Below are 143787 nucleotides of genomic sequence, written 5' to 3' on the forward strand. Positions count from 1 at the left end.
TTAGACACCTTCGTGATTGTGTTCATTGACGACATTTTGGTGTATTCTAAGTCTGAGATGGAGCACGAGGAACACATGAGGAGAGTTTTAACTCTACTGAGAACCCCATCAGTTGTATGCCAAATTCTCGAAGTGCAAATTTTGGCTGCAGGAAGTGGCTTTTCTTGGACACGTGGTATCCAGTCAGGGGGTAACTATGGATCCTGCTGAGATCGAAGCAATCTTGAAATGGCCTAGACCAACCACGGTCGCTGAAGTAAGGAGTTTTCTAGGTCTAGCAGGCTATTATAGAAGGTTTGTACAAGATTTCTCTAAAATATCTGCAGCTTTGACACAGTGAACCAAGAAGAGGAAACCTTTTATCTGGACACCAAAGTGTGAACAGAGTTTTCTAGAACTGAGAAAGAGGTTGGTCAATGCGCCTGTACTTACAGTGCCCGATGGGTCAGGTGGACTTGTGGTTTACATCGACGCTTCAGGAAAAGGGCTAGGTTGTGTACTCATGCAAAAGGGCAAGGTGATAGCCTACGCCTCTAGACAGCTGAAAGAGTATGAGCGCAACTACCCCACCCACGATCTGGAACTAGCAACCGTGGTACATGCATTGAAAACCTGGCGTCACTACCTGTATGGGGGAGAGAGTTCAGGTGTACACGGACCATAAGAGCCTCAAGTATTTGTTTACACAGAAAGAGCTCAACATGAGACAACGGATGTGGTTAGAACTAGTTAAGGACTATGACATTGAAATGCTTTACCACCCAGGAAAAGCTAATGTAGTGGCCGATGCCTTGAGCAGAAAGACAGCCCACACATCTGCCCTGATCACGAGGCAGAAGTATCTACAGGATGAGATACAGAGGGCTGGAATAGAAGTCTTGTTTAAAGGCATAACCGCTCAACTACCGCAACTTTCAATCCAACCCACCCTCAAGACACTTATCATTGAAGCTCAGAGAACTGATACGCACCTCAGTAGGATCTGGGGTCAGCAAGAAACTGAGAGACTAGAGGGATATTCAGTTTCTTCTGAAGAGGGTTTGATGTGGCAGGACCAGTTATGCGTACCTCGGCATGAGAAGATCCTATAGGAAATCATGACTGAGGCACACAACACGTCCTACGCGTTCCACCCTGTTAGTAATAAGATGTATCAGGCTTGAAGTGTAGTTATTGGTGGCTGGAAATGAAGAAGGATGCAGCTGAGTATGTGAGTCGGTGTTTGACCTGTCAACAGGTAAAGGCCCCGAGACAGCGACCAGCAGGGTTGTTGCAACGGTTGAATATCCCACAGTGAAAATTGGAGGAAATAAGCATGGATTTCATCGCGGGCCTACCAAAGACTCGACGAGGCTTTAATGTCATCTGGGTCATTGTGGACAGATTGACTAAGGCAGCCCACTTTATACCCGACAGAGCTACTTACCGAGTGGACCAATGGGCCTAGTTGTAAGGAGATAATCCGCCTGCACAGCGTGCCAATGACCATTGTGTCTGATAGCGATGCTAAGTTTACTTCTAACTTCTGGAAAGGGTTACAGAAAGCATTGGGAACGCAACTCAAGTTCAGTACAGCTTTCCATCCTCAGACCGATGGGCAAACTGAGAGGCATAACAAGACCCTAGAGGATATGTTGAGGGCATGTGTAATAGACTTTGCAGGTTGCTGGGATGAGCACCTGGCCTTTATGGAATTTGCCTACAACAATAGTTACCAGGCAACCATTCAGATGGCACCATTCGAAGCTCTATATGGGAGGAGGTGCAGAACCCCTATATTCTAGGAGGAGGTGGGCAAGAAACAGTTGTTGGGGCTGGAGTTGGTACATACTACCAACGCAGCAGTACAGAAAATCAAACAGAGGATACTCTTTGCACAAAGTCGGCAGAAGAGTTATGCAGATTCTCGTAGTAAAGACCTCAAGTTTGCAGTGGGTGATCACGTCTTCCTGAAAGTAGCCCCCATGAGAGGAGTGCTGAGATTTGGGAAGAAGGGCAAGCTGAGCCCGAGATTCGTGGGACCCTTTGAAGAACTAGAAAGGATAGGGCTCGTGGCCTACAGACTAGCATTGCCACCCACACTCGCCGCAGTGCACAATGTATTCCATGTATCGATGCTGAGAAAGAACACCTCAGATCCCACTCACATCATTGATCACGAGACGCTTCCCATCCGGAAGGACCTATCATATGAGGAGAAACCCATAGGGATAATGGCACGTGATGTGAGGAGACTACGAAGAAGGGAGATTCCATTAGTCAAGGTTTTATGGGAAAACCATCGAGACAACGAGGCCACCTGGGAATGTGAGGATGACATGAGGAGATCTTACCCCGAACTCTTCCGGAAAGGATCAACTTTCGAGGACAAAAGTTCGTAAGGTGGGGAGGATTGTAGCGCCTGAGTTTTTTTTTAAAAAAAAATTTAAGGTCACAATAGGGGCAAACTAGTCATTTTGCCCTATTATTACTAGAGCGGTCATTTGATTGGGTTATAATCTGAAAAGAGAAAGAAGATGGAAAGAAGATTAGGGTTTTTGAGGTAGGAGGAGGAGATCGGATCATAATCGACGCCGGATATCCGAGTCCCAATTCTAAACCATCAACAGTCCGAGGCAAGGTGCTCTCACGAATCGCACCTTCCTATTTCGTCAAAACATCCAAGAACTTCAGCGTGATCTGGTTAAGTTCTAGAGTGAAGGCGGCCAAGATTGGCGTTCAATCAGAGTTTCAAGAAAACATGATTTTTGGAGAAAGGGAAGAGATGCCGCCACACGTCGGCCAGCGTACGGAGGAGTGCGGCAGAATCGGTGATCGACACGTGGTAGTCATCGACTTGTGAGGCGCGTCCTCACCTGGCAACGGACACGCGTCATGCACGCGGATTTGGGCCAGCCCGACCCGACACCGCATGCGAACCGCTCCGCCCGTAAATCGCCCTGACCCGGTGCCTCTAACCCGCGATGCTCGGGAAGCTATGCGTGGGCACGTTCACGTAGGAGCTGCGCGTAGGAATCCTTTCCATCAAGAAAATTCGAGCTTGGGAAGGCACGCTTCAACAAAGTAAGTAGCCATTTGGATTCCTACGAGCAGTACTTGTAGGAACGCTAGGAACAAGCATGCATGCTACCACCCATAAACTTAGCTAGCCGGACCTAGCATATTAGTATGGAAACCGCGAAAATGAAATGATTAAAGAAAGCTAGATATGAAATGTTTATTAAATCTGTTTTGATTGAGATTCTGATAAAGTATGTATGCATGAGGAGGATGGGAAACTTGTGAAATCTGCGCTCCAGGTGAAGATGGACGTTATCTTCCCGTTTGAGCATGTTCGTTAATATTGCATGAACTATTGCGTATGAACTCTTATGCCTGATTATTGCTTGTGTTATCTTTCTTGTTGAATAGGAAGAAATTATGAGCATAGATTAGGGTACTTGTGACTAAGTAGGCTAAACGAGATCCTAGATTGGGAGACCTCTAAAATACCGTGCATATAGACCCGTGAAACGATTACTGGTGGATCTAGAGCCCAATTCCAAACCCGATTGGTTTGTGAGACCAGGCACGAGAATCCTAAAGATGCATGAATCCAAGTCTAAGCTACCAAGTTCCACCCTAGAAAGAATAGTAGGACACCACGGTAATTGTAGGTAGCCCGCTAGAGTTGAGCAGTGTGGGTAGTGTCATCAGAATCTCCACTTTCCTCTCTACTCTGATACCGTACCGTCGAGACAGAGCTTCGGTACGAAGATCGTTGAGCTTGGCAGATCTGGATAGGGAAGTGTGACAGGTGCCCAGACCTAGTGGTGATAGCTAAGGGGTCTTCTGAACAGGACTCCTGGGCCGTAAAAACCCATCCCTGAGCGTGGGATGTGGAACCACTAGGATGACTTAGTAGCTGACCGGCACACAGGGGGTCACACCCCGAATTTAGTGGATGTATGGTCCCGTGTGAGGGTTGTCAGCTAACTTCCACGGATGATGTTCAGAGAGAGTCACGTATTCAGATCCAGCCATACGATCCCCTCAGATGTACTTATGAGGTCGCGCCTCACCTCAGGACACTGATCATTCCACTTCAAAAGATAGGCAAGCCTCTTAAGATATAGAAAAGAGAGTTGTAGCTTAGATTACTCTCCTTAGAAACACGAGAAAGACCGTGGATACCTACCAAGATAAGGATGCAAAAAGAGCCTCGAAATAAGCTGCTTACTGAGTATTTTTATACTCATTCCTTTCTATTTTTTTTTTTCAGGTGACTGATGCCATGGTTCGAGGTGGGAATGCGTGCTGAATCTTAATGTCACAGAGGAGTGTCCCAGAGCATCTAGGAGTCTGTGCATATTTTTGTTTAGATCTGTTATGCATTGTTTTGTAGACCATTTACATACTTTTCATATAACTCATATGCTACTTGAACACCTTGTTTTGGATTTCAAACTTTCTACATAATTGCTAAAGTTTTTGTAATTTCATCTTATCCATTTGTTTTTACATGATTTCATTGCATAGTCTGTTGGTCCAGCCCTTGATTTTGAGATTCAAATTTTGGGGTGTGACATATCATATGACAACATCTATATATCCGTCATTCACATGTCGTATCATAATCATATCATATCGTAAACACTTCGTGATCATATCATTCCCTAACTTATCATAGTCTTAACGTTCTTATACCTATCACAGTCATGTCGTTACATGAACGTACCTTAGTCATATCATCACAGGAACGTATCCTAACGCTATCGTTCTATCAATTAACCACACACCTATCCCTTTCTATCCATAACTTAACCGTATCCTTTTATCAATCTCTCATATCCATAGCATTTCGGTATGTAACCTAACCTTAACGTTTCATGAACGTATCTTACTCCTATAGTTACATTTTGTTTTGTGCATCCTTCTCGTATCTTATCTCAAACATATCATTGAACACATCGTACCGTAATTATTATCATACAATTCACATATTATAACATATACATAACATATCATAGGCATATCGATCCCCAAACAATTCACACATATCAATATATATGACACGTGCAGAACAACGGAGCACGTGTCAACATCAAATATAACCATGCCGATAGTAAGGCCACTTACCTGATCAGCTTAGGCTGATGTCCCGAAGTTATCCTAAATGAAAGTTTGATTCTGTCTATTGAAATCCAAATCACTTATATGAGCCCATGACATCAATTTCAAGTTTGAAGTTTACAAAATTGTTTCTCTAATTTATATTCGTCCATGTGTTATACTTCATGCGTAGAGTCTTTGCATGAGTTAAGTCTTGAAATATTTATATATGTGTTATATTATTATTTTCATACCAACCATTTAATACTCATTAACATTTTTTTAGATATTCTATTTTCTCGTGTGTTTATACCTTTTAACATTTTCTATGTATTTTCAAGGATGGTGTTTTTTTTTCTTCCTTTTCATTATATTAACAATCTTCCCTCTCTATTTGTTTCCATATTTTCAATTATATTCACAATCTTCCCTCCCTATCTTTTATTGTGTTCCCTTCTTTTCTTCTTTTTAATTATATTCACAATCTTCTCTCTCTATTGGTTTCTTCTTCACATTTTTTATCTTTTAATTATATTCACAATCTTCCCTCTCTATTCGTTTCCTTCTTCACAATTAGTTTTAGCCGATCTTTTAATCACTTCTTACTTTTTCCTCTTAAAATGGCTACGAGTTTTCCTAAAACTCATACAAAATTCTTTTGTTTAATCCCTAATTCAAAACTAACTAATGGTAACCAAATTAATAAAATTAATATCATTAAATAAGAGGAAAATTACTAACAATATCTCTTTCCAAAACTATATCGGAACCTTTTTGTTTTTATGTTTGTGTTTGTTCTTGAGGAATTCTGATACAGTTAAATCTTTCAAACTTCTTATCAATTCTACTACTCTGTTATCGATCATGATTATCTAGAGAAGTTAAATTGCTAAATAAAACTAAATAATTGGTTAAAGAAAGAGGAGATTTGAGATATAACTTCGGGTAAATCTCAAATCTCTCTTCATGTAAATCTTCACCATCTCCTATAGATGTGCTGTGAGGCATTTTTGTTTTTTTCCTTTTTTTTTCTTTGTTACAGGAATTCCTGTCGTTTGAGAAGATGGTTGTTGTTTTATTTATTTATTTTAATTATTATTATATTTTATTTATATATTTATTTATTTATTTATTATTGTTATTATTATCATTTTTTAAATTTATTTGTATTTCTATTTTTTCGGTGGTTACACTTAACCGATCATGTTAAGCCTTCTATTAAATTTTCATGAGTAACGGAGTCCATTTAGTATGCATTGTTTTCAATTAGTAGTCTCATAGGTGACTTTTCATTTTCGTACTCAAACATTGTGTTAAGGTTTTATTTTGATGATGTTATTTCTTTTTCTTGTTTTAAATTGAACATATAAGTCCATGGTTTCGTTTGAAACGTTTTTTTTTTTTTTTTTATTTCTAGATATGTTATTAAAGACATGCATGTAGTGATGTCTCTAATTTAGGCAAGAAAATAAGAGAAATTACAGAAAAACTAGATCAAGAAGGCACACTTCATCTAAGTAACCACACAGACTTTAAGCAAGTAATACTTGTAGGGATCACTAGGGCATGCTAGCAAGCGAGCATTCCTTACCTTAGGTGGTTAGAAAATGTATGTTTTGGACTTCGAAAGCGCATTTTTGGAAGAGTATGAGTTATATGTATGTTATAAAAATTATCATTATGCCCCTAGGTTGAGATTTCTAAAAAGCATGTTGTTTTTATGTGTTATAAAAAGTTAGAAAGGTACTATGCATGGCCACAATACGAGTTGGACAATATGGACAAGTAAGCTATGTAAAGGTAAGAAATTACCAAAATGTCCCTATGATGAGATAAGTGATGAATGTTGTTTTAAATGCTTTCCGCGGTGTATGGAAGTATGATGGAATTTTGTGATCTATGCTACGGGAGATTGATGGATGTGATTTATGATATATGATGTTTGTGCATTAGGTGATTAATAGGACTATCTCCCTATTATACATTTATGAATGAATAGGATATGCTTTTCTTGTTTTAGGTGATCAATAAGAATATCTCCCTAATAAAGCATGCATGAGCAAACGAAGCTAAGATTAAGTCACTCGAACTAAACAATTTACAGGTTGGCCTAAATCAGAACGTTTCTAATAGACAATTGTGAGCCCAACAGAGATCTAAACTTGAGTACACCTATAGACTAGATTAGCCTCGAGGAGCTAACATCGAGCGTTCTAAAAATATGAGATGTAAACTAAACCACCTCAATGCCCTAAGAACCTAGTAAATCTATGCATCATTAAGTGAGACTAAGGAAACTTAACAAAAAACCCAAGACCACTTGAGAGACTATTGAGTGTAGAGTCGGGACAAGATTGAAACCGCGATCCAATTAAACCGATTGTGAAGAGGGACTTGGGACTACACAGGTAGTTAGCTCTTGACAAGGACTTCTTGTAGAAATGGGCAAACCCGTAAATCGGTCTTAGATGGACTTTTGACTACATGGGTAAGTGTCAAGATGAGAACTCCTATTGAAGGTAGAAACGGGTCTAGGCTGGTTTCGCGATTTCATAAAGTAATCATGTAAGAGATTAGGGACTACACAAGTAGGTGGTTTAGGGTCAATATTTCTATTGAGTGTAGAGATAGGCCAAGACCGACATCGCGACTCCGTAAACTGATCACAAAAGAGACTAGGGACTGCACTGATAGTTGAAAAGGAGAGTGCCTCTATTGATTGTAAGAGCAGGTCGAGGCTAACGCTGCGATGTCGTAATCGGTCCTAAAAGGAAATAAGGACTACACGGGGTAGAAAATTCATGATGGTTACCCCTAATGAATGTGGTATGGCCCCAGACCTCGACATAGTCTGCGACATGTAAGAGAACTTTCTAGAGCCTAAACAAAAACTCGTGGAGATCTACTAGAAATTGGATGCAATGAGAGCCTACAATTAGGTTCTTTAATGAGTATTTTTATACTCACCCATTTTCCCCTTATGTTTTTCAAGTGTTCATAGGTTGTTGTTTGAGGTGGAGGAGTGTTCGAGAGCTATACAGTCACAAACAGGGTCGTTCTGGAGCGTCAGTTCGTTTTTGTGTTTGAATCTTTTGTATTTTATTTTGTAATTGTTTCCGTGTTTGTAATAAATTTTAACATCTTATAATTTGATTTTATCTTGTATTTAATTTTGGTGTTGTTTGTCTTTACTTGGTTTTCAATTTTATTAGATCTTCGTAATTTAATTTATTTTACTTTTTTTTTCTCTTTTTCTTTTTAGTCACGGTCACAAAGCCTTGAAAATTGGATCGTGATAGAGGGGTCCTTTCCAATTCGTCTTGTATTTGAGTCTTTTGTATTTCGTTTTCTAATTCTATCCAAAATTCCATTTCTCTTTTGCAATAAATTTGAACATTGAGTTGTAATGAGATCCATTTTATGGGACTTTCATCTTTTATTTTATTTTATTTGTTTTTTTATTTATTTTTGGTCTTTATCTTTTTAGTCACCGATCAAGATTCGAAATCTAAAAAATCGGATTGTGACAATATAAAATACAAGTAATTTATCAATAAATGAGAAAATGTTCAATTACAAAAATTAATAGCAACATATTTGACATTTTATAATCAAATTATTAATTTTCAATAAGCTATATTGGTTTTTATGATATTACATTTTATTTTAAAACGATACTATAGCAAATTATCAAGAAGTATAAAAATAAATAAAAGAAAATTTTATTTCTCATTTTCCCCGATGGCAAAAAAAAAAAAAAGAACACGAGAACTTAGAGTTTATGATTTTGCTAGTCATGGGAATAAACTTAACAAAGGCTCGAATGGTAGGCTTAGAGGGTGGTCCCCCTTTCTCGTGTAAGCTCCTTATTTATTCTTTCACTCATCTTTCTCCTTCAAAAGAAAGTGTTTCAAGTCGCCCAAAACCTAGAGCTAACGTTTCAATCGGAAATCCACGTCGGATCGCGGCGAGACGAAAAAGGCAAACTGAAGCTCTGGACATCCCTCCATTTGAATCTTTACTCTGTTTTGGCTACGATACGATAGAAAAAAAATATGTAGAAGTTGCCTTACTCACTTAGGGCGGTTTCCATAGAACTTTTTTTCTTGAAAGAACGCCCACACAATTTGTACATTTTGTAATGCTTTGTTGCATAAAAAGAAAGTGATTATATTTGCATGTGGTTTAGATTTAGGGTAACCACTAGATCCACTTCCATTAGTTTGAGTGTTTAGTGAGCGACCAAAGTTCCCTTAAATCTACAAATTAAATGCACGTGAATGAACTCGGTTTTTTGGTCTTTTGATGAACGATATGAATCTTTTATGGATTAAAGTAATGATTTCTTAATTAAATAGTTAACTTAAGTTTTAAGTCTAAGAGATATTTATATTATCTATTACAATTTTTTTTTTAATATAAAGAAAGAAACTCTATTGAAATTCTAAATTCAAATTAGAAAATTATAAATTAAAAAATATTGTTGGAAGTTGAAATTTGAATTAGAGAATCACATTGGGATTGAAATTTGACTTTAAATTATATTCAAATTAAACTTTCACAATCTTTGGTTATACAAGAATCATTCTTTGAAAATAAAGTTTCTTCTAAATTATCGATCAAGTGACGCTCTAGGTCAAGTTCGAATATGGTATGATGTTTGTTTATATAGTTATTTTACACGATTGAAATAATATATATTTTTCGTATTATATTATACGTCAAAAACTCATTCACGGAAGGTTTAATATTGTTTTCAATTGAAACTATGGCCATGAGAGTTTTAATAATGTTTTCAATCTTTGTTTTAAGACTATTTTAAAATTTGGCGATTGAAACTCTCTCGTAATCAACACCCGCTTGAGGCATTAAGTTAATATTTTCTTTTAAGTAACTTGTAAAATCGATCGTTAGACTAGTCGACATAAACTAGGTGAGGCATTTTGGCTTAATTTTCTTCGGGACGAGATGTGAGATCCCAAATCGATTGAGGAGGAGAGCGAAACACCTTTTATAAGGGTGTGGAAATCTCTCCCTAGCAGACGCGTTTTAAAAACTTTGTGGATAAGTCCGAAAAGAAAAACACAGAGAAGATAATATCTGATAGTGATAAACTTGGGCCTTAATCTTTTAAACCACATCATTTCTGAAAACAAATGGTGGAAGACTGTCGTGATATGTTGTTGAAAGATGTTCCCTAAAGCCTAGGAGGCATGTGCTTTGTTAAGCTGGCACGTACCTTTGACTTAGTAATTGGGACAATTAGTGAAGAAGACATGTTATTGTGTTATCCTCTTCTATGAGCATTGGCCTATAAATTAGGAACATAATTTCAAGATAATCATGAATGATGGCTTTCCAAATGGTTGTTTTATTATAAGTAATTATTTTTTAAAATATGATTTTCCAAATAATTAAGAATTTTTCTTTAGAGATAGTAGACGATAAATGATCGACAATTGTTATGTCTCCTAAAGATGATTTTTATACTGACAATTAAAGAGAGAAATATTTATATAATTTTTATTCCGAGACAATTTCAAACTCTTTAAAAGATAATTATTGAAAGAGATTGCTACAATAGTTTTGTATAAATTTTCGAACCATTTAATATTTGCTTATTAAATATTTATGAGTTATTATTGAGTATATATTAATTTATAAATAGATAAGCATGAGTTGATTACACTGAGTCTTGTGTATTAATGGGCAACAAGTAGCACTTATGAACTTGGATGGGAAGTTCCTATAAGATTTGATAGAGAATGCTTTTAGGATGAGCTCTAAGAGTTAAGTTCGAGTGTTGTTATGAAAGCATGAGCTCTAAGAGTTGAGTTCGAGTGTTGTTATGAATGATTGACGAGCATGTGGGGTTCCGTAATTAACTCAGATACTACGTTTCTCTTAAATTATGTTGATTGATACATGCATTGATGTGTGGGAACGGATAAAGGTTCTACCAACAAACCTTTACTCGTAAACCTGATTCATAGGGATCCACATAGTGATTTACTATATTGCATTGATCTAGAGGTTGCTTCACAATTTTTGTATAATGTGGTGACTACTAAAGGGTCATCAAGTATGCTCTATTTTGTTAACTTGGTAAGCTTAGCTTTAGGCGATTGATTGTGTGTTCTCTCTAAAAAGCGAAGATAGTAAAAACTTTATTGAACTAGGGTGTGAATGTTTGTTTGGCTAGACTATGATCTGGACCAAATGTCTCCAATAGTCCGATCGCATTAGAATATCGTGAGAGACAATCATAGAGTGCAACTTTAGTACTTTTGACTGAACCAGACTCAAGAAGTCGAAACTGAGAAACCTAGAGACGTGAATCCATGTCAAGGCCGTCAAACCACCCAGGGACCTAGAAGACCACCACGAAAACCATGGTAGACAAAAGTAGTCGCCAAGGCCAATAGTAGTAGGTACAGTGTCTACAGAGCTTCCACTTTCCTTTCCACTTCGATATGGTACTGCTGAGCTAGGGATGAGGCTGGTTAGGGATGTGAGACTCAATAGTTCAGTTGGATTACCCTGCATAATGGATCTATCTTGTGAATGAGCATTGATTATATGGGTTGTCATTTCTTAAAATACTCAAGCCACGTGCTGCCAATATTTCAGGTTAAGGCAACCCATTCCTGTACGGCTGACGGCGGCATCGCAACTCGAGACCATGGCACATGCATAGGGTAGTCGTATTATTTTCTTCGGCTTAGGCTAGAATAGGATGTTTTTTATTTAAATTTTTATTTATTTTATTTAGTCTTTTATTGTGTCATTTTTAAAAGTGTTTTCAAACATGTAAGTCCATCGCTGTGTTTAGCGGAAGGTTGTTTATTAAAGTTTAAATGAAGTATTTCCGCATTCATGTTTATGACATGTATATAGTAGTGACCTTAAATTAAGTAGAAAATTTCGGGTCGTTACAGGTTCTATGTTATCAATATTGTGGTTGTTGCTTATTTGTTTTTAGCCTAATATTGCTTTCTTATGAATTATTTTCAACACATTTCCTCGTTCATGTTTTCTTGCACATTTTTTCTCTCAAATGTGACCGAGACTCATTCATACAATCGAATTGTTCGCGACTTACAATTTTCATTCGACTGATTTTTCGCTTGGTTAGAACAAGTTTCACAGCATCGTTGTTTCGCACAATGTGATCGAGGCATGTGAAGGTCCCTCTTTTGGCTCATTTGGACTCTTGTTAGTTTTTTGTCCCGATTTCGATTCTAACCCTAATTTTACTTGAATTAGGACCTACTACAAAAATTTTAAAAAAAATTTGAGCTCCTAACATGTGGAAAAGCTAGCTCGAAAATACACATTTCATCCAAGTAATTAGTCACAAGAACTTTAGGCAAGTAATACTTTTAAGGATCGCTGGAATGTGCTAGCACACGAGCATTCCTTACCTTAGGTCATTATAATATGCATGTTTAGCACTCAAAAGGCATTCCTTACCTTAGGTCATTAGAATATGCATGTTTAGCACTTCAAAAGGGAAATTTTGGATGCGAATGCATTATCTGTGTGTTATAGAAATTACCGTTATGTCTATAGAATGAGATTACGAGATGAATGCTAATTTTATACCTTTTACAAAGAACTAGGATGAGAAAATGCATGACTAGTGAATAAATTGGGCGATATGGATGAGATTTGTGATGAAATGTTGTTCGAATGTTTTCACTGTGTTAGAACAAGGATGGGATGTTGTGATTTGTTCTCCGAACAATTGATGGATATTATCTCCCTGTTAAGCTTATTTGCTTATTTTCTTGTTTGTTTGCATGAATATCTTAGCCTATGTTTTCAATAATTTAGCTGATCGATAATACGAAAACTTATCTAGACAAAAGTTAACTTATCTCGACTTTTACATTAGTTGTTAGGACAAATTTTTTCTCGACGAAATGCCATTTTCATTGGAAACTGACTTTCCTTAAGCGGGGTAAATATAATTTTATTATACATAATTTGTACATTTTGTAATGCTTTGTTGCATAAAAAGTGTAACGACCCTAAATTTCCACATATCTAGAGTCGCCACTAACGTCTCATGTTCATCTCTAATGCTGAATATAAATCTAAGAATGCTCATCTTTATTAGTGAAAAAATTTAAAACTTCAGAATACGTTCAAACATTAGAAAACACTGCCGGACTTACGTGTTTAAACATTATGCTGGAGTTCAAAAAAGATAAAAACAATTATAAATTAAATAATTTAAATGAATGAAATGCAAATGCCCTATCCTAACCAAGACTAGGAATTTTAGATATGTAACTATCCTATGCACGCGCCACAGTCTCTGATCACGATGTCACCGTCAACCGTACATGGGAGCCTTGCCTTTACCTGAAAAACAATATGGCACACGGCCTGAGTATTTCGAAGAAATACTCAATAAGTGACCCCACTATAGGGGTCATGCTAATGCAACCACATGCAATCTTGAATTAGGGACCTATCTCTAATCATCTTAGGGGTGGCCTCTAGTCTCGGACAAATTAGATGTGTAGTACTTCCCTACACACGACTCACACGTGCGAGTGTGAATCCCCAGGGCACTCACACACCCCCTGGACCCTCTGGTAAAGCTAATCTGTAGCGACGTCCAGAGGTCAGCGGAACCCCATAGTGTCATGCGCCTCATGAACACCCTCATATGTGTGCATTCGCACCTGTGCCCATTCGCGCTCATCATATGGTGCAAGTCCGCACTCATCATCTCTAGGGGAAGTAGCCCTATGCTTATGAACATACAATATGCATGAGGTCCCTCTAAATCCATCATAACGTCTCTTCTGACACAACCCTCTAGTCTCATCTCTTTGTTACTCTAGGTAAACATACTCGTGGATATTTATATTAATATCATTTTCACGCTCTTAGGGTTGTGTCCTATGTCGATCTAACGGCATGATGCAATATGGCACTCATCATCATATAGCATGCTCAATATGGAAAACATCATCATATTAAGGTAAACGTCATGCAATCATCATACTCATCATATTGCCACAAAGTGCATCAAACATATCAAGTACGTCATTCATCAAAATATATATATACTGCACACATCATCAAGTATCGTAACCCACACATCATCATAACTCGTACATCATCATAACTCATACAATTTTTAGCCTATCCTATAGTAAGGCCACTTACTTGGTTGGCCTTGGCCGAAGTACTCCCTAAATAGCTAAACGTAAGCTCCCGTTCCGTGAGAGCTGCTTCCTACATTGCCGGAGTTTGTTTCCTATCACACCGTTCACCACTTTCCGTTAGTATTTCACAATTAATTTACCTATAATTCAATAAATGTGAAATACACCTGTAAAACGGCCTCGGATACCTTAATTGGGGCCGAAAACAGATCCGGGAGGGTCGAAACAATGGAAATCGGGCTGAAAACAGGTGAGCCGAGCCGAACAGCCACCGGAGGAGTCGTTGAAGCGTCACCAGAGGGAGCCCGAGCCGTTTGCGCCGAGCCAAGCCGAGGGACCGCCTGCGCCGCTAGGTGACACGTGGCAGCAGTAGAGCAAGCCACGTCGTGCGGTAGCGTCGGGTTGAAGCGCGGGTTGCAGTCCGGTTCGAGTCGTGGTCTGGGTCGCGGGCTGCGGAAGGCTACTGGGCCAAGACTAATCGTTGGGCCTCGACTTACTGGGCTGGGCCGCAAGTGTTTGGGTTGCAGGCCGACTCGTTGGACCGTGGGTCTGGTCTCGTGTTGGTTCAACTGAACCGTAGCTTCTAGGCTGGTTTGAGATTTGGGCCGCTGTAGTTGGGCTGGGCTGAAGGCAGAGACTGAGGGAAAGAATGGGCTGGCTCTCTCAGGTTTTGGGTTCGGGTTGACCCGGATCCGTGGATCTCGTCTTCCTTACCCGACTTCGGCCGATTTTCCGGCGAGTTTTCTCTCTCCTTCCCGCGGCGTTTTCGTTGCCGATTTCGATCCTCTTTCTTCCTTTTTCCTCTTTATTTGTCGTCCTTCTTTCTTTTCTGGGAGTTTTGCGGCCTAAAAATTCCTAAAACCATAGATATAAGAACGATTAGTAAAACCCAATTTTCCGACCTCGGTTACCGACGACGGCGCTTACGAAAAAAGCACAAAATGCACCTTGAGTTATTTTGCTTTCGTTAGGGATCCTTCTCGTGGTGGTAACTGATCGTTTGGTGTCGATTTTCGGGTGGTTTGAGGGTTCGTCGGAGACACTGGAAACTCGCCGACGTTTATCCAAAATCTCTCTCTCTCGTATTTTCTTTCTTTTCTCCCTTTGCAGGTATTCTGATAGGTGCTGGGAGTCGTGGGCTGAAGGCTGGGCGTGGTGTGACCGTCGTTTCGCGTGGGGTCCACAAAACTCGACGGTCACCGGAAAACTCGCGAGTTTTCCAGCGACTGAATTTCTTTTTATTTTTTTTTTTTTGCCTTTTTCTTTCCCGAGTCGTTACAAAAAGAAGTGATTATATTTGCATGTGGTTTAGATTAAGGGTAACTAGATCCACTTCCATGGTGGATGGCGAACAATTAGTTTGAGTGTCTAATGAGCGACCAAAGTTCCCTCAAGTCTAAAAATTAAATGCACGTGAATGAACTCAGTTTTTTGGTCTTTTGATGAACCATATGAATCTTTTATGGATTCAGATAATGATTTCAAGATATTTATATTATCTATTACAATATTTTTTTAATATAAAGAAAGAAACTCTATTGAAATTCTAAATTCAAATTAGAAAATTCTAAACTAGAATATATTGTTGGAAGTCGAAATTTGATGAGAGAATTTCGTTGGGATCGAAATTTGACTTTAAATTATATTCAAATTAAGCTTTCACAATCAATATAATTCAGTAATTATATTATTCCTTCTTCTAAATTGTCGATCAAAGTGGCATTTTTTATTCATCATTGTTGTTAATATTTACGCTCTATGTCATGTTCGAGAGGTTCGAATTATGGTATGATGTTTGTTTATATGATTATTTTACATGATTGAAATAATATATATTTTCCTTATTATATTGTATGGCAAAAAGTCATGTACGGAAGGTTTTTAAATTGTTTTCAATTGACAATATGGTAATGAGAGTTTTAATATTGTTTTCGATCTTTATTTTAAGATTATTTTCAAATTTGGCGATTGAAACTCTCTCGTAATCAATAATGTCATTGGCCACAAGAATGACGCCCTTTGACAAAAGCGTAGCTTGAGGCATAAAGTTAATATTTTTCTTTAAGTAACTTGTAAAATTGATCATTAGACTAGTCGACCTAAATTAGGTGATGTATTTCGGCTTAGTTTTCTTTGGGATGAGAGTTATATATGTAACGCTAATGATCTTCTCGACCACATCATTTTTTAAAAAAGATCTTGGAATTCTGTCATGATATGTTGTTGAAAGATGTTCCAAAACTTTTTGAAAAATTGTAAACTTTTAGGAGGCCATGTGCTTTGTTAAGCTGGCATGTACCTTTGACTTAGTAATAGGGACAATTAGTGAAGAAGACATGTTGTGTGTTATCATCTTCTAAGAGAATCTAAGAGCATCGGCCTATAAATTAGGAACATTATTTCAAGATAATCATGAATGATGGCTTTCTAAATTGTTGTTTTATTATATATGTATGTGTTTAAGCTTATTAAATATTTATGAGTTATTATTGAGTATATATTGATATATAAATAGATAAGCATAAGTTGATTACAATGAGTCTTGTGTATTAATGGGCAACAAGTAGCACTTATGAACTTAGGATAGGAAGTTCCTATAAGATTTGATAGAGTATGCTTTCAAGATGAGCACTAAGAGTTGAGTTTGAGTGTTGTTATGCATGATTGACGAGCATGTGGGTTCCCTAATTAACTAGGATTCTCTTAAATTATATTAATTACATGTGTGACACATATACAAATGTGCGGGAACGAATAAAAGTTCCGCCAACAAACCTTAAATCGTGAACCTGATTCATAGGGATCCATAGTGATTTACTATATTGCATCGATTCACGATTGTTGTATAATGTAGTGACTATGAAAGGGTCATCATGTAGGTTCTATTTATCGATCTGCCCTCGTAAGTAGGGATGCACATATGTACTGTTTAAGTGGGTAGTCATTTAGGCTACTTTAGAGCCTAACAATCATGATCCAAAATTCTAGGTTACAAAAATTAGGTCGAGACCAACCTACTAAGCAATGAAAAACATGTATGATTGATGACAATGAAAATTATGACAAAATTTCACGTTATTCAAAATCAATTGAACGAATGTTAATACCAAAGTAAGAACGTTTGCAAGTGCAAATGTATGTGACTGTTTACAAAGTAGGGAATGAGATCGAGATACAAGACTTACAAAGTATGACATGCAAACATGTTAGACGCCCCAAGTTGGCACCCCTGCATGCTGAAGATCACAAAAGATCCTTGTTGGATGAGAATGCAATATATGTTATAGAAATTTACTTAAATGTCTCCAATAGTCCGATCAATTAGAATTGTGAGAGACACTCACAGAATTTAACTCTAGTGCTCTTGACTGAACCAGATTCAAGAAGTTGAAACTGAGAAACCTAGAGACGTGAATCCATGTCAAGGCCATCAAACCACCCTAGGGACGTAGAAGACCACCATGAAAACCATGGTAGACAAAGGTTGTCGCCTAGGCCAACAGTAGTAGGTAAAGTGTCTGCAGAGCTTCCACTTCGATATGGTACTGTTGAGCTAGGGATGAGGCTGGTTAGGGATGTGAGACTTAATGGTTTAGCTGGATTACCCTGCATAATGGATCCGTCTTGTGAATGGGCATTGATTATATGGGTATTCACTAGCTAACCTCCGATGGATGATGAGCAAACTAGCACTCATCATGTTGCCCCTACCTGTACTCGGATATTAGTTACCACTGCATAGGTAAGCTAGCTACCTAAGTCTATTAACAGGAAGAGCCCTCCCCTTAGAGCCTAGAGTAAATCTTGTGGTCACCTATTAGGTTAAGGACGCAATGAGAGCCTACAAGTAAGTTGCTTATTGAGTATATTTATATACTCATCCCTTTCTACATTTTCTTTTTAAGGTGTATGACGTTGGTCAAGGCGAGGGAGTGCTTGAGAGCTTAGTAGCCACAAAGGAATGTCTACTCAGGGCGTCTTTCTAGCCCTCATAATTTTGTAGCCCGTCATATCATACAAATTTTTTGTATCCTTATTTCGTTACCTCTTTTGAAAACAAATTGAACCTTTGTAAATCTATATATTTTTACATTGGTTTTGGATATGTTGTTGAATGTTTTAAAATCACGTGAAATTTTATGGTAATTTTCTATCCTTTTTCTCATAAAGGTTGCATTGCATAGTCCGACTTTTGGATGCTTCAAATTTTAGTTGGGACAAGATGTTAGGGCCCACATTGTATTTGAGTAGTTAGTATTATCAAGTTACCATGTGGAGACTATTAAAAGTTTACAACATGACCTCTACTAGCGAACTGTCTAGACTGATAGAACACATGTATTTCGATAGTTGGTAGAGTATGATCCTCATGCTTATGTTACTAAGTTACTTTATGGAGACTATTAGAGGGTCACTAACGAACCTCCAATAGTGAAATGTCTAGATTCACAAGGTCCACATTGTATCTCTGTGCTTCGTTCGACCATAGAGTCGTGCTCTCTATGTTCTATATGATTATCTTATCATGTGATAGCAAAGGTTAATCAATTACACACTTAGACTGTTTAAGCTAAAAATATGAAATTTAGGTCCTAAGATAAATAATTATGACTTTGCAAGTACGGTATTTATTGAATATTTTTGTACTCTCTCGTGGTACTATTTCTTTTTCAGATGTACATTAACTCTTTTTTATTCTGGACACGGGCGTTTGAGAGTGTCAAGACTACAAGGTAGAAATATATTATAATTAGATGTTAGGTTCTACTAGCTATTGTCTTATTTTTGCTATTTTACTTACTACTTCTTCATCCGTATGTAACATTTTTGAGCTTCCCCTCAAGGTTTTTAAAATGCGTTCGCTAGGGAGAGCTTTTCACACTGTTATAGAAAATGTTTCGTTCTCCTCTCCAACTGATGTGGGATCTCACAATCCAACCCCCTTTGGAGCCCAACGTCCTCGCTGACACTCTTTCCCTTATTCAATCGATGTGGGACCTCCCAATCCACCCCTTTCAAAACCAGCGTCCTAGCTGGCCCACTGCCTCATGTCCACCCCTCAGGCCTCAACCTCCTCAATGGCACATCGCCTAGTGTCTGGCTATGATACCATTTGTAACAGTCAAATCTCACAGCTGGCAGATATTGTCCTCTTTTGACTTTCCCTTTCGAGCTTCCCCTCAAAGTTTTAAAACGTGTCTGCTAGGGAGAGGTTTTCACACTCTTGTAAAGAATATTTTGTTCTCCCCAACCAATGTGGGATCTCACACCATACATAAATTATTAACCGTAATAACTATAAACATTTTATTTCCATTTAACCAATGACTCTCAATGATTATATATGAATTATGCATAAAAAGATGGATCATACAATTTGAGTATAATATATAATAAATGAAGTTGAATTAATGAACTTAATAATAGTGGAGAGATGGAGTTATATATAAAATAAATAAATTTTAAAAACATAGATAGTTATAAAAAAATAGGATCATGAATCAACCTATTTCACATGATTTCTATTATTTTTTTAGCCTACATGATGTTCCCCATGCTTCAAATAAATTTCCCATGCCATTCTCTCCATTTTAACTTTAAAATATTATTGATTAGAGAAATTATTTAAATTCAACATGTGACCTCCAAAATAAAAAATTCATACCTTACCCTATATAATTCTTTAATCAATTAACTTAGATTTAGATTGGTATGAGGTAGAATAATATAATTAATGTCTAATCACCCGTCAATAATCATTATTAAAATCAATAGGTTCTACGGCTACTACACTTTTTATCAATCATATGACTAAGCTTTGCGTGGATTCCCACACCTTTGAATCATGTACGCCTTTTAGAGTTAAGCATTTAAGTGGTGTGGGCATTGGCTCGAGCAACCCGAATGGAGTTCACAACTAAACCCAACCCAACTCTACCTTCTTTTTTCGAGTGGAGGTAGATTGTAAGATTTGTTTTTTTTTTAAATTATTTAATTATCTAGTTACATTAATAGCTAAAATCTCATAAGTTTTAAATATCAAACATTTACGACTCATAACACATCACTAATATCGGTTACAACGTCTAATATTCCTAAGTTTCTTAATAATTTTAAAAGTAGGGTACGATAGGACTAGATTGTAACACTATTTTCAAGTTGGTCGAGTTGACCTGACAAAAAAAATGTCAACCCACAAATCGACCTACTCAATCTAAACTGAAAAACATCTAACCCAACTCAACATTTAGAACCCGAGATTGCAATAATAGTTACAAAATAAAAGTTTGTTCTTTTAATAAATAAATAAATAAATAAATAAATAAAAGAAAAATGAAAGACGAAAGTGGTAACATTACGAAATCACCCTTGCCCCTGCGTCGATTCAAAGAATCCGGTTAATATCATTTTTGTATATAATATTTTATTTATTTATTTATTTATTAAATTTTGTGGTTACAGTACAGCTGTCCAACAACGTGGCATTGAATATTTCAACCATATCTCCATCAACTTGTGAGTTTTTGTAAAAATTTAGAATTTTTTTAAAAAATAATTTTTATTTATATATTAATTAATATTGAGATCGTGCAAGAAATGCGTGATTTGAGGAGTAAATTCAAAGCTTTTCTTTCATTTATTTTAAATTTAATCCAAAATATAAAATAATGTCTAGCTTTAACAGTGAAAGTGAATTAAATTTATTTTTTCTTACCCTTTTTATATTAAATTAAATAAAATTAAGTTTTATTTAATGCTTTTCTTAATATTTCATTAAAGAAAAAACAAACATTAGAGAACAAAATTTCATTTTTAATTTAAATATCTAAATATTTAAACAACTTTCTTTAAAAAAAATTTAATATTAGAAATTAAATTAAATATATATATATATATATATATTTTTTTTTTTTTTTTTTGTTATTTTTAAGGAAGTTTGTTAAAATACATCAACCACAGGTGTTCATATAATCTATAACTCAACCAATTCGAACTACCCAATCTAAATTATAAAGGTTAGGTTAGGTTAGATTATATATATATATATATATATATATATATATATATATATATATATATATATATTGATTTGGGTTCGATTTACGGGTTGTATTTTCTAAAGTAGGGTAAGTTATAACTGAGAATATTTGCTAAAACTGCCGCACCTTATTGGTGTGTGAAAAATCTGTATTTATGATCCAATAAATTACAAGGATATGAAAATAGTAGTATATGAAAAGAACAAATATATGGAAAGATACATATGCTAGCAAGACAAATATCTACGTACTTGCCTATAATAAAATATCAAATATGATGATAATTTACTATTAAATATCCTCAACAATAATCCAACCCGATAGGTCGGCCCTAGTTTTGAAAATATTAAGGAAATTTAACATTTATATATGACGTTAGTGATTGGTTGTAACTTGTAAAACAATTCGACAATCCAACCTGAAAATAGAGGGTAGGGTTAGATTGGGTTGGATTGTGAATTCTATTCCGGCTGTTCCTGTCACCAACTTAAAATTTCGAATTGGTTCAAAAGATTTTTCCAACTCAATCCAATCTTACTGGTGTACGTTTTTGTTTAACAATTAATAAAAATGATCGTAGTAACTACAACAACCAGTCTAATCAACCCGAAAAGTTCCCAAGATTGCAAGTTTTAAATCTTTATATAAAACTTTATATATCTTATCTCTCTCTCTCTCACATGTGAAGATTAAAGGATATAAAATAGAAAGTTTTGAGAGCATTTGGAGAGGAGAAAGAAGGCCTCTAAGGAAGAGAAAGGGGAGATGGGTGTGGTTGAAGAGTACTTGCCAGCAATGGCGATGTTGGGAATTCAAGCAATTTATGCCATTGTCACACTCATCTCTAGGGCTGCCCTGTTGGAGGGTATGAGTCCTAGAGTGTTCATCGTTTATAGGCAGGCCTTTGCCACTCTCTCTATTGCACCCATTGCTCATCTCTCCAGGTTAGATATACATTCTTCTTTCTCAAAACACTATCTTGGTTCTTCCTTTGTCTTATAATTTGGGGATGGCAGGTCGAAATCCATGAAGGTGTCTTTGGACCTCAAGAGCTTTTATCTCATCTTTTTTGCTGCACTAATCGGGTAAGATTTAATACGGGTGTATATGGGTTCGGTTAGCGTCAGGGAAAAATCTTTTAGATCAACAAAAAAACCAACCTTTACTTTCGAGCTGGTTGGGTTGGATTGGATTGGATTGGATTGTCGGGTGTTCTTGGAGGCCTATGAAGCCCTCCAACCATCTTCTCCTCGAACAAATTAGACTAAAGAGCCTCCCATGAGACCTATGGAGCCCTTGAACAGCCTCTCCTTAATCGAGGCTCGACTTTTTCTCTAGAGTCTTTGAACAAAGTACACTGAGCCCTCGAACAGTTTCTCCTTAATCGAGGCTCGACTATTTCTCTAGAGTCTTTGAACAAAGTGCACTGAGCCCTCGAACAGTTTCCCCTTAATCGAGGCTCGACTCCTTCTCTAGAGTCTTTGAACAAAGTACACCGTTTGTTCGACACTTGAGTCACTTTTGACTACACCTCCGAGGCTCACAAATTATTTGTTCGACACTTGAGGATTCTATTGACATGGCCAAGTTGTTAAGGGCATGATTCTGATACTATGTTAGAGATCACAGACCTTTACAATGGTATGATATAGTCCACTTTGAGCCTAATCTCTCGTGGCTTTGCTTTAGGCTTCTCTCAAAATGCTCTTAACAATGGAGATATATTCCTTACTTGTAAACTTAAGGATCATTCCTTAAATTAGCCAATGTCTAACTCACTCCCAATAATCCTCAACAATCCACAATCCATTTTACATAAATAACTAAAATTTCATAAAACTCAAATATCAAATCCACAATCCATTTTACATAAATAACTAAAATTTCATAAAACTCAAATATCAAATATTCACTCGTCACAACATATCACTAATATTAGTTACAAATGTCAAATATTCTTAATTTTTATAATAATGGGTCTTGGTTGGATTGTAATTTTATTTTTGGGTTGGCCAAGTTGATCTGACAAAGAAAATGTCAGTCTAAGACAACCCAAATTTTCGATTTTTCAAAAATTCAACTCAACCCAACTCAACCCAACTTTTATAGTTTAGATTTGATAGTCCAAATAGATGAAGTTATTTAAACGGCTAATTTCGGGTGTTTTGGACAGTTCAACCATGAACCACAATTTTTTCTACGAGGGACTGTTCTTAGCCAGTTCATCATTAGCAACCGCGATGGAGAATCTGATTCCGGCAGTGACGTTTATAATAGCAGCAATGGTCGGGTGAGTCAGTGGTAATATTACATTAATTTATGTAACTGTCCAGATCCTAGATCTAACAGATATGGTTCTCTTTAGACTTTAACAATTTAACCATTAAAAATTCGCAGAATGGAGAGCGTGAACATGACAAACATGAGGTGCGTGGCCAAGATTGTAGGCACAGTGGTTTGTGTCGGTGGGGCTATGTTCATGGCCCTTCTAAGAGGTCCAAAGCTTCTGAATGCCACACAAGCTTTTGGTGTCAAATCTGCAATATTTGGTGTGGAAAGTGGAACCGATCAGGCTTGGTTGCTAGGCTCACTCAGTCTGTTTGGTAGCTGTTGCTGTTGGTCAATTTGGTTGATATTGCAGGTGCCAGCAATGGCAAGCTATCCTGACAAGCTATCTTTATCAGCATGGACATGTTTTTTTTCACTCATACAATCAGTGGCTTTCACATTATGGGTAGAGGGAGCCAATTTAGAAACGTGGAAGATTCATTCAACTACTGAACTCATTTGTTACCTCTTCTCAGTAAGTAATTTTTTACCATTTACCAATTTTAGAGGTAATTTTGAGATCTAATTGTGTTTGGTTATTAGGGGATTTTTGGGTCAGGAGTTGCCTACTTTCTTCAAGCTTGGGGTATTTCAAAGAGAGGACCTGTGTTCTCTGCAGTGTTCAACCCCTTTTGCACCATTATTACCACTATTTTGGCTGCTATATTCCTTCATGAGGAGATTTATACTGGAAGGTAAATTTTACGTATTAGGGTTTGGTATTCTTTTCTCTGCCTCAAATGGGTTGAGAATTTATCGATTTCATTCAAAAACGGGTTTTTTTTTTGTTGGGTTAATATGACATCAGAGTAAGATAAGGGTATATAGATGAATGGAGATAGACAACATTTGAAAGGAAGTGATCACGAGAATATGATGATAAAATGTGATATGCTATATTGGTTGGGAAGGAGAACGAAACACCCTTTATAAGGGTGTGGAAACCTTTCACTAGTATACGCGTTTTAAAGCTTTGAGGGGAAGCTCGAAAAAGAAAACCCAAAAAAGGACAATATCTACTAGCGGTGGACCTGAACTGTTATATAGAAAGCATGTCAGAAGCAATTCGAGATAAGTAACATAGTATGTCGAGGGGAATCAAAGAAATGTCGAGGTCATCAGATGTTAAATCAAAATTTCTCGTTGAAACCTAAAATCGTTACTCTCTTATTCATAAGTTTGTTTTGAATAATTTTCAGCTTGTTGGGGGGCGTGATTGTAATTATTGGATTATATGTGGTTCTTTGGGGGAAAACAAATGATTATACGAAGGAAGAAGACAGAGAAAAGTGTAGAGTTGAAACACAAGAAGAGGAGGATTGTGAATCAGCTTCAACTTCGATTGAGACAGATAGCTATAAAGTTGATGTGAGGGAACCCCTTTTGTCTGGGTGTACACATCATATTGACAACTAGGCAAACGGATCTACGTCATATGCCAAGTGGCATTTATGTATGGTCCACGTGTTCTCCAAGAAAAAAGGAAAAAAATATGTGTGAGATATATTTTTTTATTCTTGAACCTTTTTGTTTTCTTTTGTTTTAATCTTTACGAGTTGTAAGCTTAATGAAGTTAAATGTTGTTTTATCTTTGATTCATCTCGAGTTCGTGTAATTTGTTAGAATTAAACAAAAATAAATAAAATAAAATAAAAAGAAAGAATGACATTTTGGATGTTTTCTGTCGAAATGATCTTCGGTTGACAATGTTACTGTAATTATATATTGACTAGAAGAGAGGAAGATTGTCACAACTCGGTTTTCGAAGCTTCGAAATATGGATTGTGGCTAAAGGACAAGACAAAAGAAAATAATATAAAGGAAACTGAAAGTAAAACAAAATCTAATTACACGAGAGTGTTCTTCAAGTTTATTACAAATTGGGAACGAGTATGATATACATTTAAAAATAAGTTACAAAAGACCTAAAATACAAAAACAGATTGACCGTGTAGCTCTCGAATGCTTTCTCACCTCGACCAGTAGCTTGCGAGTACCTAATAAAAGGGTTGAGTATAAAAATGCTCCGTAAGCAACCTATCTGTAGGCTCTCATTGCATTCTACCAGAAAGTTTGAGCCTAGTCTCTATTGCTATCCGATCATTCGGGTTTCAAGATACGTCAAACTAGGTTTCATTTATTCTTAGATGGTTACAAATTTATGAGATTGAAAACTAGATTTATGGTATTTCATTAATGTATTTTAAATTTTAAAGTTTTTTTTTATTTACTTTTAGGTGCACTTATACCGTGACTAATTGTGGTCATACAGAATGAAGTTACAATTATTGAAATGTCTCGTGGAGGTTCAAATGTTTCATTTTGAAAGTTATGTATGTTGTCTTTGTAAAGTAAACTTGAAAAATGTAGTAAAAAGAGTTTTCTTTTAGGGAAGAGCTAAGTTTCTTAGCAATTCTATATAATTTAGGTTGTATATTTAAAATAATTCAATCTTAACGTAATCAATCTTGCTTGTGAAGTGATTCGAATCTTAAACAAATGTCCTTACTTTGAGATATTCAATCAACAAGATAATCCACATCTTACTTTTTCTTGGAGTAATTTCTTATCGTTTTGAGACGCTTGGATATTATGATCTAAAGGTTTTATACTCGAGTAAAAAAAAAAAAAAAAAAAACATTTCTAACCATCTATGGTAAGATATGCATGTATGCTTGAACGTTTTAGCGATCCCTACCGGTATTACTTGAGAAAAGTTTGAATGGTTAGTTACATAGATGATAGGTGCTTTTTCAAGCTGTTTTTGTGAGGATCGCACAACAACACACACTCAATCTAGATGAACACAAAAAATAGGATAGAGAAAATGCAAGAAAGAATATTGATTAAGTGTTTATATTGATGACTTCAGATATGTATAGTAATAGAGAAGATAGAGAATGCACAAAAGTACATTTCTAAAGCACGGCCCAATATATATATATATATTTCAGTTTACCTTATAAACGGTTAGCCGATATAACCATCTAGTATATATAACTATCTACCATAAATAACTTTACAAACTTTTTATTATAAATAGTCATTACTATTTTTCATATATAGTTTTACTGTATATAACAATGGAATAAGCTATAAATAAGTAGCAGGCTCCGTAGCTCAACAATTTTATTATTTGGAGACTGATCCAGTCAACCAAGAATTTCATTCTCAAACGACCATAAACATCTTTCGTTGCACCATACCAATTGAGGCTTTGCACAATCTTAATTATCCAACATCAATACAGCTAGATTCTTTGCAACCTCTATCTTCTCAAAACACATCACCATCTTCTATGAACATGCGAGTGAAATGATATCATCTTCTAATGTGTTATGTCTTTGATAGGTTGGGTCTTTCACCAACTGTATGACACTCTGACTATCTGCATGAAGATTCTACTCACACCGCTTCTTGCCTAATTCTTCTAGATAGTTTGTCATACATATCCTTTCCTTTATAGCTTCAGTTATTGCCACGTAATCATCCTCAGTGGATGAAGAAGTAACACAATTTTGAAGCCTAGACATCCAACTCATCCCATCATCCATGGCTTGCTCCCACTTGGTTTTATTCTCCAACTGCGACTTTGGTTTTCCTTCGTCAGTCAACAACAAATAGTGTAATGAAGGTGAATACTTATCTGGTACTCTGATAGTTCTGGATAGGGGTGTACACCTAACCCAGAAACTCGAGAACCCAACCCGACCCAACCCGAAATCTAAGGGTTGGGTTGTGTTGGATTTCGGATTTGGGTTGGGTCCATTTTTTGAACTCGATTTGATTTGGGTTGGGTTCGAGTTCCAAAAGAAAATGATTTGGTGAACCCGACCCAACCTGACCCAACCCAAAAATATTGAAAAAAGAAAAAGAAATTGAAGCCCAAGAGCCCAAAATCAAACCCCAATAACTCATTGCCAATAATTACTTTAATTATGGACAAAAAGCCTCATTTATGAGTCAACCCAACATTTCTCTACCTAATCCTTAGCCAGCCAGACTCTCTCTCCTTCTCTCTCTCTCCTCTCTGCTTGTTCTCTCTCAACCTCATGCTTCTTCTCTCTACCAAAGTCAAAATACAAACTTTTATGTCAGCCTCTTCTCTCTCACAGCTTCACTGACTTTTTTTTCTCTTTCACCCTCTTCTCTCTCTTAGCCTCACACTAAAATACAAACCTTTAACCAGAATACGAATACAAATTTCTCTATCGACACTTAGTTTCTCACAAGAAATTTGATCTCAATAGCATTCTCTTGCGTTCCTTGTCTTGTTTCTCTCTCGCGTGCTGTTTTTCTTTCTTTAGTCTCCTGGAACGCCATAACGGGTAAGCTTTTTTCTCTTTTTGTTATATCCCCTTGCAAAGACTGATGGTATATTTTAACTTTGATGCATCTATGGTAATTGTTCATATTGGGTTGAATGTTTGAATCATAATAGTTCTATTTTACTTTTTATAGATGGAAAACAAGAGTGCAACTGGATGTGCAAGTAGCTCTAGTAATTATAATGCATCGAAGCCACTATTGGCTGCACAACTGAATTTAAGAAGAAAAACCTAGTAAATCAATCGTGTGAGATCATTTTACAAGATTAGAGAACAATAATAAAAGGTGCAAGTACAACTATTGTTCTAGGGAGTATGCTTGTGATACTAATTGTTGTGCAACTAGCATGTTATGGAAGCACTTAAAAATCAGTGTAGATAGTTTTAAATTTTTAGGCATTTTGTTGAATGTTGTAACTTTTGAATTGATTCATTGAATATGCTTTACATATTTATAGGTGAATTTTTAGGCATTCCGTTGAATGATTATATCCGAACGTAGATAATTTAATTAGATGTGGTAACTTTGGAATTAATTTATTGCATATTCTTTACATATTTATAGGTGATAATATGAATGCAAATGCAATATAGAGTTTGATACTTCTAATCTAGATAGTAATTGTTTTATCATTTTAGGTCATACAAATTAATTTTTTTTAATTTTTTTGGACCAACCCGAACCCAACCCGAAAATAGAAGGTTGGGTTGGGTTGAGGTGGGTTACCAATCCAACCAACTCGAATTTTTGGGTTGGGTCAAAAAAATCTTTCAACCCAACTCAACCCGGACCATGTACATCCCTAGTTCTGGATGATCTTCTCAACTCCTGCTCAGGTGTCACTTGCTTCGCCTTTGGTTCCTCAACAACAGTTTCAAAAGTTTCCTTGGTATCTGCTATAACATCACTAGATGAAGTTTTTCGCAACTCAACATCACTCCCACTTGCTTCGTTGTCGTGGAATCTTTATTCTCTTTGTCATTGTACGGAACATTTTCATCAAAAGTCATGTATAGTGTCTCAGGATCTTTATGTTCTTGTCATCCCGAAACTTGTACTTGAATATGTCAAAACCATAGCCTATGAAGTTGCACTTCACAGCCTCAGCGTCAAGCTTGTTACTCTTCTCTGAATCAACACGAACATACGCAGTGCAGCCAAAAGTTCTCAAGTGAATGTACTTGAGTTCTTTTCTTGTCCATACCTCTTCTGGCAACTTGCACCCCAAGGTACTAACGATCCTCTATTGATCAAGTAGGCTATTGTATTTAGATCATCGACCTAGAGTGTCTTTAGCAATCCAGAATGAATCATCATACTCCTTCCTCATTCACTGTTCTGTTCATCCTTTTAGCAACACTATTTGGTCTTGCTTTACTAGAAATTGTCCTTGTTAATCTAATTCCCTAAACTATATAAAATGCTTCGAATTCTGACTTATCGTACTCATCTCCATTGTCAGACCTCAAGCATTTGATCTTCAGGTCTGTCTGATTTTCAACTTCAGCTTTCCACTTTTTGAAAGTGGCAAATACATTAACTTGTGTTTCAAGAAATAAATTCGGACTATAATTAGTACATAGGATTACTACTATATGTAGAAACGTGGAAGACTCGTAAGCCCCTTTGATGGGGAAGAGGACTACATGAGTAGGTGACATGAAAAATTGCTACTGTGTGTAGAGGTAACCACGCCTTGAGAGGGAACGAGAGACTACATAAGGAGAACTACTATGGTAAGAAGAAACTATCTTGATATGGGACAAGGGATTACCTAAGTGGATGATGTCAGGGAAGAAATTCCTATGCCCTAACAAAAAGTCTATGGTAGCATACTAATTTAAGGAAGTGACGAGAGCCTACAATATTTACAATATTTTTTATACGAGAGCCTACAATATTTTTATACTCACCTCTTTTCCTTTTTCTTCTTCAAGCAGGTGTTGAGGTGGAGGCGTTCGAGAGCTATGAGGTCAGAGAAAGGGTCGTTCAAGAGCGTCAATCCATTTTGTATTTGATTCTTTTATGTTTTTGTTTTTGTAATTGCATTTATAATTAATTTGAACATCACCATTTCATAATTGAACTTTATTTTGTATTTAATTTTGGTGTTGTTTGTTGTCATTATTTCGATTTAATTCTATCTAATTTTCATCTTTTTATTTTATTTTTTTCTTTATTTTTCTTTCGATATTCATTTTTAAATCATAGTATGAGATTCGTTTAGAGGGATGATATATGTTAACTTAGTAGCTAGCCATCAAACAAGGAACTACTTCTACCAAGTTTTTGTGACTTTTGGTTCCATGGAAGGGTCCCACCAGCTACCATCTATGAATAATGTTTAGACAAGCAAACACTATATTGTCCCTACAAAGTGCATGAAGTCGTACTTCAACCTAAGTCACCGGTCATTCACTGTATAAGCAACGTAAGATGCCAAGGTCAAAGAGCAGAAATATTGTAGCAATTCAGCAAGTCAAAAGTAGCCTTCGGACAAGCAGTTGGTACAGTGTCAAGTAGTTGGCAACCATAGGAGGTCACTTCTCCAACCTTGAGAAATTAGATGGTTATGTGTGTCGGATTTGCCAGATAACCTCCCTTGGATGACTAGAGTAGGCTAGTGCACATCATATTGGCCCCCATCATAGAGAGTCTTACGAGGTAGCACCTTGACCCAAGACATCGGTTACACACTACCTAAGCAAAGAAATCGCATAAGTCTAAGAACAGAAAAGTAGTTCACCCCAAAAGATCTGTAACGCCAGCAATTGGTGAACCACCTCCTTTGTACCTAGAGTGGATCCGTGAGTAGCTAAAGCACCGCTCGAAACTTAGAGGCACCCCAGATGCTCAAATAGCAATAGAGGCTAGGCCTGAACTTCCTAAAGCCCAAACTAAAGTCTGTGGATTCCTACTAGGTTAAGGATGTGACGAGAGCCCATAGATAGGTTGCTATCTGAGTATAGTTTTTATACTCACCTCTCTTTCTTTTTTTTTTTTTTTTCTTTTTTTTTTGTCACGAGTTCGCAGGTTGTCCGTTGAGGTGGAGGATCGTTCCAATTCTAATCTATCTTGTATTTGAGACTTTTGTATTCGGTTAACTGTATTCCATTACTTTAGATAGGTAATTAATTATTTTGGTTGAGATTTTTTTTTTTTTTTTTGTTTCTTTCAATTTTTTCTAGAGTAGAGGACTAGTAGACCTTAAATGCCACATTGAGTACATTAAATTCTTTTTCCTAGTTTGGAAGTAGATGTCTCCTAAAGATGTTTTTTCGAGAAATATTTATATAATTTTTATTTGGAAAAAGTTTCAAACCCTAAGGAATAATCATAGAAAGAGATCGTTACAATATAACTATCAATTTTATATAATTCGATACATGAGAGAAATGAAAAAAAAAAAAAAGAAAAAGAAGTATAACGTTATTAATCTACCCTAATTAATAAAAATCAATCACGTTATGGTCATCGTATTGCTTAACTTTTCTAAGTACGGAGAAAAAATATATTTCAGTTATGTAACTCATACAATCTACGAGAAAAGAAAAAAATGACAACCCTAATTTGTTAATAAAACAAATAATAGTAATAAAAAAAAAAAAACTTCTCATTTAAGATGTTCATGTGTTAGATTGAATCGGGTTAAGATATTTTTTATATTCAGATTGTAAAATTTTCAATCTAAATAATTCTTAAATTTTTTTTTTTTTTTTTTTTTTTTTTTTTTTTTTTTTTTTTTTGATTGTTCAAATTATTTATTCAAATTTTATTTTAAATTAAAGTAGTAACCCATGAACCAATTATAAAATTTTCATACGTAATTCAAATAAGTTCGTAATTCGACTCAAACTAATGACATTTAAAAGCATAGGGACCCTCGTAACATTAATGCACATGGCCCGACTCATACACACAACTGTCCCTTAAATGTTAGGCATGCTCTACAAGCTTCTTATCTCCAGCTCTCGAGCCAGCAAACTCTGATTGCCATGTTTATCACACAATTCTATTAGATGTACCAAACTTGGCTGATAATGGCCGTTATCATAAATGTAACTGCTGGAATTAAATTTGATGTTGATGTGGTAGTTTGTAGGACATTCTCAATTTCCTTTATACTTTTCTAAAAGTTTTATGTGATGTGACGTAATTCTCACTCAAAATCCTTAATATGTATCATTAAATTTTGTTAACTTATTTCCACATGCTAGGTATTAAGAAAATTTATTTTCATTGATGGGTAGGTAAAAGTTGATAAAGAACTAATTGAGTTTTATGTGTGAGAACAATTTGAGTTCATAGATGTAAGTCGGGTTTTACGTAGGGACGATGTTGTGAGGGAAAATGTGTTGAGACCGATCCTATGGATGACCTCTAAAGAGGATTGAGGCAGGTGTAACAATCATGCGGTGTCATGATCTTGATACGAATATGACAAGCCTTAAAATGAACTCAAACCAAATTAACATTTTTTGCCTAGCTTTGTGGCTAGGTTGGACCTTATGAGAGATTCACCTTCGCCAACCAAAAATAACATTTGCGGAATCAAAACTTGTTCGGCCACACATGCCGCTCATGTGTGTATGTTCAATTGTTTGCAACTCTAGCCAACTTGTCTTTCCTCTAGTCTAAAGTCATCCGACTCAACCTTGCTTCAACTTTAGGCTAAGGTATCTCGTGTACAACGTCGCATCTCTTCATTATCTTGGTTTCCATTGACTGACTCATGCACTGTGAGCCCATCCCATGTCTCACGAAGACTCGGCCTTCTTGGCTTTCTTGGATATGTCTATCGGAACCGACCCATGTGTCACTTATCTCATGAAGTCATCCCAAACATCCATTCACCTGGGTTCTCATCGAGGCATGAACCCTCATGTGTCCATGCTAAGTTATTTACAGGATCCATATCGGATAGCGGTGCATATACCAACCTCCGACACATGGACTAGAGCACAATGTCGGCACACCTATGTCATCCAACATGTTGGCTAGCTACAAAACCTCAAAGTTTGGGTCATGATACAAGTAGTCTTGATCAAGGTATCTTATAAAGTGACTTGAATAAACAAGCTTTTTTTATTCTTGATATTGATCATCAAGTTAAATCCATTCTATCTTCTTCCTTAGATGAAAGCATCTTGATTTGGAGATTTTAGTATTTATGATCTAGGGTTTGACTAGGGTTTTTGTAATAGCCCAAAAATAAATAAACAAATAAACAAATAAAAATATTATAAAAAAGTAGTTAAAATAATAATAATAAATAAATAAATAAATAAATAAATAACTCCACTTCTCTCCACTAACCTCTCACCTCTTCCCACAATTATCTCTCCTCAACCCATCCTTACGTCAGAAAGAAACAATAATAGTCACATTTACTTGAGAAAAAAAAAAAATGAAGATAGATCTGATCAATAAGATATATATTAAATCTTCATTTTCTTTTATCCTATTTTTTTAGAAATCACAACCCATATAGTTAGATTTTCATTGAATTATTATTGTGGTCTAGCTTTCACTTAGAAACTAAATATCAATCATTTATACAGTAAATCATGTCAGATTAGTAATATTAGATTAAATTTTTATCTATAGCCAAATGAATAGATTAAGGATAGAATGGCTAAGAAAACTTCTGAATAGGAAACACTGAGATAAGGAAAGATTTGGAAACAGAGATCCACCGGAAATTTGGAATACATGAGAACAGAATTAAAAGGCAAAAGATTAAAAAAAAAATTAGAGAATTAAAAACCACAAACTAAATATGGAGAGAAAGATAAATACAAAGGGTCAATACAGAGACTAGTAAAGCCCTGAATAATTTGAAATAGCTGTGTAACCATGAAAAATAATATTTTTAATAAAAATATAATTATAGATATATAACATTTCAAGACTTTCAACAATAATGGACCAATGTAAATTAGAGAAATAATGTTGTAGAGTTCAAACCCGAAACTAATGTCATGGGCTCATATAGGTTGACACGGATTTCAAAGGACGGAATCGAACTTTCATTAAATATATATTCGTGACAACGACTTAAGCTAGCCAGGTAAGTGACCTTACTATTGTCATGGTTATATTTGTTGTTGACACGTGCCCTGTGGTTCTACACGTGTCATATATATTGATATGTGTGAATTGTCTGTGGATCGATATGCTTCTTATTTGTTATGTATATGTTATGATATTGAATTGTTTGATAATAATTACGGTATGATTAGTTCAATGATATGTTTGAGATAGGATACGAGAAGGATGCACAAAACGAAATGTAACGATAGGAGTAAAATACGTTCATGAAACGTTAAGGTTAGGTTACATACCGGAGTGATATGGATAAGAGAGATTGATGGAAGAATACGGTTAGGCTACGGGTAGAAAGGGATAGGTTTGTAATAGATTGATAGAACGATAGCGTTAGGATTAATAGAACGATAGTGTTAGGTTAAGTCCTTGTGATGAGATGACTAAGGTACGTTCACGTAATGATATGTCTGTGATAGGTATAAGAACGTTAAGGTTATGATAAGTTAGATAACGATATGAGTATGAAGTGTTTACGTTATGACTCGTTTATGATATGATACATTATGATGCAATATGTCATGGTATGATGTGTATACGATGAAATGTTATGTTAAAAGCATAGAACGTTATGTTAGGTCTCTTAAATTGTGAGCATACAACATGAATTGTATGACATGAAATACGGTAAACTGTCTGAAATCATAACCCCGATAGGAATATGTATGAAACGTAAATTGAAAATGAGAATGACATGAAGCATGGAACCTGACATGGGGGTTAGGTTCATTAATGATAAATGTAGAAGTAGCGAGATCTCATGCATTATGTGTGTGTTCATGCATCTGGGGGATACCCCTATCCCATCACGAGGGTACGGACGCGTACATACAATGGCAGGACAACGATCGTTATGCTTTGCATAGCGCTGCCGTGACGGTTACTAGTTTTAACGAAAGGGCTCCTAGAGTATGCTCACCGAATAAGGAAAGTGGTCCAGCGGTGTGCAAACTAGCTGGTGAGCCCATACTCACACGTATGGGCTGTGTGTAGAGTATTATATGGTACACATCCAAAGTTTATCCTTTAGGACAGCACTGTAGGGAAAACGAAACGAAACGAAACGAAAAGATAGGTCCCATCATTTCATTGCATGTGATTGTTGCATTTAACCCCAATAGTGGGGTCACTTGCTCAGATTTCTTTAAATACTCAAGCCATATGCTACTATTTTTTTTCAGGTTAAGGCAAGACATTCTTGTACGGCTGACGACGGCATCACAATTTGAGACTATGGCATATGCATAGGATAGTGGTATTTATTTTCTTAGACTTAGGCTAGAATAGGATGTTTTTAACTTAAACTCTCATTTATTTTATTTAGTCTTTTGTTGTATCGTTTAAGAGATATTTTCGAAACACGTAGTCCATGGCTGTATTTTAAGATAAAGGTGATGTTTTATGGAATTTAAATGAAGTCTTCCGCATTCAATATTTATGGTACGTATACGGTAGCGACCTTAAATTAAGTAGAAAATTTGGGTCGTTACAGTTTTCATATCATTAAATAATTGTTTGCATAATTTGTCACTCCCTCGTGTTTAGATTATTAAGGTTCACATAGTACTTTAATAGTTGGTATTATCAAGTTACTAGTATGTGAGGACTACGGGAGGGTTGCAATCTGACCTCTAGTTAGTGAACTGTCTAGATTGACAAGATTCATATTGTATCTCTCCTCCTAGCAGACGAAAATCGAAACTTTTCGATTAGTTTTCATAAATTTTATATTTTTGTATCTTTTGATTTTAAACTCAAATCAAGTCGATTTCTTCATAAAAGTTGTAGATTTTAATTCTGACTACGTCCTGATATTTTTTCTTGAATTTTTACTCCAACACATATCGATTTATGGACGTCGAAAATAGGTACATTCCCTTTCTTGCCGTCTTTGAAGGGCTCTCCGGATAGCAGTTTTCAGTAAAAATTTTGGTCTAAGTTCATTCACAAAATCTGTGGAGAATTCTTCCTAGAAGTACATATCAAAATCTTAGGCCTTAATTCTTACGAAACGACTCGGATTTGAGGAAAGACCGCACAAGGTTACTCATGAACTTACCCGCGAAACTTCTTATTACTTAAATCCTCTTCTCCCTTCCAAGAAAGCCTCCTTGTGTCACGATCTTCACTGGAATGAACTCCAATTGTAGTTTTCGGTGAGTTTTCTGAGGGTTCTTTCTTCCTCTCCTCTTTAGGTTCTCTAAACTCTGTCTCTCTTTCTTTTCCTCTTTTGTAGGTCCTTTGCTAAGGTTCCATTTCGACCGGTATAGTGATTGGAGAAAAATGACTTATTTACCCCTATGTTGTTTTTTATTATTATTATTATTCGGGTGCTAATAGTTAGACTCTTTTACAGACTTTTGAGTAGTTGTTTACCTCAAAGTATGTTTAAACACCTTTAAAACACTTCCTAACATAAGAAGGTTGGTTGCGACCTTACTTAATCTTGAAGACTAAAAAGACAAAACCAAAAGCAAATAAAATAAAAAGTAAAATAAAATAAAAGATAAAAATATGATCAAATTTAAATCGAAATTAAAGCAAACAACATCATGGTTACGAAATAAAATCCAGTTATAAGATGACGTTGTTCAAATTTATTAAAAAGAGGAAAACGGATTCCGGATACAATTATAAAGCAAATTATAAAAATAAACCGACACTTTAGAACGACCATATGTGACTACGTAGCTCTCGAACGCTCTCCACCTCAATCGGTAGCTGATGAACACCTAAAAAAAGAACGAAGGAAAAATGGATGAGTATGAAAATACTCGGTAAACAACCTACTTATAGGCTATCATTGCATCAGCTCTCATCGCTTCCTTAACCTAGTAGGTAACTATGAGCTTTACTCTAGGCTCTAGGAAGTTCAATCCTAGTATCTACGGTTGTCTGAGCATCTGGGGTACCTCGAAGTTCTTTACCCCCAGATGTTTGGATAGATTCTACAACCTTGTTGATTTACTTAGGTAAATCGCTTTGCTTACATAATATATGGCCGGTATCTTGGGTTGAGGCTTTATCTCATAAAAGTTACCTTAACCTGGGGGAGCAACCCTAGTATGTTATCTAGCTACTATGTCTTATTGCATGATACCACGCCCCCTCTTAGGATGGATTTTACTGCAGGCCCGTACATAAGATTCTTTGAGATTGGCAATTTAATTCTCATCTCATGTTTTCAAGACATTCGAAACTAGCTCCCCAGGCTAATCCAATCTCTAGGTACACTCAGGTCTTATCCTCTAATAGTCATTCACAATCCTGGGATGCTCAGTTTGCTGAAAACATACCGACCTAGGTTAACATGTAAACGTTCTGTTAGATGAACACGGATCTCCATAATGGTATGATACTGTCCACTTTGAGCATAAGCTCTCATGGCTTTGCTTTGGGCTTCCCCAAAAGGTCTCATACCAATGAAGATAGTATTCCTTGATTATAAACCCATGATCATTCCCTAACTTAGTCGATGTGGGACTTTCATCCAACACCTCCCCTTGAACAAAGTATGCAGTACACCCTTTGTTCGATACTTCACTCACAATACTTTGTTCGACATTTGAGGATTTGTCAATCTATTGGCATGGCAAATACTTTACTAACGATACTTTGTTTGACATTTGAGGATTTTCCAATCTATTGGCATGACTATGTTTAGGGCGGATTTGCAAATCTATTCGCATGGCTAAGTTTAGGGCATGGCTATCATACCATTTGTAACAACTCAGGCCCACCGCTAGCAGATATTGTTCTCCTTGGACTTTCTCTTTTGGGTTTCCACTCACGGCTTTAAAACACGTCTGCTAGGGGTAGGTTCCCACACCCTTATAAAGGGTTTTTTTGTTCTCCTCCCCAATCAATGTGGGACATCACAATCCACCCCCCTTCGGGGCCCAGCGTCCTCGCTGGCACTCGTTCCTTTCTCCAATCGATGTGGGACCGCCACCAAATCCACCTCCCTTTGGGGCCTAACGTTCTTACTAGCACACCGCCTCATGTCTATCCCCCTTCAAAGAATAGTAAGAAGGCTGGCACATCGTCTGGTGTCTGGCTCTGTTACCATTTGTAAGATGAACACGGATCTCCACAATGGTATGATATTGTCCACTTTGAAATGTTGAACACAACTCTCTGTGGCAAACACTCACACACTTTATTAAGACCAATCGAGAAGAGAATACAAGACACTTTATATTGCTTGGGATTTCTTGGGATGATGAACTAAGTAGAGTGGAGGGGTATTTATAGTAGATGATGATAGGCAATCTATTCCTAAATTTTTTTAAAGTTTTTACTAAAGTATCTAAATCATTTTCCTAAATTTATTCCTAAAATTCCCAAGTCATTTTCCTAACCTACAATGTTGGGTTTAACTCTATTGAGCTAGTGATGATATTTTAACACGTTCTAGCTCTAGTACTCTAATCTTAGCTTGATTCCCTCATGCATGCTTTGTTAGGGCGATAATACCTATCGATCAACTAAAGCATTAAACACATATTATAAATATCACCTTGGTCATCTTTGATGCTAAGGAGGTCTACTCAGCTCGGTGACTTAATCCAGACTTTTGATTCAAGGGTACTTTGTTCTATTCTAACTCCTCGAGTTTTTCTTGGTCTATGAGCACTAGGGTTTAGATTATCTATTCGTCTCTCATGATCCTAAGGTGCTCATTCTACTGAAGGAGTCCTAACCTAGGTTATCGTCTAGTCGTCCTGCCTCTAGCGTCTTAGTTCTAGCTCTATATAGATAAGCATGCTCTACATGGAGGACATGCAATCAAACACGTGCAACTAAAACTTACAAATTCAACAGGGAGATAACATCCCTCAATCCCTCGTAGCATAGATCATAATATCTTATTCTCCATTCTGGCATAGCAGACAACATTAAAATCAACATGTATTTTAAATTCTCATCTTGGGTGCATTTCGGTAATTTTTATAATATTTATAGCATTCTCGCCCAAAATGTCACTATGAGGTCCTAAACAAAAAGCAATCGAAAACTTTCATACCTGACAGGCTGGAGTGTTACTATTGCATGGTTTAGTGTCACTTTATATGCACTTTCTAAGATCCTTTTATAGTTAAATGGCCCTCAACTCTCTGATAAACTTTTATAGCATGGGGTTGGTTGTTTGTTTTAGTTTCACTTTAGCCACTTTCTAAGTTTCTTTGTCTACCAACCATTAAAAATAAAATGTAAGAAAAGTATAAATAAATAAAATAAGTTACTAAAAAAAAAATAACGGATCTCATCTCTCCAACAACCTCTCATAACTTCTTATCTTATGTTCTTCAACGAACTCCTACTTGTATTAGTAATTCCCGAAGAAAAAAATATCTTTCACATTTAAATCGATACAGTTACATTGATAGTAGAGATGTCATTTGAAGAGTTCAGCAGTCATAGCTCCATTCATGCAAAGACTCTGATATTCGTATGAAGTCTAATACCTGGATTATTGTAAAATTTAGAGAAATAGTTTTTGCGGAAGTTTGAACTTGAAATTGATATCATGGGCTCATATATGTTGACTTGGATTTCAAATGACAAAATCGAACTTTCATAAAGGATAAATTGCTAATCAGGTAAGTGATCTTACTGTTGGAGTTAAATAGTTGAGTGATGTAGGTAGTGCATGCCTCGTGGCCCCTGTATGCACCAAATTGTTTGTGCTATATGTATGTATTTTATGTAATGACATATGATGTTATGATATGTATGCATGCTATATCTATTATGCCATGTTGTAAATGAAATGAATAAACTATGTACATCATGTTATGTATTGCCATGTAAAGTTGTGTAATGGATCATATAATGACTGCCATGTATACATGATGCATATATGTACGATGTCATGGATGAAAAGAAAAAGATAATGATGTTAATGTTATGCTACAAAGGAAAAATCATAGGGACCTCATGCATGTATGTCATGTGCATTGGGATACTTCTCGGACGCGTACCTACGATATTTAGGGTTTTGATAACACATATTGCCTCGGTAAAAGTAAAACTCTCTCGAAATGTACACGTCAGCAATGAAATGTCATTTTTATTAGAGAATGACTTTTCCAACTAGTTGGTGCCGACCAAATGATGTTAATGTTATGCTAGGAAGGAAAAATCATGGGGACCTCATGCATGTATGTATGTCATGCGCATTGAGATACTTCTCCGTTATGGACGCGTACCTCCGATATTTAGGGTTTTGATAACACATATTGTCTCGGTAAAAGTAAAACTCTCTTGAAATGTACATGTCAATAACTGATGGAATGTCGTTTTCCAACTAGTTGGTGCCGACCGAATGGACTTTTTCAATACAATTTGTAGTTTCTCGATGCTTCTTTGCTTCTAAAAAGATAAAAATGTTGTAGGATATGTTATGATTATGTTTGCATGTCGTTCCAATTTAAGGTAGCCTCTAAATTAATTTTCATGATGCAAGACAAGTAATTCCTTAGTAATAAGCAACTTTCCAAGACTAAAGCTTCTTTAATTAGGTAGAGCATAACAACTCATAATTTCAGTAATTTTTTTTTTAATTATTAAATGCATGTTAATGAATTCAATATTTTGGTCTTTTGAATCGACCACAAGAATCTTTTATTTATTAAAATAATAATTTCATAATTAATTTAAGTTTTAACCTAAAAGGTAATTATATTATTCATTAAAATATTTTTTAATAAAAACAATCGAGTTTGAGTCATATTAAATATTCCCTTTCGGGCTTCCCCATTACACGTCTTCTAGGGAAAACTTTCTAGACACTTATAAAGGGTGTTTCCGTTCTCCTCTCCAACCATTGTGGGGATCTCACAATCTACCCCCTTCACGGTCTAGCATCCTCGTTGTCACTCGTTTCTTTCTTTGATCGATGTGGCCCCCCTTTGGGGCCAACGTCCTTACTGGCACACTGTCTCGTGTCTACCCCCCTTCGGGGAATAACGCGTCCTTACTGGCACACTGCCTCCTGTCTACCCCCTTCGGGGAACAGCCTCCTTATTAGCACACTACCTCGTGTCTACCCCCCTTCGGGGAATAACGCGTCCTTACTGGCACACTGCCTCCTGTCTACCCCCTTCGGGGAACAGCCTCCTTATTGGCACACTACCTCGTGTCTACCCCCCTTCGGGGAATAACGCGTCCTTACTGGCACACTGCCTCCTGTCTACCCCCTTCGGGGAACAGCCTCCTTATTGGCACACTACCTCGTGTCTACCCCCCTTCGGGGAATAACGCGTCCTTACTGGCACACTGCCTCCTGTCTACCCCCTTCGGGGAACAGCCTGCTTATTGGCACACTACCTCGTGTCTACCCCCCTTCGGGAAATAACGCGTCCTTACTGGCACACTGCCTCGTGTCTACCCCCTTCGGGGAATAACGCGTCCTTACTGGCACACTGCCTCCTGTCTACCCCCTTCGGGGAACAGCCTCCTTATTGGCACACTACCTCGTGTCTACCCCCCTTCGGGGAATAACGCGTCCTTACTGGCACACTGCCTCCTGTCTACCCCCTTCGGGGAACAGCCTCCTTATTGGCACACTACCTCGTGTCTACCCCCCTTCGGGGAATAACGCGTCCTTACTGGCACACTGCCTCCTGTCTACCCCCTTCGGGGAACAGCCTCCTTATTGGCACACTACCTCGTGTCTACCCCCCTTCGGGAAATAACGCGTCCTTACTGGCACACTGCCTCGTGTCTACCCCCTTCGGGGAATAACGCGTCCTTACTGGCACACTGCCTCCTGTCTACCCCCTTCGGGGAACAGCCTCCTTATTGGCACACTACCTCGTGTCTACCCCCCTTCGGGGAATAACGCGTCCTTACTGGCACACTGCCTCCTGTCTACCCCCTTCGGGGAACAGCCTCCTTATTGGCACACTACCTCGTGTCTACCCCCCTTCGGGGAATAACGCGTCCTTACTGGCACACTGTCTCCTGTCTACCCCCTTCGGGGAACAGCCTCCTTATTGGCACACTACCTCGTGTCTACCCCCCTTCGGGAAATAACGCGTCCTTACTGGCACACTGCCTCGTGTCTACCCCCTTCGGGGAATAACGCGTCCTTACTGGCACACTGCCTCCTGTCTACCCCCTTCGGGGAACAGCCTCCTTATTGGCACACTACCTCGTGTCTACCCCCCTTCGGGAAATAACGCGTCCTTACTGGCACACTGCCTCCTATCTACCCCCTTCGGGGAATAACGCGTCCTTACTGGCACACTGCCTCGTGTCTACCCCCTTCGGGGAATAACGCGTCCTTACTGGCACACTGCCTCCTGTCTACCCCCTTCGGGGAACAGCCTCCTTATTGGCACACTACCTCGTGTCTACCCCCCTTCGGGAAATAACGCGTCCTTACTGGCACACTGCCTCGTGTCTACCCCCTTCGGGGAACAACACGTCCTTACTGGCACACTGCCTCGTGTCTACCCCCTTCGGGGAACAGCCTCCTCACTAGTACATCGGCTCGTGTCTACCCCCTTCGGGGAACAGTCTCCTCACTAGCACATCACCTAGTGTCTATCTCTGATACCATTTGTAACGATCCAAGTCCACCACTAGCAGATATTGTTCTCTTTGGACTTTCCCTCAAGGCTTTAAAATGCGTCTTTCAGAGTTACACAGCGGAACCAGTATTTTATCCTCTTTGGGCTTTCCCTTCCGGGCTTCCCCACAAGGTTTTTGGGCTTTCCCTTATGGGCCTCCCCATGAAACTTCTGCTAGGGAAAGGTTTTCACACTAGGTATTTCATTCTCCTCCCCAACCAATATAGAACCGTGGATCTCACATTAAAATTAAGCCTTCCATAATTTAAGCTTTGAGTTATATACAAAATCATTTCATTCATAATTGCAAAAAAAAAAATCTCTCTAATTTTTCCTTCAAGTTTAGTACTTACTCGATCAAAAAGCATTTTTGATGCATCACCACCGTAAATAATCATACACCGAGTCAAGTTCGAACTATTGTATAATGTTTGTTTAATTAATATATATTTTCCTCTTTAAAAGCATGTTTATTTGATGTGATTTGATGCATGTATATAAATAAATGCATAAAGTGGTTTGTACAATTGACTATATGTCTAAAAGGGTATTAAAAAATTGTGAAATTTGGTGATATGGTCAAATAATCATAGCTTACAATATGATCAAAACGAATATTTTAATGTTGTTTTCAAACACGGCAATATTTTTAAACTTTGGAGAATCAACAACTTCATTGACCATGAGATGTAGGCCACACTATTTCTATAAAGAAAAAAAAAAAATGGTGGAACACGTAGTATCATAAAATCTGTTTTGATCATGTTTCAACACTATTAGAAAAATTATAACGTAAGGCAATTGATACCACGTGGCTTGAATAATTGTCCCGATTCCACGTTTCTTATTGATCTACCTGGTGGGAACACAATTATATGCTTTTTTCACTGGTTGAATGGGACATTTTTTTGTAACAACCCAGACCCATCGCTAGCAGCCTCTTTGGGCTTTTCCTTTCGGGTTTTCCTTAAGGCTTCCCCTCAATGCTTTAAAACATGTCTGCTCGGAGAAAGTTTTCACACCCTTGTAAATGGTGGTTTGTTCTCCTCCCTAACCAATGTGGGACATCACAATCCCCCCATTGGGGCCCAGTATCCTCGCTTGCACTCTTTCCTTCCTCCAATCGATGTGGAACCGCCCCCAAATCCACCCCCTTTGGGGCCCAGCATCCTTGCTGGCACACTGCCTCGTGTCTACCCCTCCCCCCCCCCCCCCAATCCACACCCTTTGGGGCCCCGCGTCCTTATTGACACACTACCTCGTATCTACCCCCTTTGGGGAATAGCGAGAAGGCTGGCACATCGTCCGATGTCTAGCTCTGATACCATTTGTAACGACCCAGGTCCACCGCTAGCAGATATTGTCATCTTTGGACTTTCCCTTACGAGCTTCCTCTCAAGGCTTTAAAACACGTTTGCTAGGTGAAGGTTTTCGCATCCTTATAAAGGATGTTTTGTTCTCCTCCCCAACCAATGTGGGACATCACAATTTTTCCGACCCGACTTGTGATATCCCACATTGGTTGGGGAGGATAACAAAACATCTATTATAAGGGTGTGGAAACCTTCACCTAGCAAACGTGTTTTAAAGCCTTGAGGGGAAGCTCGAACGGAAAAATCCAAATAAGACAATATCTACTAGCAGTGGACTTGGGCCGTTACACAACTCAATTCAACCATAAATATGACAATATCTTCTAGCGGTGGACCTGAGCTATTACACAACTCAATTCAACCATAATAGGACTGGAGATGGACCGTTACACAACTCAATTCTTATTCGAATTTGAATCGAATAATTAAATAATAATTATACGCTTTAGTTCTTCATTCTCCTCGTGAAGAAATAAAGGTGCCAAAATAGTTGTAATAATGGTGTGCACCGAAGCTAGAAGAAAGTGGAGACAACTCCTGGCCCAAAAATAGCAGCTTTCACACGGAAAGCTTGTGTGGCATTCTAAAGCATTGGGCCCCTCATAAGGGTAATCAACGTGGTTAGGTAGCAATCTCTATCACTTATATGTCTCTACATAAACGATTTAGATCAAAACATCTCTAATAATCATGGAGTGAATATCGCCAGTAATATTAAGCTAAGATACTCAACCATATTCATATGTTATAGTCTATTTAGGTCATTTCTTGAACATGATCTTTTCGTAATGTCAATTACAAACGGTTCAAAATTGCATTAATAACCTTAGATTTTTCTTATAATAAATAACGTCATACTGTGAAAAATTAACACGATAATATAATATAATATTTAAAAATTTGAAATAAAAAAAACGTGTGAAAGAACTTTCTATAAGGCACATAATTATATTATTATATTATTGAAAAATTCAATTTTGAAGCGTGTTACCGTTACTCTCAAACATATATTATTAAATTGTTATTATTATATTATTATTTAATTAAAATTTAGAAAAAAATTTCCTTACATTACTCATATTTATTTATATCATTATTTTATTATCATTAATTTGTTATATTGTTATTTTAATCAAAATTTTTATTATTATTTTATTTATTAAAAAAATTAAAATTTTGAAAATTTTCTTTCCGTACTGATATTTATTTTTATTATGTTTATTATTATTATATTATTACTATTACACCAACTTTTACCATTAACTTTTTTTAGTCCATCTTTCATTTATCTTTTAACTTATAACCGTTTGTAACAACAGTAAATAATAATAATAAATTGGTAATTTATCTCAACAGTCAATCTCTCACAAATCTCTCACAACTCCTCCTCAATTATCTGTCCTCAACACCGCCTTCAACTGCAAAATGATGAACAGTACTCGAGAGAGAGAAAAAAACATAACAGAAAAAGATGACGGATTTTCTTCATAAAAACATAACTGATTTAGGTTAGGTTGGTGTCACCAATTTATAAAAACATATGGATTGATTAAACTATTTTTATAAATTGGCGACACCAGCCTAACGTAAATCAGTTAAGTGACTTTACTATTAGCAGGATTATAATTTAATGTTTTGTGTTGACACGTGTCATGTGGTTTTGCTCGTGTCATATATTTGATATGTGTGAATAGTTTATGAAACGATACAATTATGATATGATATATATATGTTATGATATGTGAATGGATGATAATTCGTATAGTATGATGGTTTGATGATATGTTTGAGATAGAATTCGAGAATAATGTGATAAACGTAATGTAACAACATGACTAAGATATATTCATAAAGCGATAAGGTTAGGTTAGATATAGAGAATGATATGATTATGATATATTGATAAAACGATATAGTTAGGATACATCCATGAAACAATATGAGTAGGATTAGGATACGTTCATGAAACGATATGACTATGATACATTTGGGAAATGATTGACTAAGATATGTTCATGAAACGATACGATTATGACTAGGATTATGAGACAATATGATTATGAAGTGTTTACGAAATGATATGACTGAGATACGATACATGAATGATATATATCTCATGATATGATATGAGAATGACACAATATATATTATGGTACGATATGTTTGATGAATTGATATGTCTGTAATATAATATGTTAAGATATGATATGTTAAAAACATGTTCGAAATATGTTATGTGACTGTTATGATGTATGATATGATATGATATGTGCATGATGTGGATTGTTATGTCTGAAAGTGTGATGTCCCACATTGGTTGGGAGGAGAACAAACCACCATTTATAAGGTTGTGGGGAAACCTTCCCCTAATAGACGCGTTTTAATGCCTTGAGGGGAAGCCCGAAAGGAAAAGCCCAAAGAAGACAATATCTCGGTGGATCTGGATCTGTGACACGATTACTTTGTCATCGTGAAAAAGAAGATCTTTAGTTTTTTTTTTTCGTTTTTTTTTTTTTACCTATTTATCTCAAATTAAGAGAAAATACATATGACGATGTTGGGTTGACAATATAAACCAAATCCTGACATTTGGAGCTTTCGAAGAATAACAAATTTACGGTTTTTTTATTATTTAAAAAATAAAAGAAAATTATATATATATATATATATATATATAATTATAATATAAATATAATATAATAAATGAAAATTTGAAATTAAAAAGAAAATACGTACCATTCTATCGTTCTGACAGGTGGCAGAGTACAAAAAATTGATTTTCTATTACACGCAGATTTATATTATTATATTATAAAAAAACTCAATTTTGAACGCACCTTGCCATCACTCTCCCACACATAATAATAATAATAATAATAATAATAATAATAATAATAATATTATTATTATTATTATAGTATTATATTATTATTTTAATTAAAATTTGAAAGTTTTCTTTTCTTACTCACATTTATTTTTATTAATACTTTTTATTTTATTATTATTGGATTTATAAAAAAAATTAATAATTGATTTTTTTCATTTAATTACATTTATTTATTTATTTATTTATTATTATTATTATTATTATTATTTACTTTCAATCTCACCGTGGTTTACAAATTAACTAGTTTCGTCATTTTCTCGTCTAGGTCAGGGTGAGTACCCAAACTTTGGCCACTCTGGCCACACTCGTTGTGGCACCAACCCATATAGAAGTGATGTTTGAAAGCTTATAACACATCTTGTATTGATGCTACACTTCAGCCAACTTTTCACTGGCCACCTTCATATGGCAAGGTTGCCCCTTACACTTCTCTGGTCTTCCTACAGTTTTACTTCTCTATGCTCCTTCTAGAGAAGATGCTAGTCTTGAAAACTCTTGTGAAACCACCCATCTTAGGCATGAGATAGTGGCTACTTGAAACCATTGACAATATTCCTCCAATGCGAATGGTTCTTTAGAAGACACTCGATATGGTATGTCTTCTGTTTCACCTCTTGCCCACATCGAAACCCCAAGCCTTTGACAAATAAGCTTGGTTCCTGGTTTGATGGGTAGGTATCTCACACTGAGGTGTCGACACACGACACTAATAAACTAAGGGGAGTCTTGGCTTCAACCCGCAACTGATTCTAATTCTGACCTACAGCTGTCTTGCCCACTTTGAAACTCTTAGGGTTCTTTTTCTTGCCTGACTAGGTATACAAGGTGTGACTCTAATACCAACTATCACGATCGTACTTTTTTAACCGTGCGACATTGTGATCTTAATGCGCTCACGACCAGCCATAAGGAAAATTCAAGCCCCATATTCATTTTTTGCTCCACTTTGTGTCTTTGTCCGACCTTAGGTGTGTCTTCACTCACCAAACATCGCTCATGCAAAATTCGAACTTGTTCGGGCACACATGACACTTGTGCGTGTATGTTCAATCGTCTACGACACAACCGACTTGCCTCTACAATAGGCCAAGTCATTTAACTCGACCTTGCTTCTACTCGAGGCCAAAGTCTCTCAATGCAACGTTGCATCTAACATCATCTTGACTTCCAATTAACATGATTCTCATGTTTTGACGCCATCCCAAGTCATGAGATTTTTTTGGCTATCATAGCTTACTCGGTCAAGCCATCGAGAATGAGTCCACTTGTTGTTCATAACATCGGGACATTATGAAAATCCATCCATCAGGGTTCTTATCAAGGCATTGGCCCTCCGATGCCCATGTCATGTTATTTACGGATACTGTATTGGATAGAGGGTGCAAAATCCAACCTTCGACACACGTTTAAGGGCGCAATACTGACACATCTATATTGTCCAGTACTATCCTTGAAAAACATATTTCAAAGGAAGTTGTCCGAGACACTCATCTCGAAACACTCGCCTTCACTGTGACACACACATGTGCCACAGGGTAACTCGCTTAGGCCACAAGGCCCAGAGGTGGTGGAGAGCTGACACCATGCCTTCCCTATAGTACATTTTGTGGTATTTTTAAAGTGGCGGGTGTAGACATGATTTTGGTGAACGAACATACGGTGACGCGGAGCATTCGTATGATGTTTGATTGACACCAAATTTGGCGAGCTTTCATATTTCATATGGACAGACTTGACTTCAGAACACATGTCCAAATCCCCTCTAGAACCCCGACTTTCAAGGTTAAGGCCTGAGGCCTTACCCGACCCTTCAACAAGCCTATCTTTGACACTCTTGTCTATTCATTGCCCATATCTTACTTATGCTTTGTTTCTTCTTCAATGCACACGTTATATGGTGTGTTGGATGACGCACCTTCTTACTCGGTCGCATCATGACACTCGTCTAGGTCCTCATGTAGCCGGATGAGCACCACTTGAGAGTCGTCGCTTTACATGTTGCAACGTGATGGTCACAACCTACTCTCTTCATAGTAAGGTGTGACACCATACACACCATGTTGGCATGATTGTTTCAAGACTATGAAACGTTGTTATGCCAAATATATATTCATAAAAATGTTTATGAAAGAATGAAGGTACAATCTGCATACTAATGATTCAAAGCTATGGGGACCTCATCGATTTTTGTATGTCATGTGCATCAGGGTACTTCCTCGTTATGATTAGTATGAACGCATACCTTACATAATGTATGTACACCATGATATCATGTGGGCTCCTTTCCCTCTGTGGCTCTGGCAGCGTAAGTGTGCGTTAGCTGAAGGGCAACTCAAGGGGTATGTATACACCAATTTGGTGGGTCATCGGCACATATTATATGTCGTGTGCAGAGAAGTACTACACATCCAACTTTAGCTGGGATTGAAAAGCAGAGTTCAAAGCCATGAAATATTTTTATAAAAGGATAAGTCCCTCCATGATAGATTGTGTATGCATTTCTTGACTTCAACAGTGGGGTCACTTAATTTTTATTTCTTAATATATTCAAACCACGTATTACTCTTATTTTTTAAGTAAAGGTAAGATACCTTTGTATGGTTGACGACTCGCAATGATGACCATGGGACCAGAGCTAACGTAGTTGCACCCATCTTGCTTTCTTTCACTCCTTTAGAGTTGCCATAATTTTTTTTTTAAAACATATTCACCCCTCTAGGGTTGCCATACCAATCCAACACTTTCTAGATTAACAAGATTCATATTGTATCACTATAGTTGGTTCAATTACAGGGCCGTACTCCATATGTTCAATATGAGTCCTATTTGATAGTAGGGGTTAATCAATGACATACCTAGACTGTTTAAGCTAGGAATGTAATATTTAGGTCCCACCAAATTTTGTCATAATTTTATAATTAACTGTGACCATTCAAGTAGGCTAGCTACTCCGTCTTTGTTTTTCAAATAGTACTTGAACTTAATGGCTCTGAACGAGGACATTTCAGACCGTCAAGGCTAAAAGGTAGAAATATATCATAATCATATGTTAGATTCTAGTAGCCTCTATTCATTTGTTTTCCCATTTTACATACTACTTCGTCAACAACGTTGTGGGTATGTTAATATAAAACCTTATATAAACGATCGTGGGTAGTTTTTAATAATTTATCATGATTCCTAAATCTTATAAATATCATACTATTTCAAGACGTTTAATAATTTTAAGCGTTTTCCTCTCATCATTACGATAAGGTTCGATTTCAATGATTTGGTATGAAAAGATGGATCATACAATTTGAGTATAACATATAATAAATGAATATGAATCAAGTTAAGAATGGTGGAGAGATAGAGTTATATATAAAATTAAATACAACAAATCTAAAGCTCTAGAATTGATGAAACGTAGAAGATCTTAAAGCCACCTATTTCACAACACTTTATATTATTTTTTTAGTATGCATCGTGTTGCGTCAACAATTATTATTAAAACCCAACACGTTCTATTTATTTTTTTATTTTTTATTTCATACGCCTACATTTTTCATCAATGGATTCATACAACTTTAATAATGATCATGTAGGCCCTTTGAGCGTTGAGCATTGAAGAAAGGTCTGCCGCGTAGCTGACTACAATTAATTTAGCCCATAATTATATTGTTGAGTTAGGTTAAACTTATTTCGGTCCGTGAGTTGACATTTTTTTAGCTAAGTCAACCCGACCAACTCGGAAATAGGGTTACAATCCAACCCAACCCAACCGTATCCTACTCACCCTTGTCAAGTTAGAAATTCCCATCGCAAGCCATAAAACCGGGAAAAGAGTCTGAGGTAAGAAATGGTATATAGGAACCGTGAATAAGTAGATTTAGGAACCGTATAATGAATCAGTGAGTGGAGAGAACAGTAAAGATTCTTGACCGATAGGGAGAGGAACGAGACTATAGGCAGAGATGGAGTGTACGTTTTGATTGATAATTCACTATAAGCTTGCCTTAACACAGAACGGAGATTGTCTCATCGAAAGAAGGATTAATGCATCGAATCCTGACTCGATATGATTTAGATTTTAAAAGATTTTATTGTATTTTTTAAGTTTTAGATAATTGTCTTTAAATTATAAGTTACAATTAGTTACGGGTCATTATGGTATTGATGATCATCAAAGCTACCACCTTTTAACCATAGGTTATTATAAATTTTATTTTATTCATGTTATTGTTTTATATCACATTTTTGCTAAATTTTTAGTCCGTAAATTCTTGTGTTTAAAACTTACATCACATAGTCATTCAAGTGGTATTAATCAAACCTCTTATAGAGTGATTCGAATCACGAGTTTTTTTTACTCTTGATCTTAATCATCAAAATAATCCGTTCCAAAATTTTTCGTTGGATTGATTCCATATCATTTGATATCAGTTTTTTAGGCTCAAGGTTGGATATATGTTTCCTTGCGTCTATTTCCTTATGTCGGTAACAGATATTAGTGATGTGTTATAAACGGTTAATGTTTGATACTTAAATTTTAAAATAAAATTTGTTTTTTTAAAAATAAATAAATGAGTAATAATTAAGAAAAATGAAAAAAGAAAGTGGCAAAATTACCAAATCACCCTTAAAAAAACCAATTTCTCGTTTGGGCCCTCCAATTATTGAGTTTGACTTTTACTAAATCTCTTCGATTCAGCGAATTCCGTAAATATCATCTTTTATATATTTTATTTATTTATTTATTTCGCTTCAACAAATTCACATTACAGCTGTCAATGAACGTGGGATGAATCATCTTCATTTATATCTCCACCAACCAGTAATTTTTCTTAATATTTACCATTTTTTTAAAAAAATTACTCCATAATTAATCTGTGTATTAATTGAAAATAATAAATATACTTTGATAGAATGTTTGCCTTAATATTTCATTATTTTAAAAATATTTAAAATTAAATACCAAAATTAAAATATTATTAATTTTTTTTTAGTTTTTATAACAAAGTTACAAAATATTCTCTCCTTTTTCATGTTTAAAGCTTAAAATACAAACAAACCACAAAACTTTTTTAAAACCATCAAACTAGGGCTAAATTAGTAAAAACACGTTCAAACTTACCTGAACTGCTCTAGTGATTTTATGATAGCTTCCCCAAAAGACTTCATATCAATGAAGATGTATTCCTTTAGTTATAAACTATGGATCATTCGCTAAATTAACCAATGTGGGAGCTGTTGGATGATGAAAGTCCCACCTCGGCTAGTTTAGGGAATGATCATGGGTTTATAAGTGAGGAATACTAATTCCATCGGAATGAAGCCTTTTGGGGAAGCCCAAAGCAAAGCCACGAGAGCTTATGCTCAAAGTGGACAATATCATACCATTGTGGAGAGTCTTGTTTGTCTACCATAGTATCAGAGTCATGCCCTAAACTTAGTCATGTCAATAGATTGGTAAATTCTCAAATATCGAACAAAGAACTCCAAAAGAAAAGGGGCCATGGTAAATCCTCAAATATCGAACAAAGAACTCCAAAAGAAAATGGGTCATCGTAAATCCTCAAATATCGAACAAAGAACTCCAAAAGAAAAGGGGTCAAGCCTCCTCGAAGGCGGTAAAAAATGACTAAGACTCCAAAGGAGTCGAGCCTCGATTTAGGGGAGGCGCACTTTGTTCAAGGGGGAGGTGTTGGATGATGCCCACATCGGGAAGCCCAAAGCAAAGCCATGAGAGCTTATGCTCAAAGTGGACAATATCATAGTATTGTGGAGAGTCGTGTTCGTCTAATAGGACCCACCCAACGAAAATTTATGTTTATTTTTATTAATTTAGCTGCTATAGTTATCCTACGAACAAAAAGTTCCCAAATATATATGCTCTCTCTCTCTCTTACTTTTTTTTTTTTTTTTAGTTTTTTAATTCTGTCTCATGTGAACACAAACTGATATAAAACAGAGGGGTTTGAGAGCCATTGGAGACAAGAGAAGAGGAACAAAGAACAGAGAGGGAAAGATGGGTGTGGTTGAAGAGTACTTGCCAGCCATAGCCATGTTGGGGCTCCAAGCAATTTACGCCATTGTCACACTCATCTCCCGGGCTGCCCTGTTGGAGGGCATGAGTCCTAGAGTGTTCATCGTGTACAGGCAGGCCTTTGCCACTCTCTCCATAGCACCTGTTGCTTACTTCTCCAGGTCTAAATCCATGAAGCTTTCATTGGATTTCAAGAGCTTTTATCTCATCTTCCTTGCTGCTCTTGCTGGGTACCCTTTACAATACTCTCTTCACAAATCACTAATTTTCTTGATTTAATTCTTGATCTTGCAATTGACCTCTAGCTCCGGACTTGAACAGGACGACGATCAATCTCAATTTTTTCTACGAGGGGCTTTTCTTAGCTAGCTCGTCGTTGGCTACCGCGATGGAGAATCTAATTCCCGCAATGACGTTTCTCATAGCCGCGATGGTCGGGTGAGTTAATTGTAGAATTATGTTAAGAATCACGAATCTCCACGATGGTATGATATTGTCCACTTTGAGCTTAAGCTCTCAGAGTTTTGTTTTGGGTTTTCCCAAAAAAGACTCGTACCAATGGAGATGTGTTTTTTACTTATAAACCCATGATTATTTTCTAAATTAGCTAACGTGGAACGAACGATTCTTAAAATTTGCAGTATGGAGAGTGTGAAGATGAAAAATTTGAGGAGCATGGCTAAGATTGGAGGGACAGTGGTTTGTATGGGAGGGGCTATGTTCATGGCCTTTCTAAGGGGACCAAAGCTGCTGAATGCCACACAAGGGTTTGGAGTGAAATCTGCAATATTTGATGTGGAAAGTGGGAGCCATGAGGCTTGGTTGTTGGGGTCACTGAGTCTGCTTGGGAGCTGTGTCTGTTGGTCAATTTGGTTGATATTGCAGGTGCCGGCAATGGAAAGCTATCCTGACAAGCTATCTTTATCAGCATGGACTTGTTTTTTTTCACTCATACAATCAGTGGGTTTCACATTATGGGTAGAGGGAGCCAATGTAGAAACGTGGAAGATTCATTCAAATACTGAACTTGTTTGTTACCTGTTCTCGGTAAGTAATTTTTTTTTTTACAGTTTACCAATTTGAGAGGTGATTTTGAGATCTAATTGTGTTTGGTTATTAGGGGATTTTTGGGTCAGGAGTTGCTTACTATCTTCAAGCTTGGGGTATTTCAAAGAGGGGACCTGTGTTCTCTGCCGTGTTCATCCCGTTTTGCACCATTATTACTACTGTTTTGGCAGCTATATTTCTTCATGAGGAGATTTACAGTGGAAGGTAAAATTATGAATTGTTTCGCATTTAAGATCATAATTGCGTTTTTTTTGAAATAAATGGGTTCCCCGCTTTTCTTTTTGGGTTTTCTCTCAAGGCTTTAAAATGCATAGGGGAAGGTTTACACGCCCTTATAAAGGGGTTTCGTTCTCCTCCCCAACTAATGTGGGACTATCACAATCCATCCCCTTTGAGGTCACTCTTTTCTTTCTTCCATTGATATGGGACCCCGCTAAATCCATACTCTTTGGGGTCCAACGTCCTTACTAGCACACCGTCTCATGTCTAACCCCATTTGGGGAACAGCCTCCTCGCTGGCACATAGTCCGTTGTTTAGTAGATAATGTTCTCTTTGGGATTCCTGGGAAAGGGGAATATTTCCACCCCTTTTGAAGGGTGTTGCGATCTCCTCCCCAACAAATGTGGGACTCTCACAATCCAGCCCCTTTGGGGTCTAGCGTCCTCACTGGCACACCGTCTCGTGTCTACACCCGTCAGAGAACAGCCTCCTCTGATACCATTTTTAACGCCCTAGGCCCACCGCTAGCAAATTCTGTCCTGTTTCCCTTTTGGGTTTTCCCTTAAGGCTTAAAAACGTCTTTCCTAGGGAAAGGTTTCTAGTTCTCCTCCCAACCAACGTCGGACTCTCACAATAAACGAGGGATACAAATCATGAGAGCTTGTGTTCAATTTCATTAAGAAAAAAAAAAGTTTTTTTTGTTGGGTTTATGTCACATATGAGTAAAACAATAGTATAAGAATTAACTGATACTACATTTTACATTGGATGATCTTCTAATTTTCTTTTCGGTTCGTAAATTTCAGCTTGTTGGGGGGCGTGGTGGTAATTATCGGATTGTACGTATTTCTTTGGGGAAAAGCCAATGAAGGTGTGAAAGAAGAAGACAAAGAAAGGAGTAGAATTGAAAAACAAGAGGATTGTGAATCAAATTCAGTGGACAAGAACAGTTACAAAATTGATATGGAAGAACCTCTATTGAAGGGATGTACAGATCATATTGACAACTAGACACAAAGGGATTCAATACCCTCACGTTGCATTTATGATCCACTTGTTCAAAAAAGGAAACCAATGTGTAGGATGTTTTTTATTTTTTAATTCTTGTACCTTTTTTGTTTCCTTTTGTGTTCATTTTGGAGAGTTGTAAGCTTTAATTTAAGTTAAAACTTACTTTTCTCTTTTGTTCTTCTCTTCTTCAAGTTTGTTAGAATTAAACCAATAGAATACAATAATAAAGAATAACTTTTTGAATGTCGTGTACCGAAACATGTTCGCTAAAAACCAAATATTATGTGTATATAATTGAGAGGTGACATCTTTATTGGTATGAAATTTTTCGAGTGAAACTAACAGAAAAGATATGCGGATTTATGTCTGAAGTAGACAATATCATGTCATTATGAAGATATGTATATATTTGTTGTTCCCAATGATGAGTCATGGCCCGATTAGGTCGAGTTGGTATAATGCTTGGGTGTCAGGTAAAAAAGGTGATTGTGAGAGTTTAATGACTTAGACATGTGGAGATTTGTAGTTATGCTATGTTTGGACGATGATATGCTCTAGAGAAATGGAATAAATAATAATTGAAGGGAGACAGGTAAGGAATCACTACAAGAGGAGTAAGATTCGAATTAACTTGTTATCGAATATCTCAAGACAAGAACACTTGTTTGAGATTCAAATCACTCCACAAGTAAGATTAATCATGTCGAGCTTGAATGATTCTTACATGCAAACTAAACTACATAGAATTGCAAAGAAACTTAGTCATTCGCTAAAGGAAAGCACAAACGCTTCTTTTACTACATTTTTCAAGTTTATTTACAAAGTTAACATACATGTCTTTATATAGTCTCAAAATGAAAATTCTTAAATGCAGTCCAAAAGAGCAAATAAAAAGTCGATCATGACTCTAAATTCTAAATTATGATCCACCCAAAATTTAAAATAATGAAACTTCATTCTTGTTCGATGTGATTAAATTGAAACATCTTTTAATAATTTTGACAATATTTTTTTCACATCTTTTTTGAAGTTTATATTACATGATTGATGTCTTTGTTCATATCATAGACTATAAAACCTTTGTGCAAAGGGAGAATTGTTGGGAACGGAAAAGAATATATCCATTGGAAAACCTTGAAATTACTGAGTTTATTATTTGATTACTTCTATTTGTAATTTATAATATCTATGTAAAGGTATATAATATATGGATAATTTAATGATTCAAGATTAGGAGTTTGGATTTCTACGGATCGAAAGTCTACCATCATTATACTCTCTTATGCAAACATAAACATTTAAAGCTTCACATGTTAGAAAACGTCTTTAAAACAACAAAACAAAAATACTAAATAAAACATTAAAAGTAAAAACATTCTATATTAATCTAAGTCTTAACAAAATAAAATATCACAATCTTATGCACATATGTCTCTACTTGCAATGTCGTCGTCAGCCGTACATGGGTACTTTGCCTTTACCTGAGAAGTAGCACTTGAGTATTTTAAGAAATAATCAGTAATTGACCCCACTATTGGGGTCAGGGAATGCAAAAACATGCAACTCATGATCTAGGGACCTATCGTTAAAATCATTATAGAGGTGGCCTCCAGCTTGGACAAAATTGGATATGTAATACTTCCTTACACACGACCTACACGTGTGAGCATGAATCCCTAGGTGGTTCGCACCCCTTTGGACCCATCATAGTTGAGCTAGTTGTCCATAGCGATATCTGGAGGTCAGCAAACCCCTGAGTGTTATGCGAGACATGATGATCATCATCATAGTGTACGCGTCCGTACTCATCATCATCAATGGGGAAGTAACCCGATGTATATGTACACACAAAATGCCTAAGGTCTATATAATTTTCATCTTTAAATCATCTTTATGGCACAACCGTATATACCGTTCACATATTACTCTAAGTAACATGCATGCCTTGGCCTTCATATGTTCATCATCATTAACATTAACAAGAGTTGTGTCTTAGAAAAATCATCGTGATAATGCATCATGACATTTTGTAACGCCCCTAATTTTCTATACCCTAATTAGCGACGTTACCTTATACTCGTCTAATCAACAGGACAAGAGTTCACGTGAGACAGTCTCAATAACGATAATGCATTCATCAATATAAGCAGTTCATACCTAGGAAAACAATAACGACAACCTAGCCTAGAAGTAATCAACGGAGAACTAGAGGAAACAACCGCAAAACTATGAATCCAACAAGGCGCCTACGACACTACAGACTCTCCTCAAGATTTCCATGGCCCTTCGCATCAACTACCGTCAGCCATACATGGGAGCCTTGCCCTTACTTGAAAATATGGGTAGCACGTGGCTTGAGTATTATATAAAATACCCAGTAAGTCGCCCCACTGTTGGGGTTAAGATATTCATACATCCGGACACAAGCAGTCACACACAATACACCTACATGTCGCACACGATACACATACATGATGCACACAACACACATACATGTCGCACATAATACCCATGCATGTCGCACATAACAGCCATAACCTGTCGCACATAACAGCCATAACCTGTCGCACATAATAACCATACATATCGTACATAATAACCATACATGTCGCAAAGTGTTAGAAGAACGAAGCTGAGAGAGGGGTCTGTCTTCCATTCCTTCCCATGGCCTTAGGCCCTTGCTTTGTCCGGGCGGGGGTGGATGCATGGTAATTTCCCACACATGGCCCACGTGTGTGACTGTGGGCCCACCAGGCGAGCTCGCAAGCGAACTCCCTGGGCCTGGCTTGGTCGGGTATGTATGACATACAATACCGGACGCCACGGTCAAAGGAGGGCCTGCATGATATCGTGGCGAACACGATATCGAATATACGCATCCATACCATCAGTAGCATAACGGGGGAGTGCCCCAGGTACATAACCATAGCGTGCATGAGGTTCTTAATGTTTACCTCCATGACATTATACATACCACATTTCATCCCCTCGCTGCATTACATAACATAACCGGGTCCACATTGAGCAAGTACATCATAGCATACTAGTCATCTCATTCATGGCATGCGGGGTTCTCATTACAAATCATGACATGTCAACCAAGCTCATCATACATACGGGGTAACAAACCGTGTCACAACATCATATTCATAAACATGGCATACATAGCAATTCACTGCAAGAATCACATACATAAACATAGTATGCATAGCATTTCACTGCAAGAAACATCTAACCTAGCATACAGCAACAACATATGGTGCATGCAAGGGCCACAGGGCACGCACCAACATACATACATAACTAACACCAACAGTAAGGTTACTTACCTCCTTGGCCTTGGCCGAAGTCACCCAAAATGCTAACTCCGGCCCCCAACTACCTCCAGATAACATGATACACTTAGAGCCCTTTCACAACTAGCTCTTATGCCTAACTACCAAGGTATGTCCCTATCACAATCAATTTTATCACAATGGAGTTATACTGACCTCAGATGGCTGAAACAAGGGTGGGAATAGCTCCAGAAGGGTCAAAAACCTAGAAATCGGTATACTATTCGGATGTCGAGCCGCCGAGCCAAGCTGTCGAGCGCGCCGCCAAGCCGCACAGTCGAGCCGCCGGTGGAGCCGAAACCGACGGGCTGTGAAGAACCCTAACGGCGCAGGGTTTCTGGGCGCACCTCTGGTTTGGGCCGAAAAGGAACGAGGCCCAATGGTGGTGTCTGAGCGCGGCCTGCGAGGTGTGGGCTACATGCCAGTCGAGACGAACCGCGGAATGCCGAGGGTCGACCCGCGCCCGCCGCTTCATCTTCCTCGCCCGAATGCCTCAATAGCCCTAATCGCGGGCTTGGCTGCTGTCACCTGTGGAAGCGTCGTCGTTCGTCCATCTCCGGTGGCGCGTCTGTTCCTCCTTGCCCGACGTACACTAGCGCCTGCTCCTACCTAAAGCTCGCGGCGTTATTGAACCCAATCTGAAATCTCGCGACGTTTTCGATCCCTCACTTAAACCCTTCAGCTCCTCCCTCACAGGTATGACAGTCCCTCAAAAAGGAAAAGACGGCTACCAAGGTACCTAGGGTTTAATACGCACTAATACGCCCTGGCTGGCAAGGCATGTTTTTTTTTTTTTCCGCCTTTTTGAAACCCCTACCGTTACACATTTAATACATGCACATCATTTTAATATGGAGTAATGTCATATTAAGTCTTATCATCATCATACATCTTACATCGTCATGTTATCATACACCATCATCATCACCACCTTGTAACATCGTCGTATAACATCATCATATAATAGTCACATCATTATATATCGTAATATATTATAGTCACATCATCATATAATATAAAGTATAGATGACACGTGTAAGGGTTACTGCGCACGTATCGTTATGCATAAAAGTCTTCGAACCGAGACGATAGTAAGGCCACTTATTTGGTTGGCCTAGGTCGAAGCTACTACGACTCCTTAATTCTAGCTTAACGTTGCTCTCTGAAATTTATTTTACCTAAGAAGTCGAACAATCATAAATTTGAAGAATTTGCTCATAGTTTTGCATAAAATAATTTAAGCTAGGTAAGCATAATTTTGAGTAAAATAATTTAAACTTACTCGTGATAATTTAAACTAGCTAAACCTAATTATGCATAAATACTTTAAATTTGACTCTAAAATTTAAACTAGCTAGAAGGTAGTCATACGAACCTTAAACGCTTCCGAAGAGTTGAAACAAGAAGAAAAGAATCCAAACATATCAAACCCAAGCCGGATCAACCAAAATACCGGCCTTGAATCGTCAGAAAGTGTATTCTTCGAATGACTTAAAACCGTTGTAAGGGACCTCCTTTTACCGGGGAGACCAACTCCCAACTTCTCAACTTAACCAATATGGGACAATTTCTATTCCTTTTTATTTCTTTCTAATTTTTGGGTTATTATATAGATAATGTTGGGTGTCTTATCTTGATAAGAGTATTACGACCCAATTTGTAATGGTAATAAATAATTTGATCCAAATTATTATGTGTAAACATATGAGTGGGAGTATCGTATATAATGAGTTCGTAGAGGATTTGACTACAAAGTATTGAATCTCTTTTGAGAAGATTAATATTTCACAGGATGATCCTATCTAGCTCGATCTTAACCATGAGTGAGTTATGAACTCATGCCTGTGAGATATTGTTCTTTCATTTACCTGAGTGAAAGTGACTTTTTTTTTAGTAGATTCAATAAATTTATCATTTTGGGACTTACCAATTACAGAATTGGAAACATATGTTTCTGGTGAATTTCTTCCGTATGAAAAATAGATGAATAATTTTCTTAAATACTAATTTTACGTAATTTAACATCTATTTATCCACGCGATTTAACATGTGAATGACCCAACTTTTTGTTTTTTTTGCTAAGAAGTCTTTGAGTTTGAGATCCCAAGATACTCTAACTTGACTTAATCCACAATACTCTTAGTTTAAATAAAGTGACCTTGAAAATTATATCGAGACAAAAAAAGAAAAAAAAAAGAGAGAAAAGGGTGACGGTACTAAACTGGTTCAACTAAATTGATTGATCTGTTCGATCTAATTAAATAGGTCCAACCAAATCGCAAGCCACCCGACTAAATTAAGGTTGGATCACTTTTTCAACCTACTACCGCTCCTCCCTTGTTTGCACATTTTCTAGCAACGACGATGATCTCCAATACCACACACGTTACCTCTTGCAACATCGTTACCCATTAGTTATAATGGATCTAAGGATGACGAACAACAATAGTGAAAACAAAGTTGAAGAGGAACCAAAACCATATGAACCCAACTTTAGAAAACCACAACTAAAATCGAATTCGAGGGAGAACACATGCATACATATGATCAATCACGACGATCGAACAACAAGAAACAGTCACAAACGACGCCCAAATGGTGGGGAAAAAATGAAAATCGTGCGATCTTTTGCAATCAACTTTGGTTGTATTTTTTTAGGATATTCACGGTTGTATTTTTTTAGTATATTCACTCACCGGGTAAGGGTGAATAACTCTTTTCCATTTCCATCTCTGTCTCCTCTTTCAATTTTCATCTTTTTTTAAATTTTCATTTATTTTTGTCATGATCTAGAGATTCTTCACCATGAATTTGGGTGGATTAAGTTTCGGGAGACAATTTTTCTCCATATTTTGTATACACTTTTACAAAAAAATATTAATTTTAATTTCTTTTTGGTATAAGCAAAGAGATAACATAACTTTTAACATAATTTCTAAAAACTCAAATTTAAATGACAACTGACTCAAAAAGTCAAACAAAATGAGAATAGAACACTCAAAAAGTCAAACAAAAAATTACTGCCCGAATAAAAACAATATACAGAACTATCGATTTGACTAGAGATCACTTCCTTTGTCGATGATAGGCATTGTATTCTCTATTGTTTCGAAAAGCACAGCAACCGACCGAGTAGACGATGATGAGGAAGACAAAGAATACGATGTTGACTAAGGCAACCTTCTTCCAGTTTGTCTTGATATTATCGAGCAAGCCAGCCTTGCAGGCCAGGCAGTTGAAGCACAGAACGTCGGGCTCATTTCCCCATAATTTACAGTCGGGGTTGGGCGAGGTTGTAGCGTTGTTCTTGTCCCACACAATTGGGCTCACATACTTGAAATCGCAGTCGTTTGAAGGTTTACAACAACCAGACTGCACGTTAGAAGAAACAAAATTAGAAGGTGATGTATGTAAGGAACACTAATATTGATTATAAACGTTAAATATTCGTAATCATCATAATAATCTTAAAAATAAGTTTAGGTTGGGTTGTAACCCTATTTTTCGGTTAGTTACAGCCTAAGCCCATCGCTAGCCGATAGTGTTCTCTTTGAGTTTTCCCTTTTAACCTTGGTTTCTAAAACAAGTATGGTAAAAAGAAGATTTCACACTCTTATAAAGAATATTTGTTCTCCTCCCCCAACTGATGTGGTATCTCACAGTGTGGGTCTAGTTAACCTAATAAAAAAATGTCAACCTGCGAAGGGTCGGTCGAGCTGACCCATTAAAAAAATGAACCCACGAAGGGTTGGTCTAGCTGACCCATTAAAAAAATGTTAACCCGCGAAGAGTTGGTTTAGCTGACCATAAAAAAAAATGTTAACTTGCGAAGGGTTGGTCTAGCTGACCCTAACCCGTGAAGGGTTAGTCTAGCTGACTCGAGATCAACACGAGAGATGATCACCCAAAATCAAGATTTAAACCTAAGATTCAAGCTCAAACAGAAGAGAAATTCAAGCAACTAATGACCCTAGATTTTTAGGTCGCTAAGGTCGAGTAAATAATTTCTATCTAGAAATAAGCATTTAAATTCCTTCCTAAAACATAAACTTCATCAAACACTGTCATAGACTTACGTGTTTGATAACATCTTTAAAACGACACAATCAAATATTAAACAAAAATAAATAAAACGCTATAAAATGTTTTCATAGTAACATATATAAGCTATAGTTTCCTACTCTATTATAGCATCCATTATATCTATAAAAAAACAAAGTCTCAACCTTTTAATAACCTGGGTTGTCACGACATACGAAAAACGCTATAAAATATTTTCATAGCAACATATATAAGCTATAGTTTCCTACTCTATTATAGCATCCATTACCGCTATAAAAAAAACAAAATCTCAGACTTTTAATAACATGGACTGTCACACAAACATACGAAAAACATTATAAAACGTTATCATAGCAACATACACTCATCTATTATAGCTATAAAAAAAAAAAAAAAAAAAAAAAAAAAAAAAAAAAAAAAAACTATATAAAGTCTCAAACTTTGAACAACATAGAGTATCACGACGTACAAAAAAACGCTATAAAAAATCTACAATAGCATGTTTTAAACGCATCTTTCTAACATTAACCAAATTCCCACTTGCTCAAAAACTCAAATTGAATAGCATTGTTACCTGAATGGAAGACAAGCTCTCCTTATAGAACTGTTCATCATTATCCATAGAATACTTCTTAGAAAATGTGTTGCAAATGTTGGCATCAATCAAGCAGCTCTTAATTGTGCTCCAATTGTCCTTAGAACTCACCCTATTCTGCAGCCAATCAGAGTAATCCCCAAGCCTATACTCCTTATACCCCCGGTGCGACAAGGCCTCGCCGGCGCCCTTATTGGTGACCACAAAAGCAAAGATAGTGAAAGCCAAGAGCACAACAATAAGAACAAACATGACCAAAAGGTATAGCCATAGAAGCCAAGAGATTCTACACCACGCGCCGCAAACGCCGGCGAGTGATATGAACATCAGAAAAACGCCGATTATGATTACGGGTTTGTCTAAGTACTTGGCGCATTCGGTGGTGGCTTGTGTGCTCAGCCAAATGCCGACCAACAGAATTGGGATTGAGAGTAAGAAGGTGATGAAATTCAGGACTCCGACCAGCCTGTTGCTTATTCCAGGCATTCTCCAGAAGAGGTGTTTCTGAGTGTTGATTCGACTGAATTTCAGCGAGTATATAATGACAGCTTCTCACGCGCTTCGGAATTTGGATACTCGCTGTGAATGAGTCCCACGTGTCAATAATTGTGTTTTTTTTTTTTTTTTCGGGGCTTTTAAGGAAGGTTTGACCTTCTCTCTCTCCACTTTAAAATTAAAGTTATTTAATTCCTTAACTAATAAGCTTCATATTTTAAATGGCATTTTGTTAGAATTGTTAAAAGATATTTAATATATATATATATATATATTTGATATTTTATTATAGGCAAATATCTTTTCCCCCTCTTTTCATTTATTACTATTTTCATATCTTTGTAATTTATTTTTATTATATAAATAGAGGCCAGACGAGTTTTGTTAAGGGTTATAGTTTATTTTCAATTTCAATGACAAAAATCATACCATATTAATATTAACGCTATTCAATATACACGTTGGGTTAAAAATTTGTTATTGGTAATGCAAAACCCGAGTTACGTATGGGGAGAAATTTAGTCATTTGGACCTAATTGTCATGAGTTTGTACATCATACAGAACGATTGTGAGGAGTACGTTAGGCGAAACCCTTTCCCCCTTTATCTGAATGTGAGTAAATATATCATATTGATTGCTCAACTACGCAACTTTGTAAGCCTTCCTTTTTTTACTAGAGCTTCGTGGGTATTTTTCCTGTAGTTATCAGGTGGTTTTTGTCAAATTCGATTGGGTGTTCAACCGATGAATCTGCTACCGTGAAGCAAGGAGCTGAGTCTAAACTCATTAATCTTCAAATGAATCTAAAAAATGAAATGTTTGTTTTGAAGAGAAGGATAAACACATTAATCTTCAAATGCTCATGGATATATCTTTTTAGGTAATTTACTTGTAACAACTTGATTTTTTTTTAAGACTAAATTGATATTGAAGAGATTTTACACAAGTTTTATGAATGGAGTCGGAGTTGATTCGAATGGGAAAGTGGCATATTCCGATAAACGTCAAGAATCTAAAAAATTTTTTGTAAGTTTTAGCTGTTGACAATCTTACTCAATTATTTTTTTGTTGTGTTTGACTAAAAGTTCTAAGAAAAATATCTTACCAAAGATGGGTTAAAAGTCTACCATTTTATTTAAGCAACTAAGTTAATTTGAGTTGTGCGAGAAAGTTATGAAAAAACAAATCGAAAACTGGTTTTGGAAATCTAAAAATTTTGATGGAAGAGTCGAATGCGCAAGTGACAACGTGAGAGAGAGATTTTATGAATTTTGGAACTCCTAACACATAAAGAATCTAGTTCGAGAAGGCGCACGTCATCCAAGTGAGTAACCATTATAACTTTAGGCAAGTAATAATTGTAAGGATCGGTAAGGATGTGCTAGCATGCGCGGATTCCTTACTTTAGGTGGTTAGAAAAGACATGTGGATTCCTTACTTTAGGTGGTTAGAAAAGACATGTTAAAGGACTTCAGAAGGGCGTTTTTGGATGATTATGTATAGTATGTATGTTATGATAAAATTACCGTTATGCCCTTAGGTTGAGATTTTCGATAAACATGTTTTATGTATTATGCTAAGCTAGAAAGAGAATATGCATGACAAGTACGAGTTGGTCAGTGTGGTTGAGCATGTTATGCATGATGTAAGAAATTGTCAATGTTGTTGAGTTGGTCAATGAGCTATTGTGATATGTGCTTTGCTTGCTTTGCTTTGAGTGATTGATGGATGCTATTTCCCCATTGAGCTAAGCTGTTTTACTTATGAGTGTGCATGATACAGTATGTGTTAGCTCCATGTGTTCAACTATGTGTTCTCTTTGTGGAGCTTGTTTATCTGCACAAAGCTAGGACGTTAGAATTAGGTTGGCTAAATAATGACCTAGGTCAAGATGCCTCTAGTAGACTAAGCACCTTAGAATCATGAGCGACAATCAAAGGGTCTAGACCCTAGTGCTTCCAGACTAAGAAAGACTCGAGGAGTCAAAACAGAATAACCTGGAGCCAAAAGACCACATTAAGCCACCTAATTACCCTAGGAATCCAAAAAATCTCACCTAAGGTCCACCGGAGCCACAAAACTGAGCGAAAAATATACCTTGAGTTTGAATTCTCCTTAAGACTGGTCGTGAGCATGTCAAGATCATGACGCTGCATGGTTGAAAAAGTACGACCATGACACAGCACACGTGCCATTTGTCCCTCAGTCGTCTCAAAACTAGTCAATTTAAGTTATTTTTTTTAAGCTAAAAATCCATTTAGTTGATAGCATTAGATGAATTAAATAGTATATTATGCTCGTGGGTCGACATAGGACTGAATCAAATTTTGAGGAATAGATTGGGCCAACTCTAGGAATATTTAAGCAACCAAGTAAGTAGATGTTGATATAGTGACTCTGTTTCAAATAGAAAATTTTGACTCCCTTTCAAATCCCAACCAACATGGAAATTCGTTAGGTAACTCCTAATGTAACAGCCCAAGCACATACCGGTGAGCAGGCATGGGCTGTTACACCTAATTTCAAGGCAGGAATATCAAGACCAAATAAATTGATCGCAATTCACATTTGTTCAAATTCCACCAAAAGCCATTTTCTATAATAACAATTATTAATAGGTAAAGCAGCCATACAGTACCTGGTTATGCAAGCTAAGGATTTGGTCAACTAAGTGATGCTGCCACAATAAGATATGCAATGAATCAACATCTTTTGGGCCTTCATTTGTCGCCCCATCTAACGAACTCTGTCCAGTTTAGAGCGAAATCATGGTTGCTTTCATCTGTTCTAAACTAAAATTAAAAGAACCATTTTCAGAAACCAACAATAAAATGGTGCAGAGTTAGATGGGATGAAGAACGGAAGTCAAATGATGAGAATAATGCATTGGATCAATTCACCCTTGTCCACAATCAACAATTGAGAGTTATAACTACTCAAGAAGACTTGAAAGAAAAATGCTATCCTTTATTATTTTTTGAGATGCGAGGAAAAATTATGGAACTCGGAAAGTTTCTTCATAGAACTTTGGAACAAACATAAATTCACAATCTGTGCTTTCCAGGTGATGAACAACATTCCTTCAAAGAGGGCCGGGGAATGTGCCGTTCTCTCTTTGCTCGTTCCATTTTTCGACCTGCAGAAAAGATGCGGTTATTCACATGCATGTAATGAATGGAAGAAACTCGTTTATTAGGTTTCATCCCATTTGAGCAGGACTTCCCAATTAAGCATACCAATAAGCTGTTCATAATCAATTTTTGTACTTTTCTGAATTGATTTATACAATTTATAGTAGAAGCAAGGTAATAAAATGCTAAAACGAGAAGGATTTATTGTATAAACAACAACTATAATAATTATAATAGTAATAATAGTAACTGTATTTGTATGATCTAAAAGAACTACAGATGATATTCTCATTTCTTATGGAGTAACCATGGCTGATAGACACTCCATAAGTCATAGAATTATGGTGCAGATATGCATGAGCATGGTGTCAAGGTCATGCTCGTCCAAGGAGTGTTGCCCATGGCTGCATACCATGTCATGTCAAACCCTTTTAACTTATTTTATGTTGTATTGCCTTACTATTATATTTTTTTGGTTGTATGACCATTTGGCGAAATCATGTCTAGGTCAGCTAGACCTAAATCGCCCTATTGGGGGTGTGACTAGTTGTCTAACTCCTTCCCTGATTTTGTATGACCATTCGGCGAAATCATGTCTAGACCAGCTAGACCCTGAATCACCCTATTGGGGGTGTGACTAGTTGTCTAACTCCTCCCCTGATTTTGTATGACCATTTGGCAAAATCACGTCTAGGTCTGTCACACCTGAATCACCTCAAAATGTACTATAGGGGGGATGCAACTAGTTGTCAAATTCTCCCTACCCGAAAAAGTTATATGCTACTTATGTTGTTGTATGCCATATAACATTGCTTTCAATTTCTCTCAATTTTGCTCAAACTCTTCAAACTCTCTTTCAAAATCTCCCCGCCCCCGTTTTCTAAAACCTTCTTCTCAAATCAAGGTGAGAGGCTTGAGAATATGTTGTCTGGCCATAGGCAACGCGAATATAGGTTGGTTTGACTCATTTGCTGCTGAGAAGTAAGTGCCGCACAATCGACTGCCAAGAAAAGTGCGATTGTGAAACGTGACACCTATAACAAAAAGTATAACCCCATCTACAAAAGTTTGGATGGTTCCTAAATATCTAATCTGTCCCTTTTTCTTTCTTTTTTTTTTTTTTTTTTTATGGTTGTCCCTAGACTTCTAAAATTTCAAGTTTAATCTTTCAACTCCCACTAAAATTTATATATGTTAGTGCCTAAACTGATAGAAACCTAAGAACTGAAATGATATTGAAAGACAAAAGATAAAAGAACTACAATTAACTCCCAAATAATTCAAGATATTTGGACCATCCCCTCTTTGAGCTCACCCACTCAAGCCCGAACCAACTAAACTATTGCCCATCTCCATCTCCTCTCACTCCCTATATTTATAACCAGGTTCGATGCTGATGCCTAATACACTCTTAATACCCTACTAAATATTTCTAACTTCTACCCTAATCACATTTCTATCAACCACCAATGTTGCTTTCACTCTCAAACTGTTTTTAAGAAATTACAGTTCATCCAAGCAAAAGATTTCCACATAAATTCCCATTTTTCCACGTCTTGCCAATCATGACATTTCATTATGTTTTCCTTGGGTATTTATCTCTTTCTGTAACCACAACATGGATATGTCCTTCATAATTTCTACGTAAACTTTACGGCTCATCAGACACTCAACAATATGATAGCTCTAGGACTTCAGCAGTATGATATAGTCGTCCAACCATTCCAAGATTGTAACAGCCCAAGCCCACCGCTAGCAGATATTGCCCTCTTTGGACTTTACCTTTCGGGTTTCCCCTCAAGGTTTTTAAAACACGTCTGTTAGAGGTTTCCACACCCTCATAAAGAATGCTCCGTTGTCCTCCCCAACTGATGTGGGATCTTAAAATCCACCCCATTTGGGACCTAGTGTCCTCGTTGACACTCGTTTATCTCTCCAATCAATGTGGGATCTCACAAAGATTTTCAACTCGCTCGGCAGAAAATCAAATTTATTTCTTCCCACTTCCTCTGGGCAAAACTTCCTTTAAAGTCCAACTTGAAATCCAATCTGAATTTCTAACTTTAGATCCTACAAGCATACACTGTAGATGTAAACATTTTCCTATATTGATTATACTGATCAACCATCTAGAACCTATGTTACATAAGAAACTACACGTGAGTGCAGAAGAGGAAACGTCACCTAGAGAGAGCTCCATTTTCCTTTTCACAAGGGAGCTTCTTAGGAATGCTCTTGTTCATAAAGGTTTAAAATAATATTTTGTTAGTCCCTACATTTAATATTCTCCCAATTTCAAGACTAATAGTTAAGACCCAAGACTCATTAATAGTTAATAAAGTTTATGCCTCATACGTGAGGAAAATTATCAATCCTAACTTCGGAATTGGTTAATAATATAACATTTCAAACATTATTAAAAGAATATGAGAGATCTAGAGCTCAAAGATAAATCATAAATGTACTGTAGATTATAGAATTAAAAATCATATGCATGTAAAAGATAAACGAATTTCAAAGCGAAAATAACTTCAGTGGCTGATTATATTATAAACATTTAATCTGATGCCACAGGACGCAAAGAAATCAAAAGAAGACTTCCCCTGGATCAGAGAATATTTTCTGATTGGAACATAGAATCTAATCTAAGAGCGTAACAAACTTGAGCAATGCTAATATTGAAAAAAAAGGAAAAAATGAGTTCTTATGGCCATGCACATAAATGTTAGCAGAACATCATCAATTTGAAAAGGAAAAATAGGATCAGACAATTATAATTACTTTAAGAACACCAAGTGCAACAAAGAACTCACCCATTCACCAGGGCAAAGGGCACGATAATACTTTGCAAATCTCTCACATTCACCAGATTCCTCACCCTTTGCTGTCAGGCACCTGTAGAAAGTTTTGCACATTTAAGGGGAAAACTAACGATCAGAACAGAGAAGACTATAGAGTTGTACACCCTTTCATTTTTTCCATTTTAACTCTCATCCCGAGTTGTAAGAAACATGCACCTGTGGAACTCAATGTAACGAGTGAAACAGTGCCTGGTTTGATTTGTAGTAGGGAATCGGAAGTCAGCAGGTGCTGTTTTCAGCTCAATCTGGGATGACAAACAAGAAGACATAGAACTAATAAAAATATAGAATAGACATTGAAGAGCATCATCTTCTTGAAGGATTACCGCTTGCCTTATAAATACTCAATAGATCTGTTTGCCAGTAAGACAAAAAGATACACATCATTAAAGTTTCATCCAATCAGATATGAGTAGTTTGTAATCATTTTCCTTGATAAAATCTTTCCAACATTGCAACATTTTACTAATTATCTTGTGTCCTACACCTCAACTCTGGCATACAACAAGATGCAAACTGACATCCCTAGGTTACAATCTTCAATTATTGACAACAGCAAGAAATATTATCTACAATATGTTCCCAATGTCAGTTTTTTTTTTACTATAAACATTTATTTCATGCATAAAATTGTGCTAAATTGACACAGTTTGATGTGATTCTGATCTTTCATCTCTTATTGCTTATTGGGATTTCTGTTTACTATCCTTCTCAGATGTGAATGGAGATGATGTTTCATCCATCCCATGTCTTATCTTCTACTATTCTAATAAAAAGATATTTATGAAAGCATCAATTCTATATGCCATAGTGTGAAGTTTACTTAGGAAAGGGTCAAAGAATTTGTATTTGACACGATATACAGTGTTGAATCTCCTCTTCTCAGATATATATATATATATATATATATATATATATATATATATATATATATATATATATATTTTCACAATATGTCAATAATCTTCAATCAAAAACATTTTAGTAGAATCCTTATTTTCTCGGAATATGTCAGTATTCATGATGTGAATCTTAATTTTGGTAATGATGGGAAAATTCAAAAAAGGGGATTCTAGTCTCTTCGTTTGTAAACAAAAAAAATTCCTTCTCAAACTTCAATTCACTACTTTATCAGCGACATCAACAGAAAAAACATTCCTCGCCTCTGTTTTCCTGTTGTTTCATTCATTTCATAACCAATGTTTGTCATTCAAATTAAAATAGCCATTATTTTCCTTACATTTTTGCAGCTTCCAGCATCTTATTATGCCCAAAATTAACCTAAAGGTAACAGATCGAAGGTTAAGACTCCGATCAATACATCCAACAAGCGTTGAAGAATTCCATGGCTCGTCGCACGCGGAACACAATCCCTCATCTAAAGTCTAAAGAAATTTCAATCCTACAACTACGTTGGAAATTATGAACGGTGAAGCTGGTTTGTAGAATGCATTGAAAAAGGAATAAAGCAGAAACACTATTCCTCTAAACTTAATCCAGATCATGCGTACAATCCAAACCGAAAAAATAGATAAACAAAAAAAAAAAAAAAAAAAAAAAACAGAGAACAAAACAAGCATTACAGAAACATACTCCGTATACAGAAAACGATTATTGCACCCAAATCGAGGCCGTTAATGATTGGAAAAAGGAAATGATAAATACAGAATATGAAATGAAAAAAGAAAAAATTGATTCACTGCCATAGATTTTTCTTGAAACTAAAAACATAAGAAGGCGAAACGAAGCTTACCTCGGCCATGACTGATCAGATTCAAGCTCCAAGAAATGGAGATCAAACGGAAGACTCTGTAATAACGTGGATGAAGACGCAGTTAAAGTTGAACCAATAAAAAGTGCTCGTGGTGAATAATAAGAAATCCTATAAGAACTCGTAGATGGGCCAAATCTATATGGGCCTTTGTTGGGCCATCCAAATTCAGCCCATTAATTTAATTAATAAAAATATTTAGTTTTTTTTTTAAATATCTCTAAATTTTTAAAAAGTTAAAAAAAAAATGCAACCGGATGGAAATTAAAAATTTCTTTAAAAAAAAATTCTGACTCTCCTTTGAGCATACGTACATCTCCACTTTGAGGATTATAAACCCATCATCATTCCCTAAATTAGTACATCTCCACTTTGAGCTTTGATTATAAACCCATGATCATTCCCTAAATTAGCCGATGTGGGACTTTCATCATCCAACACCTCCCTCGAACAAAGTACGTATCCCCTTAATCGAGGCTCGACTCATTTTTCTTTTAGAGTCTTAGTCATTTTTTACTATGCCTTCGAGGAGTCTCGACTCCTTTTCTTTTGGAGTTCTTTGTTCGACATTTGAGGATTTACCAATCTACTGGCACGACTAGGCTTAGGACATGATTATAATACCATGTTAGATGAACACAACTCTCGTTAGTACCAGATTTCAAAATATACGAGGTGCCAATAGACCATTTTTGTTCATATATTGATGATAAGATTTTTTTGATTTTTTTTATAAAGGAAAACGGTGTTAATGCTATTTTTAAAATTTTATAGATATTTTTTTAAGCATACGGTTAAAGTAAATATATTTTTAAACTTTTTTAAAAAAAAGTTAAAAGGTACATGATTCAATCTTACACAAACTCATTGCCCACATGCTTCAACGTCCTCGCGTGCGAGAGATAGTGTAGAAGTTGAACTCTTTAATATAAACCGTAATTTCACTTGTTAAATAGAAACCGAACGAGTAAGAACCGTACCTTGACAAAAATTACATCAAGGCTTGCCATGCATAATACTGAACATGTTACAGGGACAAACTTTGAACTAAACATCTCAACTATACTTTCAACAAACAAAATATTGCAGTTAATCATAACAAAGAAGTAGAAATCATGGCTTCTCACACACTTATCTCCGAGCAATGCTGTCGATAGGGGCAGCCACGCCCGCAACCGTTCCAGTGGTGACCGGGCCATTGTCAACGGGGCGAGGGATTTGACTGTCTCCTGGAGCCACAGAAGCCATTGCAATGTATGGCCTTCCGTACATATCAACATAGCCATTGGCACCGGTACGAGGTGGGTACGAAGGGTCCAAATTCACGTACGCACCACCGTATGCACTTGGTGCTACAGAAGCAGGATAGTTTCATTGCAAGTGACATAAGATATCCAAAGAAGGAAAGACAATGATGTGTATGCATATGTGAAAAGAAATGTACCATAAGCCCTTTTCTCCACATTCAAAACCTCGGCTCGCAACCTCTCTACTTCCCTTGCCAAGGCAATCAGATTCATTTCTGTTGCTTTCATTTGCTCTACTTGTTCTACGTTCATACCTTTTTCGTGCTCAAACGTGACTCTGCATACCGAATCGATGAATATAAAAAGGAATCAATGATGTGAAGTTAACATTCATATCAGGACTCGGATATTTATAATGCGTTTCAAGAAAGAGAGAAGTAATGTTGCCACGGTTCACATTGCACCGTTATGCTGTCAATCGACAAGTGACAATAATAACCTAGTATGTCCGAAGGAACACAGCAGATAATCTCGACTCTTACGCAGCATTACCAAGAGACTTACTCTAACTATCTAATCCCAACTATCGTTTTATAAAGCAAGGCATATTTAGGGAAGGACTTTCTAAGTTTGTAGCAAAGAAATTTTGAATTGATTACCATAGCAATGGGGTCCATTTTTAAAGACTATAATGATAGAGGCTTATCTAGCTAGCATGAATGAAGGTTAGGCATAATGGAGAAAAGGAGAGCATTGCCATAAGCCTTAATACTTGACCCTCGCTCGATGAACTACAAGACGACCCAAGTATTTCTTTGATGTCTCACATTGGTTGGGGAGGAGAACAAACCACCATTTATAAGGGTGTGGAAATCTTCCCCTAGCAGACGCGTTTTAAAGCCTTGAGGGGAAGCCCGAAAGGAAAAGCCCAAAGAGGACAATATCTGCTAGCGGTGGATCTGGGTCGTTACAATTTCAAGTCGTCTCTTGACCACTTCACACAAACCTAAGCCATCTACATCTGAATTAAAATTAGAGAATTTAGAGATGGACGTTTTCAATCATTTCACAAGCCTAAGCCAATGAGCTTATTTATCCGAGGACATATAAAAGTTGATATGGTCCAATATTTACAATCTCGCGCCCCTCCTGTACGAGGAACAGAAATGACCAAAATGGATAATGGTGGGAAGGAGGAAGGCTGAAACTCACAACGAGGTCGATAGAGATGGTTGGAAATGTATGGGTATCAAATTTCCCTATATAAGAATGAAATGATAGGAGGGGTAGGGTTGTTTCAAGGTTCAAAAGGGGTGACAGGAGAAGGTACTGCCTTGGGCCAAGGAACACTGTTCTTGGCCTTTTGTCATTCATATAGCTGGAGAACTGGAGACAAATGGCGAAAAAAGGTCTCAAGAATAAATCGATCATGGAAAGAAGTAAATGATCGGTGCATAATTGTGATGTCCCACATTGGTTGGGGAGGAGAACAAACCACCATTTATAAGGGTGTGGAAACCTTCCCCTAGCAGACGCGTTTTAAAGCCTTGAGGGGAAGCCCGAAAGGGAAAGCCCAAAGAGGACAATATCTGCTAGAGGTGGATCTGGGCCGTTACAAATGGTATCAGAGCCAGACACCGGACAATGTGCTAGCCTTCTCGCTGTTCCCCGAAGGGGGGTAGACATGAGGCGGTGTGCCAGCGAGGACACTGGGCCCCGAAGGGGGGTGGATTGTGATGTCCCACATTGGTTGGGGAGGAGAACAAACCACCATTTATAAGGGTGAGGAAACCTTCCCCTAGCAGACGCGTTTTAAAGCCTTGAGGGAAAGCCCGAAAGGGAAAGGCCAAAGAGGACAATATCTGCTAGCGGTGGATCTAGGCCGTTACAATAATCTATTTCGCCTCATAATTCTAAGTTTCAGCTACATAGTTCTATAATAAATGCTGAAATTCAGAAACATTGTACAAGAAACGCAGCAAAAGTCGAACGAAAACTCACCTTAACCTTTGGTGTTCTTTCCTCAAATCCTCAAGCTCAGCATGTAAATTGGGAAGATTATTAACATCAGACCCTGTTTTATGCAACTCCTGAGTTTCTTGTTGAATTTGGAAGGCCAATTCTTGTTTGTCTTTGACCAAGGCTTGAGCCTCCTTGTGTGCCTGTTGCAAGTCCTTCTTCAGCCCCTCTCCAGCTTCAATATTTGCTTCCATTTTCGCAATCTTATCCAACAGTACTCTCATCTGAATATCACTTTCGGTCTGAATACTTCGGATATGTGCTCGTGCATTTTGTATTTCCTTCTCAGCAGCCACAAGCTCTTGCCTCAACGTGACATGAGCGGCTGCCAATTTACGATTTTCCCTTGCAAGTTTTTCTATGTCGGATGTCTGAACGTCTAATTTATCCTCTAATAATTCAAGAGACTTGTGACCCCCAGCAGAATCTGATCCAGGAAACTGACCATGCCGCATCAACCCTGTAGCCTTAACAGGACGTCCATTGTATAGCGGTTGAAGTGTTCCTCTTGTGGACATTTATGATTTTCGTCCGACGCAGTTGTCAAACGCTGCAGACTCAAAAGAATATACACACTTTTATATACAGCTAGATACTTGAACTAAAAAAACATACAAAAAACAGAATGTGAACTTATGGACAGAAATTTATAAATAAATCAAACATGATTGCAACGACAAGAAACTTGTTTCTTAAATTCAAGTGTAAAGACAAATAAACAAATCCTAGATTCAACCAGACGAAGGAATAGTCCAAATTCCGAACGCACGATGGAGCCGAAAAAATATTAAAAAGAATATGTATGGCCAAAAAAGAGACATTACAGATTCAAACCTCAAACAATTTCTCAATACCCCTAAACACCTTTAGAATTCAAGGACACAGTTGTACAACCTGTTCGAGATCTTGTTCAAGTAACGTTGTAATACCCTTCGACACCCTTAGAAACTCTTATCTTTACTCGACATTCCAAAAGACCGCCAACAATCCTGGTTTCTAAATAAACTTTCCCTTGTTCTGAAAGAGAGTTAAGAAAACTTCTTCCAAAAGATTCACTCTAGTTCGCGGCCACCTCAAGTAACTCGATCCAACAATCCTCCTAAAAAGGAACAACTCAAACAAAATATGATCTAAATTCTCAAAAGACTATTTATAGAGAAAAGGAATGATGAAAATTTCTCGATGAAGGGCAACGTGTAAATTCCATGGGGTACGAAACTAAGAAAGAAGTCAACTCATATAACTCCCTTTCAACGAAGGGCTCTTTTGAGATGAAATTAAAAGACAGACTACTCAGAGGAAGAGTAGAGTAAGGAAATAATGGGAGAAGATCGTTTATTGCATTAGCGAGAGTAAAGCTGAGGTTAAAACGACTGAAGAGAACTATGACCAATCCAACCACTCGCTAAGGTGAGGTTAAAATGATGAAAAAGAACTACTACCAACCCAACCATCCACTTAAAAAAACATATCAAAGAGTATTTTCCAGCCAACAGTCAAAACTATGAGCTATGTTAGTATGCCCCGGAGCGTCATTCTCGGAGGAAAAATATCTCAACCATTGGGTTAAGAGACCCAAGTTTTGAGAAGAAAAACTCTCAATATACAGATACCATCCTCCTCACAAATTTTAGAGAACAACTCCCACTTAACCAATTGAGAAGAAAGAACTCCCATCTTCCCCCGACACCATTCACAAAAAGTCGCTCGAGCTCTAAAGATGACAAGTATTAAAAAAAACAAAAGAGGATTGTCACAGAAAATGAATTGGATATGTGGAGCTTTCATCCAAAACAGGTTAAATACCTTTTTTTTCTCAAGGAAATGGAAATACTTACCTAAGACAGTAAAGCCTGCTTACTCATATCCAAATAATGACTGCTTCAACTGAGAAACCACATAATATCCAAATTCATGTCAACAAGAAAAACTAATACCAATATGCTCACGCGATCAGATAAACCTCTTAACGATATAAATGTAAGTAATTCCTTCGATACCCAAAGTATCCAAAGCTTAACCGCACCTTTACTATCACATTACAAAACAGCCTAACTCTACAATATTTATCTTGTTAGGAATCACAACCCTCCATGATGGTATGATATTGTCCACTTTGAGCATAAGCTCTCATGGGTTTGCTTCGGGCTTCCCCAAAAGATCTCATACCAATGGAGATGTATTCCTTACTTATAAACTCGTGATCATTCCCTAAATTAGCCAATGTGGGACTCCCTCCCAACAATCCTCCAAAACACCCTTTACTTTTTTCACTTGCCCAAATTACCATAATGTAAACGTATACTCGATATCGCAATCAAAATAACATGAACGAAGAAACTAGCAAGCCCCAAAGCAATCGATTGTGCTACCAGTCTACCACTACCAGAGGCTCTGGAGAAGTCGATAAGCTGTAAAAGCGAGACCAACAACATGGGACGCGAGAATAAAGAAACCCGATGTCATACAACTATAAATCCCGATACAACGCAGTTATCGCCAGCAATTTAAGAACCATGGATGATCAAATACGCAAAAAAGAAACTCTAAAGAACAAGAAAATTTGAGACGAACCAGTTAATCTTCTTGGCCTGAAATTGCAAATTGAGACGATGGAAGAGCCACAAAAAGCAGAAAGATGATATCCACCGGGAGGAAGATGAACAGAGGAAATTGGGAAGATATAACTTACTGTTAGGGCTTTTTTTATTCATCAATTTGGTTTCATTCATGTTCATTGTTCGGTTAAATTTGGTCATAAATATTTGTATCCAATTTGACAATAATGCTATTTTATTTTTCATTAGTTTTCCATTATATTTATAATATTAACACATTAAATAATATTTGTTTGAAATCTATGCTCTCAATTAGAAAAAAATTTAAACTTTTATGGTTGAAATTGAGGATTGACCAAGTCCAAGATCAATTGGGGTTAATACTTTCGGAGTGCACACGCGCACACTATGATGATCACGGTGATCATGGAGAGTATGACACCAGGAGTTTTGTTGACCTCGGATGTTGCTACATACAACTACCTTGACCAGAGAGGATCCAGGGAGTGTGCGATCCGCCTGGGGGATCCACACTCGCACGTGTGGGTCGTGTAGAGGGAAGCACTACACATCCATAGTAGTCCGAACTGGAGGTCACTCCTAGTATGAAATGAGATAGACATAGGTCCCTCGAGCATGATTGCATGTGATTGCATTTAGCATGACTCCTATAGTGGGGTCACTTACTGAGTATTCTTCGAAATACTTAGGGTGTGTGTCATATCATTTTTCAGGTAAAGGCAAGGCTTCCATGAACGGATGACGGTGGCATCGCGAGTAGAGACTGTCGCACGTGCATAGGATAGAGGCATATTTAAATTCCTAGTCTTTAAGTTAGAATTGGTTGTTTTGCATTTCATCATTTTAAATTATTTTATTTTAGATATTTTAGATTTGTGTTATTTTTTAATTCCAGTATTTTTTTTGAAATACGTAAGATTGAGTAGTGTTTTCCAGAGTTAGAAGACTCTTTAAATGTTTTCAACATTTATATTAAAGATGACGTTTTCTTTTAAGAGTTAGATTCCTCATTTTAGCAGAGCATGAGACGTTAATGTTAGGTATGAAATGAGCGAAGACATAACTTGCATTATAAATACATTTCATAACTTTAAGGTATGGGGACCTTATACAACTTGTATGTTCACGTGCATCGGGATACTCCCTTGTTATGACGAGTACGGATGTGTACATTACGATATCTATATACGTTATGATATTATTTGGGCTCCTTTTTCCTCTGTGACTCCAATAACGTGAACATACGTTAGCTGAAAGGCTACCCAAGGGGCATGTATATGCCCGCCTAGTGGGTCCATGTACGCATATGTGGGTTGTGTGTAGAGAAGTACTACACATCTAATTTTTGCCCTGACGGTAGACTAGAGTTCAAGGCCATGAAATATTGTTTTGAAATGATAAATCTCACTATGATTACTTGTGTATGCATTTTTCGACCCCAATAGCAGAGTTACTTACTGAGTGTCGTTAAGTTGCCTCTAAGAGAAATTAGCTAAGAACCACACCACAAAATTAATCAATGCCTAGTTTACTATACCTAAATTCAAGCCAAACCCACCTCTCAAATTTTTTTGGTATGTCATGACACTCTGGTCCTCACCTCAATTCGAGGTGAGATGCTCGGCACCAATGGGTAAGGTGACATTCATGATTCCTTCTTATATTAGGGTGAGGAGCCACATGGGTACATATGATTATGATTGAGGTCATGTATTGAGTATAGAAATGGACGTGGAACTCTTATTGGGACTCGTACTCTGCAAATTCACCTTGAGCGAGATGAGGGGCCACATGAGTACGTGTGATCAGGCTACGTATTGTGTATGGAAATAGACATGAGCCTTCTATTAAGTACCCATGACCCATAAACCCACCTTGAGTGGGGTAAGGGACCACATAGGTACATATGATCTCGACATAGGCACATGTAGGTCAAGTAAATTTACAACCACGAACTCTCAAGTACACAAGTGTGAAACTGCAAAAATTACAAGCATGAACCTTCCAAGTATTACAAACACGAACCCTCATGATCCTCAAGTTTAGAATCGTGGTACCTAACTAGGATATCGACAATCTTCAAGTAGACTACTTATCAAGTATTTTATACTCACTCTAGTTGCTTTTTTTTCTTTTTCTATTTTTTCAGATAGCAACTGAACAGTTGGTCGAGGATGGGAGCGATCTGGTGTTGTGCGGCCATGGAGGAGTAGATTTGAGTCATCAGTCCCTTCTCATCTTTTGTGTAGGTCCTACGAAAGGTCTAAGCCTCAACGGTCCACGACTCATTTTCTCATGCACCATCTTTTAGTGTGCCTAGCCCGCCTGGTTGGAGTCCCACATTAATTAATTAAGAGGAAGATCTTTGGTATACAAGTAAGGATACTACTTCATCGGTACGAGGCCTTTTTCGGAAAGCTAAAAACTAAGTCATGAGAGCTCAGGCTCAAAATGAACCGAGATTTGTTGTTCTTCTCAGTGGTATTAGAGTCATGCTCTTATCTTGACTTAACCAAGTCAACATAATCCTCAGATGTCGAACAAAGAAGTTATAATCCTCGAAGGTGTCTATATGAGCCTCGAAGGTGTAGTCATAGTGAAAATGGTTGGTAAAGCTCTATTAAACTAGCAATGTGCTCCATAGAAGAGGAATCGTCTAAAATAGTGTGAGACGGATAAATTTCATATTAATGTGAAGGTTCGTTGTTCCTATCGCGCCTCACATGTCGTGCATGGGCAGAGTTCCCCAAGCTAAAGATGAACGTCAAACTTCATATCGCTCGACCCAACCATTTCTTCTGTGCACGACTCCCATGCAATTTAGCTCCCAAATGCTCGACTCACAGTGGTTTCAGTGGTCAAACTTCTTGAAGAAGACCATGAGCTAACGAAACTCCTTTAACCATGGTCTTGTCCATCAAAGAAGTTCGGATAAAAATCGTGGTTAAAGTACGTAGGGATAAAATGACACACTTTCGATGATGGACAAGACCTTTATTGACGCACCACTTTCCAAAATACGACAAAAACATCCATAAGGTCTAGTCCAAATCTCTATAGCCAGTAACCCAGGTCGGTGGTTCTTAGTTTGTTCTTAAATCTTATGACATTCATTTCGTTTGTTCGTTTTGTGTCTTATTCATACATAAGAGTTCGTTCCCAAGTATAGATTCTTCCTAGGCTACACCATAGGTTTATTCATTCCATCTGAGCTCAATTTAAGATAGTTAGTGGAAGCTATCAAATTTTCATTTCTTAGTCTTGTTTGGACCTCCCGCCCTTGGAGTTCATCTGATGTTCTTAAGGTATCTCATATAATCGTTCGTCAGTTCCAACCCATAATCCTCGTCTCACAAGGAAGGTAGTGACCTTCTACTGTCAAGTTCTCATCTACCTATGTGGTCCCTCGCTCTCATCCGAACAAGATCACGTCTAGTCCAACCAACTCTCAATATACAGTTGCAAACCCTTGCTATTCTTGACAGGTTCACTAAGAGAAAGTTATCTGTCAAACCTTCCTAATAGTCCCACAGAGTACAAGTATGAACATCATAGCCAGTTCTAAAATGATTATTCGAACCGTTGACAGTCAAGTCGAGCTCACAATCAGAGGCTAGTAGACAAACCCCTGATCGTCCCCATATAACTCCCATTAACATCACACGCATGAACAAATCATCAACACGGACCTAGCATAGCATTCTAAACAGGGATACTTAATCATGCTTTCAATTTCAGACCAACTCAAAATTTCAGGTTGGTTGGATTGGTGATCGGAGTAATTTGAAGAGCTCATAACCCGACTCTCTATTTTCGAGTTGACTTGAATAATTAAAATCTCATAAAATTAAAATATTACACATTTACAAGTTATAACATATCACTAACTTCCTGTACAAACAAATGTTAAATATTCTTAATTTTCTTAGAGGTAGAATAGGGTTGGGTTGTTGTAGGTTGACCTATTTAGGATTGGTCGAGTTACCTAACAAAAAAAATGTCAAATGACTCTGATACCACGACTTTTCACAATGGTACAATATTGTCCCCTTTAAGTGTAAGCTTTCAAAGCTTTGCTTTGGGCTTCTCCATAATACCTCACACTGATAGAGATAATATTCCTTGATTATAAACTCACGATCATTCCCTAAATTAGTCAATGTGGGATTTTCTTCTAATAAGTATAATATAAATCGGTTAATTTTTTCTGTTTAAGTTGTGTTGAATTTTTGTAAAACTAAAAAATCAAGTCGGTTCGTGAGTTGTCATTATTTTGGTCGTGTCAACTCGAAAATAGGGGTACACTCAACCAGCACTACCCTAATTTTAAGATTATTACGAAAATTAAGAATGTTTGTAATTGATTGTAATAGTGTTGTGTTGTGACGTGTGAATGTTTTATATTTTAGTTCTATAAGATTTTAGAGAGGTGCGTTCGGACATGTTTGAATTAATTATTTATTTAAAATTAAAATTCAATTAAAAACACTAAAATCGACTGAATTAACAATTGAATTCTAAAAATAGCGATTAAAAAAGAAAATACAGAGAGAAAAAAATTAAAAATAAATAAATAAATCACCAATTCCACCGGCTACCGGTAAGTACTAGGCTGTTCCAAATTTAGTCCCATCCGGTCAACTCTTACAACTTCTCGTTCACTTGCGCCCGCCTCTTCCGGTTACCGGTAATATCTATTTTCTTTTTTAATTAATTAATTTTCTTTTGTAATAAAACAGCCAATGGGAACGGCGCGCATGTTAGTGTCCTTTTCAAGCACTACTTTAAATGCCCATCCCGGAATTTCCCAAAAATAAAATAAAAAATATTTTTTTTAATTTACATATTTACAAATTTACCCCTCAACCAGCCTTTTCCAAAATGGACAAAATTCCATGTGACTGACGTCATATTAATTGTAATTTAATATAAAATATATTAAATTAAAATGTAACAATAATTATTTATATTTTAAATAAATTATTATTTTAAAAGTCAATGTTTCAATTTCGCCTTTTAAAATAGTTGAACTTATAAAATATAAATAAAATAAAGTATAGTTTTTTATTATCATAATCATTACCTTAATTACTTTAAACATCTCTATTTTAATTCAATCATTATTTACAACGGTACATTTTAAAAATAAAATAATTTGTGTTTTTTTAATTTTTTTTTAATTATTATGAGTCGGTATAACTGAATTGTTTATGACATGTACTTTTACAAAAACGAGTTGAAAGTTCAAATATTTTCCACGATCTACATATTGAATTAAAAAAATATTTATAAACGTGTAAAAATTCATAAAACACAATTTTTTTTTTCTTACAAATTCAAAAATAGATAAAAATACAACCGTTAAAATCTAAAAAGACAATAAATATATATATATATATATATATATATATATATTAGGTGGGTTTATGTAGTTTGAATCATAATCGATGTGATGTCGGAGTGAGGGGGTGCATGAATGAACTGAAACCACGCTCGAATGAGAGCGATTACGAAAATAGATGACTAAGAAAGACTTTAAAAAAATCGAAAGTCGCTACCTATACCAACAAGGTGCACCTTCTTTTTCGGTGATTCAATTATAAAAACTAAAAAAACTAATGGTACTTTACTCAGAGCAATTCTATGTGAGGTGACAAAACATATTGAAAGACCTATGTTAGTCTGTAAGGATAATCTCCACTCTTGATAACTCTTAAAAATGAGTAGTAAATAACGTGATAAGATCATATAGCAGAAGAATATCGAAGCACATAAGTACCAAATTTAAATTCCGAATTTTGAAAGTAGGTCGTTACGATCAATTAATGAGAGTATAAACTTGCAAGCCTCACATAATTAAAAAAAAAAAAAATCTCAATCATTTTGGAATGGGAATCGACTCCCAACCTGTTTTAAATTACTTTCCATAATTTTTCTTTCATGATATTGTCTACTTTGAGTATAAGCTCTCGTGATATTGTCTACTATGATATTGTCTACATTATAAACACATGATCATTCCCTAAATTAGCCGAGGTAGGACTTTCATCATCCAACATATATCAATATCCAATCTAATATATATATAATATATATATATATATATATATATTTTATCTTAGAAATATCATATTATTGGTACATTTTGAATTACATCAAAACTACGTCATAATTATTTTATTTTTAAAATTTTAGCTTTTTAAAATAAGCATAAAATTAAATAAGTAAATAAAAACGAAAAATTGCTTTTTTTATTCGAAAATAATATTAAAAAAAAAAAAAAAAAGTCATAATTTGTTGAATTCCATCCCTTCCGGAACAAAATTTTGGTCTCTAAAAGGAAAGAAACTAAAATTTATTTAATTATTATTAATTTTTAATTAAAAAAAAAAATTCCATCCGAGCTGGCAGTTTTGTTTTACGCGCCTTCACGTTAAAACCCATCCTATATATCATTCCCCTATCTCTCTCTGCCCCAACCAAATAAAACAAAAACACACCCAAATTCCCAAAATGCCCTCCTTAGAAGACGACCCTTTCCCTTCCACCCCCGGAAAATTCAAGATCGACCACCGCAACCACCACCCGATGAACCGCCATTTCCACCGCTGCTTCTCCTCCACAAGCACCCTCTTCCTCTGGGCCCTCTTCTTAATCGCTTTAACCGCCTCCTATTTAAGTTTCCAGTCATTCGTCGACTCCGGCAGCCGCTACTTAACCGCCTCTTGGGGCGGAATCCAATGGGAAAAACAACTCCGTAACTCCGCCCTTCCTCATCCTCCTTCTTCCCTTTCTGTCCTTGTCACCGGCGCCGCCGGTTTCGTCGGTACCCATGTCTCCCTCGCCTTGAAAAAACGCGGCGACGGCGTTGTCGGTCTCGACAATTTCAATTCCTATTACGACCCGTCGTTGAAAAAAGCCCGGAAATCTCTCCTCTCCAACCATGGAATTTTCGTTGTGGAAGGCGATTTAAACGACGTCGTTTTACTTCAAAAGCTCTTCGACGTCGTCGTTTTCACTCACGTTATGCACCTCGCGGCTCAAGCCGGAGTCCGTTACGCGATGGAGAATCCCAATTCGTATGTTCGGAGTAACATCGCCGGTTTGGTTAATCTCCTCGAGGTTTGTAAATCGGCGAACCCACAACCGGCTGTGGTTTGGGCTTCATCGAGTTCGGTTTATGGGCTTAATGAGAAAGTCCCGTTTTCTGAATCGGACCGGACCGACCAACCCGCTAGTCTCTACGCAGCAACAAAGAAAGCCGGGGAGGAAATTACACATACGTATAATCATATCTACGGTTTGTCAATAACCGGGTTGAGATTCTTCACGGTTTACGGTCCATGGGGACGGCCCGACATGGCGTATTTTTCATTTACGAGGAATATATTGCAAGGAAAACCGATTACGGTTTATCGGGGGAAGAACCGGGTTGATTTGGCGAGGGATTTTACGTACATTGATGATATTGTAAAGGGGTGTTTGGGTTCGTTGGATACATCGGGGAAAAGCACCGGTTCGGGTGGGAAGAAAAAAGGGGCGGCGCCGTACAGAATATTTAACTTGGGGAATACGTCGCCGGTGACGGTGCCGACATTGGTGAGTATATTGGAGAAGCATTTGAAGGTGAAGGCGAAGAAGAAAGTGGTGGAGATGCCTGGAAACGGCGACGTTCCGTTTACTCATGCGAATATTAGTTCGGCTCGGAGTCAGCTCGGGTATAAACCGACGACCGATTTGCAGACCGGGTTGAAGAAGTTCGTTAAATGGTATTTGTCTTATTATGGCTATAATCATGGCAAACCTGTAAATTAAATTTTTTTTATAAAAAATCTTTTCTTTTTAATATAAGTTTTTTTTATGGAGGGAAAAAAGAAAAAATGGGGTTTTTTTTTTTTTTTAATTGGAAAAAGACGAAAAAAAGAATATTCTTCGCTCTCTTATTCTCTCTTTTTTTTTTTTTTTTTTTTTTTGTAATTTTCTTTCTTTTTGTGTAAAGGAAAAGAAATCTCTTCAATTTGATAATAGTAACTTTTTAAAAAAAATTTAATTTTGGAGCGTGTAATGTACGCGTGGCAAGTGAGCGTGGGAGCTAAAATTGGACCGGACAGTATTTTGTTTTTTTTATTTTTTTGGTGAGAGGACGGAGAACCGTAAGATACGGTGGAGAGTGGGACCCACTTTTTGTTTTCGTTAAAGCAAAGTCGTACGGTAGCCGTTGGATTTTCGGGTGGGGAAAGAAATTTTAACCAGTCACATCCGGTGTTCTTTCTCCAGCTGGCTCAGTGGTCCCCACACGCTCCGACATTTTGTTTCCTTTGCCGACACCCTGGTAATTTGTTGTTTTTTTTTTTATTATTATTATTATTATTTTTAAAAAAAATATAATTTTCTCCCAACTCTTAATTTTTAACACCTTAATTGAAATTAAATTAATAATTTTCATTTTTGTCTTATTTGAGGTAGGAGTACTATTCTCGAGTTAAAGTTGGGTCGGGTTAAGAAATTTTTTATACTCAATTCTCAAAATAATAAACTCAATTCAACTCGACCATAAATTTTTTTTAGATTGGGTTGGTACGCCATATTTAAATTATTTATTCAAATTTTAATTTTTAATAAAAATAAAAGTTAACGGTAAAACATTTATTTAGTTATATTCCAATATTTAATTGAAATAAATAGTAAAAAATAATTATAAAATTTAATAGAAATGCATCAATTTCCCTTTTAAAGTAGTAACTATCAAGATTGCTTTGTCATAAAAGGTTTCAATATTCTCATAATTATCCTTTTATTTAATTTGAAATTATTCAATTTTCTTTTTCTTTAAAAAAAGCAAAACTCAATAAATAATCATTTTGATTTTAAAAAAAAAAAAAAAAATCCTTGACTCAGTCATACATTGTGGAAAGCTCATTAAATAATAATTTTTTATTATAATTATTATCTTCTAAACTTAAAAAATGGTAACTAAATCTGTGTCGTATGACGACAGTGTTGAGAATCGTTGGTATATAAGTGAGGGACATCATATCTAATACAAAGCCTATGTTAAAGATTGTTGAGAGTGAGTTCCACGTTGGTTCATTGATGAGACATTTTGAAAAAGTTAAGAGTAAAGTCATGAGAATTTATGCTCAAAACGGAGACCGACACAACAAGATTAGAGATCAAGCAATGACGTGTTTTTGGTCAGGAGAGTGTAAGAAGAAGAGTGAATTTTTTAATAATTTAAACATAAAATATAAATTATTTCATATCATTTAAAATGGTAAGTGTTTAATTTTATAAAAAGATAATGATTAAATAAATAAGATTAGAATTTTAATTAAACTTTTTTTTTTATATTAAAAAAAGATCACACATTTACACCCACCGACACTTTTGTAAGAACTATTACAGAAATAACACGTGGCATATTTTTATTGGTTGATGAAGTTGACGAAAATGGGATAAACATTATGCTGTTGTTTTTTTATAATGAGTGTTTTTTTTTTTTTTTTTCATTTTTCAATTTTTTGTATTTTTTTTTCAAAAAAAAAAAATCGCTGAAATGCTTATGGCGTTTTGAAAATTATAAATAGAACAAATTTGTCACCGGCAACGTGATTGGCCGGTTTGTATAAATTAGTGTGGGCCCCACTTTTTTATTTATTTATATTTTCAAACGTGACGTGTTCTCGTTGATTTTTTTGGTTTTTTTTTTCTCGATTTAAATATTTTAAATTACAATTTCTTTTGTTTTTTTTAATGTTTGTCAAACCTGAGTGGAGATCGTGTTGAAATTGAAAAATATTGTCGTGTATTCCCTATGTGACATGTCACATTATCTGCTTCTCATTTCAAAGAGTGAAGACTATCTTCACGGACCATCACGATGCCACATGTCGCATTATCTACTTTTTTTCAAAAGTGAAAACGGTCTTCACAGACCAACATGAGTCCTTTCTCTACCCTCTTTCTCTACCTTGATTCACTCCAAGCAGTGGGAGGAGACTAGGACTCTGACCGCGTGCTTGTTGAAGAATGAGCCGACGACTCAAAGGCAGTGGCTTGGTTAAGGGAACCCACCAGAGTCGTAGCGAAAGCGAGTCTTCATGGGGCAATTCTCACTACTTATGCACCCGAACCTGGGTGATCTATCCATGACCAGGATGAAGCTTGGGTAAAACTAAGTAGAGGTCCGAACTGACTGATGTTGAAGAATCAGCAGATGAGTTATGGTTAGGGGTGGAAATGGATTCACAGTCCTTCCTCTACCCTGATTCAGGATTCAAGGTCCTTCCTTCCTCTACCCTGATTCAGAGTCCTTCCTCTACCCTGATTTAAATGGATTCACAGTCCTTCCTCTACCCTCTACCCTGATTCACAGGCATCTTAGAATCCGTCCTTCCTCTACCCTGATTCAGGGGCATCTTAGGTCCTGATTCATAGGCCTTCCTCTACCCTGATTCAGAGGCATCTTAGGCCCTGATTTATAGGCCTTCCTCTACCCTAATTCACAGGCATCTTAGACCCTGATTCACAGGCCTTCCTCTACCCTGATTCACAGGCATCTTAGAACTTCATTCTTCCTCTACCCTGATTCACAGGCATCTTAGAACCTGATTCACAGTCCTTCCTCTCCCCTGATTCACACATGAGGTCACCCAATATAGAATTTTCTCAATATAGAATTGTCGGGTCACCCAATATAGAATTGCTCCAGGCAAAACATGTTTAACCATGAAAATCCTATGATTGAGCCACCGAAAAGAAAGATGCACGTATTAATATAAATATTAACTTTCTATTCTTTTAAATCTTTTTTAATCATCTTATCTTCATAATTGTTTTTCATTCAGATCCCCATTTACTCGGATGTCACAATTTTCTTTATTAACTATTTATCTAAAAAAAATTGAAATTAAGTTTCATTAAGACTAAAAAGGGGCAAAAATGTATTAATTAATTAATATAACGTGGAGAAAAAAGAAAAAAAGGTTAAAAAATAATAATAGAATGAATTAAATTATTCTAATTTAATATTGGTTATTTATCTCTTCATAGATAGAATTTGTAATTAACTATTTTAATTTCATTCTCATCTGAAAAGTCTCCTTTTGACTTTTTAGTTTGTGATTTTATTTTTCAAAAATATTATTAAATGAAAGGTTGAAGTTGAGCACTCTCTCGAGTTGAATAAAGAAATTGACTAATATCTTATAACCAACCATAAGCGAATTATTATACCGATCGAAAACGTTACTTAAAAATGATTTTTGTAATGTATAGAAATGAAAAAGAGACACGAACAGGTACAAACGTGTTGAAAGTGTCCTTTTAAAAGACTTTAGAAGATAGAGATTTAAAACAAATCAAATTAACACGAAGAACTTTATTAGAAAAACACAATTAGTTCATGGTTTTTTTGGGTCCCATTTCCTGACTCAAAACAGATTAAAGCGAAAGTATTTATCTCATACTTGTTCTCACAACCTTACTTGTCATTCTCGTGTAATGACTAGGGTTTCAGTGCATAACCATGGAGGCTTACTAGAGTTTACGATATAAACCATCTACAAAACTCTAAAATTGGGCTCTAATACCAACGGTGTCAGATCCCATATCGATTGGGGAGGCGAGCGAAACACCTTTTATAAGGGTGTGTAAACCTCTCCCTAGCATACACATTTTTAAAAACCTTGAGGGGAAGCCCGAAAGAGAAAACCCAAAGAAAACAATATTTGTTAGCGGTGGGCTTGGGTTGTTACAAGTGGTATCAGATTAGACCCGGAACAATGTGCCAGCGAGAAGGCTTAGCCTCGAAGAGGAGGTGGACACAAGGCAGTATGCCAGCAAGGACGCTAGACCCCGAAGAGAGGTGGATTTGGAGGGTCCCACATCGATTGGAAAAGGGAACGAGTGCCAACAAGGACGTTAGGCCTCGAAGAGGGGTGAATTGTGAGATCCCACATCGGTTGGGGAGGAGAACGAAACACCCTTATATAAGAGTGTGGAAACCTCCCCCAACAGGCGTGTTATAAAAACCTTGAAGAGAATCATAAAGGAAAAGTCAAACGGGTTGCTGTTACAAACTCTAACTATCTTACTTTTCGCATATGTACCAAACCTTGTTTTAAGTAATACTTCGTGTCTCGAATAAATTAGTATAGTTATGAAAAGTCGTCATAGCTTGATTGAATTGTGATTCAAAGTTCAAGACTGAATTAAAACTTCTAGCATAAAAATTAAACAAATACATTAGGAAAGAACTCACAACATTTCAATAATGATCAAAATATTAATGACAATAAGAAATAGGATTAAATTGAAGAACATATGGTATTATAAACTACAAGAGAATGATTATATAAGGGAAGGTTTCATTTGTTGACAATGAGGTATCAAAATCTTAGGGAGAAATCACATCCAAATTAGGTTATGAAAAGGTGACATTTACCAATAAATTCATGGTCTAAAATATATGATAAAAAAATTTAAAAATTTACATCCTATTAATTTCTTCTACACTAAAAAAATATTTAATTAACACTTAAAATCCTATGTGGAAAACACCTTTTTTATAATAAAAAAATCAAGAAAAAAATAGAATAATGTAGAATATATTGGATGTATATAATATACATACATATATATATATATATGAATCCATCCTATGGTAGGACGTTGATCATGCGGGTAGCTAATAGAGCTCAAACCCCTCGAGAAAACAACTTTTCAGATCGAGTTAACGACCCTATCTCAAAGGGAAAAAATTTCCTATGTTAACACCGTCCCTCAAAGAAGCTGGCCGCGGAGGAACATCCAACTTGTCTAGATTGGAGGACAGCTCTATGTGGTTTTAACGATAGGTCTCTAGATCATTAGTTGCATGTGTTTGTATTCTTTGACCTCAATATCACTTATTGAATATTATATATATATATAATCAATGTTTACAACAATAAACTTCTTGTGACAACCAATATATAAAAATTCAAAGGACCAAAAAAATATAACATTTGTTAGTTTAGACACCAATATATAAGAAAAACATAAAATAAGGTATAGTTGAAAACAGAAATAAGGCAAAATCAACAAATTTGAAGAGAGTATTGCTCGATCGTGAACAAATAATTCTCGACTTCAAATGATCAACTAGACCACTTACGAGCCAGTCTATGATGTGGATCTGAAACCTGGGTTTAGGTAGCTTGGATCAAAGAAAACTATATTCTAGGATCGAATTTAGAAAAACGATTCAAGGATCATAGAAAGAATCCTTGAAGCATAATGGAGGCACGTACTATTCAAGGAAAAATCTCAATCTTGACTTCGGCTCACTTGCCATTTTTCTAATCCCTACCCTCCACATAGCATGGGAGGATGAGAGAATTTGAACCTGTAACCCCTAAGTCGAGAGTATATTTCTTGACTAGTTGGACATGATGGAGTAAACATGGTTTCTTGCCATTCAACAATAAATTGCGTACAGTTACAACGGAATCTATGGCGTAGGTTCTACAACTATGTCCTTGAGTTCTAAGGAAACAACAAAAAATTGCATATAATGATCATCAATGACAGTAATTTTCGAAATTTTGCTTACGAAGATAAATGAGAACAGAAAAGGCATGCAAATGTAACCTCAATTTGTGGCTGTGAATTGGTATGTTAATTCGCTGAAGTGTTGGCTGTAGTGCCATTATCAACATCCTTTCTTCTCCTTGATACTATTTCAGCCGCCCAAGCTCGTCCCAGCTCTGTCTTAAACTTTCCTGCATGACGATTTGTGGAATGAGTAGTATTCTAATTAAAAGTGGTTCAGAAGTTTCCAGAAATAGATTAAAGAAAGCCAAAGTGGGCGAGATCCCACATCGGTTGAGGAAGAGAACGAAGCATTCTTTATAGGGGTGTGTAAACCTCTTCTTGGCAGATGCGTTTTAAAAACTTTGAGGGTAAGCCTGAAAGGAAAAGTTCAAAGAGGACAATATTTGCTAGCGGTGGGCTTGGGTTATTACATAGTGCTTTTAGTATTAACTCATTTTCTTCGCAGCTGCTTATCTTCAATACACGTGTTTCAAAAAAAATGGTAAACACACCAAATAAAAAAGACAGAAGAAGAGAAATAAATGTACCTGCAGTTGACTGAAAAAACTCATCCAAATCCTTCCCTTGCTCTGCACACAGATAACAAAAAAAAAACTTTGATTACCTTGATGTAGCACTTAGTGCAGTAAAAGAGTTTCAAAAGACGGGTATTTAAGAATAGAATGATCTATTGAAAGTTTTGAGGCAAATAATAATTCCAAGAAATATGTCAGTCAGGTAGGAAGCTAAAAAGAAGAAGTTGAACCGAAGTGTCATCTGAAAGACGATGACAAGAACGAAAGGGAAACATTCTGTGGATCATCCTAAGTAATGACAAGATCATCCTTATGTGGATCTTACCTAAATGTGAGATCCCACGTCGGTTGGGAGAAGAACGAAACATTCTTTATAAGGGTGTGGAAACCTCTCCTTAGAAGACGTGTTCTAAAAACCTTGAGGAGAAACCTGAAAGGGAAAGCTCAAAGAGGATAATATCTGCTAGTGGTGGCTTTGGCCGTTACAAATGGTATCAAAGTCAGACATTGTGCGATGTGTCAATGAGGTGGCTAAACCCCAAAGGGGGTAGACACGAGGCGGTGTGCCAGCAAGGACGTTGGGCCACGAAGGAGGTGGATTGAAGGGTCCCACATCGATTGGAGAAGAGAACGAATGTCAATGAGGACGCTGGGCCTTGAAGGGGGATGGATTGTGAGATCCCACATCGATTGGGGAGTAGAATGAAACATTTTTTATAAGAGCATGAAAATCTCTCCCTAACACAAACACGCTTTAAAACTAATCATGTTAATCTAATCATGTAACCCTTGTCAATAGGATTTCAAGACTTCAGCAAAACCGCTGTTACTTATCCAAATAAATATCATAAAAGAAGATTCTGCTTTTGAGAAACAAGTCAAAATGTGTGTTAGTAGACATCAGGATAAGAAAACTGACCATTTTCATATTCTAAAGCTTGAAGAATCATCTCCACCTGAAGCAAATCATGACAAATAAATAAAGGTTAGCAGCCGTGATGCGCATCAAACGAGTTCTTTGCTGGCTAGCATAATTCTCATATAGACCTACCAAAACTAATCCCTGGCCACACTGTTAAATACGTTTCGACGATGCTTACATGCGAGTCGGACACTATATTTTACTTCATACCCAACAGCCACTTTTTATCCATTATAAGCTATGGGATTAGCTTGTTTATCCATTTAGGATAAGAAGACTGACCATTTTCATATTCAGTAAGACGCTTGTTTGAAAGGATAATTTTAGCTTTTTACCTTATCAAGATCCTTCACAATTTCAGCTTCTGGCGAACTAGTATTCTCATACTCCATCCACAGTTCACCGATTTCCTTGGCTGCAATTTTCACACACAAACAAGTGAGTGATTTGGAGTTTTTAATATAAACTCAAGAAATGATTGGCTGAATGGCATACCTCTTGAACCACCACCAAGCAATTTGCACATGTGGTCTAGTGCTTCTTGTTCTCTTCTATTCTTTTCCAACTTTGAAACCCCATCAAATGGGGTAATGTCACCAACAATTGCTGTTCAAATAATTTACAAATAATGGACAAAAGTTCATTGAACAACAGCAGTCCCACCAACATTTCAAGATAAATATGATTCCAAGATTGTATACGTTAGGAATCACGACTCTCCACAATGGTATGATATTGTCTACTTTGAGCATAAGCTCTCATGGTTTTGCTTTTGGTTTTCCCAAAAGACCTCATACCGATGGAGATAATGTTCCTTACTTATAAACTCATGATCTTCCTCTTAATTAGCCAACGTGGGACTATATTGATCGAGCCTTTCAGTATTACACTTTTGTGGAAATTATCGAACTTCAGAATTAGAATTCGAAGCAAAATTAAGAAAGATCCCAAAAACATCGAGTTCTTTTCAGTAAAATATGTAAGCAATATCTATATCATTCTAACCCAACTTAGACAACAGATGATATCACTGTCTATTGGTAGTCCAAATGACATTGAAACATAAAATGATCAATGAATGGACAGGAAAGAATATCTCACCTTCTGCAATGTCATGAACATTTGCCATTTTTATGCACCTGAAGATATATAGAAATATAGTATCAAAATACCTTTTACTCACAGGTTGCAAGAGACCAAAAACAGCAACGAAGAATGAAGAATGAAACATATCATAAGAGCCGAAAAGTAAAAGATTATGAGTATCAAACTTGTCTCTATTGACGCCCGGAATATCGGAACTGATGAGCGCCATTATTCCCATTCTGTACATATGATCTGCTATGGATTCCGGATCCTTGACTCTTTCATAAATCCATCCAGTTCTTTTCGTTGTCTAATTCAGATTAAAACAAACAACATAATCAAACAACATAATCAAACAACACTCGAGAAGTGTAAAAGAAATTACACAAACCAAGCTATAAAGGATTTATAAACGCATCCAAATTTGTTAATGAACTTCATCCAAATTTGGCAGCCATGGAAACGAAGAAAACTCGTTATAGTGTTAAACACAAACATTCATTCAAAGACAGACCAAGAAACATAGCTAATTGTCCATATTCCGCCATCTCTGGTTTCATTTTTGGCGACGAAACCACGCATCAAACAATTTGGCGAAGAAAATGAATTGTTTAAAGGACAGAGTTTAAGGTTACCTTGAGGCGCTGACAGAGGGTGAGAAAATCAATGGCCGAAGAAGCAGAAGCTGCTATGTCAGTGGAAGGAGGAGGAGGAAGATGAGCGCCGCCGTCGACGGGCGTCGAAGAGGAAGGAGCTTCTTCAGCTGCCATAAACGAAGGCGGCGATTTTCAGTTCCGGCGACTGCAGAAGACGATTGGGGGAAGCAATGAGACCGATTTCCAATTTCCAAACACGTAATCGAATTCAACTCCCTTGAAAACTCTTTGACTTCATAAATTTTTAATATTCTATTTATCGAGCGAGCGGTCTAAAGTCAATTGAAAGTCGTGCTCGGTTAGTACCTCTTGTATCATCTAAACTCGTAGAGGTCTAACTATATGGTTAATTGGACATCTCTACCCGACATTCCACACAGATCTCGACCTTACCCCTTAAACAGGGACTAGTTTGGGAACACCTCCCTCTACATTTTCCGACGTCACTTACACAATCCACAAATCAAATGAATTCAACGATCTCAAGACGTCATCTCTCGTTAAATCATAGTTAGATATACTCGTTTTAGCTCGCTTAGGTGGTCTTCTTGCACCGAGTCTACGTATTCTACTGCAAGGCATTCTAATAGTTTATCACGTTCCTACTCCTTGCGATAATGGTTCAACAACCGTCAGTCAGCATACATCCCCTAATTAGCATAAGTCGGTGGTGAATTTCTTGATCTTTGACTTAATCTCAAGGTTGACTAATAGCTCGTGAAAATAATGTTTTTTCAGCTTTCTATGAAATCTATATTCTTAAATTTTGACACGAAAATTTAAAGTTTAAAATTTAATTTTATATTTAATATATTATAAAATTTTAAAAAAATTCAAATATGTGACGTATTTGAAGTCGAGTTTTATTCAATTTTAATCCATGTATTTTCCCAAATACATATTAAAATTAATATTTATTCATACAATATATACATATATAATTTTAATTTAATTAAATAATAAATAAATAAATATAGATATTAAATTTAATTATACTCTTGAAATTTAAAATTTATATTATATTTTTTAAGAAATATTTGTTGATTTTTAAAATTTTTACATTTTTTTTAGTATAAATTATATTAGAAAATGAAAATTATTGATTTTTTTTTTAAATATTAATTGAAGCGAGTTGATTTAGGGTATTTTTTAAAATTAAATTAAAAAAAAAAAAAAGAAATCATATCATTTGGGCCTAACTAGGCCCAATATGCGATACAAAAGAAACAGCTTCAAGCCCAAGGCCCAAAATAATTACAAGGAGGCTTCTGGAAGCTCTGAATAGTTGTTCTTACAAGTTTATGAACACACGAGTCTCTTCATCATCTTCCTCTTGACTCTCTAAACCCAGAGTCTCAGAAACCAAATCATTTCAAATCTCTTCTGAATTCTGTTGATTCGTGGAAGAGAATGGTTCGTATAGAAATGGAGGAAACTGAAGACGAAGTTCCCAGCCCTCTGAAGGCCTCTGCATCGACCAAAAATGCGACGGATTCAAGCGGCGGTGCGTCAACATCTAATGTGAGTAAAGACCCTTCTGATGGCTACGAGACTGCCAGCGATGGGGAGCTTGGTGATAGTGGTGATGAGCGTCAAGAGCTTACTGATCAACATTCCGAACAGGAGGAACAAATTGCCACGCCCAGTGAGGATGAGATTAAAGAGGTTTTTTTCTCCCTTTGAGCTTCTTTTAGTGCTGTTTTTCTTGCTTCGCGATTGTTTTCTTTTGCTTTCTGCGATCAGCATTATCGGCTTTGGCAGTGATGATTTAATTATTCTTGCTCTGGTATCCGTTTTAACTTAAAGTTGTTCATGTATTGTTTTTCTCCTTCGTCAATTTCGATTTTATTTGAGGTTGTGATACGTGAAAATCACTGGGAGTAAGATTCGGATTACCTTGTCGATAGAATATCTCAAGGCAAGAACATTGTTTGAGATTTGAATCCCTCCATAGGCAAGATTGATTATGTCTAGCTTGAATGATTCTTGTTGATTAAATATCTCAACGCAAGAACACTTGTTTGAGATTCGAATCACTCCACAAGCAAGATTGATCATGTCGAGCTTGAATGATTCTACATGCAACCTAAACTACATAGAATTGCAAAGCACAAAGGCTCCTTTTACTATATTTTCAAGTCTACGGGACCGACGCAACATACATGGCTTTATATAGCCTCAAAATGAAACTATTAAAGGCATTCCAAGAGTTGTAATATTCATACTTAATGGCCATAATCAACCATTATATAATTGTAATCTAATGTAAATAAAAAGTGTTAAGTGTTAAAATACATTAATGAAATACAATCTCTAAATTACTCTAAATTGTAATCCACTCAAAATTTATAACATGAAACTTCATTCTTCTTCAATGTGGTATGAATTGAAATATCTTTTGATACTTCATTCTTCTTCAATGTGGTATGAATTGAAATATCTTTTGATAATTTCAACAATATTTTCTTCACATCTTCATTGAAGTATATTGTATGATTGATGTCTCTTGGTTCATATCAAGTTGCCAATAACTTTTAACCTGGATTGTATCGCTATTCGACATGAGGATCATATACTTTGCTGGCGACGTTTGAATGAAAATTTATGAATGCTTGAAAATGAATGGCCTGCATATTGCTTTGATCATGATACCACGGGCAGTTGTTTTCGCTTATGATGAAAAAACCTCGTTTAGAGAGAACTTCAGATTGTAGGAAATTTTAAGCTGTAATCAAAATTTGATGGAGCCAATGTAACTTTTGAAAGTTTGTGATCTGTTTAGGATCTTGATTTTCCCAGTTGGCCGTGATAGTATAAGTCCACATGACATACTGACATACTTACAAGTTTCTAGGCTCATTTTTTCTTGAGTCATATGGATCTAATGTATTCTATTACATATCTGGCAGAAAGCCTTGGCTGAAGCAAACATTGCGAAAATGGCGGGCAATAAACTGTTTGGAGAAGGGAAATATGAGGAGGCATTATTAGAGTATGATCGTGCCTTAAACATTGCTCCTGACATGCCCTCTGCAGTGGAGTTACGGTCAATATGCCAAGCAAACCGTGGCGCGTGTTTTCTGAAACAAGTACGTCTTTGCTAGATCCTAAATTGAAAACGACTGCAGTGTGTTTTCTTGTTTAGACATTTTTCTCCAGTTTGCGATGCGTTATATGCATTATAGCCATATATTTAATGTTTTTACTAATGTCACTAGAGGGCTACTTGTCAAATGATAGTATTCTATGTGAACTTTTGGTAGCACGCTTTGTTTCTTCATGGATGCTTTTGTTAGTCGTAGTCCCAACTCGTTTTGTTGTAAATTTTGAGGCTATTATGAGTGGCTTCACTAGTCATGTAACCCAGGCCCACCGCTAGCAGATATTGTCCTCTTTGGGCTTTCCTTTTTGGGCTTTCCCTTAAGGCTTTAAAACGCGTCTGCTAGGGAAAGGTTTCCACACCCTTTATTGTTCTCCTCTCCAACCAATGTGGGACATCACAAGTCACTAACCCAGAAAGATACGAATGAATTAAAATTCCCGCTCATAAATATAGGAACATGTGCAATTTTTTGTGAAGACATTGATTGATTTGGAGATATGATGTTGCTTCCATAAATGACAAAGCATAACTAGTTCTATCAAATGACCTAATAGTAAAAATTTGAAGTCACATCTCCATGTGAAAGATTTGTATTTTTAGTTCTCAGGTCGTCATCCTCAGACATAATTACTCTATGTTTTTTGCGAGGGAAAGGTCTTATGTAATCCTTCTGCCCGATTTCAAGTAGAAGCTTCTTCTACCCTTGGCGTTGATGATTTCAATATGTTAGTTTCTTATGGTTCAAAAATAAATATATAACTAAATTGAAATCACTAGGATTATCACATGAAAATTATGATCCTTTAAGAAGGCAACTTGAGGGTTAAGTTGATATCTCCGTTCACATGCCTGAAATTTCTCTTTTACACATCTGCCACTAAATATAATGCATGTATATTGGAACTTCTTAGTGTATGCATCTGAATTTTGCTACTTGTGCACGAACTTGCACAACTTGTCCTGGCTGATGGATTGAACTTACCTCGCTATAAAAGCTGTGGTTGTTCATTATTCATAGTGCTGTTGATGTTGTTTTTTAGCTGTTATTTCGGTTTCAATACAATTATACTAGTAGCCGTTGGCCTAGTTTGGAGGTTCCCAATCCCCAGTTCAATGTTGTCGATGGAATAGTCAAATTCGGAAAATAACCGATGTGCATGTGAGCCATGATTAGAGCCTAATTATCTTCTTAGCTTAATTGGGTTCTTTTTTTTTTTTTTTTTTTTGGTAAGGTGCTTTCTTAACTTATTTTGTTTGCTAAACATTATTTTGGTCTGGTCTCTTTTTCGATTTGGATGAATTAAAAGTAGAACTTGCTTGTGAACTTTTGCTTTAATTCCAGGATAATGTATGTTTGCTTCACGTACTAATTATCTTGAACATAATCTTTTAAAGGAAAAATATGATGACACTGTAAAAGCATGCTCGAAGGCGATCGAACTGAATCCTGCATATGTCAAAGCTTTGTCTAGAAGAGCAGAGGCTCGTGAAAAGCTTGAACATTTTGAGGAGGCCATTAATGGTAAACTTTGATTTGCATGTATTACTGTTACCATGATCAATCTTGACGGCTGTTGTTTTCTTTAGATCTTATGTTCTAGAACTGTTGTACTAATCTACCTTTCTCAAATTTTACTTACCAAAACATGCGGTCATATTTTATTTACTTGCAGATATGAAAAAGATATTGGAATTGGATTCATCAAACGACCAAGCTAAGAAGGCCATCCGTCGCCTCGAACCATTAGCCGAACAAAAACGAGAAAAGATGAAAGAAGAGATGATTGGTAAGCCTTCTTATATTTTAAAACTGCATTTTGGTATCATGTTGTTTTAGAATTTGCTTCCCCTGCTATTGGAAATTTAGCCACCATATTTCTTGTTGATATTGCAATGCACTAACAAAGAACAGTTGCCAAAGTCTTACCTTCTAATTTTTTATGTGTATAATCTTATATATATTTTGGTTTGAGCAACATTGGAATCTAGATGAGCAAATACACATTGGACACTGTTTGGAGCCTACTTCGTCTACTAAGTCGATAGTTTGTTCCTTTTTCATGAACCCGACTACCTCGTCTACTAAGTTGATAGTTTGCTCCTTTTTCATGAACCCGACGACTTTGTCTACTAAGTCAATAGTTTGTTCCTTTTTCATGAACCCGACTACCTCGTCTACTAAGTTGATAGTTTGTTCCTTTTTCATGAACCCGACTACCTCGTCTACTAAGTTGATAGTTTGTTCCTTTTTCATGAACCTGACTACCTCGTCTACTAAGTGGATAGTTTGTTCCTTTTTCATGAACCCGACTACCTCGTCTACTAAGTTGATAGTTTGTTCCTTTTTCATGAACCCGACTACCTCGTCTACTAAGTCGATAGTTTGTTCCTTTTTCATGAACCCGACTACCTCGTCTACTAAGTTGATAGTTTGCTCCTTTTTCATGAACCCGACTACCTCGTCTACTAAGTTGATAGTTTGCTCCTTTTTCATGAACCCGACTACCTCGTCTACTAAGTCAATAGTTTGTTCCTTTTTCATGAACCCGACTACTTCGTCTACTAAGTCAATAGTTTGTTCCTTTTTCATGAACCCGACTACTTCGTCTACTAAGTCGATACTTTTGTTCCTTTTTCATGAACCCGTCTACTTTGCCTACTAAGTCGATACTTTGTTTCATTTTGATGAACCCGAAATGGTATTATCTGTTTGAGCAGGGAAGTTGAAAGAGATGGGCAATTCTTTGTTGGGTCGTTTTGGTATGAGCGTGGACAACTTCAAGGCTGTCAAAGATCCAAATACTGGTTCCTATTCAATTTCATTCCAACAATAGTTTCGGGTTTGCTCGATTTGTATTTATGACCAATATACGAAAAACGACACCGTTATGTACTGGGCATTCATCGGCTTATTCGAGGGTTTAATGTGTTTATAACTGATGGTAGTGTTTAGATTATGGGCAATGGTTTTCTTAATTCTTGAGATGGCAAACTGGCTGCTGTGTTTCCTTCCTGTGGATGTTACTTGATTTTGGTATTGTTACCTTATTATTGTGGACAGTATGCCTTTTATTTCAAGGTTGATGATTTGTTATTCTATTATTATTATTTATTATTTTTTTTTTTACCTATAATTTGTTTAGTCTTTGAATTTTGGTCTAATTTGATTTTAATTATTCATTCAAGTTTAAAATTGATCTAATGAAATAATAATGTGATAGTAAGTATATAGGACGATGATATATATTTTTTTAAATGAGTTAAAAATTATATTAATATATACATTGTTTTCGTATCAATTTGAAACTTTTTTTTATACTTCGAGTCAATTAAAAATTATTTTATTTTATGGTTTAATGGATGGACCGAATGAAGTTGAAATTAAAATGATTTAGAGCGGCAACAATAATTTTACTGGATGAAGGTAAAGATTATTTTACTTACTGGATGAAGGTAAAGATTATTTTACTTACTGGATGAAGGTAAAGGTAGGTAAAGATTATTTTACTGGATGAAGGTAAAGGTAGGTAAAGATTATTTTTCTCGATGAAGGTAAAGGTAAAGATTTCATGGTAAAGGATGAAAAGATTTCATCAAATTCATGTAAAAGATTATTTTACTGGATGAAGGTAAAGGTAAAGATTTCATGGTAAAGGATGAAAAGATTTCATGTAAAGGTTGAAAAAATTTCATGGTAAACATGAAGGTTTTCACGGTAAAGGAAGAAGGTAAATTCATGGTAAAGGATGAGGGTAAAGGATGAAGGTAAATATTAATTTTACTAGATGAAGGTAAAGATTTCACGGTAAAGGATGAAGGTAAAGATTTCACGGTAAAGAATGAAGTAAAGATGAAGGTAAAGATTTCACGGTAAAGGATGAAGGTAAACATTTCACGGTAAAGAATGAAGTAAAGATGAAGGTAAAGATTTCACGGTAAAGGATGAAGGTAAAGATTTCACGGTAAAGATGAAGGTAAAGATTTCATGGTAAAGGATGAAGGTAAATATTTCACGGTAAAGAATGAAGGTAAAGAAGAAGGTAAAGATTTCACGGTAAAGGATGAAGGTAAAGATTTCCTATGAACCTAAGACGAGTCAGGGATAGAGATTACTTCTCCATCTCATTCCTTGTTCTCACAAATTCTCCATTTAATTTCATGCAAAGAAAGACAGAGACTCCCTTTCGAGGATATCTCTATGATAACGTCGAACATGGTTGTGTCACAAGTTTATTATGAAGTGAGTAGGTTGTAACCCTCATGTTGCGATAAGAGAAGCGATGATCTTCAAGTGGCACCCATCTGGCCATGCGAGGGCCTAGATGAGTGTTATGATGAGACCGAGAAGGACGGTGCCTCATCTAACACACCACACAGAGTAAGCATTGAAGAGAAGATGAGATATAAGCAAGATAAGGGCAATGGGTAGACAAGAGTGTCAAATAAGCTTGTCGAAGGGTCAGGCAAGGCTTCGGCCTAAACTTTAAAAGTTGGGGTTTCGGAGGGAATTTCGGCATGCGGTGGTTATGGAGTCAAGTTCGTCAACATGAAATATGTAAGCTTGCCAAATTTTGTGTCAATTGGGGACCGGATGGACGCTCCATGACACCGTATGTAAATTCATCAAAATCATGTCTACACCCGCCACTTTGAAAATGACTCAGAATGTACTATAGGGGAGGCACGGTGTCAACTCTCCACCACATCTAGGCCTTGTGGCCTAAGCGAGCTACCATGTGGCACATGCATGTATCACAGTGAAAGCGAGTGTTCCTAGATGAGTGTCTTGGGCGACTTCCTTTGAAATGGGTTTTTCAAGGACAGTACTGAGCGACATGGACGTGCCGGTATTGCACACCTGCCCCCGTGTCAGATGCTGAATTTTGAACTCGCTATCTGGTACGATACTCATAAATGATATGGCATGGCCACAGGAGGGTCAATGCCTCGATAGAACCCAGATGGATGGATGTTCGGGATGTCTCGATGAGATGAACAACACATGGGCCTATTCTCGATAGCATGACCGAGTGAGTTGCGATGGTTGTCAACACTTCGTGACTTGTGATGGTGCCAAGACATATGAACCATGTCGATTAGGAACCAAGATGACAAGATGAGATGCGATGTTACGATGAGAGACCTTGACCCCGAGTAGAGGTAAGTTGGTTGTGTCGCAAAAAATTGAACATGCACGTGCAGGCGGCGTGTATGGCCAAACAAGCTTGGATTCCGCACGAGCGATGTTCGGTTGACAAAGACAAATCTCGCCTAAGGTCCAACGAAGCCACAAAATCGAAAGAAAAATGAATATGGTGATTGAGTTCCCCTTAAGGCTGGTCGTGAGCGTGTCGAGATCATGACGCCACACGGTCAAAATAGTACGAACCTAATATTGTGCACATATGAAGTAATTAGTTATTCTTTTTATTATTTATTTATTTAAAATTTACCCTAAGATTAATTAGTTTGTAAACTCATTTAACTCTATAATTTAACCGCTTACTTTTACATCCCACGGTCATGCCGCCGCCATTAGCATTAGGAATTTAGGATTCGACCCTCCCCGATGAACACCTGAAGTCCTTCTTCCTCTTCAGTTCATCCTGAATTTCAGATACCCACCCCTAACTGACCTAGATTTTACTCCCATTTCACAAGCAGTTTCGGAATCCGGCGACAAAGATGGCAAACCAAGGTGCAAAGAAGCGCAAGGAGGAGAATGCTCGTCATATGGCCAATCTCCGCCGCCTCATCATTGCATGCAATGTAAGGACTTCTTTTCGATCACTTCTCTCTATTTTTCTTCTCTCTTATGTCCGTAAATCATCCTTGTTGGTGATTTAGTATTCGTGTTGTAATTCTCTTGGAATTCTGAGGAAAAAGGTGTAGGATGGTGTGTTTGTTACAAACAATCAACCATCTCCTGGAAATTGTAATTTATCAGATAGATTTAGATTCTGTTGGAAGCAAATAAAATTTCATACTGTAAACATCCAATACTGGAAGATTTTATTGCTTATTGATTATTCTTAGGTAAAAATCCGGAATTCTTGTTTTCCAAATTTGACTTTGAAAATTGAAGTTGCGGCAGATACAGACGATTGTGCCCGAGGAACATAGGAATGCAAGGTCGAGGAAGATCTCGAGTAATTTCTTCAGAGGAATATGAGATAACTAAAAAATTGAAGGATGGGAGAATTAGTTTTAGATTGTATATGTTTTGCAGTAAGTTTAGAGGTTATTTTGGTTTGTAAGTTCTTGTTTAGGATAGTTCAATCTTTTCTTAAGAGTTGTCAAAGGGATGAGCACCCTTCTGAACGTATCCTGAAACATCATCATATCATTGTTTTGTTCTTTACTTTCTGTAACTTGAATTGTTTATGCAGGCTACCTATATCTTGGTTCGGATGCTGATTTTTCATTCAAGTTTCACTTGGAAGCATTGGATTGGTCTGATTGTCACATCCGCAGCTTATTTTATTCCTTACTACCAACTTTCCAACATGGCAAACCCAACCTATGGTGATGAAGGTGAACTACTAGATGGTGGATTTGATATGAATACTGGTGGAATTTGTGGGTATGTCTTTAGTCTTCTTAATGTTTATCATTGCATGTCTGTTTTATGCATGTTTTATCTTCTATATGAAGTATAATCGTTGAATACAGATTTGACATATTTAATTGTTCTTGTGAGATCCCACATCAATTGGAGAGGGGAATGAAACATTCTTTATATGGGTGTGGAAACTTCTCCCTAGCAAACGCGTCTTAAAAACCTTGAGGGGAAACCCGAAAGGGAAAGCCCAAAGAGAACAGTTAGCGGTGGGTTTGGGCTGTTACAATTCTGTAACCAAATTTTAAGTGAACTGAACCTTTAAACTTGCTAAGAATTGGTATGACATTGTTCACCTTGGATCAAAATTTTTGAGGAAGCTGGAGCTATTTTTCCTGGTTGTCATTCCAAAATTCAGTGCTAAGTGATTGAAATGGAAGGGTCTAGTGATGTGCTAATTGGATTCACTGATCTACAGCGGCAGCATATTAACTCTGGATATGATTTCCTTTCCTTCTGGATTTTATGACTGAAATCATTTATAGCATTGTCAATTCATATTCAGTATACTTGTCAATTGGCTTAATATCTCTCGATAATAGCAATGTCCTTAATCATCATGGTGGTTTGGTCAGCTTCTTTACTGGTTATCTTTGAATTTTCGTTCTCGAGAAGATGTCAATTTGGATATAGACACGCACTTGCAGCTTAAAAATGTTTGGGGTTGTAAGTTTTTTTGGGAAAATGGTCCTCCTCCATTGATTGCTTTGATCAATTGATGTGTTGGTTTGATCATCAAAGTGACAAATGAGTACATGCTCTGTTTTTGACCTGACAAAATATTAGGTGTTGTGGGGGTTTATCCATTTGGTTGTAAAGGCGGTGAACTTCGGAGCGAGATTGGGGTTAAATCATTTCATTCAGGTGGTTCGAGTTTAAGATGATTAATTGTCAGGATTGTAAAAATAGCTAAATTTAAATTTTATCTCTGAATTTGAAAAGGTTGCATTTTCATGTTTCACTGCTTTCTCCTCTGAACTGGACAGAACCCTAATGGTGAAATACAATGTGTTGCTTGCCAAGGCCACATTTCAGGCCATCTGACCTGCAACTGAATGTTGTTTCTTGTGTGCCTTGTAATTTATATGGTAATTTAAATCTCATTGTAGCAACAAGGAGCTCTAGTGTTTTCATAATAATGATAAAGTAATTGACTTTAAAGCTATACTAGTTGTGAACCCATATATTCATATGGCTACAAGTTCTTTGAAGCCTCACGGCATTGACATTGGGTGAACAATTCACCTAGGACCGTTACCAGTTCCATATTGTAACTACCCAGATCCACCGTTAGCAAATATTGTCCTCTTTGGGCTTTCCCTTTCGGGCTTCCCTTCAAGGCTTTAAAACGGGTCTGCTAGGGGAACGTTTCTACACCCTTATAAATGGTGGTTTGTTCTCCTCCCCAACCAATGTGGGACATCACACATATAGCGATTGCTACATTGTCAAAACTTGTGTCGTAAACGTTTTCTTGGCATTTGAACAATTAATCAAAACATCTTGATGGGTTGTCTTGTTTTGTGCAGCTACTTGCATGACATGATCTACATTACAAGCTTTGTGCAAATAATGTCAATCCTCTCTGGGAAGTTTTGGTACACCTACCTTGTGGTAAGATCCAAATACTTCTGAAATTGAACTTAGACATATTTAGTGTAATATAGCCTAGGCCTAATCCCGATTTTTAGGCGTGAAATAATGTCAATGATGTATCGTTCTGAAATGACTTTTAAGTGTACATCTATTTATAAATGCGTGTCTATCTCTAAACATTATTTTTCGTGTTACCTCTATTACTAAATATTTGTGCAACTAATAGAAATTCAAAATAATACGCCCTATGACCAACAAGTTAAAATAGGCATACTTCACGAGTTCTTAATATTCATTTCCTCATTGCTCTGCAGATTCCAGCATTTGGGGTATACAAATCATCTGGTTTAATTAAGGGGTTATTGTCGCAAGGTTCAGAGGTAATCAAACCCCAGACCGTACCTGCTTTCTTTATTTAGTTAGGCCTGGTCTTCGCTTTTCATTTAGGCGTATACTTGCGTGTCGATTAGGATGAAACTGAGGACGAGAAGACTCGCAAGAAGAGGGAAAAGATGGAGAAGAAAGCCTCAAGGGTGAAGTTTGTAAAGACCAAGAATAGATAATCTTCTCTTCAACATTAAACGGAATCAACTGGGTGCAATCAACTTACTTAAGTTATCGGATTGAAATTCGAGCAGATGGACCGCAGACACGGTCAAGATTTAGGTACCACATGAAGTTGGTTTGAGTGAGAAGTTTGTGTATTGATCTGACTAATTATAACAGGAATAAGGGACAAAAGTACATCATTGTAACAACCTCCATTTTGTCAACTGAGCATTTAGAAGTGTCCTTGTTTCCTCTTCCAAAATGACATCACAGGTACACAACTTTTGCTGCTTTGGTTTCATTTAGAAGAGACAGATCTAGGAGAGGGATGTCAAAGCAATAGTTTAAATCCCTTCTAAATTTGTTCTTACACATTTTTATTGCACATTATAATTTTTAATAACGTTCTAGGAGACTCCGTTGTTCAATTCTCGAAATAAACACTTAAAGGAAACTATAGGGTGGTTAGAAACCATCATTATAATGAATTGTTATCATCTCGTCGTTATTCTTGGTGTGAGTTAAGTATGAAGAATGGTTACAAGGTTGGATTGTTAATCGGTTAAACTATTTCTCAAATAGATCTTGGACAATCGTAGTCGAGACTCAAGCCTTAGCCTTAGCCTTCTACCCCCTCGTGTTGTGCCTCAAGGGTTGGCTATGGGACTCTTGGACGTCCCCTATCAATGTAGGCCTCAAGGGCTTCAACTTTGGTCGGCGCTTGTGGTTGTCAAATTCTCGACAAAGTACATGTTATTCTCTCATCAAACAATTGCATCCACCTAGCCTATAGTCGTTTTAATAGTAAGTTCACTTATAGTTTCAAACTAACTCAGTGCTTCGAACCTCACCAGAATTTAACTAATCGTTCTTATGTTCAACCCAACCAGAATTTAATTTCACGGATGAGATTTTATCCATTCATATAATCAAGCTCAGAATTTCGAAATAGTTCAAAATGATCAAAACGAGTCAACTAAACTAACTGAAACTAAATCAAGCTTAAGAACCCGATCAAAGATGTTTTCTTTTAATTCGAGCATACTTGCAAAGTAGCTTGATGGGTATATATAAATTTTTATAATCCAAAATTTGGATTATAATGGAGAAAGTCATGTTGGTAGAAGAGTACAAGCAAACAAGTTGCAACATGATTGGCAATGGTCCTCCACCAATCAAAGGCTTCGGTAATCAACCAAAACAAGAACAAACCAATATTTTCAAATAATTTGTGGAAATTCAATACAAAAATATTTAGATATTGAAGTGATGGATGGCAGCTGTATTGTTTTGCCTCAATCAACTTCTCTCACTTTTATCCCCAATCATTGGTTCGGTAAAAAGTTGATCCACGTTCGTTATCTTTTAACCTTTTAGTTGACAATATAACGTTATAATCAATTAAGCTATGTTAAAGACGGTGGTAAGAATTTACTTTTAAAAAGTTTTTAATAACTTGTCAAATTTAGAGATGTCTGTTTTACCTGTAGTGACCCACTTCGAACGGTTACTGGAATCTCCGCTTAGACGGAGAGAGAGTGGAGAACATTTTTTTCGATTAGATAAATGAAGCTGGAGATGGGCTTATATTTCCTTTCCCCGCCCCACCTCGCTTAATACAAAAATATTTCCAACATACACATGTATATGTTTTTTTTTTTGCCTATATTAAAAAAACAAATGAGTCAATTTTTGTAATATTTAAACTAAAAATTATGTCGTAGATCTTTTAATATTACGTTGTAATATTAAAATTTGAATTTTTAGAGATTATGTTGATAGAACATATATACGTTCGTGCATCCCCACAAAGAATCTTCACCCTGATCCCTACTCGATTCTTGCAAAAATAAATTGAGAATTTCACGAGAATAAAAAATGAAATAAGTGGCAGGGATGGAGACGAGAAGTATTCCTCGTCACTACCACATGGATATTTCTAGTCAAAATAGTTAAACGTTCCCTACATCCCCACGGGAAATCCCTACTCAATTCTTGCAAAAATAAATGGAGAATTTCACGAGAATTATATATATATATATATATATATATATATAAGGACTTGTAGTTGAAGATTTGAATCTCTAACTTTTTAAGTCGAGAATATAATATTATAACCAATTATATCGAAGTTGTCTTATTTTAGTCTTTAAACTTAGTATAAAATACAATTAATGAAGATTTAAATTTATGATCTCTTAAAACATACGAACATTTTATTTATTTATTTTTGTTTATTTACATAGATCGAATAATGTAATAGATAAGTGTTTGAAGCCACGTGTAAATTGATTTTTTTTTTTTGTTAATTAATAATTAATAAAACTAAATTATAATATTTAAATTATTTTTTTAGAGTAAGATGAAATAATTATTAAGTGCTATAAAATAAAAATAATCACAAACTTATGGATGGATTGGAGAGAGGTTGATTCCTACGCAAAAGCTCCACTCCCCATATTTTATATATATATATATATTTTTTTTTTAAAATAATGGAAAAGAAAAAATATAATTAAATTAATATTTGTTCTCATCCGTACAATAATGGAATTCCTTTTTGTTCTTTTGTGATGAATAATTGTAATGATAATTCAAAATTTGTGAATAAACCTTTTAAAATTAATAAATTCTAAATCCAAATAAATAAGTGTGTGGAAACACGCGTTTTAAAGCCTTAAGGGAAGTGGGGGGCCCGAGCCATCAATGAGATACCATTCTAGAAGAGCTAGAATTCGACCCTTGTGTCAGAACCTACAGGTGGGGCATAAGCCTCCCAAAAGGTAACGGAGGCGTGCAAAGGTTTCATCGAGTCAGACAGAGATTGGCCCTCGAGTGCAAAGGCAGAAGGGAGCTTGATTACAAAACCCACCCATCGAGTAGGGACGAAAGTCGACCTTAGTGATCCGACAATGCCGAGTGGAAGGGTCGTCGCTCAATGGATAAAAGTTACTCTAGGGATAACAGGCTCATCTTTCCCAAGAGCTCACATTGATGAGAAGGTTTGACACCTCGATGTCGGCTCTTTGCCACCTGGGGCTGTAGTATGTTCCAAGGGTTGGGTTGTTCACTCATTAAGTTGGTACGTGAGCTGAGTTCAGAACGTCGTGAGACAGTGGGTCCCACATCGATTAAATTTTTAATAAAAGTTCAAATTTACCATTTTGAGTGGAAAATGTTAATATTATACCATCTTGAGTGGAAACTGTGACTTGTTCTATGTGCTAGCGAAGACGCTCCGAAGAAGGTAGATTTAAGGTATTGAGTAGAAACCGTTAATATCTTGTTTTAAAAATACTCTTAGATTTAAAAAATATTGAAATATTTTTTTGAATTTTTTAAAAATTTAAAGGTTGTTAATGAATTTTTTTTAAGTTAAGGGTATTTTTTAAATATTGAAAGTTTAACAGTATTTTCGAAAATTAAATATATTTTTAAAACTTTACCCAATCCAACCTTTATGGTCTGGTTTGGTCGGATTATCGGACCATATGAACACCCCTATCAATTAATCAACATTATTATTCTATTTAAAATAAAATAAAAACATATATAACATCTTTAATATCATCCATTTTTTTAGTTCAATCGTAGAAGTTAACGTCTGATATATCTTAAATAGTTGAGTTATGTTTAGGTTCGTTAAAATTGTTCGGGAACAAATTATAACAATTAAAAGAAATCCATTATAATTTCTTAAATATAATATACTTTTAAATAAATAAATAAAGCTTAGAAGTTACATGAAGCACTATCATTGAATTATTTTCATAAGCATAAAATATGTATTAAATTTGTCACCATATGATGATATTTTGGGTTATAATATTTCCCAAACCTTAAGGAAAAAGTATAATCATAAAATAATATAACATCTTCTATATAAATCTTTCGTATACGACTTAGATAAAAGGACGGACAATATTGTAATGACTCAGGCCCACTATTAGGCTTTCCCTCTAAGTTTTTTAGAACGGTGTTTCGTTCTCCTCCCTAACCGATGTGGGATCTCACAATCCACCCCCCTTCAGGACCCAGCGTCTTCGCTGACACTCGTTCCTTTCTCTAATCAATGTGGGACTTCCAATCGTTTTCCTCCCCAACCGATGTGGGATCTCACAATCCACCCCCTTCAAGGCCCAGTGTCGTTGCTGACACTCGTTCCTTTCTCTAATCGATGTGGGACCCCCACCAAATCCACCCCCCTTCGAGACCCAACATCCTTGCCTCGTTGGCACATCGCCTAGTGTCTGGCTCTAATACCATTTGTAACAACGCAAGCCCACCGCTAGGAAATATTGTCCTCTTTGGGCTTTCCCTTAAGATTTCTTAAAACGCGTCTAAGGAGAGGTTTCCACACCCTTATAAAGGATGTTTCGTTCACCTCCCCAACCGATGTGGGATTTCAATCTTCATTGATATGAGGCCTTTTTGCATTGAACCAAAAGATAAAACCACGAATACTTATGTCCAAAGAAAATGTGTTGAAGTTCGTCCCTAATATTAATATACCCTTTTTTTTTAAGAGAAAAAATATATATTATTTTCTTATAATATAATATTTGGTTGAAATATTAACTTAATTTCCCTACACACGGTCCAGACGTGCGAGTATGAACTCATCAGTCGATTTGCACACTTTCTAGGCCCTTTTCTAGTCGGGCGAGCATTCCCTGCTGGCTGTTAATGCTAGACACCCGTTAGGAATAGCGACCATCACGACAACATTATGATGACATAATGATCGCTCCCCTGCCTTGTAGCGTACGCATTCGTAAGGGTATGAAAACCACAGACATTCACGTATCATAACATATACATATCATTTCATAACAGTTTCCATATACGAGCATATAACATGTGCGAAGCCACAGACATGTGTCATCTTTAAGCACACAATTATAACCAAACGACGGTAGGGCCACTTCCTTGGTTGGCCTAGGCCGAAGCTACTATGATTCCTTGATGCTAGCGCTGTTCTCTCAAATTTAATTTTGTCTAAGGAATCCAACAATCATAAATTAGAACTACTGTAGGAATTGCCTAAGGAATCCAACCAATGTGGGACATCAAAATCCACCCCTCAAGGCTTTAAAACGCGTCTACTAGTTGAAATGATTTTAGAGGTATACAAATGGTATCAGAGCCAGACACCGGACGATGTGCTAGACTTCTCGTTGTTTCCTTGACGGGGGTAGATTGTGATGTCCCACATTGGTTGGAGAGAAGAACAAAACACTCTTCATAAGGGTATGAAAACCTTCTCCTAACATACGCGTTTTAAAGCCTTGAGGAGAATCTCGAAATGGAAAGTCTAAAGAGGACAATATTAGCTAGCGGTGGACCTAGGTCGTTAAACCGAACATAATTCAAGCAAATTTTTTTGGTTTTATACCAATTTCCATTAGATTTCATTTGCATCTTCAACTTTGGAAATTTTTTAAGTGTATTTTTTTTATTGGTTGATTTTGGTAATAAAAAAAACTATAATTTTCCCATTCAAATATTAAATTATTATATTATGTTGTATTGTAGTTATAGTGCATTAATTTCTTAAAATTTTATTAAAAAGTCGCTTTACTTATTAAAAAAATATTTATTAAATAGCCATTGATAATTATAATTGTATCTCTTTATCTTTTATTCATTCAATAGATGAAGATTAAATAACATTAAATTATAAATTCCAAGGTCAACTTTGAAAATAATTTATTAAATAATTTCTAAAATATTTTTTTTAAGAATATAATATTCATAAAATTTAAAATTATTATTTTTTACCTAAAAGCAATAATTATCCTTCGATATGTTTTTATATATAACTTTTACTAGTTTTTATTTTATTTTATTTTTTTACACGATGTAAAGAGTCGATTGACAGAGACGCCAACCAATTAAGTGGGGGAGGATGTCACGATCATGCTTGTCCAAAACATGTTATCTATGGCTACATGACAAATGTCCCAATCTTGCTTGTCCGAGTCGATTGATAGAGTGGAGGAGGATGTCATGGTCATGCTTATCCAAATGTGTGTTGTTTATGGCTACATGACAGATATCTCAGTCTTGCTTGTCCAGGATGTGTTGTCCATGGTTGCATGCCCGTTCCAAACCCGTTTTACATGCTTTTATCCTAGATAGATTTTTACCATTTTATATTGGGTCAGTACGGGGTGTGTGACCGTTTACCAAAATCGTGTCTACTCCTACCAAGGCTAAAATATAAATCGGTTCCACCTTAAATTTTTATCCTAATAATTCATTTTTAAATAAGTTAAAATAAGTGGATGCCCAAGAGGATGTCAATAATTTACAATATTAATAAAATAAGATAAATATAATTCTTTTAAAAAATGGATTGTCAAATAACAGAATATTAACTTGAGATATTTTTTAAAAGTAAATAATACAATGATAAATATATAAAATTACAAAATAAATAAATAAAGGTTCTCTTAATTTATTGGTGGAAGGTGGGAATAATGGATTGTACAATATAAGTATTTAAAATCATTCCAAAAAGAATTTGCTTTTATAAAATTTAATTAAAAAAAAATTAATTAGAGACTTCGCCAACTAAGTAAGTTTATTGTTATATTATTTTATGGTATGTTTATGTATTCTATGTAATGACATATGATGCTATGCTACATATGAATATGTTATTTATTACTCCATATTGTGAATGAAATGAAATATTATGTATGTCATATCATCTCTTGCCATGTAAAACTATGTTATGATTACCGTGTATACATGATGCATGTAACGACCCAGATCAACCGTTAGCAGATATTGTCCTTTTTGGACTTCCCTTGAGGGGACGTGCTTGTCCGGGGAAGGTTTCCACATCCTTATCAATGGTGTATCACGGGCATGCGGCCATGGGCGACATGCCTTAGACAAGCATGACCGTGACACCTAGCGTCCTTACTGACACACCGCCTCGTGTCTACCCCCCTTTGGGGAACAGCAAGAAAGCTGGCACATCGTCCGGTGTCTGGCTCTGATACCATTTGTAACGATCCAGATTCACTGCTAGCAGATATTATTCTCTTTGGGCAACAAATGTGGGACATCACAATGCATATATGTACTATGTCATGGATGAAAGGAAAAAAAGAATGATGTTAATGCTATGCTATGAATGAAAATCACGGGACCTCATGTGTAACAGTCAATTGAAAAAAAAAAAAAAAAAGAGTTTCAGTCGTCGGAAAAACTCTTTATGATATTTAGAGTTATAACGGTGTGGCCTCAAGCTAAACACGAGTGCTCGAGTAATCAATTATAACTTGAATAAGTTATGAAACTAATGTATTTACAACTAAATATTCTAGTCCTTAAAAAATTAGTCTGGTCAATCAAAAAGAACACCCGACACCCAAACCCAAAAAAATCGACAACATTAATTATAACAAGAAAAATAAAATAAGGAGGAGTATTTCGCAACTCAACCCAACCCTCTATTTTCAAGTCGGCTTGAATTCGAGTTGGGTCATTCGGTTATAAAGAAAAGTTTAAATTAATTACTCCAATTTGGGTATGTGACTAAGAGTAGGAGCACGAGCAACTTGTCGAGCAGCGTGGAGTTGCAAGAGGGAGAGACATGGTGCACATAGGCATGGACTTACGAGCGGTGGTGTACACTAGACAACATGGGTGTATCTACTGAACCAAACCGATTTAAAACCAAACATATTGAAAAGAACTCGTATTAGTACGTGGAAATAATCTTTACACTTAGAAGCAAATAGTAAATAACGTAATCATGTCGTGGAGATGTAAGGGGATACCGAGATCATCACACGACAAATTCAAATTTTGAATTTTGATCTAAATTCGGAATATGGTCCGTTGTAATAACTAAGTTTAAAACTATTTGAGTGTATAGAAATTAAAATAAAATAATATTTTGTCATTTTTAGTTGGTATTTAAGGCATGCTTTGCATGCGAAGTGACACAATTGCACTTTCGAAGGTAGCGGACTAGCGATTGTGCGGCACTCACTTTCCAACGACAAGTGAGCTAAGTCAATTTGTTCTTGCGTCGCCTACGGCCGAGCGACGTATGATCGAGTCTCTAGCCTCGGTTTTAAAAGAAAGTTTTAGAAAACGAAGAGAGAGAGATTTTAGAAAGAGAGATTTTTGAAAGAGACGTTATAATATAAGCAAGCAAGAGAAAGATAACAACAGCTTAGCATATATAACCTTGGGTAGGGAGAAGTTGACAACTAGTCATATCCGCCTATAGTACATTCTGAGTCATTTCATGTCTCGCAGATTTAGACATGATATTTTTGATGCATCATACGCCCTAGAACTACAAAAGAAAAAACACTAGAATGAAAAGACATGACAAGGGTTTGGCTTGTCATGGGCATGCGGCCATGGGCAACACGCCCTGGACGAGCATGACCGTGACACGAAGCACGTGCAGCCAAGGATGGAAAGGCTAGGGGCATCGTTTCGATGTGTCGGCAATGGAAGCAGAACAAACGGAAGGAAGGATCATGTGCCTTACCGCTTTCGACATGTCGCAGCGGACCGTTTTATTTTTTTCGTTTTCTTAAATAATAATAATAATAATATTATTAATATTAATGATTTTAGAAACTCTTCCTAAAGTTAATATTTTAAAACTAATTTAACATTTTAAAATTAATTATAATTGTATTTCTATTTTTTTTTTTTCAATTTTAGGATATTTTTCAAAATTTTAAGGATTAAAGTTTAAAGATATTTTTTAATATTAGTATTTATTATTATTATTATTATTATTATTATTATTATTAATTTAGGTGGAGAAAATTTTATTCCTTCGTCCATTTAGTACCCATTTTCCACTAATGCCACTGCTTCCAGAAGACGGAAACCTTAGGGGCGCCTTCCTCTCTTTCTCTATAAATAGCCTCTCTAGATTCCCTCCCTTTCTCACAACAACCAAATCCTCCATTCCCTCTGCATCTTCCGTTATTATCTCTCCCAATTTTCTTGTGGTGTTCAATCCTCTTCCTTTGTTCGGAAAATTTTGGAGGAATTCTTGGTTTCTCTCTATATTTATTCCGCCATTGACGAAGATTTTATAAGTAGCTGAGGTTAGGGCTCTTTGTTACTTGTGGTGTTTGATTTCCATTTTTTCTTTTTCGTTTCTTTTCTTCTTGGAAAGGTATTTCTGAGCTTCTTTGAGATTTTTGATCTGTACTGCGTCGTGGAGTTTCTGATTTGTGGATTTGGTTGTTTTGATCTCTGTTTTTCTGTTTTGGTTGCAGAGAAGAAGCGTTAATGTTGTGATGGAGGCGAAACGCGGTACGAAGAAGTCTAGCAGTGGTAGTAGCAATAGTAGTAAAAGGCAACAATACGAAGCTCCTCTTGGTTACATTATTGAAGACGTTCGTCCACACGGTGGTATTGAGAAGTTCCGATCTGCTGCGTATTCTAACGTAAGATTGTTCTTCGATTTCTTCGAGTTCTTGAGTAGTTTTGTGAGTTTTTGCGTTGTAATTGTGTTTTTCTTGTTGATTTTCTGGCAGTGCGTGAGGAAACCATCCTGATACCTTTTGTCTCTGTAGATTACGAGTTCTGATTTCGATTTTTGCTTTTTCTGTTGTAATTGGGGCTAATTTCTTGTGCATTCTGAGATCCAAAACCTTCCGAATTTGTTTCGCTTGCTTTCGTTGATTTTTCCTGTAATTTAGAGAGGCTTTGATTTTCTCTCCAATCATGACTGTGTTCACCAAACTCCTAGAGGCATCTGCGCCTCCGGAACGATCTCCTTCTCCAATCGGTTTCGAAGGCTTCGAAAAACGCCTGGAAATCACATTCTCTGAACTGCCTATTTTCAAGGACTCTGAAGGACTTGGTCTCCGAGCTTTGACTCGATCTCAACTCGATTCAATCCTTGAACCTGCATTCTGCACTATCGTATCTCATCTCTCTAACTCCGATTTCGATTCTTACGTCCTCTCCGAATCGAGTCTCTTCGTTTATCCACATACGATCATCCTCAAAACTTGCGGCACCACCAAGCTTCTCCTCTCCATTCCGATGATTCTCGAACTTGCCGATTCAATCAAACTCTCCGCTGTCGCCGTGAAATACTCCCGCGGAACCTTCATCTTCCCCAACAATCAACCTGCTCCTCACCGTAGCTTCTCCGAGGAAGTTACCGCACTTAATGTCTACTTTGGCGATTTCTACTCCGAGGCGTACGTGATCGGCGATCCGGCTGTTCCGAATCGCAACTGGCACATCTACTCAGCCGTAAAATCACCTACGACGGTGAATCGTACGGATATGGTTACTCTGGAAATGTGTATGACGGGTTTGAACAGAGAAAAGGCCGCGGTGTTTTTCAAAAAATCTGGAGGCAACTCATCGGCGGAGAAAATGACGAAAATGTCCGGAATCTCTGAGATAATTCCGAATCACACCATCTGCGATTTTGAATTTGATCCGTGTGGATACTCCATGAACGGGATCGAAGGTGCAGCGTACTCTACGGTGCACGTGACTCCAGAGGATGGTTTCAGTTACGCCAGCTACGAGGCGATGGGCTTCGACGTGGCGGAGCTTCCTTTCTCGTATCTGTTAAGCAGGACGCTCCGGTGCTTTTCTCCGGCGGAATTCTCGATCGCCATCACGTCGAGCAGCGGCGGCGGCTCCCGCACGTGGTCTGTTGACGAGGCGGACGTGGAAGGGTACACGTGTGATAACATGGTGAAGCAGGAGCTGCCAGGTGGCGAGTGGCTAGTTTACCGTACGTACACGGTGGATAGAAGAAGGTGCGCCGCGCTCCCACCGTGCAAGTCGCTGCTGCTGCTGCAGTGCTGGAAGGAGGCCGCCGCCGCCGCCGATGTGGGTGAGGAAGAGGCTGTGCTTCGCCGTGTGTTGTCGGCCTAGTTTAGTGTCGATGTGTCGTCTATGGTGCTTTGGGAGCAGTTATGATTTTATTTTACGGTAATGATTGTTATAATGTAGATTTAGTTTTGAATTTGGGGCAGTTCTGTTTAAATATATACCGAATTAATTGTCCACTTTCATATTTTCTTTTTTTATTTTGTTCATTTCATTTAATTTTCAAAGTTTCTTACATCTATTATAATCCATTTAACATTTAATTTAATATTTTTTTAGCCCATAAACTTTACTTTAAATATTTTAAACTTCATAGTTAATTTCTCATTAGTTATTTTACATACATTTATATTCTAATCCATCCATTATTTTCCACCTAATCAATTTTTGGTTGATTTAAATTGATTTTCAAACCGATAAGTTAATAAAAATACCCTTAAATTTTATATCTTTTTTAAGATTAAAAAATTTCAATAACTCCACAAAAAAAACCATTTATCTATTTCAAGCGGAAACATATAGGGTTTTATTTTAAAAATATTCTTGAATTTGTAACATTTAAAAAACTCTTAAATTTTAAAAAATTTCACTAATGCTCTTTTAACTTTAAAAAAAAAAATAAAAATACTCTTTAACTTGAGTATGGTATTTAAACCACACTCATAAAAGTTTAAAAATAGTATTAACATCTTTTACCTTTATAAAAATAATTTTTTTAAAAAAAAAATTTGTTTAAAAATTGTCTTTATCTTATAGATTATCTCCACATATTTTAATATTACTTTTGAAATTTGATGTATGGTTTATTTTTAAATTTTTTACAAATAATAATAATAATAATAAATAAAAGTGTTTTCGAAGTTTTTTTTTTTTTTTTTTTTTTTTTTTTTTTATGTATTTTTGAGTTTAAAAAAAATAAAGTAAAATAAAATAAACCCATTTCATTCAAAATATATATATATATATATATATATATATATATATATATATATATATATATATATATCACAAGAGAGCAAAATGTACCTAAAATGAACATAAGGAAGGAAAAAAAAAAAAAGATTAGCAATTACAAGAGATTGAGCCGGTCCGCCAATATCACCAGCACAACCGCCGCTACGCCACGGCGGTTCAAGGATGAAGCCACGGAGGAGATAACCCAGAAGAAGAGTCCTGCAGTTTTTGTTTTCTTTTTCCCAAACTTTCACCAAACCCAGAAGCTCATTTGTTGGCCATTTAAGTGTTTTTTTTTTTTTTTTTGCGCCGCCGTAGATCCCTTCATATTCCACCATCTATTGAAACCGATTCCACTTCCGCCACCGCCACCGCCACCGCCACCGCCACCGCCACCGCCATCGCCGCCGCAAGAGGATGAGATAAGACATGTGAAAAAAAAAACAGGGGGAGAGTGGGCAAAAGTAAAACGTAAAAAAGAATTGGGGGATTTTATAATCTCTCTCCTGAATTTCTCTCTCTAGAATTCATTGTTGTTCTTCCTCTTCTTCTTCTCTGTCTCTTAAGTTTCTTGTAAATAAGGTTTTCCGGTGTCAGTGGATTGGAAGCAAACATGGAGAACTTTGCAATAAATGCTTTCAACAACAGCGGTTAGAAATCATTATTCTCCATAATGGTATGATATTGTCTATTTTAAGAAATTACCGATTTAAGTGAATTTACTGTCGGTATGGTTATATTTGATGTTGACATGTGTCCCGTAGTTCTGCACGTATCATATATATTGATATGTGTGAATTGTTGTGAATCGATATGCTTATGATATGTTATGTATATGTTGTGATATGTGAATTGTATGATAATACTTATAGTACGATGTGTTTAATGATATGTTTGAGATAGGATACGGGAAGGATGTTCTAAACGTAATGTAACGATAGGAGTAAGATATGTTCCTGAACTGTTAAGGTTAGGTTATGTATCGAAATGCTATGGATATGAAAGATTGATAAAAATGATAAAGTCCGATCGATTGATAAAAGAACTCGATTATTGTTATGGGTAGAAAGGGATATGATTGTGATAAATTGATAGAACGATAGCGTTAGAATACGTTCCTGTAATATTATGATTAAGGTACGTTCATGTAATGATATGACTGTGATATGTATAAGAACGTTAAGGCTATGATAAGTTAGGGAATGATACGACCACGAAGTGTTCACGGTATGATATGATTGTGATACAATATGTGAATATATATATATATATATATATATATATATATATATATATATTTATTGTGATATGTTATGAAATATGTTATGGTATGAGATATGTGATAAATTGACATGTTTGTGATATGATACATTGTGATGCGATATGTTATCGTATGAGATGTATATGAGGAGATGTGATCCGATATGTTATCGTATGAGATGTATATGAGGAGATGTTATGTTAAAAACATGGAACGTTATGTTATGTCTCTTAAATTGTATGTACACAACATGAGATGAATGACATGAAATCACGATAAATGATATGAAATATAACCCCGTGAGAATCATGTATGATACGAGAACTGAAAAATGAGAAACGATATGATATGAATGATGAACGATATGTGAAATGATATGAAAAACGATATGATATGTACAGAATGCTAACGGGATTGTATTAAATGATACTGAAAACGGAAAAATGTTGGGACCTCATGCATTATGTGCGCTCATACATGGGGGGATATCCCTATTCCATTCGAGGGTACGGACGCGTACATCCATTAGGCAAACGAAGTATTGTTATGTTTTACATAATGTTGCCGTGACGGTTACTAATTCTAATGGGTGTCCGGCAAAAGTTGAGCTACCAGAGAAGGCTCGCCCGACAAGAAAATGGGCCTAGCAGTGTGCGAACTATCTGGTGAGCCCATACGCGCACATATGGGCTGTGTGTAGAGTATATGGTACACATCCAACTTGCCCACTAGAATAATGTCGTAGGAAAAATAAACTGATATGATAGGTCCCGTCATTGCATTCGCATGTTCTTGCATTTAACCCCAACAGTGGAGTCACTTATGGAGTATTTCTTAAAATACTCAAGCCACTTGTTACCTTTATTTCGGGTCAAGGCAAGACATTCTTGTACGGCTAGCGACGGCATCGCAACTCGAGACTATGACACATGCATAGGGTAGTTGTATTTATTTTCTTAGACTTAGACTAGGATAGGATGTTTTTAATTTAAAATGCTTATTTATTTTATTTAGTCTTTTGTTGTGTCGTTTTTAAATGTATTTTCGAAACACGTAAGTCCTTCGCTGTGTTGAAGGTTATGTTTTATGAAATTTAAAAGAAGTATTTCCGTATTCAATGTTTATGATATGCATACAGTAGCGACCTTAAATTAGGTAGAAAATTTCGGGTCATTACAATCTACAACTTTCATTGCATGGAATGACATCAACAAAGTTTCTTCTTCTCTTTTCTCGGTAAAGTTGGATTGATCTCCGGTCTCTTTTTTTATGGTATAGCATTCATTCTTGTCAAAATGTCCCTTGCCTTTGTTGTCATCATCGCCTCTGATTAGATCTGATGACCTGCCTACATCTCTACTTCTTCCTCGACCGTCTCGTCCACGACCTTTGCTTCTTCCCCCTCCCTCGAGCTCTAGAATAAGTAGTTACTAATTTACGGAGTAATTTTAGGAGAATAGTTAGTAGACTTTAGTTACTCCATAAATTATCACAATAGTAGACTTTTAAAGTCTCTTCAACTCGATAGTTGACATATTATCACAATAGATAACAGTGGAACGTGGTTGCTTGTGATTAAGAGATTCAAGCATCCTTCATAACCAAATTGCTTGGCACAAGCATACTGCTACTGCCACAAGCCTACTTGAAGTTGAGCACGTTTTAATCTCATTGAGCCTTGGTACTTCTTCTTCATTGAATCCCAAATCTCCTTAGACATCTTCTTCCGAAGCATCGTTTCTAAGATAGTCTGATCAATTGACTGAAACAAGTAGTTCTTGACCTTCAGGTCCTTCAACTTCAATGTTGTCAACCGTTGTTGTTGAACAGCTAAAAGTGCATCGCCTTTACTTAGCTCTTCATAACTTGTTTCTACCATATCAAATAAATCCTTTGATCTTAAGAAATTTTCCATCAATATCGTCCAATGATCACAGTGACCATCAAATCTCAGGATAGCAGGTTTGAACAAAGTTATTAACTTGTCTCTCTGCACCATTCTTGGCAAGATCGTACATTTTTTTGGTGGCATACATGTTTTTTTTTTTTAAATTCTCGAACCAACAATAGTCTAACTAACCACCGATCCAAGTTCTTTAAACACGTTAAGTCTACCTATTTCCTGTCCGATTATGCTTTACGATGACGCAAAGCACAAGGACAAATAGTTTCAAGCGTTGAAATCTATATGTATTGGGCAACTTTACGTTAGCATTATCGAGAAGAGTTACACGAGAATCAAAGCTTAGTTTATAATATGTTTATAAATTGAAGGTACATAATTCAAGACACATCACAAGCATCAACAGGGGTAGCTGCATTGGCACAAACGAATGCCAACGTTGGTGTCGCAGTAGCCCTGTCCTCCATTGTGCTTACTCGCACATTTAGCACTACAGCAATCGTTGTTGCACTTGGAGCTGCACTGCCCTAGGCCATCTTGGCAAACCTTTGCCGGTGGTGGTGTCATACGACAACTATAAAGACACTCACACAACGCCTCGTTGCCGAGGCGGTTGCAGCGGCCTTGCGGGTTCTCGGCTGGGATGTGCCTGGCTTTGCACCTTTGGTCGCAGTCACTTCCGCACTCTCCTAGCCCTTCGGCACATAAGTCGTCGCTCTTTACTTCTCGCTTCTTGTCTGTCCCATCAACATCAAATTTGAAATGTTGTTAGGTTATGAAATCTCAACGAGAATAACAATATAATCATGTAACGGTTAACTAAAAAAATTAAAATTTGGAAAGTTTTCCTATTTCTTTCCTTCAGATGGGCTTTTCCTTTCGAGTTTCTCATCAAGGTTTTTATCGTTTTTAAACGATATTATCCTCTTTGTGCTTTCACTTTCGAGTTTCTCATCAAAGGTTTTAAAACTTTCATACCCTTATAAAGAGGGTTGTTTCATTTTCTGTTTCGTTTTCCTCCCCAACCAATGTGGGATCTCACAATCCGCCTCGTGGAGAGATTTCCATACCCTTTCACCATCGGCCCTATGGAGAGATTTTCACACCCTTACAAAGGGTGTTTCATTTTCCTCCTCAACCGATGTGAGATCTCACAATCCGCCCCGATGAGATTTCCACACCCTTATAAAAGGTGTTTCATTTTGCTTCCTAACCAATGTGGGATCTCACAATCCGAGGAGAGATTTCCACACCCTTATAAAGGGTGTTTCATTTTCCTCCCCAACCAATGTGGGATCTCACAATTAGCCCGAGGAGAGATTTCCACACCCTTATAAAGGATGTTTCATTTTCCTCCCCAACCAATGTGGGATCTCACAATTCGCCCCAAGGAGAGATTTCCACACCCTTATAAAGGTTGTTTCATTTCCTCCCCAATCGATGTGGGATCTCACAATCCACTCCCTTTCGGGGCCAGAGATGCTAGGGAGAGGTTTTCATACCCTTATAAAAATGGTGCTTCTTTTTCCTCCCCAACCGATGTGATATCTCACAATTTATCCCCTTTCGGGGCCCAGCATCCTTGCTAGCACTCGTTTTCTTCTCCAATCGAAGTAGGACCCCCCAATCCACCCCCCTTCAAGGCCCAATGTCCTCGTTGACACACCATCTCATGTCCACCCCCCTTCAGGACTCAGCCTCCTCGCTAGCACATCTCCCGGTATCTAACTCTAATACCATTTGTAACAACCCAAGCCCACCGCTAGCAGATATTGTCCTCTTTGGACTTTCCCTTTCGTGCTTCCCCTCAATGTTTTTAAAACACGTCTACTAGAAGAGGTTTCCACACCCTTATAAAAAGTGTTTCGTTCTCCTCCCGAACCAATGTAGAATCTCACATCCAAATTCATAGATAACTCAACGAAAGAGAAAATATTAATCCATGCACTTACTAATTGCTAGCAAAAGAAGGAACACAAGGCACAAAGGTAGAGAAATCTTCAACATTTCAAAAGGCAAGAGGCAAAAAAAAGAACACAAAGCTTAGATTTTGTCTCAACATTACATGGAAAACACTGATATATTATAAAGAGGAGACAATCTTTGGAGAAATTAAACTATGAACCTAATATTGGGTAAGATATTATTATTTTTTAAAGGTAATGTATTTATTTGAATATATTTGAAATTAAAAACAAAATATATGGCCATTTAATTTAGTTAAAAAGATAATTAATTAGCTAATTTGAAATTAAAAAGAAATAATTACCTGATTTTTTTGCTAATTAAGAACTCATTTATTAAAAATATAATACATTTCACATGATGACATTCATTCTTATACCATTTTTACATTTATTAGTATATCCACGTGGCATTTAACACTTAAATAAATGGAGTGCTATTAAAAAAATTAAATACCAAAGATTTTAACATAAAATTTTAATACTTAATATTTAAAAAAAAATAATAATAAAAATAAAAAGTCTAAGGTCAGGTAATAGAGTCAAAGATTTCGGAGTCCAGCAAATTGCTTGACTAATAGAAAGAATAGAGACAGGAGAGAATATGCTCGAATTAATGTTGAGTCTTTCCTTGTTCAATCAGGTTCAGGTTTGGGATTGAATAACTCTATCGGCTCTCATGAGCTTATTCAAACTTAGAGGTTTTATCTTTGGCTTAAATAGCCTAAACGTTTACTGGAATTTTGGTGAAAACTAAATAATACTATCTAGATAATTGATACAGGATCCAATATCAAAATTTGTTGCAACGACCCTAGATTTTCACTAACCTAAAGTCGCTATTGTCATCGTAATTTATGCTTTTATATGAAACTTAACATTTAAAACTTTATCTTAAAACAATGTCATAGACTTATATGTTCAGAAGTTTGTTTAGAACAACATAAGTTGCCAGTCGTACATGTGTGTCTTGTCTTTATCTGAAATAGAAGTAACATAAGACTGGAGTATTTTAAGAAATACTCGGGGTTAAAAAAATACCTTATAAGTTACAATAATAATTTTTTAAAATTTAAAAATATTACTAAAACTTTTAAAACTGTAGATATTTTTTATAGGGAGAAAGTAGGGGTGTATATGGTCCTCGGTTGAGAGTAGAATTGGTAACCAACCCGAAACTTTTCGCAACCCTCTATTAATCTATAATTATTCGATATAAAATATATTAAAAACTTCACAAACAAACACAAATCAATCTATAATTATAAAAAATAAAAATAAAAAAAAAATTAATAAAAGTTAATGAGCGAAAATTGTAACATATTAACTTAGTTCAACATAATTGTAAAACTAAAAACAACTAAAAATTAACATCTATTGAGAATTGGTTCAAGTAAAAAATAATGAGCGAAAATTGTAACATATTAACCTAGTTCAACATAATCGTAAAACTAAAAATAACTAAAAATTAATATCTATTGAAAAAATATAAGGATAAATCATAAAATTAAATAAACAAAAAAAAAAAGATTAGTTTAACGATATTGTGTATAACAAAAATAAAAAATATATAAAAATATTTTAATTAAAATATGGTTACTTCAAAGAATCCTAAACTATTAAAAAAAATAAAAATATATAAATTATGATATAATAATGTTACAAATAAATAATAAATATATTAAAAGTTAGAATATACTTTAAAATTATTTATATATTTAATTTATGAACTGTTAGTATTTGTTTCAAAATAATTAAATGTAAGTATAGAATATAATTAATAAATCTATTATAAATCATTAAATAATTATCTATTAATTTATATCATAATAATATATTTAAAAATAATATAAGATGTGTGAATAACTATTTAAAAATAATATAGAATGTATTAATAGTTATAGGTTAAGTTTTTTTAATGTGTTTTAAAAAAACATGAACTATTAAGGTATTTTTAAAAAATATATATATATATATATATATATATATAAAAAGACAGAAATTAAAAATAATAAAATAATATAAAAGAAATTAAACAAAATAATAAAAAGGAGGTTGTCGTTGAACTAGGACGCGAGTATCTTTAAATTTAATATATTTTTATTTCGCTCGGGTCAATCTGAAGAGTTTGTCCCACGAACTCGAAATTGAACCGATTCAGTTTGGATTTAGAAAAATGAACCAAATCCTACCCGAAATGTTAATCCAACCCAACTCAACCCTTATAGTTTGGGTTGTGTTAGTCCGGATTGTTGCGTTGTCGGGTTGAAAGTTTAAGATTAATTTTATTAATTTAGATTTTTATGTTCGTATTTTATTAATATTTCTATTCTCAATATTTTGTGGAGGAAAAAAAAGGGTAAAAGTACTAAAATACCCCGAAATTTAATACGGCTGGGACGGCATCCCTTTAAAATTGACATTTTTCAGTTGCCGACGTCACTCTGATTCCCAGTCTTCCTGGAAAGTGAGACAACTGAGCTTGCTTAAACCCTAACAATGGCGATCGTGAGTCCCCAGCAGCAACCTCAAATCCACAGGTTTCCGCAATTCAAGTATGTTGACGGCGTTCGATGGCTTCCACCGCTCTCCGCATTCGGCCGGTTTGCCGTCGTTGCACTTTTCGACTCCGATTCTGACTCATCCTCCATTGAAATTCACTCCCTTACTCAAAATCCGCTGGATATGGCTCCTCAGTCGGCTTGGACGTCACCTTCAAGAATCTCTTCCCTTAAAACCTCTCAATTCTACCAAAACCCTCTCGTTTTCGCTTCGACTTATACGGGCTCTCTTCATGTTCTATCTGTCGAGCCAATGGATGCGTCGCTCGATTCGGAGCTCTCCGTGCCTGAGAAGGTATTGCACGATAGACCTATTTCTTGTGTCGATGTGATGGATGGTGGAGGTGAATGTCTGACCGTTGCGGAAGATGGACGGGTGAATTTGGTTAGCGTTGGGGAATCTGGATTGAATTATCGTCGGATATTCGATAGTAATGGGTTGGTGTCGTATACTGCAGCGAAATGGGCATCCCCCACTGAGTTTGCGACAGGAGGTTGTGGGTTTAGCTTGCAATGGTGGGATCAGAGGAAGCCCGGTGGAGCAGTTTCTCAGTTTAAGGGCGACTGGTATGTGAATTTGAAATTTCCCTGGCATTCTCTCATATATAGTTGAACGTTTAGCATCTAGGGGATTGGAACAGAAATGTAGGAAAGACCCTGTTTTCTGAAACAGGAAGTGGCTTCTGAGACTGCCTTGCTATAGAAAAATCAACAAGTCATAGTGTAGATCGATGAAAGATCAATCGGTTCCTAAAAATGTTCTCTGGTTTGACTATAAAAATTAGGAAATGAAATTTTGATATTGTGAAGTCTTAAAAAGTGTAAGGCGCCGTAGTTGATTAATAGATGTGTTGAATTCATTCTTGTGGCAATTTTGCAGGGCTTCTGGTATTGTTCACTGCATGGACATCCATCCATCCCGAAAACACACTTGTTTGGTAAGCTCTGTTGCCTTAGCTTCTTATCCTTACATCACACCTAAGTAGTCATAATCACGTGTGTTCGTATAAACTCCGCAGAAGATCAGGACTCCAAACTTGTGTTTCCTTTCCGAACTTCATCTTTTTTTTTTTTTTGTCCTAAAACTTTTTGAGAGATATCATGATTGGGTCGCCCAAGCCAGATCTAGGGTCTAATAATGAGGGTAGTATTTTATCATGGTGGAGTTTTCTTGCTCTCGCTATCATTTGCCTCGGAGACATGGTCGAGAAGTACCATGCATGGTTGCTTCTGACTCCCTATGAGCCGTTTGACGACCTGAGTTTCTGTACTTTCTTCCGTTAAGTTTGGTTTATAGTGCTAAACATGCCTCTTAAGAATTCTCGACCTTACACTTTTAGTAGATTACTTGAGCAGAGTTATTGAGCTAATTAATTCAAAGACATATAGTTGTTATTTGTTATCTCTTGTGTGAGTTCAGGTCGATAGTGAAATTGATTTTCCAGCCTTAGAATCATCACATTATAGAAATTTTTAATGGTTCTTTTTTCTTGTTTAGGTTGATACCACTTCATGTTGTTCCATCTTTCTTATCTTGCCCTTATTTATGAGCTTCAGTATAAGTGTGCTTATTATTCCCCATGTTAGGCAGGAGGCTCTTTCGGAACTGTCTTTGCCTGGGATTTGAGGTGGCAACAGCAGCCTATCATTCTCTCAGGTCTAGAAGGGAGCAAAACATCAAATTTTTCGCCATGTGAAAGTGAGGTTTGGGAGGTTCACTATGATCCTTATATTAAGTCTGGCAACATTGGTGGCATGTCATCTTCGCAGATTTTACCTGCCATGATCTGCTCCGAGGATGGGATTATAACTAGTATTGAACAAGGTAGAAACTGGTGCTGTGACCATGTTTGATTGGTCGGGGCGAAACATCGTTTATCCAAAGTCTTTTTGTTGCTACATATCTAATATATAAGTAGTTTCCTTTTTCGTTCTGTTATCTAATGCCTGTTGGCTATTGTCTTATTTTCTGTTCCACATCCATAAAGTGGCTCAACTTTTCTATTTATGTGACTTGTAGGCAAGCAGCCTGTGGAACTGCTAGCAGAACCTTGTGCAATTAATGGTTTTGACATCGACCGTCAACACCCATCGGTAAGTTGCCTATATAACTATTATATGAAAACTTATGTTGTATACTTTATTCACTGTGTTGTCCCTATCTCTAAAATAAGCGTCTTATCTAAAAGCTTTGAAAATAAATGGTGAGAGGGTTTAAGTGGTGGTGCTCGCTATGTTTAAGGCTCTCTAAATATGCTATGCAGGAAGTGATATGTAATTTGGAATGGGAATCCGTGGCCATCCTGTCAAGACCTTGATTTTCAGAAGTCATCGTCTTTTCTAAATCGTTTGGTTCCGATGCACAATATCGATCCCTTTGACGATGTAAGGTTTTTTGTATCTATAGCTTTTTTACCTCTCGCAGAATGCATGCGATTTCTTAGTTTTAGGCTCATGTAAAATTTGAGGCTGTTGCTGGGTTTGGTTACACCACATAATTGGAACTGAATTTTGATATGGATTATCATACTGGTCTTGACCATATCAGGGTGATATGAATGATGTAATTTTGCATTGTCTTTTTAATGTATTTCTTCTGTTTTTCATTCTACGTCTCAACATGACGTTTTTACCTTTTAATTTTTGTACCAATTAATGTTTACAGAATGTGAAGTACTTAGCTGAGCTTTATTGGAAATTTTTAATTGGCATTATTAGTTGTTGTGACTTAATTACAGGTTGGCAGACAGGTATTTTGTCGAGTAATTTTTTTATCCGAGTAGAAATCTTACCTGCTAATTATCGTGAGAAATTATTTATGCCATGACGCTTAATTTTATCATTAGATTAAATATGTTTGATGTGCAATATGCACAATCGTTGAATATACGAAGAGGATAGTATTTTAGAGTTATCCTCTAGGTTGGGTTTGGTATTTTTTTAATAACTTTTGCATTTTTTTATGATTTATAATTGCCATCTTTGTGTATTTTATGATCCTGTATTTTATAATTCAAGAAATTTGTGATCTTCCATGGTTGGAATTGCCACCATGCTAAGTGTGACAGTCCTACATTTTTAACCGAGCGGCGTCATGATCTTCACACACTCACGACCAGCCTTGAGGGGAACCCAAGTCCCATATGCATTTTTCGCCCGACTTTGTGGCTTCGTTGAACCTTCAGCGAGGGTTGTCTTTGCCAACTGAACACAACTTATACAGAATCCAAGCTTGTTTGGCCACACACGTCGCATGAACATGCATGTTCAATCGTCTACGACCCAACCGACGTGCCTATACACTAGGCCAAGTCATTTGTCCAGGTTCTATCGAGGCATTGGACCCTCCTGTGTCCATGCCATATTAGTTACGAATTTTGAACTGGATAGCGGATGTATGATCCAACCTTCGACACATGGGCTGGGGCACAATGTCGGTACACTGTGTTGTTCGATATTGTCCTTGAAAAACTCATTTTAAAGGAAGTCGCTCAAGACACTCCTCTCGTAATGTTTGCCCTCACTGTGACACACTATGTGTCATGGGGTAGCTCGCTTAGGCCACGGGGCCCGGAGTGGTGGAGAGTTGACACTATGTCTCCCCCTATAATACATTTTGGAGGCATTTACAATCTGAGACATGATTTTGGCGAATGGGCATACGGTGTCAACGAGTGTCCGTCCGACGTTCGATTGACACCAAATTTGACGAGTTTTCATATTTCATATGGACGGACTTGACTCCAGAACCGCATGTTTGAATTCCCTTCGGAACCCCGAATGTTGAGGTTAAGGCCCGGGGCCCCACCTAGCCCTTCAACAAGCCTATCTTTGACACTCATGTCTACTCATTGCCCCTATCTTGTTAATGTCTCGTCTTCTTTTCAATGCACATATTATATGGGTGTTGGATGATGCACCGTCCTCCTAGGTGGCACCATGGCCTTTTGGCCCTCATGTGGCCGGATGGGCGCCACTTGAGTGTCGTCGCTTTGCTTATTGCAACGTGAGGATCACAACCTACTCTATTCACAATATGGTTGTGAATCATGACTGTCCATCATACGTTAATATTATCGTTGAACATAATTTTTACTATTGTTTTTCTTATCATTGATCTTTTATTTCTCTTTTATCTAATTATGAAATGAACCTTGTTTGGGAACGTAAATATTTTTACTTGATTTGGTTGTCTTTAAAGCTTGTAATAACTTAACTATTATAAAGTCATTTGATCATTCATTTTGATTTTGCATTTTGAAGTTATTAAATAACCTTTTGGAGGAGGATAGGTGAACGAACATGGTTGTGGAGAAAACATGAGGACAGAGCTGATAACAGGAGTAATTAGATCAAACATGCATGGAAATTGAAGGAAGTGTATGTTAGTGACACATTTGTAAGAAACCACCCATGAATTATAGTATTCTTTTTATTAAAACTTGTTTACTGCATTTAGATTGGAGGAATTCCATGCATTATGCTTTTTACAAAATATATCGTTGAACCAATCAAGGAAAAATTAATGAGTCTCTTCATCTTGACTGCCGAAATGATACTCATATGAACTGTATTTGGTAACATTATGTGCTACCAAAAGCCAAACATGAGTGATCAATTCACCTCCATGTCTGATATGTTCTGAATGATATTCCATTTCACAGTGACTTGCTGCATATCCCAACATCTCAACCCACATACTCCCTATTACCTTCCATATGTTTTCATTGCTCATTGTTGATAAGCTATCTGCTAATTCTTTTACATCCTTCAGCAGATTCCAATTCCCTACAACTACTTTCTCTGCTTCTGATTCAGGTGGTGCATGTGGTTCCTTCACTTGAAGGATACCTTCTTTCTGTAATCCTAACAGATCTTTGCAGGCTTCCTCTTTGTTCAGACGTCCAGTTCTCGTTAACCTCCCGAGCTTCACGCAAGAATGGTCAAATATGATATCTCCAGTTGTTGATGATAGCACATGCGAACGCGTCACCAAAAGGTACATCATATAATCTGATATATTCATGATAGCTTCCATTTTAGCAATGTCAGTAGTATCATGAAAGCTCTCTATGTGATAGAAAATATTTGTTGTGATATGCCATATGAATATGCTCTTATCGAATGGTCTCTTGTCTACTGTTGTTTCAAGTGCTTGGATCACGTCATTGAGTTTGAGTTTTTCTCGGTACCTTCCGATTGTCCATTGGCCTCTTTGATCGAACTCTTCTTGTCCTTTGATCTTATCTATCTCTCTGAGTTCTGCTACCACAAGCTCTTTCACTTTCGGATCGACGTCGATTCGATCCAAACTCAATTGCTTTCGGAGTTTCATATCCATGCCCCAATATCGGAGAATTTTGATTCGGCTGTAGTTTCGGTGCTTGGTTTGCAAGCAGAAATCTAAAAGATTGAACTGCCCCATTGTATTGGACCATCTTCTCCAAGTTGCTGATTGAGGGGCTAGAGACTGCAAGAAACCCATAAGAAAAGGAAAAGTTTCATAGTGCCTAATCATTTGGATTATAGCCCAATCTGTGTATGGTAATCTCAAGATCTGATATACCTCAATTATCAGAGATGCTATCAACACAAAATGGATAAACCCAACACTGATATTATACACAAAAGCATCCTTGAACAAGACTGAAAACCCAACTAGTGTGGCTATCAAGCTAAGTAAGCTAATACAACGGAGAATTAAACCCTTACGAGTATATACGACCGGTGCTTTCGTATAAAGTGCATCGTACATGAAACCCAGCTCAGAATCTGTAATTCTGAACACGTCTTCATAGTCACAGTCGTCGATGTAGAGTTTTTGGTATTCGCAATCAGTTGGAGGATAGTAAAGCCAATTCTCTAGATGTGGTTTTAGGCAGCAAAATCTATAATAAGCTCTTAAGATCAATTTTGCCTCTGGGAGTTCGTTCTCTCCCTGTGGCAGTTTGTCGAATAAACGAGCTACTTCGTGATATTTGAAGAAATCGGCAATTGTGAAGCCGAAGTTTCCGTTGAGTGCTGATTTTAGAGCCCATGATGTTTCTGCATACTTGATTATCCCAGCTAAAGACATTGGCAAGTAAAGAAACGATGTTCTTGAATTTGTCCATGACCTTATAAGAATGTAGAACATTATAGTCACTTGGATCACCAAGCTGAAAATTTGCCTCACTCCTAGCTGGTTGTCTTCGATCGAGTAGGCTGTGATCGTATCTGGATTTCCTATTTGCATGAACATCAATGGTGCCAACAACGCCTGAATTTGGGTGTGCGTATTGCGTTGGTCTTTGCCTATTTCGATTGTCGTTAGCTTGCCCAGAACAACCGTTGCTAGTTTAGCAGCCAATAAGTAGGAAAACCAAACGGTTAAGCTGAGCTTATATCCCGGTGTGTGCCTTCGACGACATCCATTGAAAGTTAAGATAATTTGGAACATGAAGTTTGCCAATACTAGCAACTCAATGCCCCAGTAACTCCATAAGGAACTGATATCTCTTGGTATAATTTTTTCAAATAGTTCAGAAAACATGGTTTCTTCTGTCTCGTAGATATGTCAAAACGAAGTGAAGAATGTTTGAAAACTGCTAGATGATAGAACAGATTCCCATTGTTATCTCTAAGAAAAAAGAAAAGCTTTATAAGAAGATGAAGAACAAAACATATATGAAAGGCGAAAGGCGAAAGAAGCTGGAATCGAAGGTCGTACCTGAAGCCAAAACTCGAAAAGAACAAATAAAATAGTCGGAAGAGGCTAATGAATTTAGAAAAGCTACTTCACATATATAACAAGATAGGAGAAGTCATCCCCAGACATATTCTTGAATTGCAAGCAAAATTTGTGAGCTTCTAGTTTAATGTATCTTGTGAGAAATTGGCATCTTCATAAGGACATTCCTTTCAAAAGAATAAGAATTGCTTACCTTGGACAAAACTTTTGGCATCTATCTTATTGTAGTCAAACAGCGTAGCTGGGGTACAGATCTGTGGCCTGAAAGTTCTTCCCACATGGGAGTTTGTGAAATAGGAGCATAATGTTATTATACTCTTTAATCTTTAGAAAATTTGAAGATCATTACAAGGAATATGGGCATGGTTTAGAACTATTACACAGGACTTTTAAAAATAAGTATTGGCCTGTTTCATTCGTTATTTGTTCCCATCCATTCACAAACTTAGGCATATAAACACTACATGGGATCCCACATCGGTTGGGGAGGAGAACAAAGCATTGTTTATAAGGGTGTGGAAATCTCTCCCTAACAGACGCATTTTTAAAAACCTTGAAGGGAAAGCCCAAAGAGGACAATATCTGTTAGCGGTGGTCTTGGACTGTTACAAATGATATTAAAGCCAGACACCGAGCGATGTGCTAGCGAGGAGGCTGAGCCCCTAAGGGAGGTGGACACAAGGCGGGGTGCCAGCAAGGACACTGGGCCCCGAAGGGGGTGGATTGTGAGACCCACATCGGTTGGAGAGGAGAACGAAACATTTCTTATAAGGGTGTGGAAACCTCTCCCTAACAGACGCGTTTTAAAAACCTTGAGGGGAAAGCCTAAAGAAGATAATATATGTTAGTGGTGGTCTTGGGCTGTTACAAATGATATTAAAGTCGTACACCGGGCGATGTGCCAGCGAGGAGGTTGAGCCCCAAAGGGGGGTGAACACAAAGGTGGTGTGTCAGCAAGGACGCTAGGCCCCGAAGGTGAGTGGATTATGAGATCCCACATTGGTTGGAAGAGGAGAACGAAACATTTTTTATAAGGGTGTAGAAACCTCTCCCTAGCAGACGCATTTTAAAAACCTTGAGGGGAAACCTAAAAGTGAAAATCTAAAGAGGACAATATCTGTTAGTGGTGCGCTTGGACTATTACAAATGGTATCAGAGCCAGACACCGAGCGGTGTGCTAGCGAGGACGCTGGGCCCCTAAGGGGGTGGATTGTAAGATCCCACATCAGTTAGAGAGGAGAGCGAATCATTCCTTGTAAGGGTGTGAAAACCTCTCCCTAACCAACATGTTTTAAAAACCTTAAGGGAAAGCTCCAAGAGGACAACATCTTCTAGCGGTGGGTAGCTATGACACACTCTTTTTTGATTATTGATTATACATTATGTTTCCATTGGCATAGCTTAGAACAAGATCAGTGAGGTTGAAGTGAGGCAGTTGAAACAAAACTGGGGTAGCCTTGTTTGACAGATGTTAAGATTCGTAGCCAGCCTTGTACAGGTAGCTTCTTTGAGAAGGCTACGGAAAAACAGGTAAAAGTAAAAGTAATTGCATAAAGCTTGATTCATACAAGGGGGAAGAAATACCTTGTTCTTCTCATTAAGTACTCTTCACAAACAAGTAACTTTAGAGTCTAAACAGAATGTAATTTGAACCTCTGCTATGATTGCTGGATGATTGATTACTTGTGATGGTTGTTTTCCCTTGACCTTTTTGATACTTTGATTCTCTAATATATAACGTTTTTGGAAACCTTCCCTGATTTTGACCTCTCAGATAATTAAATATTGGTTTTCTTTTGATTTAGCTTTGCAGAATGTATTCAAGTCAACAAATTGGAGTGGGTTTATATTATGAAGAACGAGGTATTGTTGATTGTTTCTTTAATAGTTGAGTTTAAAACGCTAGTTTGTGTTTATTTGGTCTATGAACTTCAAAATGTGTTCTGAACGTTTAATTTTGTGTTCAATAGGTTGATGGATTTTTCTTTTTTCATTGTGTAATAGGTTTTTTTTTACTATTTGATATATTTAAAAAAAAAAATTTATAAATTTATTAGGTGCGAAATTGAATTTTATATAATTTTATATATGATTGATAAAAGATACCTACACTTAAAAGTTTAAAGATTTATTTTAGGATCATGTAAAGCAGAGCAGGGCTAATTTCGCTTAGTGTTCTCCCCTTTCGTTGAGTGCCCCGCCTGGTTCACTAGGTTGTTGGCCTACCAAGCACTGGCTGCTTTTGTCGTCTGCTTGGCAGGGTCTGCGCTCGTTATCCTTACTATTATATTTTATAGATTAAGAATTTAAAGATTTATTTGAAGTTCATGAACTTATTAAATATTTTTCAAGTTTAGAGACCATGTAAATTTAAAAGACTAAACGTGTAGTTTAGCATGGTTATATATATATATATATATATTTTAAAAACCTTGTCAAGTTCATATATGTATGTACATATATATACATATATATAATAATAGTGTATTATTTAAATAATGGTTATGAAATGATTAGATTTTGAATATTTATAGTAGAGTTCATAAATAATAAAATAAAGGCGAAAAGAAAATTCCTGAATATATTATTTAAAGATAAATAGGGAAAATGGGAAGGAAAAAAAGGTAAAGATAATATAATATAATATAATTTATTTAATTTTCTATTTGAAGTTATTGTAATTGTGATTTCATTCGTTTGTATGAAAGTCTAGTTTTTTGTATTTTTATTCAAAATAAATTATAATAAAATTACGAGAAAAATAGTAAAAGAATGTATTCTTGCCTTCAATGAGTTTAAATAGAATATATTTTATGGAAAAACCCAACCAAAACTACAAATTTAATCTTACCCTTCTGAAAAAATAAATAAAAAAATTAATTAATTGACAGAGCTACGTATGGAAAAAAAATATATATTTTCAAAATTTAATTCAATTCTAAAATATGAGGAAAATTGAACTCAAATATATAAATTTATAAAATTGGACGAAGAAATTATACTCACATCGTTTGAATTAATTTTTTAAGTGCTCATTTTAACGCTAAGAAAATTATTTCGCATAAACCATTAATCCTAGTAGTGTTTGTGGGTTTAATTGAGTAAGGTTGAAATGTTTTTTGGATTTAATTTAATTGTTTATAGTGTAAATTGTTCGGTACAAACCATCTTTATTAAATAATGAATTCAATTGGTTGGTTCGAGTTATTTTGTCAATTATTCAAAAAAATTTAAAAGAAAATTCTAGTTACTTTCTATTTAATTCAAATAAACATTTAAGTAATTTAATTTCAGAATAAATAATTTAAAAAAAAAAGATTATGAATATAAATATATATAATTGTATTTTTAGCAAAAAAAATAAAATAAATAATAATTAATTAATTAAATTAAATTAAAATTAATAACAGGTTGGTTCTATATAACCCACCCATTCTAATTTTAAAGGATACCGGAACTAACTCAATACATAAATTTTTTATTTACTTGAACATAGTCTTATCTAAATAAATTCATAATCCAACTCTATTGGGTTCGATTGATCAGCCTGAATCAAGGGTTATCTCCCGCGTACACATAGTATGTCATTTTTAATGCCTCAAGCTTAAGATTCAGAATTTCAATTTAGCACCTACAAGTCTACTATTTTCACGTTCTTAGTAGAGCGTGTTTAACTTTAAAATTTATATTATTAGACGATCGCAAAAAATGTACGATATTAACCATATGTTATTTTAGATATTTATTTTCTTTTATTGGTTCGATTCATTCATATACCTTTCATCTACTCGGGTTTCCCATATTAGTAATCTCGCCAATAATTGCAAACAAATATATTTTCTTTTTTATTTTATTTTATTTTTTTAATTCAACATCTTATGTAAGCATTTTCAATCCAAACGTATTAAATCCATTTTTTTTTTTTTTTTTTATAAATAATAAATCCAAACTTTCTTAGTGGTCAATTGTGGCAATGATTGTTGATTGGTGCTTATGTGGCCAATCCACGATGAGGTCCCACCCTATGAAATCACATGACGTCCTCATCTGATTGCTTCTCCCATAGACAACATGTTAACTCCCGTCTACGTGTCAGTCACCACTTGGGAACCAGTGGGTCCCACACACATGCAGATAATCCGAATCTCTGCCACGTTGTACTACTGCGTTTCGAAATGACGGAATTACCCCTTCAAAGATTTTCATTTACGACGCTGACCAAACTCGTTATTCAAAGGGGCATTATAGTAACTCCGCTTTTTCTTGCTTTTTTTTTTTTTTTTCCTCTTTTTTTGGTTAAAATAAAAAATAAAGTTTAAATTAATACAAATTATTAAGTTTATATGATCATAGATATTGGAAAATAGATGGTAAATAAATTAAAGATAATAATAATAATGGCAATAAACCACAATTTATTAAATCAAAATGGTATAAAAATTATGGTCCCAATTAATTAAATAATTGTAAATAATTTAAAATTTATTTCCAATAATAAAATTACAATAATTATCTTTCCTATTTAATAGAGAAATTAACATAAGTCAATTAAACGTGTGCTTACCGCCTAAGAATTGCATAATAATATTTTATTTTGTTAAATTATAATTTTTTTTAAGAAAAAAAAAAGAATTTAATTTTTAATAAAGATAAAAAATTTAATTTTAAGGAATTAGATTCTAATATTTTTTTAAAATTATTGGGACTAATTTTACCATTTAATTTATTTATAATCTCCTGCTTCTCTGTGCTGTCACAAAGTTCTTTAGATTTTTATGTTGCTATACTGAAGAATATCCGTGTGATGTCCCACATTGGTTCGGGAGGAGAACAAAACACCTTTTACAAGGTTATGGAAATCTTCCAGTAGCAGACGCGTTTTAAAGCCTTGAGAGGAAGCCTGGAAAACTCAAAGAGGACAATATCTGCTAACGGTGGATCTGGATTGTTACAACCCGTCTTATATTAAGCCTGAAATACACACCTAATTTAAATAAACACAAAATAATTAAAAATGGTATGGATGAGACGGTTCATCTTTTGTCTACCCTTTGTACTATTGTTAGCTTATTCATGCATCAGTATACAAAAGATCTCGTCACTAACATTGTGATTTAGTGGTGTATACAGTTTAGTTTGATTGGAAAAATCATTTAGACTAACTCGAAATTTCGTGTTGGTTGGGTTGGTGACTCGAGCAACCCAAATTGAATTCATAATCCAACCCAAACTGATTGTCGGGTTTTTTTAATTATTTAAAAAAAATTTCATTTATCAATAATACATGTTACATCAATAAATAAAATTTCTTCAAAATCAAATATCAAACATTTACAAGTCAACATATCACTACCAACCATTACAAATTTTTAGATATTCTCGGTTATAACCTAATTTTCGAGTTGGTCGAGTTGACTCGATAAGAAAAAGTCAACCCTTGAATCAAAATTTTCAATTTTCCAAAAATTTAGCCGAACCAAAATAATTTTTTTTAACCCAACTTTTTATGATTTGGGTTGAGTCGTCCAAGTTGGTCGGATTATTAAGTCATATGAACACCACCGTCACCCTGATGTACCGACAACGACCGTTATTCATATAGATTCTTATTGAGGGACCCACAATCAAAATCTATTTGTTCTAATACAAATCATTTCAGTTAAGCATAAAAAAAAGGGCCTATTTTATTCATTATTCTTAATTTAAAAAATTAGAGAGAAAATTAAAAAAAAAAAAAAAAAAAAAAAAATATATATATATATATATATATATATATATAGATATATATATATATATATATATATATATAAATTATCTATTTATGATGAAACCACACGTGCCGTCGCACGTGAATGTAGCCGGCAAATTGGATTGGATTCAGCCAACCCGACCCGACCCGACTCGAACAGCGGTAAGATTTTTACCAAATCTGTCCCTATATATTTTCTCTCTCTCTCTCCTCTTTTTTTTTTTTTTTTTTTCTTTTTTTATTTACTTAAAATAAAAATAAAAATAAAAATTGTGGAATTTTCAGAATCTCCGTTGTCTTTTGCATTCCTAATTTCCTATCCATTTCGGTCGCAGATCGTCGTTCTAGGGTTTCGTTCTTGTATTAATTTTGAATCTCTGTGTGGATTTTGTTTCGCCATTGATTTCAGTTTTTCACTATTGGTGAAGGGGAAACGAGAGGAAGAATTTGATGGTGCAGTTGATGAAATCTGGGAATCGCTCTCTGGAGCCGGATATGGCGTCGCTTTGGGACAAGGTGCCGGTTAAGCTGGAGATCGAGGACTCTCTTGAAGAGGAGCATGGTCCTCTCTCCAAGCGATCGAAAACGGCGACGTCGTTTTCACCGGTATGTGGAATCGGTTTTTTCTTCTGCTTGATTACGAATAAATGGTGTGGGGGAGATTTTGTTTTCTTGGAACTATTTTGAGAAGATGAATGTTATGTATTTGAACCACGAAGTTGAACGTTTAACCTGATTGTTTTTCTTCGTCCATTTTTTTAAAAATGGGGATTGATCTTCTGTATCCCTTTTTGGTATCCTAGTTGTGTGATTTATGAGAATGTTCTTCTCATTCTCTGTGGTGATGTTTATTGTTGAAGCATTGCGGTGAATTTTTTTGTTTTTAATTTGTGATTTTCTCATCGCTTGATATGATTTTGGTTTTTGGTTTTTGGTTTTTTTTTTTTTTGTTTTTTTTTTGTTTTCTGTTTTTGCATGATCTTGTCAAACGAGAAACAACAGAGTGATGGCACCGATGATTTTCCTGTGCCGCCTGCTCAATACAATCCTCTTGATGAGCCTAGCCCTCTTGGTTTGCGGTTGAGGAAGAGCCCTTCACTGTTGGATCTAATTCAAATGAAGCTTTCTCAATCAACTCCTGCTTCAACTGATGTGGCGGAATGTGAAAGCTTTAACTCTTCAATGAAAACGGAAAATAATTGCACTTCCATTCAGAGCTCTACTGACAAGCTGAAAGCTTCAAACTTTCCTGCATCGCTTCTACAAATTGGTGGTTGGGAGGTACAACCTATCTCCCCTGTGTCTCTAATAATTAAACCTGTGGATATCAAGTAATTTAGGTCTTGTTTATTGACAGTATAAATCAAGATATGAAGGCGATTTGGTGGCGAAATGTTACTTTGCTAAGCATAAGCTTGTATGGGAAATTCTTGAAGGTGGGTTGAAGAGTAAAATAGAAGTTCAGTGGTCTGATATTATGGCCTTAAAGGCACACTGCCCCGATAATGGACCTGGTACTCTGAATGTGGTGGTATGCACCTCTTATTTTTTCATTAATGCCTGCCTTGCGCGCTTTCTCTTAGCTTAATGCTCGAGAGTGTATTTATGTGGAGGACTTCTTGCTTTTATCCAATGACTGCCTATTTTCATTTTTTGATTGTCTTATCTGTAGTTGGCTCGACAGCCTCTTTTCTTCCGGGAGACGAACCCTCAACCAAGAAAACACACATTATGGCAGGCAACTGCTGACTTTACTGATGGCCAGGCTACTATGCACAGGTAACGCTTGTGATTTTACCATCTTTGAAGCATGTCAAATTTTATGCTCAAAGCTTTTCATTTTGTGCTCTCCTCGTAAATTTAGTTCCCCATCAAAATCAATGATGGAAAGTTCTCTATATTGACAATTATGGATGTTCTTCATGTCTTTTGTACTTAATTTTTAGATTCAAGAGTGGGAAATTTGAATATGTTGTCGTTTCATTGTCATTTCCTTCAATTGGTTTTGAGTGCTGACTCACCTATTGGGTGCATAAAACACGTCTTTCTTTGACCATGGAATATTCTTTTTTGCTGGCAACTTTCCATCTTTTGAGAAGAAAGGAAATGTAGATCCACTGAAGAATATGTGGACCTGAGAGACAACTTACTAGATGACATGGTTTTTATGAAGATTCTCTCTATCATTCTCCATTTTCCCCTTGTTCTTTTTAGCTTGGATGAGAAAATTAATATCTTCCTTGCTCAAAGCTGAACATATAAGATGCATACGCATGCCTGAATATATCACTTGCATGGATAAAAAGTATTCAATAAAAATGATTTATTTTCCTCATGTAAGGACAAGTCTACGTGTCTCGGACTCTGGACTTCGGTTATAATCATAATGGAAATCTAACTTTGTTATTGTTAGGCAACATTTTCTGCAATGTCCTCAAGGGTTGTTGAACAAACACTTCGAAAAGCTAATCCAGTGCGATATGCGTCTTAACTTTTTAAGCCGGCAACCAGAGATAGTTTTGGATTCACCATATTTTGATCGAAGGGTTTCTGTTTTTGAGGATCCAGAACACCAAGCAGAAACTAGCAAAGGATCAACTGTATCCGTTCTGACAGACGGTGCCTCACCATCTCCTCAGCAATCATCCTTGAAGATAGAACAACAAGACTCTACTTGTACGACAGTGGAACATCACTCTCATGAAGCCCCATCACCTTCCTCAGGTGACTTTTTATGGATCTGCTTTTTGTTATATGTGTTTTAGTGAATACGTTTTACATACTTTTTTTTTTATGCATTTATTACTAATTGATTATTTTATTAAGATATTATTGAATAAGTTAAAAGTAATATAGAATTGGGCCCTACAGAGAGAATCTCTTTGACTTCAACATTGAAGATATTTTAACTAGTGGTTATAACTTCTGATAAATGGAAAAAAGAGCGATGATGAACGAAGGGTGGCCCAGCAATCTATTCACCTCATCACAATATCATCTCTGCTTGACAAAAGATACCTTATATAGATTGTTGACTTAAATTGATTTGCTTTCAAAAGGAATTCGTTCAAGAAAGATTAGTTTAGAGAAGAATTTAGTATGCTTTTTCCACGCCATATTTCTGCTAATGAATCATGTGTATTGTCTTGGTTTATTCATGTTATTTAATTGGAGACAAAAGTGAAGTAAATCTTTTAGTTCATAAATTCTTGGTGTGGCACATCATGATTTGAATGAATGGTCAATATTCCTGGTCATCGATATCTTTTGTAATTTGTTTCTGGAATCTTGGAGTTATTTTCTAGGGTTCTATCAGGAATTAGCGAACGTTTGCTTGTAATAAAATATCTGTGCTGTTCCTTTGTTGCTAATCAAAGACAGAATATTTTGCAGCCGAAGCAAGTGCAAATTTTGAAGTTGGTAGTTCTAGAAGCACGAGAAATTGGGAACAAATGAAAGTTCCTGGGCTCCACCCGTCCATGTCGATGAGCGATCTCGTGAATCATATTGGACACTGCATTACAGAGCAGATGACAGCGGCAAATCCATCATTTTCTGATCAAGGAACAGATTGCCAGGACATACTAGAGGATATTGCACAGTATTTACTGACAGACAACCAATCTACAACTTCTGATGAGAAATCTCTCATGAAAAGGGTCAATTCTCTCTGTTGTCTCTTGCAGAAAGACCCAACCAATACCACAACTCAGAATTCACAGTTCGATGAAGAAAGTCGTGGCGAAGTACCTGATGACAAGAAGAGCGACACAGCTGATAACATATCGAAAAACGATGTCAAAGCTTTTGCAGAGGACGTAAAAGATAACGCTGGCAGTAAGCAGGCAATCGGTATGTCTAGGAAGGATTCATTCAGTGAGCTGCTGTTGCATCTTCCTCGAATTGCATCTATTCCAAAGTTTTTGTTCAACATCTCTGAGGAAGACGATGAAAATTAAGTAGTCTGGCTGAAATGTTTCTGTATATTGTTTCAGAAATCGGCAACAGAGGACGGTATTGAAAGCGTTCGACAAATTCCTCATAGGATTCTGAAATATATATATATTGATGAAGAATCCTGCATGTGTTATTCATGTATTTAGGCATTTGATGTATGTCTACAGCTGTTTTAATTCTTTCCTCTGTAATGTTATGAGACAGTCCCCACCTTACATAAGTTGTAAATTGAATATCCTTTGGTTAATCAATTCTATTTTAGAGCTTATACAACTTCAAACCAGATGTCTTATTTTATTGTTATTAATTGATTTTTATTTTTAATTCCTTTTGTTTTATTATTTATTTTTAAGAAAACCAAGCTAATTTTTTTTTTTATATATATTATTATCTAGAGTTCTGGAAGTTGAAAAGTTTACAAGAAAATAATTGTAAATTTCAAGAGCAAAAATCAATGGTTAATGTATAGGGCCAAATTTATTCTCTTTTGATCCAAACTTTTGACCAATTTAGATCCAAATGCTTTATTTTCTTTTAAATCCTAAACTTAGAGCTTCGTACTTGGAAAAAAAAAAAAAAAGAAAACACGAACTCGAGTTTCACTTGGTGGGCCGGGAATGCCCGACTTATCAATTTATCCGGTAAACTACTGGGGGCTCATGTAGCCCATGCCGGATTAATCGTATTCTGGGCCTGAGCAATGAACCTATTCGAAGTGGCTCATTTCGTACTTGAGAAGTTCATGTATGAACAAGGATTAATTTTACTTCCCCACCTAGCTACTCTAGGCGTAGGTCTTGGTGGGGAAGTTATAGACACCTTTCCGTACTTTGTGTCTGGAGTACTTCACTTCCTCCGCAGTATTGGGTTTTGGCGGTATGTATCATGCACTTCTGAGACCCGAGACCCTTGAAATCGAGCATTTTGAAGATTTAGTGTAGACCAAGTTCCACATTTCAAAACTATATAATAAATGATATCGAAACACAAAACAATACTAATTTCACCTAAATTTTATATTTTAGACGTAAGAAAACTTTTAGACCAAGTTCCACATTTCAAAACTATACCTAGTAAGAAAACTTTTAGACCAAGTTCCACATTTCAAAACTATACCTAATAAATTGATATCGAAACACAAAACAATACTAATTTTACCTAAATTTTACATTTGAGACGTAAGAGAACTTTCGTATTTTGTTTTAGCTCGAGACATAAACACCTCAGATCCACTAAAAATAATTAGCTAAATCTAAAATTCTGAACCCACCCATTTTTCAAGAACACTCAATCTAAGAATCTTTGCCTTTAAATAGGAAAGAGTCAATCTAAGAATCTTTGCCTTTAAATAGGAAAGAGTCAGAAAAAATTCGTGGAAAGAGTTCAAAAAAATAACATAAGCAATAAGCAATAAGGTAAAAATAAATTTATACTCGTACCCTAAATTTTATAGGAAGAGTTGTAACAACAACAAAACCAAAAAAAAAAAAATACTAAACTAGTAATTGAATCCAATCCATAAGCATGAGATATGATTCAATTTTTTGAACTAATAAAGTTCAGAAGTTCTTATATATATATATTAATATATATATATATATATATATATATATATATATATATGTGGAAGTCAAGTAGAGTCAAATTAAAGACTAGGGGTGGCAATAATATTCACAGTTTTCCACACTGGACGGTCAAATATTTACAGAGAGAGAGATGGGTATAAAGTGAGGGGGTTAAAAAGCTCATCCACCATCATTTGTACAAAATGAAAAAAAAAAAAAAAGAGTTCACCTCCCAACAATTGTTCTTCAATGTTATTGATATCTACATTTGGGATCTTCCATCATGTCAGTCGCTTGTTTGCAG

The 143787-nt window shown here is 36.3% G+C and overlaps 14 protein-coding genes across 14 annotated transcripts in view; 8 read left to right on the plus strand and 6 right to left on the minus strand.

Annotated features, from left to right (window-relative positions):
• The first annotated feature begins 22013 nt into the window (after positions 1 to 22013).
• On the plus strand, positions 22014 to 25243 carry LOC111799053 (WAT1-related protein At4g30420-like). The gene is made up of 6 exons (XM_023682443.2): positions 22014 to 22260; positions 22333 to 22401; positions 23490 to 23606; positions 23714 to 24119; positions 24188 to 24339; positions 24844 to 25243. Exons 1-6 carry the CDS (start codon positions 22082 to 22084, stop codon positions 25058 to 25060), a joined length of 1140 nt encoding a protein of 379 aa, XP_023538211.2. The 5' UTR covers positions 22014 to 22081; the 3' UTR covers positions 25061 to 25243.
• Positions 25244 to 52879: 27636 nt separating this feature from the next.
• On the plus strand, positions 52880 to 55429 carry LOC111798162 (WAT1-related protein At4g30420). The gene is made up of 5 exons (XM_023681160.2): positions 52880 to 53175; positions 53267 to 53383; positions 53587 to 53992; positions 54066 to 54217; positions 55040 to 55429. The coding sequence occupies exons 1-5, from the start codon at positions 52928 to 52930 to the stop codon at positions 55242 to 55244; spliced, it is 1128 nt and encodes a 375-aa protein (XP_023536928.2). The 5' UTR covers positions 52880 to 52927; the 3' UTR covers positions 55245 to 55429.
• A 6062-nt stretch (positions 55430 to 61491) lies between these two features.
• Positions 61492 to 63758, minus strand: LOC111799038 (tetraspanin-8). Its single transcript, XM_023682423.2, has 2 exons — positions 63216 to 63758; positions 61492 to 61951 (listed from the first exon to the last, which is right to left on the minus strand). The coding sequence occupies exons 1-2, from the start codon at positions 63720 to 63722 to the stop codon at positions 61646 to 61648; spliced, it is 813 nt and encodes a 270-aa protein (XP_023538191.2). The 5' UTR covers positions 63723 to 63758; the 3' UTR covers positions 61492 to 61645.
• A 2835-nt stretch (positions 63759 to 66593) lies between these two features.
• On the minus strand, positions 66594 to 71588 carry LOC111798059 (cytochrome c oxidase subunit 6b-2). Its single transcript, XM_023681013.2, has 4 exons — positions 71478 to 71588; positions 69881 to 69969; positions 69677 to 69758; positions 66594 to 66868 (listed from the first exon to the last, which is right to left on the minus strand). Exons 1-4 carry the CDS (start codon positions 71484 to 71486, stop codon positions 66815 to 66817), a joined length of 234 nt encoding a protein of 77 aa, XP_023536781.1. The 5' UTR covers positions 71487 to 71588; the 3' UTR covers positions 66594 to 66814.
• Positions 71589 to 72417: 829 nt separating this feature from the next.
• On the minus strand, positions 72418 to 77500 carry LOC111799312 (protein FLX-like 4). The gene is made up of 4 exons (XM_023682825.2): positions 77336 to 77500; positions 74744 to 75311; positions 72940 to 73079; positions 72418 to 72847 (listed from the first exon to the last, which is right to left on the minus strand). The coding sequence occupies exons 2-4, from the start codon at positions 75277 to 75279 to the stop codon at positions 72627 to 72629; spliced, it is 897 nt and encodes a 298-aa protein (XP_023538593.2). The 5' UTR covers positions 75280 to 75311; positions 77336 to 77500; the 3' UTR covers positions 72418 to 72626.
• A 6328-nt stretch (positions 77501 to 83828) lies between these two features.
• On the plus strand, positions 83829 to 85191 carry LOC111799249 (UDP-glucuronate 4-epimerase 1). The gene has a single exon (XM_023682722.2). The coding sequence runs from the start codon at positions 83854 to 83856 to the stop codon at positions 85153 to 85155; it is 1302 nt and encodes a 433-aa protein (XP_023538490.1). The 5' UTR covers positions 83829 to 83853; the 3' UTR covers positions 85156 to 85191.
• Positions 85192 to 90771: 5580 nt separating this feature from the next.
• On the minus strand, positions 90772 to 94342 carry LOC111798110 (uncharacterized). The gene is made up of 8 exons (XM_023681083.2): positions 94095 to 94342; positions 93645 to 93769; positions 93475 to 93512; positions 92869 to 92979; positions 92709 to 92788; positions 92371 to 92407; positions 91464 to 91505; positions 90772 to 91103 (listed from the first exon to the last, which is right to left on the minus strand). Exons 1-8 carry the CDS (start codon positions 94227 to 94229, stop codon positions 91000 to 91002), a joined length of 672 nt encoding a protein of 223 aa, XP_023536851.2. The 5' UTR covers positions 94230 to 94342; the 3' UTR covers positions 90772 to 90999.
• Positions 94343 to 95415: 1073 nt separating this feature from the next.
• On the plus strand, positions 95416 to 100317 carry LOC111799270 (uncharacterized). The gene is made up of 5 exons (XM_023682747.2): positions 95416 to 95780; positions 97025 to 97204; positions 98614 to 98740; positions 98892 to 99005; positions 99937 to 100317. The coding sequence occupies exons 1-5, from the start codon at positions 95526 to 95528 to the stop codon at positions 100050 to 100052; spliced, it is 792 nt and encodes a 263-aa protein (XP_023538515.2). The 5' UTR covers positions 95416 to 95525; the 3' UTR covers positions 100053 to 100317.
• Positions 100318 to 102740: 2423 nt separating this feature from the next.
• Positions 102741 to 106244, plus strand: LOC111798087 (uncharacterized). Its single transcript, XM_023681047.2, has 5 exons — positions 102741 to 102987; positions 103608 to 103801; positions 105367 to 105451; positions 105748 to 105813; positions 105904 to 106244. Exons 1-5 carry the CDS (start codon positions 102904 to 102906, stop codon positions 105994 to 105996), a joined length of 522 nt encoding a protein of 173 aa, XP_023536815.2. The 5' UTR covers positions 102741 to 102903; the 3' UTR covers positions 105997 to 106244.
• A 9298-nt stretch (positions 106245 to 115542) lies between these two features.
• LOC111798090 (S-adenosylmethionine decarboxylase proenzyme) lies at positions 115543 to 117037 on the plus strand. The gene has a single exon (XM_023681053.2). It carries the CDS (start codon positions 115706 to 115708, stop codon positions 116882 to 116884), a length of 1179 nt encoding a protein of 392 aa, XP_023536821.2. The 5' UTR covers positions 115543 to 115705; the 3' UTR covers positions 116885 to 117037.
• An 8313-nt stretch (positions 117038 to 125350) lies between these two features.
• LOC111798898 (Transducin/WD40 repeat-like superfamily protein) lies at positions 125351 to 128088 on the plus strand. Its single transcript, XM_023682246.2, has 5 exons — positions 125351 to 126049; positions 126363 to 126420; positions 127070 to 127307; positions 127503 to 127576; positions 127747 to 128088. Exons 1-5 carry the CDS (start codon positions 125421 to 125423, stop codon positions 127798 to 127800), a joined length of 1053 nt encoding a protein of 350 aa, XP_023538014.2. The 5' UTR covers positions 125351 to 125420; the 3' UTR covers positions 127801 to 128088.
• Positions 128089 to 129878: 1790 nt separating this feature from the next.
• Positions 129879 to 132581, minus strand: LOC111798897 (uncharacterized). Its single transcript, XM_023682245.2, has 2 exons — positions 132192 to 132581; positions 129879 to 132101 (listed from the first exon to the last, which is right to left on the minus strand). The coding sequence occupies exon 2, from the start codon at positions 132012 to 132014 to the stop codon at positions 130005 to 130007; it is 2010 nt and encodes a 669-aa protein (XP_023538013.1). The 5' UTR covers positions 132015 to 132101; positions 132192 to 132581; the 3' UTR covers positions 129879 to 130004.
• A 5645-nt stretch (positions 132582 to 138226) lies between these two features.
• On the plus strand, positions 138227 to 142198 carry LOC111798683 (uncharacterized). Its single transcript, XM_023681985.2, has 6 exons — positions 138227 to 138567; positions 138964 to 139242; positions 139319 to 139492; positions 139634 to 139740; positions 140375 to 140685; positions 141355 to 142198. Exons 1-6 carry the CDS (start codon positions 138412 to 138414, stop codon positions 141918 to 141920), a joined length of 1593 nt encoding a protein of 530 aa, XP_023537753.2. The 5' UTR covers positions 138227 to 138411; the 3' UTR covers positions 141921 to 142198.
• Positions 142199 to 143635: 1437 nt separating this feature from the next.
• LOC111798441 (autophagy-like protein) overlaps positions 143636 to 143787 on the minus strand; it is an 8600-nt gene continuing 8448 nt past the window's right edge. Inside the window, exon 5 of the mRNA XM_023681587.2 lies at positions 143636 to 143787. This exon is cut by the window's right edge and continues 416 nt beyond it. The gene's annotated coding sequence lies outside the window, so the exon portion shown is untranslated.

This window comes from Cucurbita pepo, chromosome 7 (assembly GCF_057944985.1).
Source record: "Cucurbita pepo subsp. pepo isolate OVF chromosome 7, ASM5794498v1, whole genome shotgun sequence".
NCBI lineage: Eukaryota > Viridiplantae > Streptophyta > Magnoliopsida > Cucurbitales > Cucurbitaceae > Cucurbita > Cucurbita pepo.

Bases quoted from the DNA above. Each gene is read 5' to 3' on its own strand.
- LOC111799053 (XM_023682443.2), top strand. From the start codon at position 22,082: ATGGGTGTGGTTGAAGAGTACTTGCCAGCAATGGCGATGTTGGGAATT. The intron at 22,261-22,332 runs GTTAGATATACA...TGGGGATGGCAG, and splicing joins CCCATTGCTCATCTCTCCAG to GTCGAAATCCATGAAGGTGT. The intron at 24,120-24,187 runs GTAAGTAATTTT...TTTGGTTATTAG, and splicing joins TCATTTGTTACCTCTTCTCA to GGGATTTTTGGGTCAGGAGT.
- LOC111798162 (XM_023681160.2), top strand. From the start codon at position 52,928: ATGGGTGTGGTTGAAGAGTACTTGCCAGCCATAGCCATGTTGGGGCTC. The intron at 53,384-53,586 runs GTGAGTTAATTG...TAAAATTTGCAG, and splicing joins CTCATAGCCGCGATGGTCGG to TATGGAGAGTGTGAAGATGA. The intron at 54,218-55,039 runs GTAAAATTATGA...CGTAAATTTCAG, and splicing joins GAGGAGATTTACAGTGGAAG to CTTGTTGGGGGGCGTGGTGG.
- LOC111799038 (XM_023682423.2), bottom strand. From the start codon at position 63,722: ATGCCTGGAATAAGCAACAGGCTGGTCGGAGTCCTGAATTTCATCACC. The intron at 61,952-63,215 runs GTAACAATGCTA...TCTAACGTGCAG, and splicing joins AGAGCTTGTCTTCCATTCAG to TCTGGTTGTTGTAAACCTTC.
- LOC111798059 (XM_023681013.2), bottom strand. The intron at 69,759-69,880 runs GTGCATGTTTCT...AACTTTCTACAG, and splicing joins CGTTACATTGAGTTCCACAG to GTGCCTGACAGCAAAGGGTG. The intron at 66,869-69,676 runs GTGAGTTCTTTG...TCTTTTCTGCAG, and splicing joins CCCTTTGCCCTGGTGAATGG to GTCGAAAAATGGAACGAGCA.
- LOC111799312 (XM_023682825.2), bottom strand. From the start codon at position 75,279: ATGTCCACAAGAGGAACACTTCAACCGCTATACAATGGACGTCCTGTT. The intron at 73,080-74,743 runs GTGAGTTTTCGT...TTCGGTATGCAG, and splicing joins AAAGAACACCAAAGGTTAAG to AGTCACGTTTGAGCACGAAA. The intron at 72,848-72,939 runs GTACATTTCTTT...CTGCTTCTGTAG, and splicing joins TGTGGAGAAAAGGGCTTATG to CACCAAGTGCATACGGTGGT.
- LOC111799249 (XM_023682722.2), top strand. From the start codon at position 83,854: ATGCCCTCCTTAGAAGACGACCCTTTCCCTTCCACCCCCGGAAAATTC.
- LOC111798110 (XM_023681083.2), bottom strand. From the start codon at position 94,229: ATGGCAGCTGAAGAAGCTCCTTCCTCTTCGACGCCCGTCGACGGCGGC. The intron at 92,980-93,474 runs GTGAGATATTCT...TTATTTGAACAG, and splicing joins TGTTCATGACATTGCAGAAG to CAATTGTTGGTGACATTACC. The intron at 91,104-91,463 runs GTACATTTATTT...ATCGTCATGCAG, and splicing joins GTTTTTTCAGTCAACTGCAG to GAAAGTTTAAGACAGAGCTG.
- LOC111799270 (XM_023682747.2), top strand. From the start codon at position 95,526: ATGGTTCGTATAGAAATGGAGGAAACTGAAGACGAAGTTCCCAGCCCT. The intron at 97,205-98,613 runs GTACGTCTTTGC...AATCTTTTAAAG, and splicing joins GCGCGTGTTTTCTGAAACAA to GAAAAATATGATGACACTGT. The intron at 99,006-99,936 runs GTAAGCCTTCTT...CTGTTTGAGCAG, and splicing joins GATGAAAGAAGAGATGATTG to GGAAGTTGAAAGAGATGGGC.
- LOC111798087 (XM_023681047.2), top strand. From the start codon at position 102,904: ATGGCAAACCAAGGTGCAAAGAAGCGCAAGGAGGAGAATGCTCGTCAT. The intron at 102,988-103,607 runs GTAAGGACTTCT...TTGTTTATGCAG, and splicing joins GCCTCATCATTGCATGCAAT to GCTACCTATATCTTGGTTCG. The intron at 105,452-105,747 runs GTAAGATCCAAA...ATTGCTCTGCAG, and splicing joins TTTGGTACACCTACCTTGTG to ATTCCAGCATTTGGGGTATA.
- LOC111798090 (XM_023681053.2), top strand. From the start codon at position 115,706: ATGACTGTGTTCACCAAACTCCTAGAGGCATCTGCGCCTCCGGAACGA.
- LOC111798898 (XM_023682246.2), top strand. From the start codon at position 125,421: ATGGCGATCGTGAGTCCCCAGCAGCAACCTCAAATCCACAGGTTTCCG. The intron at 126,421-127,069 runs GTAAGCTCTGTT...TCCCCATGTTAG, and splicing joins CCCGAAAACACACTTGTTTG to GCAGGAGGCTCTTTCGGAAC. The intron at 127,308-127,502 runs GTAGAAACTGGT...TGTGACTTGTAG, and splicing joins TATAACTAGTATTGAACAAG to GCAAGCAGCCTGTGGAACTG.
- LOC111798897 (XM_023682245.2), bottom strand. From the start codon at position 132,014: ATGTTTTCTGAACTATTTGAAAAAATTATACCAAGAGATATCAGTTCC.
- LOC111798683 (XM_023681985.2), top strand. From the start codon at position 138,412: ATGGTGCAGTTGATGAAATCTGGGAATCGCTCTCTGGAGCCGGATATG. The intron at 139,243-139,318 runs GTACAACCTATC...GTTTATTGACAG, and splicing joins TACAAATTGGTGGTTGGGAG to TATAAATCAAGATATGAAGG. The intron at 139,493-139,633 runs GTATGCACCTCT...TCTTATCTGTAG, and splicing joins CTGGTACTCTGAATGTGGTG to TTGGCTCGACAGCCTCTTTT.